The following is a 144,179-nucleotide window of genomic DNA, read 5'->3' as shown; positions in this document are numbered from 1 at the left end:
GAGCTCGTTTAGGCAGTGCTCTTCCTTCTGTGGGCACATGGAGTCAGAATCCCCTCTCCTCACAAAGGTCTCTTGCCTCTCCGTCAGGTCCAGACCTTTTCCCAGACTCCCTCCAGGTTAGCTGTGCTGCACTAGCCCCCTTCAGGCTGTGTTCACGCGGCCAACCCCAGTCCTCTCCCTGGGATCTGACCTCTAAAGCCTGAGCCTCAGCTCTCAGCCCCCATCCACCCCAGCCGGTGAGCAGACAAGCCTTTCAGGCTGGTAAGTGCTGGTCGGCACTGATCCTCTGTGTGGGAATCTCTCCACTTCGCCCTCTGCACCCCTGTTGCTGCGCTCTCCTCCATGGCTCCAAAGCTTCCCCCCCCATCCCCCATCTCTGCCAGTGAAGGGACTTCCTACTGTGTGGAAATTTTTCCTCCTCCACAGTTCCCTCCCAGAGGTGCAGATCCTGTCCCTATTCTTTTGTTTCTGTTTTTTCTTTTTTCTTTTGTCCTACGCAGGTACGTGAGGAGTTTCTTGCCTTTTGGGAAGTCTGAGGTCTTCTGCCAGCATTCAGAAGGTGTTGTTGTTACACATGTAGATGCATTTTTGATGTACTGTGGGGAGGAAGGTGATCTCCACATCTTACTCCTCCACCATCTTGAAGGTCTCTGACAGCCAGTATTAATAGCTACCCATGGAGAGTGCCATTTTCAACGCCCAGCCCAGTTAAGTTTCAGATTACCCCCAGACCAATCTGACAGCTGCCTGTAAGTGCATGAGAGACCCCAAGTGGAAACTGCTCAGATGAGACCTGTTAATTCACAGACCTTAAGATACACTAATTTTTATTTTAATTCTACTAAGCTTTAAAGTGATTTCTTACAGAACAAAAGCAACTGGAATAGTTGGCACAGAAGTCAGCAGTCCTGGCTGCCCACAGATTCATAACATCGAACCTCAGATGCACTCTCACCTCTGCCAGGCAAGCCCCTTGTCAAGCCTCACTGACTCCCGCGAGTACCACTCACCTTGACAGATCCAGCTCTCCCACTCTTCCTGTTAGTGAAATCTGTCAGGTTTGAAGCTGATGGCTGGGTATGTGGATTTTCAATAGAAATTCTAGGAACTTAGAAGTTTCTTAACATAGAAAAAGAATACTCTACTTTACCATATGGGTATCTCCCTTAGGTAACAAGGGTCAACAGAGGTCATAGAGACCATGAGCAAGTTGGATATAATGTTGACCTTTCCAGAAGCCACAGAACTAAGTTTAGTACTCAACAAAGTAACTATTTTAACCTGGAGGGGCAGTATATTTGCTTTCTTTTTCTACAAGTTTCTGATATTTACATTTTTTACCTTAACATTCTTTTTGCATACATGTCTTAAGTTGCCTTTAAATCCTTCTGATGCAGGATCTAAATTGCAAACAAATAATATTAAGTCCCTTCCCCTGGTCCCTGCTGGTCAGGTCCTCCTCCAAAATCTGTGACAGACATTTCACTCTTCATATTTAGAATAGAGTTCCCAAAGCACAGGACTTGTACCAAAAGCAAAACATGAGAAATTTTAAGGTAGACCAGAGATTCCTAAATTTTTAATTTTAACAGTTATGTATTTATTTTAATATATATTAAAAAGATAAAAGATATACCACATATATTATCACACAGAACAAGGCTAGGTAAAAAAGTAACTAGGTTGGGCTTCCCTGGTGGTGCAGTGGTTAAGAATCCGCCTGCCAATGCAGGGGACACGGGTTCGAGCCCTGGTCCGGGAAGAACCCACATGCCACAGAGCAACTAAGCCCATACACCACAACTACTGAGCCCCCGTGCCACAACTATGGAAGCCCACGCGCCTAGAGCCCGTGCTCCGCAACAAGAGAAGCCACTGCAATGAGAAGCCCGTGCACCACAAGGAAGAGTAGCCCCTGCTCGCCACAACTAGAGAAAAGCCTGCATGCAGCAACAAAGACCCAATGCAGCCAAAAATAAATAAAAATTAAATAACTAAATGAAAAAATTAAAAAAAAAAAAGTAACTAGGTTGATTTAAGTAAAAATATTAATTTAAAAATACTTGTGGATATGCCTAAGCCTTGAAGGTGGTAAATAGATCATTGGGAAACACTGATTCGGAATATCTGAAAAACTGTCAGGTTCTAGGTTTCTCTTCTCTTACCAATGGTTTGTTGCTGGATAGTTATACCTTTCTGACTTACTGATTTCCTGCCTTCTTTTTGAGTCAGCAAGCTATTACCTGCCACAGTTGGAACTCACACAACCAACATTTTCCCTATATCTCATCTCAACAGCAAGCCTAATTCACAATTTTTTCCATTTAATAGGAGCTTACCAAGGCCAGCTCATCAACAACTTCATGGAGTAAAGACCTATTTTCTAGAGATACTCTTGCTTTTCAGAAGTTTCCCAGAGCTAAGTAGCACAGGGTTGGATCTCCACACCATGCTCAGTCCAAGAGAGCCCTATACCTGAGACAGAGGCATCACTCTCTCTCCCGTCCCCTTGCCTCCTCTGCCACAGCCTCAACCCCAGATTCCTAAGATGACTGAGTGAGCATATGCATTCACCTCCTGCCTCTGTCTCCACCTTTAGTAACCACCACCATTTTCTTTATCTCTGCATCTTCATCTACCCCTTGCCACCTTCACCTTACACATTTTATGTTAGAGTTGGAAATAGTGTATTAACACTTTCTGCAAAGTTACAATTCATACTCATTTAAATAAATTACCTTTGAAAATGATTCTGGAGACATATTTAAAAGGATAGCTTATTATGTTCTTTTATCAATGGGAAAAGGAACTATTTCCATTTTGGGACTTAAAGCACTGCTTAGGAATGCGTGCCTCTTTAATCTTAACATCAAATCAACTATCCGCTGTAAGCCAGATCAAGATCCACGGGCACATGCCCTGGTCTTAGATGCCTCACAGACGTCCTCATTTAGGACCTTTGAATTTACCGCCTGCTCTGGAGATATAGTTCTCATCAATTCCCATTTATTAGTAGGTGCTTAAAAAGAGGCACTTTCTGACATGCAATAAAAAGCAAACCTAATGAGCAAATGGCAGTGAACTTGAGGGGCACTTTAAGAGAAGGTCTATCAGTATTCATAACTCTGACATTTCAGTGCAACGAAAGTGTGTCAGAAAAGATATTGAGTTAACCAAAGGGAGAATTTTCTGGTAAAACCCATAAGGGCACCCATTTCAAGTGATCTGCAGTATTAATATATTTTCACCATTACTGACAACTCATTTACCAAGTGTCAGATGAATGGTACTGGAGACAGCCCTGATATTAACTCCCAAATGAGGTTCTATAACAATGAAAGGTACATAAGTATTCCTCCCTAGCATCTTCTCTATAATTAATACCCTTGGCCTTGCTTAGGCAGCTGATACCACTCAAAAATTAGAAAAATTATCTTTGAGAATAATTCTCATCACGCTATAAATGGCACATTATAGTTTATTTTTCACACAACTCATCTTTCACATGATACAGACAAAAGTTAGGATGTCTTCAGATTCTTAAGGCAACTTAATATTTCAAGGTACCATAGATAACGTCACATTAAGAATTTTTAGTCAATATTGTTTTCCTCAAAACAGTTTTTAAAAGCTAACTCAGCAGAAACAAAGCCCCAAACCTAAATAACAAAGTCAAGGCACAAACTATGCATCTCACATCATGGAGGGAAAAATGTATGATTGCATTTGAACTTAATTAATATAGTGATAAGCATGGTCAATAAATGTAACCATTCCCTAAATCATACTGGTATGCTATTTATATAAAATAATGGGAATTTTTTTTTCTTTTCTATCCTCTTTTTTAATAATGAAATTCCAAATAGCTTTCTGTTTAGCCCTTGATTCATAGCATCTATATTTTTATATTTTCTTTAAAGCATGCATATATGAATGTTGCACATTATGAAAGTTAATAATAATATTCACAGAAAATGGAATACAGTGCTTGGAATCAACATGAATAAGGAGCCTAATAAGAGCATACTGTGAGTTTTACTGCCCATGTCAGACTCAATTATTAATAGTTTTCTGTAGGATTTCCACAGGTGTTAATGTGGATTATGGAAGGGCAGCATATCTCCAGAACTATTTCCTCTTTTGATCTCTGTGTCATTTAAATGAAAATACAGTTCATAAAGGTAATTTGATTAAATACTGGACTTTCTCATGTGAAATCTAGAGAACAAAAGGCAAAGGGGAAGAAAGCAAATAATTCTATGACACTGGCCAGAATTTAAGACCATCTTAAACTCCATTTAATGGTGAAACACAAAAGACTCCAAGTTGGCCTGCATTACATTTCTACATTCATTATAAATTTGCTATGAAAGCCGTGAGGCCACTTTATGCAGAAAATTGCAAAAATAGACATAAGAATTTCACTGGATAATTTCAGGTCAAACTATGTTAGTTTATTTGTTTTCTAGCTAGTGTAGGTAGTAAAGACATATTTTATGTTATCATGAATCTTTTACTTTCATCTGTGAGCCGTATTGCTAAATGCTCCAATAAAAACATGCAAAGCTCTCAGGGTATACAAGAAAATACTAATCCATTGTTGCTAATATTCTTTGTGATCTTACTGCATTCATTTATTCCTTCATCTATTTGCTCACTTATTTGTCATTCTACCATAATTTATTGAGCACGTAACATGGGCCTGGTTCTCTGCTAAGGCTTGGGTGATTCAGATGTGGTTATTGCCCTTGCACAGTTTATAGTCTACGGGGAGGCTGAGTGGTGAGAAGATACTCTTGATACAATGTGGTAAATATCATGTTAGTGCTTACCCAGGGTGCTCAGTCATTGTGTGTACAGAGATGTGAGAGTGAGGTGATAGGGTGAAGGAGGAGTTAGCAGGGAAAGATTTCCTGAGGAGAACTCTGGACAGAATTTTCAAGGATGAGCAGGAAATACCATCATTTAATGGACATTCAGAAGACAAGTACCATCCAGCAGAAGGAGACTATGAACAGATATTTAGGGTGGTAGGATGAAAAGCAGAGTAGAGATTGAAGGCAAGGAAGGAACAAATATTGAGTATATTTTGATCTCTACAGGAAAAGATATTGAAGATTCAATGAAATGTTTTAACTGGAAGTGGTAGAACTGAGGTTTCAGCACATGGGTGAAGTGGTGAGCTTAGTTGTAGATTTATGTTTGAGGCAGCAGTGAGCCATATATTGGGATGCCAAATATCTAGTTGAAATTATACGTCTGGGAAACAAGAGATTTCATTCCTATATTTGTTTATTCGTTTACATGTCAGGCAAATGAATTATTCTACAGGTTACAGCTGTAGACATAGGATACAGCTCAAAATCCCTGCCCTCATGGAGTTTATATTCTAGTGGGAATAAGGTGAGGTAGGGGGAGAGATAACAAGTGAAAATATTAAAATATATAGAATGTGAGTAACATTCAGTGTTAATGAGAAAATAAAGAAGGTAACAGGGATGGTGGCATTACAGTTTTGAGTAGGTGTCCAGTAAAGACCTCAATGAGATGACATTTATAAAGGAGTCAGGGGAGTGAGTTATGTGGATATCAAGGGAAGAGTGGATATCAAGGGAAGAAGGAATAGCAAGTGCAAAGGCCCCAAGCCTGGAACACGCCTGGCAAGTTTGAGAGAAAAGAAGATGAGCAGTGAGGCTAGAGCAGAGTGAGGGAGAGATCAGCAAGAGGAAGCGAAGAGCAAGCCAGATTATACAGGATCTTGTAGGACATTGTAAATGCTCTGGCTTTTATGCTGACTGAGAGACCATTATAGAGTTTTGAGCGGCAGCATGATGTGATCCGACTCACATTTTAACAGGATTACTTTGGCTGTTGTGTTGAGAATAGACTAAATGGAACAAGGGCTGGAAGCAAAAAAATCAGTTTGGAGGCCATTGTGATAATCCTGGAGAGAGATGATGGTAGTTAGACAGGGTGGTAGAGGTGGAAAAGGAAAGAAGTAAGTGAGCTTCTGGATTTATTCTGAGGAAGAACCAACAGTATTTGCTCATGGGTTAGATATGGAGTGTGAGGGCAATAGAAGATGTAACGCTGACTCCAAGGTTTTGGCATGAGCAAATGGAAAGACAGAGTTGCCATTAACTGAGATGGTGTAGGGAGTGAAGAAGATAGAAAACTTGGTTTTGAAAATGTCAAATTGAAACGAGTATCAGATACCCAAATGGAGATGTTTAATAGTTGGTATATGAGTCCGGCATTCAGATGAGAGATCCAAACTAGAAATATAAATTGATAGTCACCCATGATATTTATGATGATATTTAAAACCTTGTTATAGGATGAGATCACCAAGGCTAGTGTAGATGTAAAGAGACAAAGTCCAGCGTGAGCCCTGGGACACTTGACAGTTGAGACATCTGGGAGGTGAGAAGTAACCTGTGAAGAAGAATGGGAAGAAACAACTAAAGAGGCAGGAGGAAACCCAGGGGAGTATAACATTCCAAAAGCAAAGTGAAAAAAGTATTCCAAGAAAGAGGAAGTGATACCTTTGTCAAATGCTGCTGATAGGTCAAGTTGGATGAGGAATGATCATTGACCTGTGGGTTTATCTATATGAAACCCTTTGGGACTCGTTAATATATACGTGATAGTAGAAGCCAGTTTGAAAATTAACTAGTTTCAAAAATTGATGGGGCCAGAAATCAGATTACAAAGTTAAGGGTGGAAAGGAGGTGAGAAATTAGAGACAGCAAATGATGACTATTCTTTCCAGAAGCTTGATTATAAGAAAAGAAATAGGCAGAAATCCTTGCAATTAGTAGGATACCAATGTGGCAAGGAGAAAATATATTTTTTTGTAAAGACAGGTAGGCCAGAATTTATTCCTCTGGGCTAACAAGAGGAAGGAGCTAAGGAACAAGGAAAAGTTGAAGATTTAGAGGAGAATGAGTGTGACAGACAAAGGTTCCTCTGTGATTTCAGAGCTCCTTCAGCTCCTGGCCCCTACATTCATATTTGCCAGTGAATTGTCACCTTAGCAAATTCTTCAGTAGTCTGATAAAGGCAGCCAATTGTCAGGGTACCACAATCCATGTGATTATCAATAAATATGATAAAAGGATATATGTAATAGGTATATACACATATGGATAAGTAAGTATGCCAACTGGTGTGTATGTGTGTGTATATGTATGTATGTATATATGAGTATATATATAAATGAGTATATATTATAAATAGTATATGTTCATATATAAAATATGAAAATATATTTCCTCCCTTCCTTCCTTCCTTCCTTCCTTCTTTTTTTACCAGTATTACTCTTGAAGAAAGAGTATAAGAAATTTCACATTAATTGCTTTCACTAGGAAAGGAATCTGCTAAACATATCCATAAAAGAATATTTGGCTGAGCCTGGGACCCAGTAAAATTCTATGGTTCTCTAATGAAAGCTAAACTGAATTGTTTATAATCCAGTTTATAGATCTAGTAAAGTAAAATACCAACAAGGATAACACAAACACTTCCAAGATGGATGTCTTCAGAGACAGCAAACATATCTCTGATAATATTGCAGTAAACTCAGAGTTTTATGATAAGAAATAGATTACACTTCCTTTATCATATAGAATAAACAGTAGCATAAGCTGGGTTTTCTGTATTCAGTGAAAATAATTGGAATATAGAATGCAGTGTGTTTCATCTTTTCCCACATGCAAAGAAAGCCAATCTCAAGGGGCTGGTGTGGGTATAATGGAGGTAATTTGAGTTTGGTTTCTGGATATTTTATATCTTTCAAACACAATTTGTTTACCAAATCGAAAAAGAATAACAGCATAAAAACAAAAAAAAACCTTTCACAATCTTAGATGAAAGCTTATCTTTCTTTGGACCATACTTTCCAATGCCCCAAAGTGCTAGCATAAATTGAAAATTAAACAAACTACAGAGTTGTCAGAAATAATCACACACCAGGCCAGCCCTCCCACTTCTGTTCCTCTCCTACACAAAGCAGCTACAGTGCTGCACGGAACAGCCCCTTAAATCTTTATTGTATTTTGCCTCTGGGGTTTGCTCATCACTGCAGGTCTAAAAGTGTCTGTTACAGTCAGAAATAACTTAAAAAAAAATATTGCACCACTGAGCCAAGGAGGAGTTCAAATGACTTCAAAACTGTAAACTTGTAAAATGTAAGGCAGAGTAAGCACTTCAGCATTTGGAATAAACTGACTACTTCACTATGTCATCCTCAGTGCTCCTGTTTTATGAAGACTAGAAATACTAAGTTGAAGCAAGAGAACCTATAAAGCCCCTGGAAGTACTTGAGAGTGGTCTTTCCTTCCTTGCCACGAAGATGAATAGCAAAGTCTGGATTCTGCAGCTGAAAGCTGTTCTTAAAACCTGCTACTCACTTCATAGAATGCTTTCCACATGCCTGGGTGGAGAATGGCTGGGTGAAAAACGTTCTGAACTGAGAATTAGAAACCTGTGTTTCTTAGAAACCTATATTTTTCGACGTAACCACATGCAAGGGGCTTTCTGATATCAGTTAAGACAGTTCATAAGTACCGTTTCTCAGTTTCTTCTTGGCAAGAATTCTTGCCAAGAATTCTTGAGAAGAATTTTCATGATTTTATATTTTATGTTTTCATATTACTGATGTTATTGGGCCATTTGCTTGTTGTTCTGTTTTTAGGCTGATATCTAAAAGATGTAAAGTTTGCTTAAGAATGAGGTTACAGAGAATGGGAGTAGATGGTTTTTTCTACAGGTGAAATTTTTATTAAAATAATTTATACACATTTCAAAAGCAACACATGGCTTCACGTTGGTTAGTCAATCTATTTGGAAGTTGTGATCAATCCAAATAAATAAATATGTATATGATACTGAGAATTTAGCATAATAAAACAAAGGCCACCTTTCTTACTTTTTTAAAATTAATTTTTTATTAATTACAAGAGAAGTTTTAACATATGCTTTGATGATGTCATCCCCTTAATTTGGCTTTGGCTTAGCTGTCACAAATGGGGCTTATATTTGGATAAGACTGAGAAGTATATGTGTATATGTGTATAAATATATATATATATATATACACAGATTTTTAATATATATACACACACACATATGTAGATATAACTGTATATAATATATATATACATACACATATAAACATTTTATATATATGTATGTGTATATTTATGTATATATGTGTGTATAAATACATTCATACAGAGAGCAATAGTGAGCATGGGTCTTGGGCAGCATTTCTTGGAACATTTGGACTTTAGCCCACAAGGCTAAAACTTATTAGAAAGTATAAATTATTTGTCACCAGGGGAAATCTCTGGTAAACCTAGAAGCACATCTCACTTCCAGATTTACATGATTAAAATTAAGCTGCCATATAGTTGGCATTTGTGCAGGAAGATATGATTGCACAATATTGGAGATTGCATACAGGAGTTGGCAGGCAACTGTGTTATTATCCAATTCAGAAACTATGAGATCTGTGTCTTCACAGTTTAATGACAAGGCCATGACACTCTGTTTACATTACCAGATCTCAAAGTATAGCTCATACTACCTTAGTCCAGTTCAATCTAGCACTAGGACTCTTCACCCTCTTTTCCTTCTTTTAGGCCCAAGGCTGTGGCACTTCTGCAAAAGAAGTTCTATGGAAGTTTTAATGCCATCTTTTGGAAACACATACCTTTTTTTTAAATTTAATTTTTACTTTATATTGGAGTATAGTTGATTTACAATATTGTGTTAGTTTCAGGTGTACAGATAAGTGATTCAGTTTACATATACATATATCCATTCATCTTCAGAGTCTTTTCCCCTATAGGTTATTATGGAATATTGAGCAGAGTTCCCTATGCTGTGCAGTAGGTCCTAGTTGATTATCTATTTTATCAACATATATAGTAATGTGTGTATGTTAATCCCAAACTCCTAATTTATCTCTCCCCTACCTTTCCCCTTTGGAGACGTAACCATAAGTTTGTCTTCTAAGTCTGTGAGTCTGTTTCTGTTTTGTAAATAAGCTCATTTGTATCATTTTTTTTTTTTTAGATTCCACATATAAGTGATATCCTATGATATTTGTCTTTCTCTGTCTGACTTACTTCACTTAATACGATAATCTCTAGGTCCATCTTTGTTGCTGCAAATGACATTATTTCATTCTTTTTTATGGCTGAGTAATATTCCATTATAAATATATGTACCACATCTTCTTTATCCATTCTGTCAATGGACATTTAGGTTGCTTCCATGTCTTGGCTATTGTAAGTAGTGCTGCAATTAACATTGGGGTGCATGTATCTTTTCAAATTATGGTTTTCTCTGGATATGTGTCCAGGAGCAGGACTGCTGTTATCATATGGTAGTTCTATTTTTAGTTTTTTAAGGAACCTTCATACTGTTCTCCATAGTGGCTGTACCAGTCTACATTCCCACCAACAGTATAGGAGGGTTCCCTTTTCTCCACATACTCTCTAGCATTTATTGTTTGTAGACATTTTGATGATGGGTGTGAAGTGATACCTCATTACAGTTTTGATTTGTATTTCTCTAAAAATTAATTATGTTGAACATCTATCTTTTCATGTGCTTTTTGTCCATCTGTATGTCTTCTTTGAAGAAATGTCTATTTAGGTCTTCTGCTCAATTTTTGATTGTGCTGTTTGTATATATACATATATATATATTATACATCTATATTATATATATATAGAGAGAGAGATGCATGAGCTGGAAACACAAACTTTTGATTTTTTGCAATCATGTATATATCCAAGGACTTGGAAGACCCATGTCAGGACATTCAGAAACTTAAAATTGTCAAAAGAAAATAGTAACAGTTTTCTTACATTTTCTTCAACATCAGTAAAACTTCATTAAATATTGCTTATTCAATGCATACTGTGTTTCAGGCACTGTGTTAGAAAGTTTAGGAAGCATTATCTCATTAAAAAGTACTTTAAATACTCTGTCCAAAGTCACACAGTAAATCTTTGTAAAACCAAGATTCAAATCCACATTTGCCTACTTCCAAAGCACATGTTCTTTTAAAGAAACATTTTTTAACTTTGTATTTTGATATAACCTTAGACTTAAAAGTTGCAAAAGAGTATAAAATGTTTTGTATATACTTTCACCAGCCTCCTCTGACGTTATTATCTCACATAAATGTAGATTAACTACTGCAGACAGAAAATTAACGTTCACACAATATTATTTATTAATCTGTAGACTTCATTCAGATTTTGCCCATTTCCCCATTAATTTCTTTTTGCTTGTTCACAATCTAATACAGAATCCTACCTTGCATTTGGTGTCACGTCTCCTTAATCTCCTCTAGTACACAACAATTCCTCTGTTCTTCTTTGTCTTTTCATACCTTGACGCTTAAAGAGTATTGATCATTTTTTGGGTAAAATGTTCTACAATTGGGTTTGTCTGATGTTTTCTCATAGTTAAGGTTATGTATTTTTGACAAGAATACACCAGAAGTGGTGTGTTCTCAGTGCATTATATTAGGGGGTACTTGAAATCAATATTATGTATTACAAAGTAGAAATTTACTTTCCTACATTATCTTTGCCTTTTAATTGTGTGACAATATTAATGAACTATAATCCAGCATCACAGATCTCACAAGTGAGAAAGTTTAAACAGTTCAAAACATGCCATGTTACATCACTTAATAGAAATCACATTACCTTCCAAGTCGTCATGATTAATTCGAATGTTCTTTAAATCCTTAACCCAATTAGCACTGATTCTTTGTTGCAGAGAAATGCTATTAAATGTTTAATAATCAGCTTTCTGGGAGAGAAAACGCTCTTATTTGTAGCATTTGCTGATTCTGTGGTGTAAATACTCCCACCATGGCCCATTTCAAGCTACTAGTATTAGGTCAGTGAACTCAGAGCTGGGAGGAGATACACACAAAATCAATTCTCAGGATCTGGTACAAGCAGGCTCCAACACATCACTGGAATAATATATATTTATAGATGGCATTTTCTTGATTCTAGGCTGCAATTAGTAGAACCAGGGGACAAATACATAAAGATAAGACAAAATTTTAAATATTCAAAGAATAGAATTACCATAAAAGACAAATCTAGTAATTTCTAGAAAGTCATATTTAAGAATTAGGATGAAATAATAATAATAACCTGTTGTCTTTTTCTCATATCTTTAAATAGTAAAGTTATTTGATTCAAAGTATTAAAGGATGTCATTTTAATTTGCCCAATTTCTAGGTGTTATTAAAAGTAACTTCAAAAACATAGGATGAGATAGTGCTTGCACAAGAGTCACAAAAACTACCCTCTGCCTTTACCTCAATTAATTTTGGTGGCACAAAATTTCCTTAACTCCTCATTCACTAGGACACCATTTGTTTGGAAACCAGTTTAATAATACACTCTGCCTTCCTTACTGCTTATTTTACTAATGATGTCACAGCTAATCTTATAGAGACTATTGGCAGGAGGACTCATGAAAGCCAATTTTAATGAAAACTATTTTTTAAACATATTCCACAGTACAAGTTTGGCTTAAAACACTTTTTCAAAATTTAAATTTTTGCATGCTACTCTAAAAGAGGAAACACACACTCCCACATTGGAAGACTGCTTTCAGGTATTGGATTTACTAATCAAATATTAAGTGTATTTCAAAACAACTGACAGGTAACATCAACATCCCATACTTTTTCTACACAGATCCCAATATCCATTTAAAGGAATCAATTACACATAAGAGTATTTTTTTCAAATATGTCATTATCTCTATGTTGATTTAAAAGTTATAATATTTTATGCACATTGTGAGGGCAGAATGACCTCCCAAAGATGTCCACACCCTAATCTCCAAAACCTACGTGGAAAAAAGGACTTTGTGAAATGTAATTAAGTTAAGAACCTTGAGATGGGGAGCCTATCCTGGATTATCTGCATGGACACATTATAATCACAAGGGTCGTTATAAACGGGAGGCAGGAGGGTTAGAGTCAGAGAAGGAGATGTAACAATGGAAGCAGAGGTCAGAGTAATGTGGCCACAAACCAAGGAATGCAGGCAGTCTCGAGAAGCTAGACAAAGCAAGGAATGAATTCTCTGATAGAGCCTCCAGAGAAACTCAGCTCTTTTGACACCTTGATTTTTAGCCCCATAAGACCCATTTTAGACTTTTGACCTCCTGCATTGTAGGATAATAAATTTATGCTACTTTAAGTCACTACATTGCTGGTACTTTAATAAGCATCAGTAGGGAACTAACACACACATAAAACACACTTTTATTGAGGTTAGTTTCATTCCTCTATTTTATGATTCATTTTAGCCTCTATCTTCCTCATCTTTCTTAGCTTCCTCACTCAATATGTATGACATTCAGGGAAAAAAATGTATATTATATTTATAGGCCTGGTTTTCAAGTGAAACTGATGATTACTGCATATATCTAAAATAAATATTCCATCTGAAAGCATAGTAAAGTGTATTTTCAAAATATTTGCAACCATCATTTTAATGAGAAAGAAGCCCTTACTTAGAAATAGTACACTCACATAATTAAAAGCTTTTTTTGTGTGTCAAAATGTGCAAGCATTTAAAATGTTTCTGCTCTGAAAAACAACAACAGCAACAACTTATTACTTTGTGGTTTATTTGTATCAACACAAATGCCAGATAGGAAAAAAAAAAATGCTTTGGTGCTGAAAATCTCTTAGCTGACATTATCTCTATGAAACAATAGAAATTAATGGAAGAAATTAAAACCCTAAAGTCCTACGAGACTTTGAAGTGCTCTTTGAATTAATGTTAGTTTAAATTCTCTCATGATATTAAATGTATTTTTTCCAGGTTTGAATTCTTGGAAATAGAAATCAGAAAACAAAATTAATCAGAATGCTCCTTTCCTTCATCACAAATAGAGTATGACAGAATAAGTTTTTAAAACCTTATTCTGTTTAAAGAATTAAAGCTTAATTTTCACTTTAGGTAGTACATATCTGATCTAATATCTAAGTAACTATGTAAAATAGAAAGAACCATGAGCTAGGAATCAGAAGACCAGGTTCAAGTCCCAGATTAGTACCTGACCTTGGAAAACCATTTAATTGTCCCCAATACCATTCCATTTCTAGTATTACTTGCCCTAGCTACCTTGCGGGAAGTAAGTGAGATACAATGTAGACTGTAAATTACTATTCAGAAGAAATTTATAACTCAAGAAGGGTTCTGAAATATCCCATAGAATTGTAATACCTGGAAGTAAAATATCCCTAAAAGGGATGCTTTCATTTTCTCATTTGGAATCATATAAGTACGTCTGTGTGTGTGTGTGTGTGTGTGTGTGTGTGTGTGTCCCAGGCTGCTCATCACTGGCTAACAAATTTTAGAAGAACACAGATTTTCACAATAACTATAGATATTAAATTTTACATAATTAATTTAAGCCTATTTTTCAAAATTAAGAAGTAATAGAGATTTACTTATGTGACTATTTGATTGTAGATATCTAGAAATAAACAAAACTGTTGTAAGCCTCTAAAGATGTTGTTATGCTTAGAGTTAAGGTTCAGGGTGATCTTTTTAATATTGCAACAAGCTCACACACCATTAATCACTTAGAAGTGGCCCCAGGTCACGGTAAATTGATGGCCTAATAATCAGATGAGATGTTTGCTATTTCCAAATTATTGTCAGTGACTAGAATGAGGAGGTGACAATTCAATAACTAATGCTTATTAACTGGACTTTTTAGTTTTTTAATGCTAATCAGGAATATAAGAAGTAGGAACGTAAACTGGAAGCATAAAACATACAATTACAGACACCTGCACAAAGACAGGAACAATCATGGTAAAAGATGTGTTTATTAAAAACAACTCACAACTATCATTATGTATGAGTTGTTCTGTAGTTGGATATATTGTTTCTGCTTGTCTCAACGGTGTGTATGCAACCCCAAAATGGACTCAAAATCTTTTTTATTCTGATGCGGGCAAGAAAATAGCGGTGATGGGAGTGTATAGAAAGCATGAAGAGGATGCATGGGGATTGAGCAAAATGGAATACTAGAGGGGCATGCACATGTGGAAATAGAAAGGAAAATAAAACAGTAAAAAAATGAATGGAAAATGGGAGGAAAAAGGCAAGAGTTTGAGAAGAAACACGATGGGAATATAGTCAATGCAAACAATTTTGGTAATAAAAGAGGGCTTGAGGCCAAGGACATAATCAGATATAGAGCGTATCCGGTAGTGCTGTACTTTGTCTCCAACCAACAAACCATGATATAGAAATGAATTGGAGAAAATTACAGTGTGGTATTCAGCATGAAGAATGGTCTGCATTCTTAGGAGCCTGGTCTCTTGGTATTAGAGTGCTATAGGAAAAGCTGGGAAAATATTGGAAAACACAATAAAATGAAAAACAAACATTAGCATTGGCCCAGAAACCATGTGATAAACAAAATTAAAAGGAAGAATTCTCATTAGAGTCCAAGGGTCCTGGGTAGGCTGGATAAGCATGGGATAAGGAAGAGGGAGGCAAAAGGAAATTGCAAGACAGAGAAATAGAGACAATAAGCTACATTTTGATGTCCTTAACTTCTACTAGGATAGTGAGGTAAAATAGAACTTGTTCACTTACAAAAAACAAATGATATAGATTCAAATTCCAATTTTGGTTTTGGAGAGATGGGCATGTCTAGTTGAGAAAAAGCACTGACTCTGGAGTAAAAAAACCTGTGTTCACATCTCAGCCAATCATGAACTAGCAAAGTAAGATCTTTTATAACACTAGTTGTTATGTCTAAGATTTAATTGGTTTCTTGATCTTTAAAATGAGGATATTAACAGTCCCAACCTCTAAATTCTGTGAGAATTAGAAGAGAAAGCCCATGAAAAAGTCATAGTATTTATGTTGATGGTAATGTTAGCTAAACCACTATTAATATTAACTATAGAACCTCAAGAAAAGCCCTGAAACCCTGTCCATCTTGGATGCCTAATACGTAAAATGAAAGTGATGATAACACCATCCATGTTCTAGAGGGAGGCCTAAATGAAGCTCATTTATGCAAAGTGTCGGACATCTACTGTAGGCTCAAAGTAAGAAGTAGCTATTATTATTTCAAATGCACTGGTTCCAAAATAACCCATTCCAGTTTGTTCAGATAACAAAAATATATTTAGAATGCCTGATTTATTTTTAAGGTTATATGCTTGATGCATTTTATATCAAGAAGATGGGATCCCACACAGATTGATAGTGATATTTATACTTTTCTTAGGAAAACCTCTGAAAATAAATAGCTTCTGAAAGTCATTAGACCACCAAAATTCTGTTTGTCTGTCAAATTAGCTTTAATCCTGCTTTCAATTTTCAAAATTCCATCCACCTCTTTTACCATTATCATATCCTCTGCTAGTGAAAAGACATAAGTAGTTGCCTCTGGGAAATAGTTCTGGATATACCAAGAGTTTTAAGATTTGTTCTCTGAAAGAGTATATGGAAAAGACAAATCAAATTTATTTTAAAAACACAGCCTGATTTCCATTTACCCTTGTTTCCTTCATATTGCCATCATTTTTTTCATATGCTATACAGCTAGCACCATACTGAGTGCATGGAAGCCATGAAATAAGTAGTTGTTCATTCGGGTGTTTAGAAACATAAGACTGAGTTTTCCTCACAACATTTTCTATTTAATTGTATTCAAACACCCACATCAGCCATGTTTTGCAAAGAGATTTAGATTTAGAGTAGGTGCTTAACTAGAAGCTACATTATTATAATTGATTTCCAAATTTTAAAGAATGCACACACAAATTTAAATGATTATAATTAGAACAAAATACAACCCAGTCTTCTTTATTGGGGATCCATATTGCTGTCATTATAAATGTCACTTTTCAGCACCATGTCTCTTACCAAACAGAACTCAATTTGAAGTGCCAGTTTTTGTGAAAAACTTTATCCATTTGTCCAAATGGTATTTGGACAAGAGAAGAAGTTTTCTCTTTGGGTTCATTTTCAGGTTGTTAGCCTAACCTAAAATAGAGCTTCTTTAAAAGTCTGCCCAAATGTTTACTTAAAACAGAGAAGGGACAGCTGAGTGTTGAGTGTAGTGTTACATTGAGTGAAGACACGACTGTAAATAACTCCGCAGTTTGGAAATGAATGATGCTTTTGACAGAGACGATTATGTCGTATTGACAACATTGATGTCAAACGGGGAGTGAAAATACGAGATTGACTATCAGCAGTTTCCACCAGTGATCACTTGAAATAGCTTCTCTGAGATAAAGGAACAGTAACAAATGCATTCCTTTTTACTTACACCCTTTCCTTCCCTCAGAGCTAGCTTAGTCCGGTTCCATTTTGGGGGAAAATGATCTAGTGTTCACACTTCATCAAAGGAGGATCAAATACTCTTAGCTGTTTCTTTTTAAGTTAATCATTTCCAGGGCATCATTAGTCACTTTCCCCCCTAAACAAGGGAAGCCAAAATACCCAGAAAAGAAGTCAATCCCTGAACTTCTATAGAAATAATTACAATTTCCAAGTTAGACCTGACATATCTGAAATAAGGTCTTTGTAATGAAAACCTCACATGGGGCTCTTAGAGCAGCCTTCAAAGTCATTGTTCACATAACTGCTAAATACTGGCTTACATTTCTGGGGTGGAGAATATTCTGTGTGGTAAGTTTTCCAGCTTGAAAAATGTCACATATTGGAGAGTCTTGATGAGGAAATAATTTCTTCCATATCTATCTCTCCATTCCATTCATTTGTTGTATTATTGAGGCTCTTTGACAGGTATTTTTATTGAATGGAAATTTACTCTTTTTAATATGCACTAAAAGTTCTTGCATTCTTTAACATTCATATTTAAGCATGTAACATCATTTTAATATTTATTAAATTTAGGATACAGCATAAGAGTTGGCTGACCATAAGATCTGTGAGTCACTAAATCTGGATTTGGTCAGAAGAATATGGAGAAGAATTTGTTAGGGCATAGAATGTCTGTATGGAAAATGTTTGGCCTCTTAGAACACTCTCAGAAGTTACAATGGGATATTTATATTGGCATAGAGCAGTGTTTCTTATGCCCTTGAGTTAATCCTGCCATTGTAGCCTTTCACGTTGCCATATAGCAGTGATGCTGGTCGTCTATAGATCACATTTCTTACAATATGACCTTTCTATTTGGGGTGGGGAGATAGATTGGTGACTCTTTTGTTTTGGAAAGACAAATGGGGTGAGCTTTCTGTAAAGGATATGTGATTTTTCACATGGCAAAGAAAGTATCTGGTATATGATGCTAGAGCCAAACTGTTTAAAGCAAGTACCCCTCTGTGAAATACGTGTCAGTTTTTGAAAGCTCAAAACTTAGTGAGAGATTTATGAATTCATTGTCAGAATCACTTACATAGAGATATTTTCTTCATAAAGTGAAAAGTAAAAGCCATCAAAGGGGAGAAAACTAACCAAGAACACATTTAATTAAAGAAATAAAGTAATTAATTAACTATATGACAATAGTTGATACATTATTTCACTGAACAAATGCTTTGAAATGTAATTTAATAATCCACCTTTCAGCTGGGTTCTACAAATCTGAATGTGTATTTTTTTTACCACAACATCTTAATTTCTCCCTCATATGAGACCGATGGGTAGAAGATAGTACTTAGTATAAAGATTACTTAAAGGTCACCTTCTTATAGGCCTAGTATATTTATTTTCATTTCTAAAGAAGTACATATTATGTATTATTAAGATTTTGTATCAGTCACTATAAAATAAATATTTTTGTAACAGACCTGTCTCATTATGAAGAAATTTGGGAGACAATTCATTATGGTGGACCTTCTAACTTTATCTCCAGTCCTTGTGTCTCAGCTCCTTTCCTGCAAGAAGATAGAACTGGACTAGCTCATGTCCAGGGACTTCTGGCTCTAAGACTTCATCAATCTATGATCCTTAATCAGAGAACTAATTTGATATGTATTCTCATATGAACGCTTTTTTGTTTTAATCTGAATTTTTCATTAAGTATGTTTTTTTTAATTTATTGTTTTGAGAGAGCTAATAAAATAATAAATCTCCCCTATTGATCAAGGCATTTTAAACTATTGCCTGTGTGGAACTTGTCTCCATTGTGCTTAAATGATTGTGTTCATTTTCACAAAGTACTAGAAAATTTTATGTGCACCTCGTATGCTGGTGTTTTCTTTCAACATCTTCATTGCACTCTAGTAGGTCAGAGTAAGAAGAGGTTTTGTATTTATTCAGATTTAGAAAATGGGTGTATTAAAAGGCCTCGATTGGTATTTCTCTCTACTCTGTTCTCCATTCTTTTAACAATGTTAGAGAACACCCACAGTGGGGTCCAGGGCTGTGCTGGAATATACATTACTAAGTGGAGGATGTGTTTTCTTGCCTTCATGCTCACTATATAATGGGGAAGGTATGTACTAATAAATGAATGTACAAATAAATTATAATTACATTACAAATGAAATTGAGAGGATAAAAAAAGGAAACATCCTAGTGGAAATATTTATATGACAAAATGGAAAAAAAGCTGTTTCAGAAGGTGGCCTTAAATGGATTCTTGATGAAAGAGTAGGAGTTGCCCAGGTGGAGGCTCCAAGAGAGTATCCTGTACACAGAGGGAACAGCATGTGCGAGGAACCTGAAGCAGAAAATAGTTGGTGCTTGCAAGTTGGCTAGTGTGTAATAACATGAGATGAGTTTGGAGTAAGTCTAATTACAGGAATTTGTATTTAAGAGTAGGGTGATCATATGATTTATTGTCCAAAATGGGGCCCTTTGGATAATGAAAGTGAACACTGCTAATAGTTAAGCTGGCACAAATCAGGAATTGTCCCAAGAAAACTCATACAAATTGTTATCTACTTAAAGATAATATGAAGACAAATCTTTTAGGCAGTGGAGTAATAAAATTTGACTTATGCCTTTGAAAGATCATTTTGTCTACTCTGTGCAGAGTTGATTGGTGGAAAGCAAAAATGGAAGCAGACTCTTGCAGTAGTCTAGATGAGGAATGAGATAATAAAAATTGGACAAATTTGGGACATAATTTGGCAGTAGGATTAACAGAACTTGGTGATGGATTGGATGCAGGTAGGGAGAAGAAGGGGGGGTGTCAAATGACTTCCAGGTTTGCATTTGTATAACTGAGCAAATGGAAGTGCCACTTATTAAGATGTGGAAAATTAAAGAAGAGGCAGATTTGGGCCAGAAGTGGGGAAAGATCAAGAGAATTCTAAATTTGAGATGCCTGGTGAGCCTCCAGATGGAGATATCATGTAGAAAGCTGTACTGGGATTAGCAATCTACATTGTAGATAAAAATCTAGGGATTATAAACATTTTTATGCTATTGATAGCATAAGAATGTCTGAGATTACCGGGAAGGGATATTGAAGAGAAGATGGCCCAGGACTGAGTTCTGAGGAACACAAAAATTAAATGATAGGTAAAGAAGGAAGAAACAGCAAAGTCTTTTAGACAATTAAGGGGAAGCATTCTATATACTTCTCAGGAGGCCTGAGAGGAATTAATCTCTTTGCCCCTCTTTCCTACCATGTTGCCCTTGATAACACATTTCTATTGTTTTAGCCTCTTTGCCTATCTTACTCTACAAAGTCTAGGAACACTTGTGCCCTTGGATCACCTCTCAAATCAACTGCTTGCATACAAATCCTCATCTCAGGCTCTGCTTTGGATCCACGAAGGAAGGACCAAAGGAACAGAAACATGACCAGGAGCATGTGCTATTGCAGAAGCAAAGAGACTTTTTCAGGAAGGGAAGAGTGGCAAAGGATTTTGAATGTAACTAAGAGGCTGAGTAATACAAGAACTGGTTTGATGATATAAATCATTGGTAATCCAAGAAAGAGCTGGCATGGTGGGAATATAAGCAAGATTGCCTTGGGAAGTAATAGCGTTGAGCTGGGGTTAAATTTTTTAAAACGTTGCATGAAACACTGAAAAGGAATTTTGAAAGAAGGGTTACTTCCTTCTGTGTAATAACAGGGAAGAAGGAGATGACTGCAGACGCAGATTTAGTCATGAGAAGATTATATAGTATTTATTATATCGTTTCTATATTCTCAGTGAACCATAACGTTGGGTTATCTGCTGCGAACAAAAGGGGGTGGGACAATTGAAGGGGCATGGAGAAGGTGTTGAATAGTCACTGTGGTGATGAGTGGGTGATCACTTTTGTCTCTGTTGAATGACCATTTGAGGCTGGTGACCATGAATGAACCATGATCCCAGTCTTCTCTATTGTAAGATTTTTGTCCAGCTGTGCTTTGTTCTGTGGATGCTACTCAGAGAAAATGCATTGTTAGATTCATCACTGGGGTTTGCAAAGTGGATGTGATGGAAGGATAAGCTCAGAGAACTGAGGACATTTGCAAAATAGTCATTATAAGAAGGGCTCTGGAACAAGAGCAACTGAAGGAGGGAAGTGAATTCCTGAGGGGGTTGGTAGATAGAAATGAAGCAGTAAGGATAAAGTATTGGAGTTCTTTGTGAGGTCAGTGTCACAGTAGGAATGCTCCAGAAGAATACAAGGTATGATAAGAGAAGAGGATCTTTAAAAGAATGATTTCGCTTGTGGTATAGTTGTTGATGATGAACTCTGTTAGGTATTACATTTCTCTAAACTCCTACAAATTCTGTTCTATGCTCTGATAGGGCTATGCAAGGATAATATACATTTTATTTTGTCTTAGAAAAAATTGCCTTTACTTTTTCCTTACTTGTGAAAGGCACTCCTTTGAACTGGGCTTGAATGATCACATTACCTATTTCTGGAAAGCATCATGAATCTGATGGGTTTTTCTAAGATTCTAGGAGCCATACCTTTCTCCTTCTGCATTACCCTGGGGCTTCAGGGACAAGCCAAGTTGAGGAGATTCTGATACTGAAAACAAATCACATTACTTCCTCCCAGAAATTTATAATGTCCAAATTCAGCAATATGCCAACTGTCACCTTATATTCCTTATATGCCAAACTACTGACAGCTATGTAACACTCATGTTGCTGTTGTTTGCTTCTGGGCCTTAGAATACGCCTTTGCCTGAAATGGCTTCCTTCTATTATCTCATATTCTTCCTTCAAAAACTGTTCAAACATTATCTTCTGTGTGATATCCAACTTGACCATTCCTGACCTTCCACTTAGTTAGTTCATCCATTCTCTGTGCCCAAATGTAATTTTATACATTAATTATTTTTTGTCATACGCTGTTATAATAATTTATTTACATGACTGCCTCTTGACTGGACTGTGAGTTTCTGAAGGCAGAGAACATGTTTATTCATCTTTGTATTTTAATGCCTAGCCCAATTCCTGGCATATTTTAGGTGTTAAGCAAATATTTGTTTTAAAAAAATTAAGAAATGAACTGATGAATTCCATTTACCTTTTTATAAAGCATGCAGACATCACTAGCAAACATCACAATATTAAATGGCATACACAATTATAAGTTGTTTCCTGAATCTTACATTGTTGACTGTCAGAAGAAAAGTATCACCAAACATTTTCATAATGAAGCAGATCTATAATCTGGCATTTTATAATTCCTGTGCTGTTGTGGACTGAGTGTGGTTTTAAGAGGTGGAGAGAAAGGGGAGATGCTGTAGTACTTCCCTATTTATGAGAGGACTGAGGAGCAGAGATTAAAATGCAGAATGGCAGTCAGATTAAAAGGGCTGATGAGATCCTAAATACAACCCTCAAGCCACAGGAGAGCCCAGGAGCAGCAGTCTTGGGAGGACTACAGGCCACTGAGGGGAAGAAAAAAACTACCCTTCCCACCACTAAAATAACAAGAGATAAAATGAAACCTACTTATCAGATTTTAGAATTTTATCTGGACATAGAAAACCTTCAAATTATTTATTTATACATAGTGATATCAAGCTCTATCTACTTCCACTCCAAAGGGAACTCTTAAATAATCAAATAAAATGTTGAGGTTTCCTGCTGGAGTTATTCAAAGACGAAGAAGAAGAAGAGAAAGACATGCAGGGCTTTGAGATGCCCTTTTTCTAATAACATGTTTAAATATAATATCAAAAGTTATTAGTTGTTTTATTTTAATAGAGAAAATGTTCACTTTTTACTAAGTGCATTTCTATGTATCAAATCTACATATTTTTAGTTTTACCTAAGCATAAGTACAAATAGTTCCTTTTATCTTTATGTTACAGAAAAGTAGACATTTGCTAAATGAGAAAATCCGTCAAATAGGTCAATTTTTACTCGAAGTTAGGGTTTAAATGTTTCTATATTCTAATTTACAATAAAAACTCATTTTAAATTATTTTAACCACCTATGTAGCATACATTATTAAAAGCATGTTGAATAACATGCTTTTAATAATGCCAAATTTACAGTCACACCAGCTTTATTTTGGCTTTAAAAATATAGTACCTTTTTAACATAGTAGCTTAAATTATTAAATCTGTTAACAGTTTCAGGAGAATGATGGAGTAAATGATGGATATTTTTCCACATAGGGGAAACTGAGGCAGAGAACTTTTCAGAGACCATTGACAAAATAACTAGTTTGGGTTTACAAAACACAAAGGCGAACTAATGACACAAATAGATTTGGATGCCCTGGTGCCCAAACAGATAGAGTTTTATTTACATGTCTGTCTTTGTTTCTCCAGCTTTAAGATATTTTAGGTTTGCAGGTGACGGAGAGAGGCCAGCTGGGTAGCTTCAGAATATCTGAGAATAACGTCAGATTTAAACAAGAAGCTGAGAGGAAATAATAAAAAAGAAAGACAAAATGAAGTAGGAAGTTAGGATGATAAGAAGGAAGAAAAAAAGAAGGAAGAATGCAATGGAAAGTGCTATACATGGTTGGCGTTCTAGGGTTCCAATGATCACCTCCAAACCCCAGAAAGCCTCTGCTTAAATGGCCCCATTTTAGACAAAAGGCAAATACAAAGTCTCCTGATGACAATTAAATAAACAGATTCCTAATCTGCTTTATCTGGAGTGTCAAAGAATAATGAAAATAATGACAATGTCTACCTGACAGAGGGCAGGAGTTAAAAGTCACGTGACATGGGAGTTGACATGAACAATAGCCAGATATTCTAGGCTGAGAAGCAGAAAGTAAACCTCAGATTTGGGCCCTTGCATTTGGAAGAGAAGGAAAAGTAAAAACAAAACCAAGCGCCTTGAATTGTTTCTCCCGATTCCCATATTTCTAAGCAGAATAGAAGTCAACTTCCTAAATTTCAAGTTGTTGCTTACAGATCATTGATTTCCCGCATCTATTGGGAAATTGCTGTCTTTTTTTGATTGCCATGCATTAGAGCATATTGTTTTCATCTTTCTTCATGGATATTTTCTACCAATCACCAGGGCACTTGCCTGTATTCATTGAATAATTGAGCCCTCCCCTAGATATTTTCTCATATGGATTATATTTATCATCTTGGAAGATTTCCACATTCATGTGGATGACACATTCAGCACCCTTCCTTAAGTTCTTCTACTGCGATGATCTTGATCTTTCCTCCCCTTCAGTCACCCAGTTCACGGCTAGAACTGGTATTCAAACAGTATACCCTGGCTGCTGAAATAGTAAAATACTTGTGTACTGGATGTTAAACACTGTCTACCCAGATGCTCCCTCCCCGCTCTGCCATGTCCCTCCACTCCTATGGGACCTCTCTAGAATTCTCCACGGTCCAGCAACTAAAGGGAAGATCCCTGATTCTAAGGAAGAGCAAGATGCTGCTCCACCTTCAGGGGCAAGCCTGACCTGTCATGAAATGGTTTGAATGTCAGCCCTGTCCACGGCCATACACACAATTTTATCAATATCTGAGACTATTTCACCTCTGAAATGATATGCCCCTAAATTTATACTCTAATCCCTCAATTCTGTCTTTCCATTTTTCTTATTCGTTTGCTCTTCTTGGCCTGTTCTTCCACCTCACTGAGCCCCCCAGTACTCTGAGTGTTCCTTTTGCTCTCAGACTAACAGCTTTTCTCCACCTTCACTTGCTTCTCTATTAAACTTGGTCTGGTACTTTAACTCCATTCTCTCCAACACCCTCTTTTTATTGCCTTGTCCTTCTACCACATCTGTTCTGTAAGATGTAAATTAAATTAAGCCCACAATCCATCTACTTTGATCTTAAAACACCCATGCTTTGAAGAGAGCTAGAGAAAACCAAATAAGCTCACAACCATTATGTGCCTGTGTGCTGCCTGGTGGCTTTTACAGTCCTTGGTCAGCTTCCTTGTCCCTTGTTTTTTTTGGGGTTTTTTTTTGGTTTTTTTTTTTTGCGGTACACGGGCCTCCCACTGCCGCCCCACACCCCGCTGCGGAGCACAGGCTCCGGACGCGCAGGCACGGGCCCAGCCGCTACGTGGCACGCGGGATCCTCCCAGACCGGGGCACGAAGCCGCGACCCCCGCACCGGCAGGCGAACCCCCAACCACTGCGCCACCAGGGAAGCCCCGTCCCTTGTTATTTATTCCAAATTCTTAGCTCTCTCCTCTAGTTCCTAGTCTGCTTCCCAGTATAGCCCCTTCACTTTCACCAGAGATTTTCCTCCAATTTTAGAGAGAAACTTGATATTCTCTGGTAGTACACTCATCTTTACATACTGCTACCTCACCTTCTAGAATGTTGACCATTCATTTAGGTCCTTCCTTTCAGAGCCAAGGGAAGATGTTTCCCTTTATTGTCCAAGGCTAGGACCCACTTTTTTTTCTATTTCATCCTTTTCCATCACCTCTTAGACTCTCCTCCATCAATGATTCTTTCTTCCTCTGCACTGGGTCACTTCTCTAAGCTTGAAAATGTGCTCATGTCCCTTCCATATTAAAAAAGAAAACCAAACCCTTTTCTACCTGATGACTCTCCTTGCTATCACATTGTTTCTCCATTTACACAATCAATTTACTTATTCCCTCAGCTCCCATTCACTCTTCCACCTCCTAAAAAAGAGACTTGCCCAAGTCATTGAAACCATTCTAGTTAAGGTCACCAGCATCTTCCCATTTGTCAAATACAATGGACACTTTTTGACTTTTATTTTACCCAACCTTTCTGAATCATGTGGTACTTTTGACAGCTTTCTCTATCTTAAGCTGCTGTATACCCTTAACCTGTATATCTTCTGCTTTTTTTTCTATATGACTCTCAGCTTTATCGAGTTCATCTATCAACTAAAGTATCTGTAGTCTCCTGGATTCTGTTAGCCCTTATTTCTTCAAGTGTTTCTCTCTCTCTGGATGATCTTATCTGTAATAAAGTTTTAACAACCATCTGTATATTTTCATCTCTCTATGGAATATCTCCAGCTAGCTAATGATGATGACATTCAAATTAATAATAATTATTAGTATTATTAACATTTATTAATCACTTTCAGGTGCTCTGCTAAGGTCTTTTCTTATATTAACTAACTTAAAAGTCTGAATTTTTTTCCCTACTCTTACATCAGAAGGGTAAAGCAACTTGTCCGTGTCGCATAGAAATTAAGTGGCAAAATTAGGCTCCAAACCCAGCTTATTGGACCCCAAAACCCACGCTTTTAACCATTTTACTAAACCTGATATATCCAAAATTTAATGCATATTCTCTAAATGACTCATCTCCCTATATAATCCATTTCAGCTAACATAGTCATCTACAGCAGAACACAAAACAGAAAATTGGAAGTCATGCTAGATTCCTCCCTTCTCCAAGCAGTAAGCCACCAGATCTTGCTAAATTTTTGTACCTCTTTCCTACATTCTTATCTAATGGTACTTAGTTCAGTGGCCTCATTATTTCCCTGATGCGCCATTGAAAAATCTTCCTGATTGGATTTATGCGCATCCTTTTAGTCTCGGTGTCCTGCAGTTTATGCTCTTCTGGGAACTATTTATCTTCTTACCCCATATATCTGATCATATCACTCCCCTGATAAAATGACTTTTAGTACATAAACTGCAGCAGTTTCTCAGAGTTTTGTGTATCACCTTCCATCAGAATCACCTGGAGAGCTTGTTCTACAGCAGTCTCAGCAATCACCGCAGGATTTCTGAATTAGAATTAATGGTGGTGGGACCTAGACTCTGTATTTTTAACAAGCTCCTTACCCGTGATTCTTTTTCACCCTAGAATTTGAGCCTGCCTTGCCTCCATATCAGGTGCAAACACTTCAGAATTGCTGATAAGTACCGTCTGACTCTGGCCCTTCCCCTTGTTTCCCTCAGTTCTTTCCTACTCCTCCACCTACTCGCTGCACTCCAGGTAAGCCAAACATTTTGCAGGCCCCCGCTAACGTGAAGCTTTCTTAAGTGTTGGTGACTTCATATGTGCTGTGTCTTCTACCCAAAGTCCCTTTTCCCTGTATGTGTGGCAAGTTGCTTTGTGTGTGTTCATGGGAATGTGTGTGTACGCTGTGTGCCTTGAATCCTCATTAGACTCAAAGTTTCTCCCAGGACAGTGTGAGCTATTTAGTCATAGGAAATGTGTGTCCTGAAATCATTAAAAAAGTACCATTCCAAGTTCAGGCTGTGTGCAACACTGTGTTATAGCCTGGAAAAATAGAATTAATGTGAATTTTGTATGTGCTCCGTATGTAGGTACTTAAATCTTTCAGCAATTTCTCTGTGGTTCATGACTGATTATTTGACTGACAATTCATTAAAGCTTTTTGGAGGAAAATTTCATATTTGTTGGTATCTCTACCAGTGAGCACACTAATGGAAATGGAATTCAAAAAAGCTATTTTGGTCCTCTACAGAAAGCCCTAATCAGAGAAATGTTGGAAGGAGTAATTTAACTGAAATCTCTGTATGGTCTGTTTATATCGATATTTCACACTCCCTGTAACATGAATAATCCAAGGAAGAGAGGGATATGAATAATTGTGTTTATGTGTCAGATGTTGAACTAAGCATTTCTCTTCACAATTTGCCTGTAAATGTGTAATCCTCATTTTAGAGATGAGAAGACTGTGCTCAGAGATATCAAGCGACGTGGAAGAATCACCCAGCTAATAGGAGACAAATTTGGAATTTGCAGGTATCTTTTTTCCTTTCTTCCATTATACCTATGTTGTTTTAATTTGGAGTACATGTGGATGAAGCATTTGCCTTAATAAGTAAAAGTTGGTTCAGACATTTTCTGTGAAGAGCAGAAATATTCTATTGGGTTTTTCCAATAAAAGACAATTTTTCTCCAAGTTTTAGAAAACAACATTAAGGATATATATTTTTAAAATTCCTAGTAGATCTTTAAGCCTTCAACAAGCACAGAGAAGAGTAACACACTGCCCATTACTTAGTGAGGGAGACATTTAATACTAATTGCCAGATTGGTTACCTGACTGGTGGTGACACAGGTGGAAAGTGGAAATTTGGGGGCTACAATCAAGGATTTCCCCATACCCTTCCTTTCCCCCTCCCTCCCAGCACCCTCTCTCTTCAGTGCCCCATCTCCAAGATGCTGGGACAGCTGGTTATCCATCTCATTTCCCTAACAGTTGCTTGCTAACTCTGTCACCAAGCTGTGCATTTGCTAGAACAGTGGATTTTCTTTATAAGACCGATGAGGAAGAGAAAAAGTACTTTGCATTGTTTCTGTTAAGGTTCATCATGCTGTGTGTGTGTCTGCGTGCGTGTCTCCCGCGAAGTCGGGGGAAACTATTAGGGGAGAGCCAGATCTCTTTAATGAGCCTAGAGGTAATGCAAAATGCATGTGCTTTCACCTGCAGTCGGGTGAAGCCTTTCTGCACAAACAGAAAGAGGGAGGTGGGAAGAGTCAGTTATTTATGCTTTTGCCGAAGCAGGTACCCTGGCTGCTACTGGGCATCCTGACCCACTTGTTCATTTTTTAGGAAGAAGTGGATACTTTCAATGGGGAAAAACTCAAGCATCAGATTTGCTCCTTGGAGCATTAATAAAAGGGCTCAGTTAGCTTCATCTCATTATTTTACTATGAGTATCGACTTTGGCCTAGAGTCATGTATAGATAAAATGGTGCAAGGGCTTGTCCTAAGTGATTACTCAGAATTACAAATCATTTCACGTGTAACTGAATACTGCAGTCTAGCTGGCACCCTGCCCCTTGCTTCTACCCCCCTTCCCTGTCTTTAATAGGAGCGCAAATCCAGCTTTGTCTGAAGAGGCAATTAATCTTATTCACTGAAAGCTGAATTTTAATTCACCAGCATGTGGAGGACATATTTGCCTATCACACAGAATTAGTTTAACAGAATTCAGGAAAAAAATATTGGAGGTCCTGGCATTCTTGGGCAGGCAAAGTATCTTGTAGGTACATTCCTTTATTAGCTATCTACATACTACGGATAAGCTTCTTTTTGTAACAATAACTCTATTAGGGTAAACTGGGTTTATTTTGTATTTGAAAGTGGCTAACATTTTATTTTCTATAAAGAAATCCACAAGATATGATTGTTTTGGAAGAAAATGAACATAAGGTGAGAAAGATAAATTTTAGTATTCTAGATATTCTAAAAGGCTATTATTTTTAAGGGCACAGTTTAGAGATGATCATAAAAAAAGGCGACACATAAAAATTTTAGCCTACAGGGCTTCCCTGGCGGCGCAGTGGTTGAGAGTCTGCCTGCCGATGCAGGGGACACGGGTTCGTGCCCCGGTCTGGGAAGATCCCACATGCGGTGGAGCGGCTGGGCCGGTGAGCCATGGCCGCTGAGCCTGCGCGTCCGGAGCCTGTGCTCCGCAACGGGAGAGGCCACAACAGTGAGAGGCCCGCGTACCGCAAAAAATAAAAATAAAAATAAATAAAAACTCTTAGCCTACATACATCCAAATCAAATCACACAGAGGGGTAAGTGGTGAGGTACAAAGTACCTTGGAGACTTGTGCAAAATCTGTTAGGTAAATACTGGGTTTCTGTAGTGCTTCAGCTGTGCTACGTTTTAACAGTTTTCCCCTGAGCAAGACCCCAGTCTTGTGTCTGAGGTTTGTTTCTCATGTAGACAAAGTGTTAAAAAAAAAAAAAAAAAAAACTTCCTGAAACAGTTTCTTAATTCAAGAGATTTGGAGATTTGGACAAGAATATGATTTAATGCATGTCCGTGCTTAGTTAGATATCAAATTCCCATAAGGTCAGAAAACACATGGGCTTGGTTTTGTACTTCTACTTAACATGGCACTCCTCAAAGACTACTTTAAGGTACAGGCAGATATCAAAACATGTAACTGTTTCTCCCCAGTGAATAGAGGGAATTTAATAATTGTAAAAAGCACAGATGATTGTCTATGCCAAATAATAATTACAGCACAAATCTTAAGAGTTTAAAAGGTGCTATTGGCTTTTCTGTGGCTCCTTCCCCACTTATGACTGTCTCATACCCCTGGAATTAACCCCCAAATATGATTGCTTCCATTACCTCTCCCAGGGATGCACTGTTGAATACTTAATAATGAGATGAGGACTCCAGGAACAACGGAACTCTTCAAAAATTATCCTAATGTTCTGAGAGTTTTCTTTTTTTTTTTTTTTAACTCTTGGTGGGTGTGGAGTGGGCTAAGTGCAGGGAAGCCATCAGATTAAGTGTGCCTAATAGTCACCAAATGTCATGGCATAACTAAGCACAGGGCTGTAAAGTCACAAAGCTTTATTGCCTTGTCAAACCATTTGCAGTGCTAAACCAGGCAATTATTCTTAAAGAAAACATTTAAAATCCAAGGTTTTCACATTATTACCAGAAAATGTTGCTTTAAGTAGTGTCAGTGCCATAAAGATAGACTTTTGGAGTCCACATTGTAAACATTGCATTATCTACATGTTAAGAATTTAAATTATGCAAAATTGGAATTTGGAGATGTGAAAGCCCAGAAACACCTATTTGCAAATAAACACTTGCAAATGTTCCAAGACTTGAATGATGCATTGAAGGTACAGCAGTGTTCATCCATTATTTAATTTTTTGTAAGCTCTGCCACTGTACTAGGTGCTTAAACTTATTTTGAGAGACGGGGAGCTCTTCTGCAATTCTTTGGTCTGTTTTATGGTCAGATCTTCAGTGCTGTGACCATTTGACCTGGGGGGAAAAAATCAAAGGTGAGATGAAATCAAGGAAATGGCAGAGCTTTCAATATTTCTTGTTGCTTCTCAAAGTATATAAAAATTTTCCATTCCTCTTCACAGATATAACATGAAACATACACCCTTTAGGGAAGGTTCTGAGTAATACTCAACTTGATGCTCTCATCTCAGCTTGGCAGGGCTCATCAGTAGTGTCCTTTCCAGTACAAGGGTGAAGAAGCCCTCCATCAGCACTCTTTTTGGATAGAGGGCTTTTTTCTCCTGTCTCCTTCAAGAGACACAAGATTCTGCTCAGAATTCTTAATGAAGCCCCAAATAAGTAGTTATATTTCCATGCTTAATTATTCTTCCTAAGCCTATAATCCTCTCTCTGGATTGGCCTGAACATTCCCAAAGTCTGTCTATTGGCGGTCTGTCAAGGTACATTTAATTGAAGTTTTAATGAATATAAAATAAGTTTATTGCAGTCAGGGCTAACTATGTTCCAGGTGTAACCTTATGAGGCAGGTTCTATTACATCCATTTACAGATGGGAAAGAGAGGCCCTAAGAGTTACAAGTGTCATATAATTTGCTCAAGGTAAAGAAGATCATAACGTTTGAACAGGGACCTTTGATTGCAGAGCCTATGCCTTAAACTACTTTGCTATCATGCCTTTTTACAAGCTACAGAAGATAAATAACTTCAGTGGTTTAAGAAATTAAAGTGACAAAATGAAAAGCAGAGAACTAAAATCAGGAGAGGAATTTCTTTCCATGTCTAAAAATCCAAGATCCCATGTCTGTTACAGCAGTGAGTGAAGATTTTCAGATGATTCCTTAAACCTCTTGCCAAACAGCCCTGGGAGTTTAAGGGCCTCAGATAAGGATCAGCTGCTGTAGCAAATAAGACGATTCCCAGATTCAGAGATACAGAGCAAGGAGTGTTTTTAAAATTCATTTTGAGAAATGTTAGGGTGTTTTAGGTTGTAATTCATCAGAAAACTCAAAATATCCCAAACAGTTGGGAAGTTTTAAAATATGTCATATAATAAGTCTGAGGGTATGGAATCTCAGGATTCGGTCATATAGCAGCTTAATTGCATCACTGAGAATCCAGATCCTATTCCGTTTCCCACTCTGTCATCCTCAGCGTAACTATTCTCTCTATTGGTCTCAAGATGGGCACATAATTTCAGGTATCACATCTCCAGGTATCACACGTCCATACACCAACACCAGAGACAGAAAATGCAACTCCCTGTATTTCGTGTACTTTTGTTCAAGAAAGAAACCTTTCCTAGAAGTGTCTTTAGAATGTTTCCCCTCACACATAACATATATTGTCACCTACAACTTGGTTGCGTGTCTACCCCAAAACCAACCTCTGTTAAAGGGAATGAAATGTATATATACACACACATCTTTTTTTTAAAATATGAGATGAGAAGATGAGGATGGAGTAGAGAAATTATTTTCACTAGGAAAACAGGTAGCTTTATGCCAAAATCCAAATAATGGTGAGTTCCCAGAATTGTAGTGGTTAAAACATCATTTGGAGAGAGGAAAAGATAGAGGGAATATCAATGTGTACTGGATATTTCATTTGAGAGTCATATCCTAAGGTGTATCCCAAGTCCTGTTCCCCTTGCATCTATGGAGAGAGGACGAGTGGGCAACATACTAAAGTTTACCATCTATTCCTTCTTTCATCTTCCTAGGGAATAGAGTGAATGCCTCCATGTGCTCTGTGCTGTGTCAGGTGCTAGAGTGAGGAACAGTGGGAGTAAGGATAGAAAAGTAGTAAACAAGTCAGAAAGTCTGTGTGAACTTCTGGGCCTTTCTCCTGGGCAAATCAGACAGGATTTGCTGAGATCAGTGAACTGTAACGCACTAATATATAGTATATTTGGGAGCTCCAACTGGAAGCAGATGGAAGGGGCTCATGTTCTCTGTTATATTTCCATGTTGTTATCATTACTATAATTGAGTGCTCCTAGAGAGGAGCTTCCCAGTGGAAAAGATCCCCATAATCTTTATTCCCTACCTTTTCTTAAAGATCTTCAAGTCACGAAAGGATTGCAAAGCCAACTACCTTTTTAGGTAAATATAATTGTCATCAGTTGTCTGGTTCCTTAAGGCATATAGGAATTCAGCCCTTCCACCAAAGGAAGGCAAGTCCTGCCAGATTATCTAAGCAGCACCATGTTTCTATTTGAAAGAAAATTTAACTTTAAAACTATTTCTATGTAAAACACTTCTGACTTATGGTGAAGTCTAAAAAGCTGCTGTTTATCCAACTTATTCTCTGAACGATTTTTAAATAAAAAGTGCTCAAATTTATATATCTAAGTAACTATTCAACAAAATGTCATAGGCCCTAAATACAACTTCAGAAGGGAAGTTGCACATTTTTTTTGATTTTAGTGGTACCTGTAAAGTACCTGTAAAGTAAATAGCCTACGAAGGTGACTCTTTTCAATACTCCTGTATAATTAGAAAATGATAGACTTACATTGTGCTTTAGGGTAATGCTTCATGTAAAGCAGTTTCCCTTTCCCTCTATGTCAGTGCCTGGTTAATGATCCAACTGACAGTGGTTGGAATAAAGCTTGTTGGATGACCAGCATTTGCAGAAATGAAATATGGAGAAATGGGATATCTACCATACTATCAATAGTGTTTTTTTTTCAACAAGTAAAAGGAAAGTGGAGGGGGGAATGGGAGAAGAATAAGAGGAAGGGTAAAGGAGATAAAGGAGATGAGGAAGCAGAAGTAGAAAAAATAAGAAAGAGGAACATATATCTGAAATCCCAATGGGTTATTATAAGTTACAAGGATAACTACAGAAGTAAAGTCTAGATACTTTTATAAAGAGATAATACACGAGGCACCTTTGAGAATTAGAATTGCTGACAACAGAATTTAAAACGATGTTATATTTATTGTGAAATTGCATTGCTTCTACTTATTTCATAAAATATATGCCTTTAGGGACTCTGGTTAACATAGTTTGGTTGATTATTGTGTTGTTTTAACATCCTGTGGTGAAAGCAATCTGGCAAACTAACCACATTACAGGACAGATTCTAAGGAAAATTACCAAAAGAAAGAAATCTGTCTGCTTCGACTCTATTTATACTTGGTGGTCCTATTGAGACTTTGATTTAGAAACACTTTTATAAGAGCTTAGACTCTCTGAAATACATTGAACATTCGACTACGTGATGCTGGATACTTGTTATTATCAACTTGTAAATATCATGCATGAAGCTCTGATTTCTATTTTACACATGCTGGATGCAAATGTTAATAAAATATAAATCCCTCTTCCAAGGAGTTTATACTCTGGCATGCCAAATAAATGTTTAGGCTTCTATAAGAGAAAATAAAAATCAAAAGTTATGCTTCTGTGATTATTATAGAGTCTCTGGGTCTTAGAGATTATTTTTCTATTACCCTAACAACTTGAATATGGCATGTGACTTACTAATATGACTTACTAATTCAACCCTATAGAATTTCTTGAGTTCTTTGGCATTGGTCTGAAATAGCTGACCTGAGATTGAGGTAACAACAAGTTAGGAGTGAATTATGGTCAGGAGAGTACAAAAGAGGTTTCTCTTTAGCAATTCAATTTGACAAAATTTTTTTCAGCCTTACGCATTATGTATTGATACTAGATCAGTTATTGGTTATCCTAGCCCAGAGAGTCATAAAGACATTGGTGAGAGGTATCTTCAGGGACTCTGGGATGAAAGTGTGTGGCCCAGATGATCTGAGTTATATCATGGAGATAAAGATCTTCACTGACCAAGAGGTTATTGCCTCTTTACAGCAGGCTCAGGTTCTAATTCATCAGAACTTTGATTCCTAGAAGCAGTGGGAAAAAAACAACTTTTAAAATTGAGTCATTAAGGATGACCTGTTTATTGCTCTTTGAGATGGAGAATGCATATTTACAAGTTGCTTGTAAATGTGTTTTTAAACATTTTAGAAAAATCTAACAAACAGCAGATCCCTATTAATGAAACTATACCTTGTTTTTCTGAACACTGCATTTTCTTATTTCATTGTTACTTTGGATTTTAAAATAAAAATGATATGAATAAGGGGCATTAATTCTGTACCCAAAAGTCATATAGTTCCAGTGAAGATATAAAGTATTCACTAAATATAGAGGGAGAAATCTAAATAAACAAATTTCTAGCAACACAGGAGAACACACAAGTTCTCAGAAGATTTTTTAGAAAGATAAGCAAGATGTAAAGCACCCCAAATTAATTCCTGTCCATTTTTTTCCTGTATCTTTGTCTTTCTCCTCCTAAGAACAAGGTCCAATGTGATTTCAACCTTGAATACATTTCCTCTTGCTTTTGTAGTGTTGAAGACAAAACACAAGTTAATACAGTAAATATGTTTAGAAAATACAGCTCTCTTAGGTTAATTTTGTAGATCTGTTTTTGCCGGAGTAAGATTGTATTTTGTGGCACTTCTGGTCTTTCAGAATATTGACTGAGGCTAAGTCCCCGTTAAATCAAAGTGTCATTCATAGCTATGGAATTCAAACACCTTGTTGATGGTACATAGTAACTATTGCATAAGTGTATATTGAATTAATTGTCTAGGTTATAATAAAAACAAAATAAAGCTCAATTCAAATGAACAATTTTCTATTTGATAAGACACAGAAGCTTTCACGTGAGTTGCTGTTCCTCAGTTACGTCAAAGAGTCCACATTTGTCCTGTAGCACAACCAGTAGACAAAATCATACTTATTTTTTTATTTGACCATCTGAGTTAATTAGCCCCACCTGGCTGAGTTATAGTTCAATCAAAGGGAATTATGAAGAGTTTTCCTTGTTAGTTTCATGTTTGAAGTAAACACCCTGAACCTTTTATAAATGTAATGATTTTCTCTTAAAAACTCACTAGTATCATAACTATACTAATAAAAGCATAATGTATATTATTAGAGCTGAACTCTTGGTCATGGGTATCTGCATTTTAGAGGTGGTCTGTGTACAAGTGTCATAAATGACCATTTTACAGATAGATAATGTTCTTAATCCATAATTCTTTATTGCTGATGGTTATTGCATTAGATGATGACCCATAGCTGTTAAGAGTCAGTTTTTAATATCACAACCATTTAGAAAGGTTAATGGACTCAGTTTTGAGACTTAACCTTTGGAGGCTGCAGGTTAAGAGGTTATATTTTGTGCACTAAAATGCCAGAAAATATCTACTTATTTTCATTTCTCTATGTACTTTTAGTAGTGTGGTTATGTACAGTAACTGTTATTTACTAAGCAAACTGAATGAAAGTGTGTGACATATAAGATAACAAGTTTCTAGAGCAGTGAGATTCTTTCAAAATATACATTTCATATTTGGCTTCTATTATTTTGCATTTAGACACAAGAACTGAAATGTGAACAGATATAACCTAAATCAGTTGAGGAATGTTTATTAAGGTTGTTCAAAAAAAAAGACCAAGGTAATAATTCATAGTTTTCTTAGCTAGTCTGAAAAGTTCACATGCATTGTAATGGGAAACTGGTCATTTAGGAAAACCATGAATCCCTTCTGGATGATACCTAATCTACAGCCCAGAATTTTCAGAGGAATAAAATAGTGTCTATCTGGATTCAGTTAATTTCATTTCAGAAATCTAAATAGGGTTCCACTGTGGCCGTTTATCATTTATTTTGCCACCCATTACCCATTTTCTTAATATTACCCTAGTCCCTTTTATTTCATTATTTTGTTCATTGTGAATAAGCTTTGTTGGAGGAAAATTGCAGACACTCCCCTTCTATGAAGCCAGAAGCTGAATGTATAAATAGAGTAATGGCTCCCGATAAATTACACCTTCTGTACCCATTGGGTTGTGTCTCCCCACCACACTGACTCTGCACTTGACCATGTGACTTGTTTTGGTCAATAGGATATAAGTAAACATGATGCAAGCAGAGACTTGAAAAGTGCTCATCCATTAGGTTACCCTCTCTTGCTTGCTCCTTTTAGAACCCATCCACAATGTGAAAAGGCCTAGGGTATGATGTGTGAAGAGAGACTCCTGAACCAGCGGCTTCTTTGCAAGATTATTATCAGATGCGGGAGTGAGGTCATCTAGAACCAGACAGTCCTCAGCTGATCTGCCTGTCCCCGTTTTCTGTTACCTAACCTCTCATTGGCTCTCTGAGCTTCTTGAAAGTTTTCCAGGAAATTGCCTTTTACTAATTTAGCCAAAATTAGTCGCTAATGCAACCAAGGACCCAAAAGTAACATAGGGACTTTGAAAATGCAAAGGGATTACTTGAGAAGAACACACAACCACCATGAACATACTTACACAGATTCACTTAGAAGTTACGAGTGAATCATATGTATGTTAATTAGTTTTGGTTATCAAATATTCCTTACCAGAGAGTAGTTGATAGAACATTTTATGAGACAGACAGTGGTATTAACTTAGCCACCTCTGGGTAGGAATCTGAGTTTCCATTTACTTTTCACATATGTTGTACGGAGCTCAGTCTAGAAGTTACTCAAAGAATACAGTATTTGAAGACTTTGCGTCCTAAGCAGCATTCTTTTTCCCAGTTTCATTGAATATAATTGACATAGAATGTTGTATTAGTTTAAGGTGTACACAGCATTCCTTCTTTATTCCTGTATTCTCCTGAATTTTTTGTGTGTCTATTTTTTCCCTTAGCCCCATGTTTCTACATTCTGTTCCCCATGCCATACGGGGACTCTGCTCTTGTAAATTGCGCTACCCCAGTGCCTGCCAATGTTGTTCTGACATTTGCCATGTGCTGTTGCTCTCCTTTCACATCTGCTCTGAGCTCATCACCTGCTTTATGCTATTGGAAACTTGGTGTAAAATTCACATACAACGTGAATTATCCTAAAAGACAATGCATTAATTTTGTTTTCCACCCATAGCTCTTCTCACAGGCTGAACTGTGTATTGATACATGTTTCTGTCCTTACCACTTTAAGGGCAGTAGCTTTTTGTCATTTTATTGCTTCAGTTCTAACCTGGGGTTGATGGGTGGTTAAATTGTGGCATGTGTGGATGTAGGCAATTTATAGTGAGAAGATCCTTGCTTTTAAAGTTGGCTATCATCACAAAGAGGCAAAGAATTATGTTGCTACTACCAGGCACACTGCTTTACAGGTAGATGATGCTCAATAAATGTTCATTGAATTGAAGTTAAGTAATTTTCCAGATTCGGAGAATTGGTCTTCATTCCAGAACAAAGGAACCCATAGTTTGTGATATTATGTAACTACTTTCATGGTAAAAAGAAAGTTATTCCCTTTTGATACACAGATAAATATTCAGTCACAAAAAATAAGGGGCCATGAGAAGACAGAAGAGGAACATGAAATCTAAAATCCAAGAGAAAAAGAGGCCTTGGAGGTTAAGTAACATTTCCCTTTCCTCGCACAGCATCACTCCACCAAAGCTGTCACAATCTATTCAAAGACTGTAAATTTGGTGTTTTGTACATTAGAAGGTACATTCAACTGACAATGCTAGGAAGTCCATTTTTACAACTTAACAGTTTCTGTCAACGTTTAAAAAATGTTTTCTCTATCCATTTCTTGGGAGACACATAAAGCTGGCTTTCCTGAGTGTTCTTGGTTTCTGCTGTTTGTTCATTCTTTAACTTTTTTTCTTCCATTTTGAGAAAAGCTTTTGGCCATTTTCTCATCTTCTTTGGCTTTGGCTGTGATGCTAGGTGATTCCAATATAATTAGGTGAGATTTTTATAGGCCCTCAAAGGCTAACAAAATAATAAATGTGGCAGTTCAAATAATAGCAATCATAGCAGGTCAAGCAAAAAAAAAAAATCCTTTGAACTGAGTGACAAACCTTAACATTATCAGAGTTTGGAAATGCAACACTCTTATTTTTAGTTTTTTAAAACTTTTTGTATTGCATAGGGATATTTTCATTCTGTCTCAACTGTTACTGATTTCTTTTAAAATTTGCAATGCATAGATTCTGCTAAGAAAGGCTCAAATATTACTGCAAAATGAATCATTTTCCTTGATTATATTTTTTCTAGACTCTTTCAAAGGATACCTATTTGTCTAATTACTCTTAAAAATCAAGATGTTACAAATGTCTGAAATGCTTTTTTATTTGATTTTAAAAGTAATGTGTTTATTGCAGAAAGTTACGCTACAGAAAAGCACAAAGAAATTACAATAATTATTTTGCTAGTGATAACTAGCATTACCCTTTTATTTTGTATCTTTCTAGTCTTTTTTCTATGACTAGATGTACACATGTATATGACATATGTAAATGGATTCATGCTTTTTGAGTAAGCAGTGTGAAATATAAATTTCTTGACAATAAACAAAAAGGCTTATAAAACTTCAAGTAATAAAATTTCAAATGGAACCCTTTTATAATTAAAATGTGACAAAAGTCTATCAAATTTCTATTGTTTGGGTGGTAGTACAGTTACTCCTTAGGTACGAATAGCTCTTGCTGTTTTGATGGGAGCATGTCAAAAAATTAACTGGCATATATGAAATGAGAGATTTCCGATGGCACTACAAATAATGTCCTGAGATCCATTTTGATACTTATTTTCCAAATGACTTTAAGGCTGCTCACCTCTCAGTCCCCACCTGGCATCTTTTTCTCATGAAATTCAGTTGTTACTTGTAACTGGTTGAAATAAGCAAAAATGAAGCTCACAGCATTTTACCTTTTTAAGCACAGCTTTATTCATTTTTTTCCATCAATGCTTAGAAATGTGGCCTGTGAAAGATAACAAGGCATGGTTTTGGAGCATGCCATAGCCTCTCTCAGTCTCCCCCACTCAGTGCTAACTCTTTTGTTTGTACAATATCCTTTTATTCTGAGCAATATAACATTTTAGTTCTTGTAATAAATGCCTTCATGTGAAGCAGTTCAGCTAAGAGAATGTTATTAGACTGTGCTCCCAGGCAGTGCACCTCCACACGATCAATACAAAGCTGGGCCTCAGCTCATTCCCTCTTTGCTTAAATTCCCTGCAAATGTGCAAAGAGAAGCAGCAGAGGGTGTCATCAATCACAGGCCACTGTGACATATGCTGAAACCTGACCAGGGCCGAGATGTTTTAATAAGGCATCCATTAAAACCCTCAAATAAATTGCAATTTGAAAACAGAACATAATACCAGCCAAGTTTTCCTCATCCATCTTGTGGCATGTCATGTAATGTAATTGCGTTGTTAATTTATCCAAGAACTTTCTCAGTACACTGTTACATTGGCACCGCTTAATTTCCCTGTAGGCTGTGTGTGTGTGTGTGTGTGCGCGCACACACTCATGCATGTGAGACAGCAACTGGAGGAGAAGAAAAGACAGAATCTCTATTTATTTCTGTGTGTTTGTGTGTCTGTGTGTCTGTTGGTTCCTTGGAGGAAATAGCCATGTCTCTGCTTAGCATGGCATTAGCCAGAGAGCTAGTCAGAAATTTGAAATGTTTGACATTTTGTCAATGGCCCCTGAGTATCCTGTCGCTGCCTCACCAACTCTGGCCTACAGCTGGACCACCTCTCTGCCATGGGTTTATGCCACACCAGAGTGGGATCACTCAGAGTGCCTGTGGATCCCATCAATAAATATTGACAAAAGTGTTTAGGGGCTACTTAGGATCACCACACAATGACACTCAGGACAGTACTTGTTTTGGTTTCCTAGCTCTTGGGTTATAAGTGAAAAGTTTTGACAAGTGTAAGAAAAGTAAGAATTTATAAATCAATAGGAGAGAATGAAAAAGTATTTCTCTGGAATAATATCAAAGTTATTGCACTGAATATAATAGATATATGTGTGTGTATGTATGTGTGTTATTTTTAAGAGCTTAGAGGAAAGATGCAGACAGGCAAGGGCTCATATAGATTTCTTTGTCTTCTAAGCATAAATCTAAAAATAAGTAATGCAATTCTTCATGTAGGGCTGCATCAGCAGATTCTTCACCTTTATTCTTCTAGGTTTTCTTAATCTGTTCTCTTTATTTTTCTGTAAGAGAAGCCATTGGAAAGCGGAGGGTAAATCCACCTCACACATTCCATCTATATCTAGGATGTCACAGTAGCCATATTGCCAATCAAATATTGGTTTAAAACTCTCATCTTTCCTAGGCCTACTGTTTTGAAGTGTTGAACTAATGACAGAGGAGAGAAGACAGTGTGACAAAAGGGAAAAAAATGCACCATTAATCTACTTGTGTAGCTGTTGTTTTATGGTTAATAATGAAGAGTAAAATAGTTACTTGAGACCCAGTTAAATTAAAAAAGACAGTTAAAGGTAAAGCATGCCAGTTAATAAATTAACAGCTACCTTCTCTCAATAGATTCTTATGTCTAAAGTTATGTTATAAGTTGGCCCTAAGAATACGGTGACATTCTAATGTGCAACCTGCATACAAAGCATTCTCCAAGGCTCCACCTTCTCCCTATGCAAACTATTAGACAGTCACTGAGTATGAAAGGTGCCAGGAAAAGCCAAATTAGTTTCTGCTTTCTGCTAATGGATGACCTTTGTGATTTGGATCAGGGACTGAAATTCACTTAGTCAGAAAGGCAGGAGAGTGGGGAAAACACCTAAAATCATTTTCTCTCCCTATAGAGGAGACGCCTGCCTACCACCTGTCCAATAAATGTCAATTGGGTTATTTTTTTTTAAATAAGCAGCCTGATTCAAAAGCATGGAATGCTTGGTTGAGAGGTACAGGGCAGTAGGAGGGAAATTGCTTAAAAATATAAAATCAGAAAACATAAAGCATTTATAGATAGCAAAAAAAAAATAAAACCATTAAAAATTAGACACGAGAATGGTTAGCTCTTTCCTAGGGACATTGTTAACACCTCAGTGTTCTACGTAGATTCTTAAAGCTTTACTGAAATTTGAGCTGATGTATTATGCTTAGGAGAAATCATGTTTGGTTTCTTATAGTTGAAAATATTTTGAGGTTTAGCTGAAATTTGTTTGGAATTGGGAGTGTAATACCCCGAGCAACATTCAAGGGATCAGAACCAACAGGAACTGGAATATACAAAAACACTTTCTTTAGCTCCACGTGAGCCTGGGTTGCCAACTTTCACATGCTTCTAATGTTAGCTCAGGCTTTCTGGCAGTCCCATTGTAAGCTCCATTTCACAGGCATCCTCTGCTATTTTGGCATTTTAATGTTGGCCTTGCTGCTTTTTATTTCCTTGTCCAGGAATACAGTCATTTTAAAAACATAATTATTATTGGGTGTGCATTTTTTTTAAGTTCCAGCTTGAGATGAATTCTTTCTTGCATTTAGCTACTACCCTTGAAATGCACGGAAGGAATAAAACATTAAAGACACTGAGGACATGGACCTTGAATTCCTCTTGTGTATTGCAAGGGCAAAAATGAAATGTCAGTTCCCAAGGTGATTATATAGTGCATGTTGGCAAGAATGGAATAATTGTGTCCTACCCAGGGTGTGAGAAATGTATACATGGGGTGATAAAATTGTAAGGGGATAGACAGTATAGGGTCAGCACATGTACAGCACAAAAGAATTCAATTGGGTGGATGACACAGGTCTTTGGCCTTTGTGGAAATCAATGAACTGCTGTTTAGGTGTCTTTTTCAAAGCACAGGGATGTTGAAAGGATAAAGCCTTGACTCTCTGATCCATTGAGGCTTGCTCAGTTAACCCTAGGATACTTTTAAGAAAGCTGATTTGTTTTTCTTTTTGATTTTCTTTTTCTCTCCCTTTCTTGAACTGATTTACAATCCCTGCATCTATGGCTGCCTTTAGCTATGAGCGCCATTATTCAGCTACCCTTTTGGTAATTAAATTCTGCTTGAATTGCTTATAGGCGTAACCCTCCTTAACTTCTGTCTGTGACCTCCTGTTTCTAAGTTAGTTAGTGACATTGTATTGGACACACCATGAATAACCTTTGCTGGCTGCTAGAATACCCAGGTCTGAATTCAATTTGAGGTTTCTTTGTACAAAATTCCCTGCAAACTTGCATTCAAATTCAAAGCCTGATCCATAAAAATCTTCTAGCAATATCATTCTAATTTCAGAAGCCTAGTGAGATGAAGCCATGTGTTATGTTATAATCACCCCAACAAAAGAACTGTGATCTTACCATGTTATTTTTTTCCCCAACGTAATTTTGTAAATGTTTTTGATTCTGCCTCACCATTTGGAGACTCTTGCATGTGTTACTCTTCCAGATTCCCTGCTTTAAAATCCCCTAGAGCCCCATAAGTGCTGGGTTTCTTAAAGAAATAGGTTACCCTCGCCCCTACCCCCTACACTCCCCACTCCTCCAAAAACAATCCCCATACAAAAGTGCCAATAAACTAACTCAGCCGCATACAATGACATTGTGAAGAAAACCTCAGGAGAAAACCATTTAAATTTCATGGCATAAATCTGAGCTCTTGGCCAGCCTTCCGTTAGCAAGTAGCAAGCACCAGTCTCGTGCTAATTCTCCACCAAACCTTGAGTTTTATGAAAGCTACATTTTATCTGTTTGGTTATTTGTAGTCACTCCAGAGTTTAAAAAGGATTATTAGCACCACTCACATTTTATTGTGGGAGTCACAGTACTTGGTTGACCCCCTTTTCAGGTCCTATTGAATTTCCTATACAAAGGAAATGAAAATGTTTTATATTTAATACAGCATCATATAACAAGAGACTTAGTTATTACACAGAGAGCTGCAATTTTCTACCTTTGTTTCAGCTATTACTGTGGAGCTGAAATTTCCAAGCAAATTTTTTTATGATTTGCTTATTGCTGGCTTTAGAGATGACAGGGAGGGGAAATGCCACCTTTCTGCTACCTCCTCTATAGTAAGGGGCTTTCTGTTTGTACTTTTTTATCCCACAAAAGAGTGGTCCAGCTTTTTACTGATGGCCCAGTTTCTTGCAGACAGGTCAATTTAAAAAGTTAAGGAAAAAAAGTGATCTGACAGAAACCATGGATTGAACAGAGCATTTTCCTGATTTTACTCCCATGTGCTCTGAGATTACGCTGGGGCAAGAACTCCAGTTGGGCTCTTGGCATGGGCCAGACCCTGGTGCTAAGCACTTCACCTTTATTATTCAGTTATTACAATAATGACAGTGGAATAACAGGTAGGTATTATTACAATTATTAACCTCTTTCTATAGATAAGGAAACTGAGGCTTAGGGAGGTTTTCTAACTTGTCCAGTGTTGCCAACTAGGATTGGAACCTGATCTGATTCCAGAGCCTGCTCCTCCCTCTTTTTTTTTTTTTTTGCGGTACGCGGGCCTCTCACTGCTGTGGCCTCTCCCCGTTGCGGAGCACAGGCTCCAGACGCACAGGCTCAGCGGCCATGGCTCACGGGCCCAGCTGCTCCACGGCATGTGGGATCTTCCCGGACCGGGGCACGAACCCGTGTCCCCTGCATCGGCAGGCGGACCCTCAACCACTGCGCCACCAGAGAAGCCCTGACCCTATTATTTTTGATTCAGAGTCTGATCAAGGAAGAGTTTGCCCTCTTAACTACTTTATCTACAGCCTCTCCAGAATACTGGATTTGGAGTGAGATCGTTACAGGTTAAAAGAATTAAGTACAAAATCTTGTGCCTAAGTGCAGCTATCATATTGATTTATATATTATCATAGTAGGTCTATATGTTCTAAAGTCTCTTTCTACTCTGACACTTTTGGAACCTGTGATGTTGTGACACTGGCTATCCAAAGAGTGGAATAATGGAATACTTTGGTGATTCCCTAAGCTGTTCTACAGTCATTTAGTCTCAGAATTAGTTATAGCTGCCATATTGAGCCTGGTTCTATCTTGTCATTGCTTAAATGATTCTAAACTGGCCTCAGCAAATCTGTTCCTAAAAGGTAACTCCTGACACTCCGGGATTCAAAAAGTAATTACTGAAGGATAAGAAAAGCGAAAACATGAGTAAGAAATCAGAAATGAGGAAGAACTAGGGAGAGAATGTGAAGAGAGAAAAAAAAAATCAGAATCAGGTTGATTAAATTTATAATCACAACAACATAGCAATAAATGGCCAAAACATTAATGCTTAGCATGCCTGGCAGAATAATGAGGATTTTAAATGTAGTATTTCACTTAATCCTTAAAAAGTAATATTCCAAAGTAGGTTACTATTACCCCTTCACCATTTTATGGAAGAATTATTGAGTCTCACAAAGGTTAAGTATCTTGTCCAAGGTCACTTAGATAATAAAATGCAGCTGTGCTCAAACCCAAGCTGAAGAAGTGGGGAGGGAGAGGGGCAGCTAAGGAATGGTGACATTGGCAGGGATGAGTGGGCACTTCTGTTCCTACTGTGCCCTCCCTTCCCATAAGTTCTTAGTCAACACATCTTGTCACTGGTCGAGAATCTCATTTTTTCTGTCTCTACTACCACTGCTTTAGTTCAAGCCAACGCCATGTCTTCACCAGATGCTTGCAGTAACTCTTAACAGACTCCCTGCCGCCAGCCTCTCCCTCCTTTACTCTCTACTATACTGGTCAGACCGTTCTTCCCCGTGATCTTTCTCAACATGTCATTCCTTTGTTTGAAACTCTTTGACTGTTCATCACTTAGACCAATTGTTGTTAACCCTGCCTGCACATAAAAATCCTGGAGAGCTTTAAAAAACGCTGGTGGCTAGGCCCCCACCTCGGATATTCTGATTTGATTATTCTGAGGGGGTAAGTTTCCCAGAAAAAAATACAGGACACCCAGTTAAAACTTAATTTCAAGCAAACAAATACTTTTATTTTAGGTATGTTCCAAATACTGCACTGGACATATCTACACCTTAAAAAAATGTACTAAAAATAAATTGTGTTTATCTAAAATTCTGATTTAACTGGGTATCTTGTATTTTTATTTGCAAAATCTGGCTATATGTTTGCATGTGTTGTGAAGAAGCTGAACGTAAGTATTTTAAAAATCTCCCCGGGTAAGTCATGTACAGAATGGAAACCACTGGCTTATAGGAAAATGTTTGAATAAAATAATATCTAAATGTCTTCTTATGGCATAAAAGATCCTTCAGACCTTGGCCTCTGCCTCCTTTCCAAGTCTCACCCCCCCATACCTCACCTTCACCCTCCTAAATGCTGTATAGTCTATCTCCATGTCTTCGCACGTGCTGTCTCCCAAGCCTGGGATTTCCTTTCTGGGCTGTTTGATGAACTCCTAGTCATCCTTTAAGACCCAAATCTGACTTCCTTAGGTGAAGTGAATTGTATGGTCTTCTCTACCCCTGCAGAGTTTTGTGTGTGTGTCTACTGTTCTGACTACTGCTGCTACTGACAGTTGTATACATTGTCTGTCTGCTTTTTACTAAGCGCTGTATTAGTTACTTTACATTCATCTCAAACTCACATCAATATTGTGCAAATTAATTTGCCCCCTGCCTCCCTTTCCCCCCCAGCTTTATTGATATAATTGACACATAACGTTGTTAAGTTTAATGTATATAATGTATAGATTTGATACACTTCCATATCATAAAATGATTACCACTGTTGCATTAGCTAACATATCCATCACTTCCCATAATCACCATTTCTTTTATGTGTGAGAACATTTGAGATCTACTCACATAGCAACTTTCAAATATATAGTAATACAGTACTGCTAACTAAAATCACCATGTTACTCATTAGATTCGCCAGAACTTACTGATCTTATAACTGGTATCCTTTGACAAACACCTCTATTTCTGCCACCCCACTAACCCGTGGAACTACATTTCTGTTTCTATGAGTTTGCCTTTTATAGATTCACATATAAGTGATATCATACAGTATCAGTCTTTCTCTGACTTATTTCACTTAGCATAATGCCTTCAAGGTCCATCCATGTTGTTTCTAATGACAGGATTTTTCTTTCTCATGGCTGAATAGTATCTTATTTTATACATATATACACCACATTTATTCATTCATCCATCAGTGAACACAGATTGTTTTGATGTCTTGGCTATTGTGAATAATGCTGCAGTGAACATGAAGTGCAAGTATCTCTTTGAGATCATGTTTTCATTTCCTTTAGATATATACCCAGAAGTGGAATTGCTGGATCATATGGTAGTTCTTTAAATTTTTTGAGTAACCTCCAAGCTATTTTCCATAGTAGCTGTACCAATTTACACTCCCACCAACAGTACACAAGCATTCCCTTTTCTCTACTTCCTTGCTAACATTTGTTATCTCTGGTCTTGTTGATGTGTGAGGTTGTATCTCCTTCTGATTTGCATTTCATTAATTATTAGTGATGTTTAGCATCTATTCGTGTACCTATTGGCCATTTGTATGTCTTAATTTTCTGCTGCCTTTAAGTCTCATCTCCTCTGTCCCTCCACTCCGAACACCTATCTTCCTACACTTTCTTGTCTTGTCTTTCCAGGTGCTATCTCCCAAGCCTGAGATTTCCTTAAGCTGTTTAAGTCCCACTGGTCCTTTAAGACCCAAATCTGACTTCCCTAGGCAAAGTCAACGTATAGTCCTTATACTATTCCGGCAGGGTTTTCCATGCACATCTGCTATTCTGACTACTCTTGCTAACCATTGTATGCACTGTCTGTTTGCTTTTTGCTAAGCAATTTATTTGGTTCATTATATTGAATATCTCAATTCTCATGATTAAAATGTAATCATTTGTTGATATTTCAAGTTAATGACAACTAGCACTGTTAGTTGCACTTTGTATGTCACATGTCAGCTTTTGAACAAATTAACATACTGAAACCCTGGTTTGTGGTAGCACAATACTTGGCACTGGGATAGAGAAAATGAGTCTTTTTTTTTTTTCTAACATCTTTATTGGAGTATAATTGCTTTACAATGTTGTGTTAGTTTCTGCTGTAAAACAAAGTAAATCAGCTATATGTATACATATATCCCCATATACCCTCCCTCTTGTGTCTCCCTCCCACCCTCTCTATCCCACCCCTCTAGGTGGTCACAAAGCACCAAGCTGATCTCCCTGTGCTATGCGGCTGCTTCCCACTAGCTATCTATTTTACATTTGGTAATGTGTCTATGTCAATGTTACTCTCTCACTTTGTTCCAGCTTACCCTTCCCCCGCTCCGTGTCCTCAAGTCCATTCTCTACTTCTGCGTCTTTATTCCTGTCCTGCCCCTAGATTCATCAGAACCACTTTTTTTTTTTAGATTCCGTATATATATGTTAGCATACGGTATTTGTTTTCCTCTTTCTGACTCACTTCACTCTGTATGAAAGACTCTAAGTTCATCCACCTTACTACAAATAACTCAATTTCATTTCCTTTCATGGCTGAGTAATATTCCATTGTATATATGTGCCATATCTTCTTTATCCATTCATCTGTCAGTGGACACTTAGGTTGCTTCCATGTCCTGGCCATTGTAAATAGAGCTTCAATGAACATTGTGGTACATGTCTCTTTTTGAATTATGGTTTTCTCAGGGTATATGCTCAGTAGTGGGATTGCTGGGTCATACGGTAGTTCTATTTTAGTTTTTTTAAGGAACCTCCACTGTTCTCCATAGTGGCTGTATCAAGTTACATTCCCACTAACAGTGCAAGAGGGTTACCTTTTCTCCACACCCTTTCCAGCATTTATTGTTTGTAGATTTTTTGATGATGGCCATTCTGATCAGTGTGAGGTGATACCTCATTGTGGTTTTGATTTGCATTTCTCTAATGATTAGTGATGTTGAGCATCCTTTCATGTGTTTGTTGGCAATCTGTGTATCTTCTTTGGAGAAATGTCTATTTAGGTCTTCTGCCCATTTTTGGATTGGGTTGTTTGTTTTCTTTGATATTGAGCTGCATTAGCTGTTTGTATATTTTGGAGATTATTCCTTTGTCAGTTGCTCTGTTTGCAAATATTTTCTCCCATTCTGAGGGCTGTCTTTTCTTCTTGTTTATGGTTTCATTTGCTGTGGAAAAGCTTTTAAGTTTCATTAGGTCCCATTGGTTTAGTTTTGGTTTTATTTCCATTTCTCTAGGAGGTGAGTCAAAAAGGATCTTACTGTGATTTATGTCATAGAGAGTTCCTCCTATGTTTTCCTCTAAGAGTTTTATAGTGTCTGGCCTTACATTTAGGTCTTTAATCCAGTTTGAGTTTATTTTTGTGTATGGTATTAGGGAGTGTTCTAATTTCATTCTTTTACATGTAGCTGTCCAGATTTCCCAGCACCACTTATTGAAGAGGCTGTCTTTTCTCCATTGTATATTCTTGCCTCCTTTATCAAAAATAAGGTGACAACATGTGCGTGGGTTTTTCTCTGGGCTTTCTATCCTATACCATGGATCTATATTTCTCTTTTTGTGCCATACCATACTGTCTTGATTACTGTACCTTTGTAGTATACTCTGAAGTCAGGGAGCCTGATTCCTCCAGCTCTGTTTTTATTTCAAGATTGCTTGGCAATTTGGGGTCTTTTGTGTTTCCATACAAGTTGTAAAATTTTTTGATCTAGTTCTGTGAAAAATGCCATTGGTAGTTTGATAGGGGTTGCATTGAATCTGTAGATTGCTTTGGGTAGTATAGTCATTTTCACAGTGTTGATTTTTCCAATCCAAGAACATGGTACTTCTCTCCATCTGTTTGTATCATCTTTAATTTTTCATTATTGTCTTATAGTTTTCTGCATACAGGGCTTTTGTCTCCTTAGGTAGGTTTATTCTTAGGTATTTCATTCTTTTTGTTGCAATGGTAAATGGGAGTGTTTCCTTAATTTCTCTTTCAGATTTTTCATCATTAGTGTATAGGAATGCCAGAGATTTCTGTGCATTAATTTTATATCTTGCTACTTTACCAAATTCATTGATTAGCTCTAGTAGTTTTCTGGTGGCGTCTTTAGGATTCTTTATGTATAGTATCATGTCATCTACAAACAGAATTTTACTTCTTCTTTTCCAATTTGTCTTCCTTTTATTTCTTTTTCTTCTCTGATTGCCATGGCTAAAACTTCCAAAACTATGTTGAATAATAGTGGTGAGAGTGGGCAACCTTGTCTTGTTCCTGATCTTAGAGGAAATGGTTTCAGTTTTTCAAAATTGAGAACGATGTTGGCTGTGGGTTTGTCATATATGGCCTTTATTATGTTGAGGTAGGTTTCCTTAATGCCCACTTTCTTGAGATTTTTTTTTTTATCATAAATTGGTTTGAATTTTTTCAAAAGCTTTTGCTGCATCTATTGAGATGATCATATGGTTTTTATCCTTCAATTTGTTAATATGGTATATCACATTGATTTGCATATATTGAAGAATCATTGCACTCCTGTGATTAAACCCCACTTGATTATTGTGTATGATCCTTTAAATGTGCTGTTGGATTCTGTTTGCTAGTATTTTGTTGAGGATTTTTGTGTCTATGTTCAGTGTTACCTGTAGTGTTCTCTTTTTTGTGACATCTTTGTTTGGTTTTGGTATCTGGGTGATGGTGGTCTTGTAGAATGAGCTTGGGAGTGTTCCTCCCTCTGCTATTATTTGGAAGAGTTTGAGAAGGATAGGTGTTAGCTCTTCTCTAAATGTTTGACAGTCTTTCTGTAAGGAAGTCACCAGTGAGTCACTAGTGAGAAGCCAGGCATTTAACCAAATCATGAAGTTAGAAAGGCTTAACATCAAGCAGGAGAAGCCTGACACTACCTAAGAGTACATGGAAGAAAGTGGCCATAATCCACTACAAGATGAAAACAGGAAAACATGGGACAAGGGAAAAGCTCAGCGGAGAAGGACATTATTCCCATTACAGGAAGTGAAATATATGATGCCTATACGACCAAAAATTTAGATCACATTGCAAACTCTGGGTTGCTTTGTAAAGTGGTGAGAAATGCTACAAGTTCATATAGCAGTTGACAAAAATTTATCAAAAATCAATTTTGTCAGCAGCTTCTCTAAATCCCAGAGCTCAAATAGGAAAAGTCACCATCCTGCTCTGAAGGTTCCACCTGCCTTCCAAATGGGAAATGCCAACATGAACAATGTATTTGGGGCAACTGCAACCACCTGACTTCCTCCTTCAGTGAGCTTTTCTCTCATTACTCAACTGGAAATCTGTGTTAGGTTTCAACCTAGGGACTATGAAACAGCTGGCATTTCTACCTTTCTTCCTGTTTCCAACTCCAAAAGAAGTGATCTGATAAAATGAACATTGAGTATGAGAAGTAACCACCACACAATCTTTTCCCAAATCATAATCTATTATTAATAGAATTCAAATTAACTGAATTTTACTCTACGACATATGTTAACATTGTTAGGTATGGAAAATACATCAAAATACATAATACCAAATATGGTAACATTTTAATTACATTTAACAAAAACTTACATAAATTAATATATGGTACATCTAAAATGTTATTGACGAAAACTGTAGTGCCACTACGAAGTTGTAGCTGGGGAGGTGAGAAATATAAACATCTTTTTAAATGTTGAAGTCATGGAGACAAGTGTTTGTCTAGCTGCTTTGTTTTACTCTGTTCTGTTGGCTGGTGGGTAGGAGGGAAAGAAAGGAATCTTGGCAAAAAGTATACAATTCTAGTATATGTTGTTTTTAATATAATTATTACCTTAGAATATACTAAAGTTAAAAGTATAATACAAAGAAAAAATAAGTAATTTATTTTGATCCTCACAACAACTTTGTGAAATTGATAGGAAAGTTACAAGTTGAAAAGTTAAATTACCTTATGATTCGATATAACAAGCAAGAATACTAATAACAAACCATCCCCTGCCTCGTTACCCATTCTTATCTATTTTTTTGCTTTTTTCCAGCTTCATTGAGACATAATTGACATGTATAAGTTTAAGGTTCTTCTGTTTTTTCCAGTTTTATTGAGATATAATTGACATACGGTACTATATAAGTTTAAGGTATACAACATAATTATTTGACATACATATCAATACATCATGAAATGATTACCACCATAAATTTAGTGAACTCTTATTATCTATTGAACATGGAGCTATAATGCAAACAACACACAGAATATTTTCTTAGTAGCTGGTCTGAGAATTCTATGAAGAGAAAAGTCCACATTTGTTGGGACCCTTCCATGATGAGCCCCTTAAGATGAGTCTAAGACTTTTAAAGAGCATGCTAAAAACACAAATAGCTTCTAATTTGTTTACAAAGACTAGTAGGGTCTGATAATTGTCAGGTCTTTGGTTTAAATGAACAAAGATATGCCATTTGGGGATATAATTTTGATCTAGATGAATTTCTCTGTATAATAGAGGGGGAGAGGCATTCGAGGTTGGAGATTATCATGTCTGGGGAGGAAAAAACGAGGCAACAAGGCTACATCACATGGGAAGAAGAGACTGCGCCATCTCATACCAAAAGGGATAAGAACAAGAGCTATGTCTGAGGTTGTGAATGTGATTGGAATCTTCCCTTGTACCTCCCTAAGTCATCTTCGCTTTTATACATTGCTCATTAATAATTATGTGTGGAAGCTAAAAATGAGGATGAAAGGATGCCTGGTATTTGGATGCTATAACATAGCCTTATAGATTAAGGAAATTTATGTACATTGTAAAGACCATGAATTTTGAAACCAGGCAAACATACTACCTGTGTGACTAAGGAGACCTTTTTCCTAAATTGGGATAATGATACTTAAGACAGGAGATCATCTCAAGTTTTAAAATAGTGATAAAATATGTATGGCAGCTAGACTGAGATAGGTACCCTATATCATGCAGTAAACCATGGCTACAATTACTGATGCAAATAGACTCATCTAAATTGACAGGTCATAGAAACTCACATATTCATGTCAAGAGACCCTTGGAGCTGGAAGCCAGAGAACAAAGTAGTCCTGGACAGAATGAAACAGTCTAGGTTCAGTGAGCCATTGTTATGTCATTATTTCCCTCTACCTCCATTAATCTTCATAAGCTCTCCAATTTTACATTTTTTAGACAAGGATTAAAATCTCATTTACACTAAGGTTTTAAGATGCAAGTGGCTTACAGGGTTCAATGATATCTTTCTAGGGGTTGAAAGAACATTTTATGGCGATGAAAGTAAAATTAATCTTTGATAATGGAATTTCAGTCATCAAAAGCTGAGGCAGTGGGATTGAGAAACACCTCAAGCACTTGAATTCATACCAAGCTGATAGTCCCTTACTCTCCTTGTGCATGAGGTCTGCACAGTTCCTTTGCTAAGATCACTTTCAGAGGGTCTTGGAGTCCTATAACTGAGCAATATTCATGCAGGGTACATGTACACAGAAGGCATGCCTTTCCAAAGTCTATGTGACAGCAGTAGTTTTTAAGGAAATACATTTCCTGGTCCTCAACATCCACATGAACTTTTGTCTGGTAATGGGTCTGTGGCTGATGCATCATCCTGATTCTTTTTTCACATCTCCTCTTTAACAATTATCCTCCTACTTTATAAAAGAAAGTCATACTACTTTTTGGCCCCAGGTGTAAAAAGGTGCAGCATACCAAAAGAAGGGATAATTTGTCATACTGTTTGTCTGTGAAGCCTCCTGTAACCAAAGTGCTGTGAGAATGAAGAGTGACATTAGAACGGGGTGGTGTGGCACAAGATGACATTTTTTTCTTTTAATTGAGGTATAGTTGATTTACAATATTGTGTTAGTTTCAGGTGTACAGCCAAGTGAGTCAGATATATATATATATTCTTTTTCATTTTCTTTTCCCTTATAGGTTATTACAAAATATTGAGTATAGTTCCCTGTGCTGTACAGTAGGTCCTTCTTGGTTATCTATTTTATATATAGTAGTGTGTATATGTTAATCCCAAACACCTAATTTATCCCTCCCCCGCTTTTTGCTTTGTAACCATAAGTTTGTTTTCTATGTGTGTGGGTCTATTTATGTTTTGTAAATAAGTTCATTTGTATCTTTTTTTAGATTCCACATATAAGCAATATATGATATTTGACTTTCTCTGACATATTCTAATTCAAGTATATTTGTAAAGTAGGTAGCAGAGGTTGTGTTTTCTTCCAAGAATCTTGTCTTTTTTCCTTTGTGAACTATTGTCAAAGAATGAATGATTCTCATTGGAGAGACCCTTAGTAGCAAAGCAAAGAGAGACTATGAGAAATATGGAAGGTCATGAGGTAACAGATTTATGGCAAATTTTCATGCCTAATCTATCTTTATAATTACCTACTTAGCTACCAACCTACTTACTTACCTACCCAGTGTACCTTAGAGCTGGAATTCAGGAGTGATATGTGTAACAGGGTGATGTAATAATGTCAGACTTTTTCTATTAAAGGTAAATTTGATTCGATTGATTGGTTAGACAATGAGAACTGGTTTTGCCAAGTAGGTTAAATGGCCACCATCTTCCAAAGTGGAATGAACTAAATCTTCAGCTCTAAGTTTTGAAAAAAATATATTCAAAGCATGTGATAAGATAAAAGCATTTTATTTAAAAATATATTGGCAAACATGTATTGAAATTAACCATATTTTAATTTTTCCAGCCTTCTTTTGAGTGTATCATGACTCATACAAGATGCTGCAAAGTAAAAGAGTGGCAGGAATAGTTAATAGTTATTTGATAGGTATTGATAAAACCTTCTTGGTATACTTCCCAGAAACTGAGGCAATGAATGACTGGGTGACAGAGCCTTTCTCAAGACAGGTTGTTTATAGTTCTTTGTTTTCAGTGAAATTAAAGGAGCGCCTAGTCAAGTTGTTAGCTGATAGAACACTAGAAATATTTTTTGATGATAGATCACTATGTGATATTTTGGCATATAACTCAGGAATACCAAGAATTGAGTGATGATGCTATAATAAAATTCCTTCCATTTCCATCTGCCTACTTATGTGCACAAGGTCTTTCAGTGTTTATATCCATAAATGAGGAAAGGAATAGAATTGAAGCTCAACTCTGTTTCCTTCTGGCAGTAATATTCATCCATAAACACATGAATCAATTGAAAATGAAACCAGTCCCATCCATCTCATTATGAAATGAGTTTCCAATGAAATTTATCATATATAATTATTATTTATACAGATTTATGTCTTATTTCTACCCTTCATCCTTTGTTTACTAGTACTAATAATATTTGTAATCATAACCAAATTAGAAAATTTTTTTGTAGAGCCTTACACCAAAGGGAAATAAATAAGATTTTAATTTACACACATTTTTATTAGAAGTAACATAGAGCAATCAGTAAAAGACCTTCACAAGTAAAAATGTGTGTATTGGGATTAAAATTTAGTTGGGAAATTGGAATAAATATACAATTTGAGGAGAAGTCTTTAAAATTCTCAACCGTTAAAGCAATCTCATTTATTTTTTATTTTGTAAGTAGATTACGGTAGATTGAAATTCCAGAAGTATTTAGAGATTTTGTTTTTTAAATGTCAATATTCACGGCAAACCAGGAATTTTATACTCTGGCTGTTTAACTTGTTATGAAAAGTTTTAGACATCAACTTTAAAGAGATTTTAATAATTATTTCAGGAATCAGGAGAGCAAAAAAAAAAAAGAAATTTAAATACTGTAAAGGGGGAGAGACAGTTGTGAAATTTTAAGTCATCTTCTCCTTTTGCCCATTAAATGAGGTTCTCTAGCTACAGCCAGGTCCTCACCCAACTGCTTGTTAAAAGCATCCCCAATGCCCCTTCTGCTATGAGAATGTGCAAGAAAAATGTACCTGGGTAGCCATATACTGGCACATTTTTAAAGGTTCCTAAGAGGGACCCAAAAAAATAATTTCTGATGTCATCATTTTACATTAAGATACAAATATTGCTAATGTAGAAGCTTAGACCCCAAGTGCTCATTGTTTAGAAACAGTACACATTGAGTTTTTATGAAGACACTTCCCTCTCCGGTTCCTTTATCATTCTTTTCCAGTGGAATCCAATGAACATGATTGATATAAAGTTTAATGGGGATTTGGCCACAATCCAAATATACACTAACCATGGGAAACCTGGGACATGACACTGTGCTGATTCCACAGAAAATCCCTTTGCTCCTATTAAGAATAGGTGATTTGGGAGTTAAGGATGAGCAGCTAAATTTTATCCAGATGTACTAAGAAATTGCATTTTCATGAGTACAGATGCAACTAGAAGTGGTCCCTTATAAAGATTTTAAAGACTACACAAGGTATATAGCCTTGACTAAAGACAGATTAATGAAGCAAATGACTATTAATTAGTATTCTTAAAAAAATAATAATAAGCTTGGGGGAAGGAAGGATTGGGAGTTTGGGATTAGCAGATGCAAACTACTATATATAGGTTGGATAAACAACAAGGTCCTGTGTATAGCACAGGGAACTATATTTAATATCCTGTGATAAACCATAATGGAAAAGAACATGAAAAAGAATACATATATGTATAACTGAGTCACTTTGCTGTACAGCAGAAATTAATACATTATAAATAAACTATACTTCAATAAAATTAAAAATAAACAATAACCAACCATTTGAGGTCTTATACTGTGGTTGTCCTGGTGCTTACCAAGCTGTTTGAATACATTACCTGAGGTAATTCTCACAATAAATCTAATTTAGATGAATATCACTCTTGTATTATAGATGGGGAATCCAAGGTACAGAGAGGTTGAGTAAACTTCCAAAAGTCACACAGCAAATAAGTGGCAGAACTGGGGTTCTAGGGTCTTGCAGTTAACCCCTCTATTACCCATTACTTTATGAAAACTCTGCTGCCATAGACAAAGAAATTTCTACTTCTTGAAGGTGGGTTTTTTAAAATATGTCAAGGGCAGATGGAGGAGGGGGTTTGGGGTAGTTTGGCCCTCTGCCTAGAATTAAACATTCGTTAATTTTCTTTTGCTCTCTCCTGTTTCTGCGTAAATTGCTATACACACTTATTTTATTATCATTATTTCTATCTGACATGCTGTGCAAGAACATCACGATTTAAAATATCTTAATAACAACCTAAAGGAAGAGACTTAAAAGTAATGTTCAGAGAGAAAACAGATGGCCACCAAGTGCGAATTCTAAATTCTTATGTTTTTGTATGGGGAGTAGATGTGGTTGGTAAAAGGTTATGCTAATAAGCAAAATGTTCTTGTATTGTTATGAGCTTATTTAAAATCATTTCTGAGATCTGTAAAACTGTTTAAATAGTAACCAAAGTAGATTCTGGCAAAATAAACTTCAAATCTTCCTTAAGAAGATGATCTGATTTAAGCAGCTTGCTGAGACTCAGTTAAAAGCTCAGAGATTAAATGTCATCAATAGGATAGAACAAGGGCCATTCATTTAAGGCCTGGCTATTAGCTCAGATTTGAAAATACCAAGGTACTTGTATAACTGGACTCTACACTGAAGCTATTTTTAAATCCCTGTAGAGTTCCTGGGGAAAATCTCAGTAATAGGGCCGGGAAACTTGAATCCAGGATCCAAACTCCTGAGGTCCTTCTTGGTTGCCTTTGAACCCTGTCTTGCTGTATTCACAGTGCAGTCACCCCCGCCCCCTTCCCCTTTCAATGGCTGGCTGGAGTCTCAACTTCATGCAGGTTCACGCCCTCGTTCAAGAGCCCCACTGTCCTTTTCTTCACCTTTTTCTTGAAGACAATTGTTTCCTTCCGTTTTAGTGATTTTGGATTAAAAAAAAGATAAGTCATCTTCAAAACCCCCTATACAATTCTACAAAAAGGATTTATTCCTATGCCTGGTCTGGCCTTGGTGTTATCCTCCTAATCCAGCTGTAGTGATGTATTGTACTGGCTGCCTGCCACATGCAAAATTCTACCTCAGGATATCCTGCTGGAGGCAAAGGCCAATCTGGCCTGTTTCTCAGTGGCTGGATTGACAAGCCAATACTCTAAGGATGACAACAACAGTATATGTGTATATATTTAGAAACACACATACACTCCCCGTGTGCTTGTGTGTGTATATATACAAACACACACATATATACTAACTCTGCCATATGTGCTCTGTGTTTGTATACATGTATTCAAAGTCCAGATGTGCTGTACACCTAGTCTAATTTCTAGTCTAATATGAAGTCAATATGCCTCCAACCTTACTTTTTGTCCTTCTTAGTCTAAAAGGTTATTGCTCACCCTTCAATATAGTCTCAGAGCACAACTCTATCCTATAGTGTGTTGACATGTTTTCACTTTGGGAATCCTTAAAGTACTAACACACCTTCTGACTTGCAAGTGGTAAGTGTAATGTTAAACATTATGTTTTCTATTTCCGGGTTACCCGTTCACACATCATTTTATTTTTATAAGCATGGAAACGACATACCAATCCAAATAGATATCAACATAAACCTTGAACTTCCAGACCTGAAGGTTTAACATGGATTTCCCTCTACTCTATAAATCACTGTCCTAGATTCTACTAAATCTAGCTAAGCAAGGTCTATTAATATTTTGTCCGACAACACAGATGCAGTTTGGAAACAAGTGAAGGAAAAAAAAGGTTACAAGTCCTGGAGATTCTTGGACGTTTCCCTAAACCTCCTATGCAATTAGAGAACACAAATTTGGATGGATTTTAACAGATTAAAAAGAGAATTGTAATGAAGCCAGGGCTTCCTTTAGAAGACTCTTTATTCAAAAAGGGTCTGAGATAACTGTGAACTAAGACAGCAATGTGTTTTTTAAATAAAAAGATAGTGGGAAGCAAAGGTTAGGGTGAGAAGAATGAAAAACACCTAAAATATATCTTTCTTGATAAAAAAAAATAAGCTTATTTAAATATATAAGTATATACTATAAATATTTAAAATATTAAAAGAAGTCAGATAACTCTGAACGTATTAGATGGTTCCAGAAACACTGTGCAGCTTCACACACAGGCTCTCCTCTTAATTATCTGTTTTTATTGCTCTGAATTTAGCAGCCCTTTCTATCTGAGACTATAATCTGACGAGGAATCATTTTGTTCTGTATTTTTTCATCTAGAAATAATTCACCACAGACTTTTGGCTTTACTGAGGCACAACTTTTGAGTCTCACGCTTGTGCCCCTTTTTCACTCTAGTGATGAAATGAAACATAGGTTATTATGAATGGAGTTTCAAATAGCATTTGAGGTATTTGTGCACAGAATAGTTCAGTTTGGGACAGAATCAGAGTGAGAAATTTTAGGGAGAAAAACATGAAGTACTTTGAGGAATTGAACAATTAAAAACAAATATAGTAATAGTTACCCACGTGTGAGTACAGTAGAAACACAAAATACAGGATGATCAAACGAGTGAGTCAGGGAAGCTTGGAGGGTGTGAGGTTTGGATTTGGACATTATATCCTAGTGCTATTCATCCTTTCTTATGGCAGTTGTCTGTAAAACGGGAAGTAGCTATCTCATTTAATCACACACAGTGAACTAAAATGGATTTGTCCAATGTCAATCAATGTTATCTCTCCTGAAAGGCATTTCTGACCCTCCAGTAGAAGAAATCACTCCCTCCTCTGGGCTATTTTTGTGCTTTATGTGTACATCCACTGTGCATGAATCACCCTTTGTTATAATTTTGCTTTTTAATGGTGTTTTCCTGTACTTGACTGTGAACACCTTGAGGGTAGAAACTGGATCCTTGTGCTGTGTGTCTTACTCAAAATAAATGTTTTATGAATTGATAGATGGTTGATGAATAGGTACAATATTAAGCTGAATACTTGTCACTGAAAGTGAAAAGACTCTTCTGAGACACTTCACATCAGCTCTTTCACTAGGGCTTCACTGAATCACCTTTCAAGTGCATTCAAGAGTAATGATTCTGAACTACACTTCCTAAAAAGTTTCTTTGTCCCTTTTTGTAAGGTTAGGAGTAAGGATTCTGAATGACATTTCCAAATACCTTTCTTTTTTTGGTATTACTACGTGAGGTGTCATGAAGTAATTTAAAGAATTTTATCCTCCTTCTTAAAATTAATCCTACAATGAGATGAAGCCCCACCAGGGAACATTAATGACTAGGTGAGAACTGCTGAATAGACAAACTGTACAGGTGCTATGAAATCCAAACTCTATGAGTACTATTTAGAATATATCAAGTCTGTTTTTCTTATCCCATACTAATAGTTTATTTATGATATCCATCGTAGCCAAAAATCTTCTAACATTTCTAGCCACAACTGAGAAAAAAAAAGTTTCACTGATCTTGGGGGCTGACTTTTGAAGTGATATATAGAGCAGTATAGCATTAAAGAAACTGATTTTGACCTGAGTTTTTGACCCGTTAAGCAATTAATTTTTTAGAGTTTTGTAATATTCATGTATATAAAATCATGCCTTTATTTGTAATACACTGTTTAGTTATAAAATATTCCTTTCCAGGTCTCTTGCATATTTGCTGCAAATTGAGAAAAAACGGCAATCATTTTATTTGTAGCATCGTAGACTTTCATTGCTATTGTAATCAGCACTGCTCAGAACAAATATTTCATTATTATTCATTGAAGAAGCGTGTTTCACCCAATGTTACACAGTAGTTGGCTGCAAAATTAGTTAGAACCTAAGTCTTCCTTCCAACAAAATACCCTAATATAAGTCATTTGACCTTCAACTGGTTGGTAACCTTAAAGCTATAAAGAAATCTGTGAGTGTTTTATGGGATTGTTTCCAAATAGAACAAAAACCCAAGTAATCAAGAATCAGAACTTTATTAAAGTTCTCAACACTGCCTGCCAGCTCGAGTGTCTTATCAGCTACGCAATTATTTCAGGTTTCTACTATTTTCCTCAAGCCCATACTCCACAGCCTCTCTTCTCAAAGAACATGCTCAACTTCTAATTCTGCCAAGTTTATGGGCATCTCATTACCTTCACCTCTCAAATCTTAATCTAAGAAGATTCTATCCTCTAACTCAAGGCAGGAAATGGCTACCTAGACCACAGATCCCCTGCCTAGCCCCACCCCAGTCCCTAATTCCCTCAAAGACTTCAGTCATAGTTCAGATTGGACATTTATCTTTAGCCTCAACTATCAGCAGCATATTGACATTTTTCTTCCTTTCTAACTTTAAATGTCTTCTACCTTCTGCATCACCACTCCACTTACCTTCACAGATAAGGTATTTGAAAGAACGGTGTCTATTACTTCACTTACGTTACCATCTCTTTATTTCTGAGACACATTGCAATATGGTTTCTGATACCATTAGTCCAAAAAAAAAATAAAAAGCCTCACCACTGTGGCAAGTACATTGGATGCTTTTCAGTTATTGCCCTGACTATAATAGAATTGGAAAAAATTAATCATTCAGTTCTTGAAGATCATGCTTACTTTGGGCTCTATGACAAGTGTTGTCAGTCTTTCCCAGTTTTTTCCCTACTTCTGTGTCCTATGGCCTCCTCTACTCATCTTTACATGCTCCTCAGTTTCTGTTTATTTCTTCTCACCATATAAGTCACTCTTAAATGAACTCATCCGTTTCTGTGGCTTAATAAACTAACTGGTTTCACAAGTATATTTATTGAGCACTCTGTGTCAGTGAGCTACAAACCTACCTCCCTAGTCCTGACCTCTTTTCTGACCTCCAAACCCATATTCATATCACAGTCATTCTAGTTCATAACAACATAAAAAGAGCCAACAGGCCCCTCAAGTTAGTAGGTCCCTGATGAATGTAAGCACAGAATAAAGAATCACTGACTGACTGCTGAAGGAATCGATGAATTTCCCCTGAATCATCCTAGGAATTGCAGAAGACTCAAAAATCAGAAGAAACTCCATACCTGTGACAGAGAGAGGGGAAAACTATATAAATACATGTTTAGTTGTGATTAAATAAGCCTTCAAATGAACACTAGGTGCATATTTTAAAGCCTTGCATTTAAACATATGTCAATTCCTAGTTCCTCCTCCTGCTAGCTAGGTAACCATAGAAAAAGTACTTCATTTACTCATTCAACAACAAAAAAAATGGATAATAATACCTACCTTGTAGAGTTTTGTGAATATAAAATGAGGACTAATATGTGGAGTTCACCTAACACACTGTGCTGGTAATAAGCAGGTTCTCAGTAAATGGCATTTATAATTATTATAAGATTTCACCTATGTAATTCTGACGACTTGTTTTTAAACGACAAAATGAATCCTGACTATACTGGGTCCTTGAAAGCTTCAGAATGGAGTGAAAATTATTAAGCTTTTGGGAGAAAATGGTTAACTGGACAAACTAAGGTAAAGTGGAAGGAGAAATACCACTGGCTTTTGTTGGTTATTTGAGAATCTTAAGGCTTCTCTTTATTGTATTATTATAACACCCTATATTATAATAATATCTATTATTTATTCTGTAGGATTTTATATAATAGTAGTAATAATAATGACGGTAATAATACCTTCTACCTACTGTGCACATCCCATGTGTCTTACCTTTTGTTTAGATTGTCCCTAATGCATGATAGAAACTACAAAGAGGTAGTGCTGTTACTTAGTATTTTATGAAAGAAAATTAAAGTTCACAGAGTTGGATCAATGAGTTAATGCCACATTTAATAAATACAGGGGTAAGATTTTCATCTGGCTGTTCTGACTTAGAGCCTGTGTTTTCCTACAATATATCACATTGCCTTGCTGACGCTTATGATTCTCTCACACATCTTTACTCCAGTTGAAGGACCTGATTCTGATAACTCTGTTGTTGACTATTTTAAGCTGCGTGTGTGCTAGTGGACTGTAGCCAGGAGGCTGAGGTTCATTTGGGTCAAGGTCTAGTGGAGTCTCTGTCCTCTAGTCTAATCTGTTTCCAAACCCTCCTAACAACAGAGACTGGATTGTTCCACTGGTTTTAATGTTCTCTTGTAGGCTTCTGAATCTTGTGCCCTATTGGCTCTAATTAACTAAGCCATGGAAGTTCAAGAAAAGAGGCCCTTCATCTTTTCCCCTAAGACCAGTTCCAGCCTTTTCAGTGACAGAAAGCACCACCCTAGAGAGAGTGGTTCAGGATTACAGCATTAGTCTCTGTTCTGGGCCAAGACTAGCACAATAGCCTGGCCCCTAGCTCCAGTAGAAGTTCTTAGACCTTGCTTCCTTGAAATTCTCCAGGGCGCGTTTCTCCAGGTCCCCAGCTCTCTGAACCCTTCGTTTCCCTGATCTTTGCCTTTACGAGGCTTTGACCTATCTGAACTATGGTGTCCTGAACTTACTTCTTGGCTAAAGCGTAGCAGCACACACACGGCTTAACCCTTTTGCTCCTAATCCATCACTCATTGACTACATAGGTCACAAATCCGACAGTTGAAACATCTCATTCAGAGTCCGAACTCTTTCATGGTTAAGAAATTTTTGTAATTTCTTTGTGAAAATTAGAATTAAAATAATTATAAAACTGTATATGGTGACTCAAAAACCTATGTATTAAAAAAGTCAACAAAATTTTAAATAAGTAACACATATTTATTTTTATAAGGTGTGTTTGATAGTCATTTTCAACATTTATGATAGCTAAAGTACAATAGAAAAATGCAATATTCCTGCGAGATTCTCATAAACATTTTCCATGCTAAGTACATAAGGTTGTTTATGAAGTGTTCCATTAGTAGTCCCCTCTTTGTAAAATTAATAAGCAGATTTGAAAAGTTAATTAAAACATATTTTATAAACATTTTATAACTAGCACTTATTGCAATATATGATTTTAAAACTTCTTTAGACATTTTAGATAACAAGACTACAAGAAGAAAGAGCTAAATTCTAATATCTATGAATGTGTAGTTCAGCTGACTTCTGAGAAATCCCTGCCTTCTGAAAAATCCCTATGAGTATAGAAATTTGATGACAAATGGCTGAAGATATATATTTTTTAAAATCCCAATTAACAACTACTTGTGTTCAAGAACATTCACTTCTGTTTAGCTTATAACAGTAAAACATAGAAAATAGTCTAAATGTCTAACACATAGGACATTTTACGTTTTCAAAGGAAATTTAGTATCAATGATTTTTAATATATTATGTTCTTTGCATTTTCCAAGTTTTCTGTGAATAGCATAAAAAATACTGTGGGTAGATATTAAAACACAGTACCTAGCAATGAATTTTTTTTTCCCAGTTTTGAGGGAAGGGATAGTAGAAGACCGTATAGCTATGATCTTATGTAGGAAGTCAAAACGAAAACAAAATCTATTTAGATCAAACAAAGACTAGAGTTTGTTAAAAATCATCTCCATTTGTACAACACATGTTTCATATAAAATTTCTCTACATACATATTTCAAACCCACCTAGTTATCTGGAATTTAGCCTGAAGTCAGCCAAGACTTAGAAGAAAGTTCTAAGATAGTCTCCATTGAGTGCCAAAATAGGCAAATTCTGACATGACTTAAAAGAAGCAGAAGAATAAGAGAAGTTCAGAAGTAGTGAAGAGGATGCATTATGGAAAAGTGATGAAAAAAATAACAGACGGTGTGGAGGTTGGTAGAATTCACTTGTTTTAAGTACAATAATACCCTGAATTTTCGATGGCTTTGGTGAGCTCTATACTGGCAGTGCAAGGTTTACTTGAATTTGTGAAAAGGGTCCTTTCCTGTTGTTTCCAGGAACGCATATGATTTTAGATACTAGTAATATTGTAAGCATCGAACTACAGGTCAACTGTAAATTTTGTAAGTAACATGATTCACTGGAAGAATGCATATCATTGAGAAGCCTAGAACTTAAAAAATAAAAAATTAACCAGAAAGAAAAAATAAAGCAGAACATTTGTTAAAATCATTTATGTTTACTTTTATAGAGGTTTTAAATCATCGCCAACCCTGTTTACTTTGAAGCACATGTGACGCGGAACAATGTGCTATGTAGTATCCTGGTTGAATTAAAGCTTAGGATGCAAATATTAGTAACTGTGTGTCTTAAATGCCTCGTACCTATAGTGTAATGTGCATACATCTGTGTTATACACATGTAAAATATTAGCACATTTTTGAGCACATATTTTCATCTGGAAATGTGATAGGCTTCAAGAAGAATCTGGATGTATAGGACAAAGAATGAGTGGAGGAAAAAGAGAGTTGAGAGGTAAGAATGAACATATTTTTTCTGGGAATTTTCACATGGAAGGTATAATATTATTTCCCTGCTGAGCTCTTGTCATCCTTTCTTTTTACTTCATAAACTCTTCAGTCTATTCTAGTTGAGTTTTCCTTTGAAGGCCACCCAGAAGCTCTGACCTGGAGGGCAATAGGGAGAACAGCTGACTTAAAGACTGTCTCAGAGAAGTCTAAAACAACGTGGCTTATACTGCAGCATTAGGGATTTAGGTCGTTTAAATGGTAAAGATTACCAGACACAGATCTGGAGTGTAAATAAGCTTTCAGATCTTCATTTACCTCTCAGCTCACCTTCTCTCATCATATTAGTATTAATGAAATGCTGTTCCTAACACAGAGTAATGTTTTTAATAGCTTGGTATAAGTTGATACCTTGCTCTTTGATTTATTTTTCTGAACATGATGATAGAGGCAGTATTGAAAAATGATTCAAAGTGCAGCCTCGGACGCCAGATGACCTGGGTTCAAATCCTGGCTTGGCCACTGCTTAGCTGCGTTAGAAAAAAAAAAATTAGCCTCTCCATCTCTCAGTTTACTTATGGAAGTAGAAATTATAAGGATAGTACATATTTCACAGAGGACCTGTGCAAATGAGCTATTAAGTGTAAGGTGTTTGGGATATAGAAGGTGCTCAATAAACACTGGCTATTATTATCATGTTATTCTGTTTTCCATTCTCTCCTCTGTTCACTTTCATGAGCATATCATTCCGAGGGTTAGAAATGCAGTCTGTGGCCACAAGTGTTTTACCTGTCTAGAAAGCATCTTGCAATGGTGACTTTCTCTTCATAGTTGATCTGAGCACCAGATAACCTGAGAATGTGTCAATGGTTAACGTTCTCATGGATAGAAATCTTTGGGGGCAAAAATTGAGTACTTGATTAGGTCAGAATATCCCAAGGAAGTAAGACATTTGCCTTGCCTATGACTTCAGAGGAAGCTGACAGCCATTTTGAAGCCAGGCCCAATTTTTCCAGAAGGGGTAAGCCTCTTTGCTGACTCGTACCTGTAAGTTGTAGCTACTACTACTGGGAATCCATAGATTTGGGTCAAGAAAAGTGGTTTCTAACATTTATCTGGAATGTCTAATAATACCTTTTAGTTTTTTATGACATTATTGTTTTCATTATCTGTCTCAGAATTTATTTTTAAAATCTTTTCTATGTATCATTAAGAACAATCACAAGATAAAATGATCTGTGTCATAATCTCAGAACTATTTCTAGCACGTTTGGACTGTAAAGGAAGGAGGAGGAGATAGAAGCTAATATTTATGGGGGGTGTATGTGTGATTATGTGCCATCCAATCCATTTAATCTTCATAACAATTTGATGAGGGAACTCTGAGGGTCAGAGAGATGAACTGACTTGCCTAAGGTCTTCCAACTCATAACTGGTCAAGCACAATCAGGTCTGCAGGACACTGAATTCTCTTTTCATCTCACCTTCTACACCATTAGCCAACCCATTTACAAGTCCTGAGTCCTAGATCTTCAAAAGTCATAAATCCAACTACTTCTCACCACCCCCATTGCTACTCTACTTGTCCAAGCCTCCATCATCTCTTGCTTACATTGTTGTAAGAAGCTCTTGGCTGGTCTCTCTTCTCTACTTTTGCCCTGTTAGAGTCTATCCAGCACAGAGTGACAGCAGAATCTTATCTTGATCAGAACAAAACCCAGAGCCTTTATGCTGGCCTGGAACATCCTACATGATCCAGCTCTGCTAAGTCCCTGACTTCATCTCCTGTAACTCTGTATCTCAAATGGTTGGCCTCTTTGTGTTCATTCTAACATAGTCACTTTTTATAAATAATACTTTGATTTGCAGCAATGGGAATTGAAGCTAAACCTATGAAAAATGTACAAAGGCTTGATTTCTGATATCAGAAGAAGACAGGGGATGGGGATGATAAATTTGTGTGTGGTGGGGTAGAAGAGAGAAACATATTTCCTGCACCTTAAGAGACGGGTTATAAAGAATGGTGGGAATGGATTCTGCTAGCCTTAAGACAGAAACAGAAAGATATAACATTTTAATCCTTGTATTCTATAACTATTGAGTCTCCTATAAAAATGCATGACTTCTTTCTCACTTAATTCAGGTCTGTAGTGAAATGGCATCATTAGAGAGGACTTCTCTCACCATTCTATCTAAAGAGTATGACTTGCCATTACTCTCAAGCCTCTTACCTGCTTCATTTTTCACCTCAATTTTACTTGGTATTGCCTTAACTTGCTTACTTACTCACTTTGTCTCATCCACTAAAATGTCAACTCCTTGAGGACAGGGACTTGTCCGTCTTGCTCATAATGGATCCCCAGTACTTCGAAGAGTCCCTAGCACGTGGAAGCGATCAATACGTATTTGTTGAATGAATAAATGATCTGGAAGGAATTTGGAGTGGGAAATGGGAGAGACAACTGGGGAATCAAATACTTGATTTCATCTAGATGAGTTAAGGGAGTTACTCAAGCTCAATATCTTGCTTTTGGGCAGAACTAAGACTAAAACCTACACCTTCTCAGTTCATAGTGCACTGATCTTTATACTTTAACAAGATACCTCTCTTTATAATAATTTAGTATATTAACTTAATAGCATACAAGAGAAAAATTTCAAAAACCTCTTTTGCAGTAAAAATATCATCCTTATTTTTAATAGTATTTAAATCTGGGGCTCATACTTCAATACTTAGGGTGCCTTCATGATAGAATATGTCACAGAAAAAGGAAATAGAAAAGAAGGAAATAGAAAATCCATGGCCCTCCCCAAAAGTATTTTCCCAAGAAACATTAATGTGAATAATGTATAATGTTATGGCCTCTCTATAATGGCAGGAGAATATGCAAGAGGTTATAGGGATGAATGAATTAATTTTTTATTGGTCTGGATTTTCTCTAGAGAGAGATTATAAACTAGTTTGATTATCGTCATCATCATCATTACTTCTGTCCATTCAACACTTGTTCAGTACTAAGCGTTGCACTAGATACCTGACAAGTATTTGAATCTTTAATTCTCACAATAATTCCACATGCTTATTTTAAATATAAGTATTTTATTTATAAGTATAGAAACTAAGGCTCAGAGAGGACACATTATACAGCTAGGAGGTGACAGAACTGTATTCAGATTGTTATCTGACTGCAAAGCTTTAATGCATCCCTCTATTTCATAAGATAAAAATAATTTCTTATATGTTCTCCAAAGCACCTCAGTGCTAGCTATACCATGCATGCTTAAAATATTCAGAATAAAATTTAGAGTTGGAAAGAACTTTAGAGATTATTTTTCGTAGGAAGGAATCGGTGACTCACCCTTTGGAATACAACTTTAAGGAATATCTTATTTCTGTAGAAGCAGAATTGGCCAGAGAACAAAGACCCCTTCGTTGTTGGTTGTGCTTTCACCATACCATGGCCCTTTTGTGTTGACTGGTATGAATATGATGCTCATAAGCATATTAAATTATAAATATAGTTTGGTACATGGGATTGTACCTTGAATCTGTAAATCATTTTCATTTAGTAGAATTCCAATTCAAATCCTTCTATCTTCCACACAGATTAACCAAGAAAGCTGAAGCTTAGTCTGAATCAGAAAAAAAATTTACTATAAAACTGTACCCTCATCACAAAAACTCACCCTTTGTATAACGGGTCAAATAACGCCAAGTATACGTATGTGTTGCATACATATCTGCCGACATATTATACATAAGCGTACACATATAATCTGGCAATACACACTATGTGATATAAGGATTATGTAAATCAGAATGGTGAATAAATCCACTTAAATCCTTAGGTAAAATTAACATTACAGGAGAATTGTGTTGACGTTCATAAGTTCATGTTTGCTTTCCAAAAATATTCATCCTGTAGATTGTAAGAAAAACTGGCCCCAACCAAAAGATTATATACCAGGTAGGGATACCAAAATGCAGTTCACACAAAGCAATTACAGTAAAAGCTGTGAGTTTTACTACTGCTTGGGGAATACTTTACACATTTACTTTTCCTCTATGAAAGAAACTTGCGCTAAGAAACCACTGCCTTCTCTATGTAAATGGAAAATGTGGGGTACCTGAGGAAAGGGTAAAAATACAGTTTAATTTCAATGTGAGCCTGGTCAAGTAATTTTAGAAGTCAAGCTGATGTGGGAGAAAAGTAAAATAAAATCGTTCTCATTTCTGAACGGGTTCTCCTTAGCGTTTTCTTCTTAGGGTATAATCTGATTCAGAGCAGGAACATACAGTACAGTTAACATTCAACTTTAATTGCAATGAGGTGACAACAGACTGGGTAATGAGTTGTTTATGAGTTGTAGATGTGTTTACAATGAGTTGACAATGTGTTGGCTAAAGTGTTCTTCTAAAGTTGTAGATCTATTTACAGTGAGCCGTGGGGGGATGTTCATTAGTTGTCGATTTGTTTGTTTACATTGTTTTCGATTTGCAATTGCTATGAAACAAATTGCACGTTGATGAAGGATGATTGTTTGTGTGCCTTAATGATTTACTGTAGTAGCTTGTCTGAAAAAGTACTTAACCCGGCCTCATCTGTCAGTTTCTACTGCAAAAGCTCCAAGTCACAATAGTTTTATTAGCATAGCATGGACCATTTGTAAGTACATTATGCATCTAAGAAATCTCAGGACTTTGTATTCAGCCCATTGTATTTGGGCCAGCAGACCTGAACTGAATTCTTTCTGCTTGGTACACATTTATATCTTTTGACGTTATAACATGATTAATAGTTGGTTCTCAAACTCCCAGCTACAGAAAGAGTTCTACAAATCCTTTGTAACTCAAGGTACTGCTAATTTTTAACCTTATCTTTGATCCACTAATTTCTGTAAAAAAAAAAAAAAAAAAAAAAAACATTTTTTAAAAAGATCAGACTGATTTGAGGGTTATAATACAATTTTATAAAACATATTTTAACATATTGAGGGACAAAAGGGTAATATGCACCCTATATTTAAAAACACAATTTGCCAGTTCAATCTGCATCAATATGTATTATTTCTACATCTTGTGTGTTTCAATAGATTTTACTGATGGAAGGGAAGAAAAAAGAAACTGAACAGTACCCTCATCTTTACCATCTCAAAATTCACTTCATGTCCCCTTGTACATGTACTAGACCTATGTGTATTCATATAAGGGAGCTGATGTACACTGAGCCTCATTTATATTCCATTCATACGTTATGATAAATAAAGTCCTCTTTTAATAATTTGAATGGAAAAAGTTATGAGTCAGAATTCATGGGCCAAGCCTAACTAAAGCTGCAGTCTTCAAAGCATCAGGTATGAAATATTGTGGTTAATTCCTGAGATCATAAGAAGAAAAAGAACTAAAAAAATTAGAAGAGACAAAAGAAGCTACTAAAGTCAAGAATAATATGAGTTTAATAAGTGGTAAATAATACTAATTTCAAGTTTCCAAAGTATATAACAATATCTTATTCACTCTACATAAAGGACACAAAGTAGTAGATTATTTTTATCCCCATTTTACATATAAAGCAACTGAGACAATAAGTCTATGTTTTTATGCAAAAATTGATTTTTAAATGCTGGCCTTCATTTTTAAAAATATGTGGAGCAAGTTCTTATGGAAAATCCTCATTTTATATATACAGCATATAATAGAAGCCCGATGACTTTTTGAAATCAGATATCTAGAAAGGACAGAACTGATCGTAAGCCCAAATGTTCTGATTCCAGTCTGGTGGTGTTATTGTCATTTCCTGTTCTATTTTGTTTTTATTATGTGAGAAGTAAAATCTCAAACCATGAGCCAACAATTTTTCTTGTTTAAGTCATAGATAGAGATCTAGTGTTTTATTTTTCCTCCTACTAGTATGTTATTATTTGCTATAATATATTTACCTCCGTTTGAGAGTTCTAACTTACGGAAAAATAAGGAAACTTGATGAAATCCCACAAAATTGATGTTCTCCTAAACTCTTGACCCTCACTTTTTAGAAGCACCCCAAATAGACTCAGTCTGGTTTCTATACTTGTCCCTGAGAATCATGTTTTGCCTCCATACCTTCAGTCAGCTTTGTAGGCGTGGTTTTCCATGCTTAATAAGGAAAAGGAAGACATTTTAATTGTCTTAAAACTATAATAGGTGTACCAGTCAGTTATTTCTAAAGATATAATCCCAAAGATCCTACATGCTAAATACGGCTTTTTTTTTTTTGCGGTACGCGGGCCTCTCACTGTTGTGGCCTCTCCCGTTGCGGAGCACAGGCTCCGGACGCGCAGGCTCAGCGGCCATGGCTCACGGGCCCAGCCGCTCCGCAGCATGTGGAATCCTCCCGGACCAGGGCACGAACTCGCGTTCCCTGCATCGGCAGGCGGACTCTCAACCACTGTGCCACCAGGGAAGCCCCTAAACAGCGCTTTTGATTTCCATATAGGGGCCCTCATTTACTAGCATCAGTGGTGCCAAAGAAAACAGAAGAGATTACGATTTCCTCTCTCAATGTGCCACTTACCACTGTGAGCTTGAAAAAATAAATTCTTACTGCTTTCCAACATGCTGACCCTAAAACAAATCTGTTATTGGAATCTAAAGAAAAGACACTGGACAAAGTGCTGAGGTGTTGCTTCCAGGGAGTCATGTTAGTCATGTTAGCATATTCATGTTGGAAAAGATTTCATCTTGGAGGCTTCTGTTCATCTATCCAGATACTTTGCAAGTAAAAATGCATGAAATTTAAACCAGCTTTTCACATGGCCATTTTTTATGGCAGGCCATTTTAGCAGTGTAACAGGGGTAGACACCTATAAATGTATAATGTGATGGATTCAATTGTAATGCAACCTGGATACATATGGAGGTAGTGTTTGCCCTTCAGTGCAAATCCATTTTTATGTCAAAAGGAATCCATTGAAATTAATAGGGCATTATCCAAGCAATAAGTAATACTGTATATACAGTGCAAAAAGTTTTAGCAGGAAGACAGATTTTCTCTAAATAATGTGAAAAATAACCATGCAAAGAAATAGTAAATTAATGCATTAAGAATAATGCATTAAGAAACAGTAAAGCTTTTAATATTTTTAGAACAAAATAGGCAGATAGATGACTGAGATTTCAACCTTTATTGGAATAATATCAACTAGCAAAATGTATTTTCTAAACCCACGTTTATTTTGGACACTGGCATTCAGGTCACTTTTTAAAATGTTAGTGAGTGCACCAATGTCACTGTACATGTTTTCACTGTATAATGCAGTTAACTTTACTGATCGAGAAATTATTTCATTCATTCATTTAAGAAATATTTTGGCGTTCCTATCGAGTGCCAAAAAACATGTTAAGAAGAGGACAGAGTAATAAACACAAGAGACATGATCATTATGTTCATTGTATTAAAGGGTGAACTTTTCAGTTTCTGAATCTGATTTCTAAACTTTCCGCTGAAGCATTATTTTTTAATATTGAATTATGTTTTAGTCTCTTGACTTTTCATATTTCACCTTCTTATGCCCAGTGTTTCTTAATAATGAGATGCTCTCATATTTTTGTTCTTAAAGTAACTTTTATCACTTTATCTAGGTTTTACTGTTGTGTGTGCTCAACTTTCTTTTTCCCATCCCCAAGAAGCATTTTCTTACCGTAAGGAAGATCACATGTTCAGCTCTCAGCTGGTACTCCATACATATTAATTTCTCTACCCCACCTCCAAGATGAACTACAATCTCTAAATTCTTCTTGGGCTTTATGGAATTGAGTGAAGAATCATTAAAGGGAGTTGGGAACTGGGGTTATATTTTTATACAGTCAGTAGTTCTTTACTTTCACTGTCAGTACAAAGTCATGACTGGCTATGTAGATCTGGAATGACCAGATCCAGGAGTCACTTGATTAAGAGAACTTGGCAAATGTTATCTACAGAAAGCAGGTGCTCAAGAAAAGGAGGGTGACAGACATGTAAGAATGGGAAAGGCCAGTGGCATGGCTGAGTATTGAGTCTAGCTTTCCATGCCTCAGAAAGGGACAAGCAGGAAGCATAGTCTTTTTCAGGAGATCCAAAGCATATGAGGAAAATCACAAAATATTAATTGGCACAAATAAGCCAGTTAGGCACAGGACCCTGAACCTGAAGAATCAGTTAAAGAAAAGATGAATTCTCCCAATGTAGGTTGATAAGGCATCCAGTGTCTCAGAGCTAGTGGAGCGTGGGAAGGAGGGACACTAGGAGTTAGAACCCCAAAGAATACATTCTAGGCAGTAGGACAATAGTTTATAGCTGAAGCTCACTAAATATTCTTCCTTTTAAACAAATTATACAGGCTGATGGGTATGATCTGAGGATAGAAGGATATGCCTCATTTCCTTTCTCAAAGCTGAATGAGGACTCTTTCGTAAGATGTGTGAGGTGACCATTACCTGGGCCTAGAATGTATTGGGGTCTTACTGGCTTTCTGAGCCTTGACCTCCAGGGCAGGTGCATTTAGGAATGAGGAGAATTGATATGAATATGTTCCGGCCTTGTTAATCTCCTGCAATTTGCCTAGCCTACAATGTATTTTCAGCTATTTTGTTGTGGGATGATTGCTTTTTGGAACTTTAAACTACAAAATTTGTTGAACTAAATATCAAATACTTATTTGCAATTAATAAAACTTATTATGTAGTGGGTAAAGGATAAAATAGGTACAGCTTTATTTTTTTGAAAGAGCAGTTATGTCACCTGCACTCTGGTGATTGTGGCCCACTGACTGAATGATGGGACCACTGGCTGATTCAACCAATTCATGCTCAGCAAAGCCCTGATCACACTCTGCTCACACACAGACCTGTATTTGCTGCAGCTCTCAGACATTTCTAACAAGGCTGTAAAAGAAATTTATGTGGCACTTCCTATACTACATAGGACAATTGAAAAGAAAAATTATCCACTCCTAATAAAATGATGTTATACACATCCCCAAAATGTCCACGAGCAGTCCACAATGTGCAAGACAGATCCTTTGCATCAGTCTGGACAAAAAGTCGAGGATGAGTCATTTTGGAAAAAGGCAACTTGTTTTTTCATCTTAAAGTTAGAAACAGAAGTGATTTCCTGCTGGATGAGAATATGAGAAGTTTAATATGTGTGAAGGAAGAGAGGCAGGATTGAGCTCAAAGTCTCGCAATGGTCAGATTACCTGTTTATGGCACAGAGCTGTGGTTTTCAAAGGTATACTTAAGAATTACCTGGAGATCTTGTAAAAATGAGGTATCCTCAGCTCCACTTTCAGTGATTCTGATTCAGTTGATTTGGACTTTGACTCAAGAATCTGCATTTTTGACAAAGCACTTCAGGTGCTGTTTTAAGGTAGATGGCTTGTGGGGTCATATTGTAAGAAACACTAACCTGGAGTCCTGGTGGAGTTGACCCCGGTTTCCACCCTTGAGCAGTGTGATACACACTCCTCACAGTGGTTTGAAGAAGTTTCCTGTAAGTCTCACGAGTGGGTATTGGTGTAGAAATATTTCTAGTTCTGTCTTAGGAAGGGAGCCACTTGTAACCACACAAATCTTCCCAAGTGAGGCAACTGTTAAATTCTTTGTTGAAAATAGAGTGAGGCTTCAAGTGATAGCAAGTCTGGATTAGAGAGAAAAAGATATATCGTCTTCCCCTTATAATAATGGAAACCTCGACAAGTACAAAAAAACAAAAAAGACAAATAGACTGTCAGGGATTTTATTGTGAGAAGAAAGATCTAGAAGTGGAACAGGCTATTTATTTGAATTTTCCTATACCCTTTAAATATAAGCTATTTCAATGTTACTTTTCAGAGACCATGACCTTTTAAGAAGTGAAAAGGTACCAAAATGCTATACGCTATATTGAAGCAGTTTATCAAAATGTCACCCAACAGTTGATGCCGATTGCTAACAAGATATTGTGTTTCCTTATTTAATTGGCCAGCTTACCTAATTATGGTTGTCTTTGGATATCTACTGATGGGCTCTTTCAGAGAAAAAAGAAAGCATCATTTGAGGCAATTTCATATAAATACATGAGAAAGGGAGATAAATTAAGGGAACACCCCCAATGAGAATTATTATTAGATAAAGAAATTTACCTGTTTGCATGGATTCCTAATTTACAGAAACACCTCCATAATGTATCTAACACAAACCTGGACAATTGCCAATTACCCATGCTGCTATACCTTCCAAAAGTTATCTTGGCATACAACTCAGCAGAAAAATAGGAATTACCCTGGAAATTACTCACAAAATGTGAATACCACATGTCAGAGTCAGTGAGTTTTTGGATGAACTATAAAGAGTTTTCATTATTTAGGTCTAGGGTCTATGAAAGCAAAGGAAACAGAAATATATCCAATAATGTGAGGCATCGGAACCAGGAAATTTATAAGAAGGCTTAATCTATGGATGTAATTTAAAATATTGGGCCATGTTCAAGGTGTGATGTTAAAAACATTAGTCCTGGCCGTAGTAGTGATCACTCAGAGGTCAGGAAGAATATGATGTCAAACTTCCCGAGGTTTTTAGACAAAGGACTTTTAATGAGTCCTTTCCCTTAAGCTTTCCTTTTCTCTTACGTGGACATGAAAGACAAAACCTTAACATACTCCACAATCAATGGAGAGTTTGCCCAGTGCCACTTACCTTAAATACTATATTAATCTTATTTATTACCCATAGGCTGAGGCCTTAGATACTTAAGTGGGCTTAGGTCAATACATCCTCTGTAAAAATGCTAATGAAGAATTCCAAATCACAGAGAATTAGACATAATGATGTCAAAACTCACTTCTCTAGATGCTCTCACCAACATTGTTCAGCTTTGGGAGATACAGAGAACATCAGAGGGTAGAAAATGATCTTAGGTTCTGTGTACAATGTACGTTAGGTTTGGAGCACTTCCTAGAGAGGAAGTTTGGGTATGTCTATACTGGATGGTCCCATTAATTCTCAGGAGGTTTATACCCGGGCTTGTTTATACCCAACAAGAACAGTATCTGCAGGCAAAATGAATCTTGGAACCTTTAGGACATACAAACCTCTTGAGAAGGACCTTCTGAGTACCAGACCCCACTTAATAAAATAGAAGGCTTTGGTGTACACTGCAAGCAACATGTCTTAGAAGTCTCATATTTCAAATCCTCTGGATCACAAATCACTTGAGCTTTCATGGAGTCAATACTGGGTAAATATTCTGTGTTCCTCTAGCTTGCTGATTAATGCAGACCGTACCACTGGTCAGCTGTTTGATTTGTCTGATTTGTTTTAGAGCAGTCAAAAGCCCAGGTGAGATGAAGGAGTTTCATGTTCGGTGTAGAAACACATGACCAAAAGTCAGAAGACAAACTTGCCGAAACTACTTGAGAATACTGTAAAACTACCATAGAAGGTATCCATGGATTGACGTCTCAGGTTATTAAGGATAAACTGTTTGATCAAAGTAACATCTCTTAGTCATGGAGTAGTACTTTTGCTTGAAAGTAACGATGAGAAAAATACTTAAGTAACACTTTAAAACCAGTTACCAAAACTCTGATTAGAAGTATAAGGTTGCTCCAAAGTGTCCTGAATATTAACATCTTGTGATAAAACTATTTAAAATGAAAACACAAAGAAAAAAACAAAAAAACCCATGGTGTGCCATGGTCAACTCCAGCGGCTAAGATGCACTTGGGCCACGTGAATGGTGTCCTACTGATTTGAGCAACCACAGTGACCCAGTTTATTGTGTTTCTGAAATGTTTGTGGTGCTGAACCCTAAGAGAAAATTAAATGACGTAAACAAAACCAGTTAAAATTGTCTAGGGTGCTAAATTAACGATGTAGCAAAACCAGCAACTGCCTGACTACATCCTGAGAGAGGGTAGAGGCATAAAGATTGGGCTTGAGACCATCAAACAGCCTATTACATCTTCCCTCATCTGGAAGGCATGACAAAGAACTCACACTGAGACTTTCATCTAAAACTACCTAAAAATGCCAACTACTACTTTGGAGATCAGCATTTTGCTTGAACCTAAAGTTCTTTGTTTCCCCCCATGAGCATAACTGCATGTAGGTTGCATTGTAAGAAAGAAATATTTATTTATTCATTCATATATACATATTCATATATATATAATGAGATGATCATTTACATAATTGTGGTTCTAAAAATGGTGAATTTATTCAGACTATTTCTTTGAACGTGGGCTAGGTGCAAAAATGACAGTTCTATCTGGCTTTAGTAGTAAGATTCTGCATGGTGTTGCTTCTTTTCTAAAAATGTTGAAAAGAGCTAGTAGCTTACTTAATCATTTTCAGATATTCAGATTAACCATGAAAGCAGCTTCAGAATGAGCTATTAGAGAGAAAGTATAATATGATAAGAAATAACAATACAGTTAACTTGGCTTACCCAGTAGAATTCCAACCTCCTGCAGACCCTGAATGAGGGGGTATGAATAAGATGGTGTTTATAGAATAGGTGTGGAACGGTGTTATGGACTAAATGGTGTCCCCTCAAAATTCCTAAGTTGATATCCTAACCCCCAGTGTGACTATTTGGAGATAAGATCTTTAAGGAGGTAACTAAGGTTAAATGATGTCATAGGGCTTCTCTGGTGGCGCAGTGGTCGGGAGTCCGCCTGCCGATGCAGGGGACATGGGTTCGTGCCCCTGTCCGGGAAGATCCCACATGCCGCAGAGCGGCTGGACCCGTGAGCCATGGCCTCTGAGCCTGCGCGTCCGGAGCCTGTGCTCCGCAACGGGAGAGGCCACAGCAGTGAGACGCCCGCGTACTGCAAAAAAAAAAAAAAAAAAATGATGTCATAAGGGTGGGACCCTAATCTGATATGACTGGTATCCTTATAAGAAGAGAGACATCAGAGATGTGCACACACAGAAAAAAGACCATGTGATGACACAGATAAGTTGGCCATCTACAAGCCAAGGAAAGAGGTGTCAGGAGGAATCAAAACTCACTAAAGCTTGATCTTGGACTTCGAGCCTCCAGAATTGTGAAAAAATAAAATTCTGTTTAAGCCACCCAGTCTGTGGAATTTTGCAATGGCAGCCAAAACCCAGTAGGATGGATTTCATGGGTGACTCCCATGTGTTTGCAAATGACCATGTTTTCCCTTTTTATCCTGTACATGGGGCCTCACTGCCATGCCTTCCATTGTTCCCGTGATATGCTTGGTGTGCATTTTTGGGGCCATTTGATAGCAGTTGACACTTCTGTCTTGTCTCCTGTTGTCCTCACATTGATTGTTTGAATCCCAAATTCCTAAGCAGCTACCATGATGGCCTGGGCTGTTTCCATAGGAGATATCCTGGGGAGATGGAAAAATGCCTTCTAACTTATGGTCTACACTTTGACATCAGGACCACAATGAGGCTTCCTGGTGCTCTGTTTGTTTGTTTGAGACACTGAAGTGAGACATGCTTTTTCATTTGCCTTATTATAGCCCACCTCTCCCCAGAACTCTGCCCCTAAAATCTGAATTAAAATTGGAGTTTTATGCTTCCAACTTAAGATCCATCTCAGCATTGTGTTATAACCAAACAAAATACCACTCCAAAGCATTAACAAATATTTCAAGTCTTTTTTTAAAAAGTCAAGATACAATTGACATATAATATATGTACAATATGATATGATATTTGTATGTATTGCAAACTGATCACCACGATAAGTCTAGTTAACATCTGTCACCACAGATTTACAAAATCTACTTTTCTTGTGATAAGTACTTTTAAGATCTACTTTTTCAGCAACTTTCACATATGCAAGTCTTATTAATTATAGTCACGATGCTGTACATTATATTCCCATGACTTATTTATTTTATAACTGGAAGTTTGTACATTTTAACCCTTTTTACCCATTTGCTCACTCCCACTTTTTCTTTTACATTCCCAATGTAAGTGAAATTCTGCAATATTTGTCTTTATCTGACTTACTTCACTAAGCATAATGCCCTCAAGGTCCATCTATGTTGTCCAAATGGGAAGATTTCATTTTTTTTATGGCTGAGTAATATTCCTTTTTGTGTGTGTACTTGTATATACAGCTCCTTTTCTGTATCCATTCATCCATTGATGGACACTGAGGTTATTTTCATAACTTGGCTATGGTAAATAATGCTGTAATAAATATGGGGCTGCCTATATTTTTTCAAATTAGTGTTTTTGTTGTCTTCAGATTAAATACCTAGAAGTAGAACTGTTGGATTACATAGTAGTTCTTTTTTTAATTTTTGAGGACCCTCCATACTGTTTTCCATAGTGGCTGGAGCAATTTACATTCCCACCAATAGTGCATTGGAGTTCCTTTTTATCCACATCCTCGCCAATGCTTGTTATTTCTTGACTTTTTGATAATAACCATTCTGACAAGTGTGAGGTGGTATCTCATTGTGATTTTGAGTTACATTTCCCTGTTGATTAGTGATGTTGAACATCTTTTCATGTACCTGTTGGCCATCTATATAGCTTCTTTGGGAAAATGTCTATTTGTATTCTCTGCCCATTTTTTTTTTTTTTTGAGTTGGATTGTTTGGGGTTTGTCTATTGAGTTGTATGAGTTCTTTATATCTTGGATATTTACCTCTTATCAGATACAATTTGCAAATAATTATTTTTTCCCATTTGGTAGGTTGCCTTTTCATTTTGTTGATGGTTTTCTTTGCTGTGCAGAAGTCTTCTAGTGTGATATAGTCCCACATGTTTATTTTTGCTTTGTTGTCTTTTGGCAACACCTGTTTGCACCTGTTTTGGTGTCAAATCCAAAAAACCATTGCCAAGACCAATATGGTTTCAGGTCTTACCTTCCAGTCTTTAATCCATTTTGAGTTAATTTTGTGTATAGTATGAGACATTAATTCAGTTTTATTCTTTTGTATGTGGCTGTCCAGTTTTCCCAACACCATTTATTGAGAAGACTGTCCTTTCCCCATTGTATTTCTTGGCTCCTTTGTCATAAATTAATTGACCATATATGTTTAGGTTTATTTCTGGACTCTCTGTTCCATTTGTCTGTGCCTGTTTTTATGCTAATACCATAGTGTTTTGACGACCATAGCTTTGTAATATAGTTTGAAATCTGAGTATGTTATTCCTCCAGCTTTGGTCTTCTTAACATTGCTTTGGCAATTTAGAATCTTTTGTGAATTCATACAAACTTTTGTATTGTTCTATTTCTGTGAAAGATGGCAATGGAATTTTGATAGGGATTGCATTAAATCTGTAGATTGCTTTGGGTAGTTTGGACATTTTAACACAATATTATTACAACCCATGAGCACATAATATCTTTTCATTTATTTGTGACTTCTTCAATTTATTTTCATCAATGTCTTAGAGTTTTCAGTGTACAGGTCTTTCACCTCCAGTTAAGTTTATTCCTAGGTTTTTATTGTTTTGATGCAATTGTAAATGGGATAATATTTTAAATTTCTCATTCTGACAGTTTATTAATGTATAGAAATGCAACAGAGTTTTATATATTGATTTTGTATCTTAAAACTTCACTGAACTTGATTAGTTCTAAAAGTCCTTTTGGTGGGATCTTTAAGGATTTTTTTTTGGCGGTACGCGGGCCTTTCACTGTTGTGGCCACTCCTGTTGTGGAGCACAGGCTCCAGACGCGCAGGCTCAGCGGCCATGGCTCACGGACCCAGCCGCTTCATGGCATGTGGGATCTTCCTAGACCGGGACACGAACCCGTGTCCCCTGCATCGGCAGGTGGACTCTCAACCACTGCACCACCAGGGAAGCCCTAAGGTTTTTTTATATATAATATTAAGTCATTTGCAAATAGTGGCAGTTTCAATTCTTCCTTTCCAATTTGGATGCCTTTTATTAATTTTACTTTATTTTTTTGCCTAATTTCTCTGTCTAGGACTTCCAGTACTATGTTGAATAAAAGTTTCAAGGCTGGGCATACTTGTTTGTCCCTGATCTCAGAGGAAAAGCTTTCAGTTTTTCACCTTTGAGTAAGATATTAGCTGTATGATTGTCATATATGGTCTTTATTATGTTGAGGTATGCTTCCTCTATACCCACTTTGGTGAGAGTTTATAATGTAAATGGTTTTGAATTTTATTAAATGCTTTTTCTGCATCCACTGAGATGCTCATATTACTTTTATCCTCAATTTTGTTAATGTGGTGCACAACACTTTTGCAGAGGTTGAACAATTCTTACATCTCAGGAATAAATCCCACTTGATCATGGTGTGTGATTCTTTTAATGTATTGTTTGATTTTGTTTGCTAATATTTTGTTGAGGATTTTTGCATCTAATTTTTCTACGTTGATAAGGGATGTTGGCCTGTAATTTTGTTTTCTTGTCCAGTTTTGATATCAACGTAATGCTGGCCTCACAAAATGAGTTTGCAAATGTTCATTCTTCTTCTATATTTTGAAAGATTTTGAGAAGGATTGGTGTTAATTCTTCTTTTAAATGTTTGGTAGAATTCACCAGTGAAGCTGTCTGGTTCTGGGCTTTTGTATTTGTTTTGTTTTTGATTAATAATTCAATTTCCTTACTAAGGGTATGTTCATATTTCTGTTTTTTCATGATTTATTTTTGGTAGGTTGTTGTTTCTAGGAATTTACCCATATCTTCTAGGGTGTCCAATTTGTTGTATATGAACAGTAGTCTCTCATGATCCTTTGTATTTCTGCAGTATCAGTAATAAATCTCCTAATTCATTTCTTTTTATTTTTAATATCTTTATTGGAGTATAATTGCTTTACAATGTTGTGTTCCTGTTTTACAACAATGTGAATCAGCTATATGTATACCTATATCACCATATCCCCTCCCTCTTGAGCCTCCCTCCCAACCTCCCTATCGCAACCCTCTAGGTCGTCACAAAGCATCAAGTTGATCTCCCTGTGCTATGCAGCAGCTTCTCACTAGCCATCCATTTTACATTTGGTAGTGTATATATGTCAATGCTACTCTCTCACTTTGTCACATTTTCCCTTTTACCCCAGTGTCCTCAAATCCATTCTCTACATCTGTGTCTTTATTTCTGCCCTGCCACTAGGTTCATCAGTACCGTTCTTTTAGATTCCATCTATGTGTGTTAGCATACAGTATTTGTTTTTATCTTTCTGACTTACTTCACTCTGTGTGACAGAATCTAGGTCCGTCCACCTCATTACAAATACGTCAATTCCATTCCACTTTATGGCTGAGTAACATTCCATTGTATATACGTGCCACATCTTCTTTAACCATTCATCAGTCGAAGGACATTTAGGTTGCTTCCATGTCCTGGCTATTGTAAATAGTGCTGCAGTGAGCATTGTGGTACATGTATCTTTTTGAATTACGGTTTTCTCAGGGTATATGCCCAGTAGTGGGATTGCTGGATCATATGGTAGCTCTATTTTTAGCTTTTAAGGAACCTCCATACTGTTCTCCATAGTGGCTGTATCAATGTACATTCTCACCAACAGTGTGAGAGGGTTCCCTTTTCTCCACACCCTCTCCAGCATTTATTGTTTGTAGATTTTTTGATATTTCCCCTTCTGACCGGTGTGAGGTGATACCTCATTGTGGTTTTGATTTGCACTTCTTTAATGATTAGTGGTGTTGAGAATCCTTTCAGGAGTTTGTTGGCAATCTGTACATCTTCTTTGGAGAAATGTCTGTTTAGGTCTTCTGCCCATTTTTGGATTGGGTTTTTTGATGTTGAGCTACATGAGCTACTTGTATATTTTGGGCATTAATCCTTTGTCAGTTGCTTCATTTGCAAATATTTTCTCCCATTTTAAGGGTTGTCTTTTCATCTTGTTTATGGTTTCATTTGCTGTGCAAAGGCTTGTAAGTTTCATTAGGCCCCATTTGTTTATTTTCGGTTTTATTTCCATTTCTCTAGGAGGTGGGTCAAAAAGGATCTTGCTGTGATTTATGTCAGAGAGTTCCGCCTATGTTTTCCTCTAAGAGTTTTATAGTGTCTGGCCTTACATTTAGGTCTTTAATCCATTTTGAGTTTATTTTTGTGTATGGTGTTAAGGAGTGTTCTAATTTCATTCTTTTACATGAAGCTGTCCAGTTTTCCCAGCACCACTTATTGAAGAGGCTGTTTTTTCTCCATTGCATATTCATGCCTCCTTGTCATAGATTAGGTGACCATAACTGCATGGGATTATCTCTGGGCTTTCTATCCTGTTCCACTGATCTATATTTCTGTTTTTATGTCAGTACCATACTGTCTTGATTACTGTAGCTCTGTAGTATTGTCTGAAGTCAGGGTGCCTGATTCCTCCAGCTCTGTTTTTCTTTCTCAAAATTGCTTTGGCTATTCAGGGTCTTTTGTGTTTCCATACAAATTGTGAAATTTTTGTTCTAGTTCACTGAAAAATGCCATAGGTAGTTTGATAGGGATTGCATTGAATCTGTAGACTGCTTTGGGTAGTATAGTCATTTTCACAATGTTGATTCTTCCAATCCAAGAGCATGGTATATCTTTCCATCTGTTTGTATCATCTTTGATTTCTTTCATCAGTGTGCTGTAGTTTTCTGCATACAGGTCTTTTGCCTCCTTAGGTGGGTTTATTCCTAGGTATTTTATTCTTTTTGTTGCAATGGTAAATGGGAGTGTTTCCTTATTTTCTCCTTCTGATTTTTCATTGGTAGTGTATAGGAATGCAAGAGATTACTATGCATTAATTTTGTATCCTGCCACTTTACCAAATCCATTGATTAGTGCTAGTAGTTTTCTGGTGGCATCTTCAGGATTTTCTATGTATAGTGTCATGTCATCTGCAAACAGTGACAGTTTTACTTCTTTTCCGATTTGGATTCCTTTTATTTCTATTTCTTCTATGATTACCATGGCTAAAACTTCCAGAAGTATGTTGAGTAATAGTTATGGAGTGGGCACCCTTCTCTTTTTCCTGATCTTAGAAGTAATGGTTTCAGTTTTTCACCATTGAGAATGATGTTGGCTGTGGGTTTCTCATATATGGCCTTTATTATCTTGTGGTAGGTTCCCTCTGTTCCCACTTTCTGGAGAGTTTTTATCATAAATGGGCTTTGAATTTTGACAAAAGCTTTTCTTGCATCTATTGAGATTATCATATGGTTTTTATCCTTCAACTTGTTAATATGGTATATCACATTGATTGATTTGCATATGTTGAAGAAACCTTGCATTACAGGGATAAACCCCGCTTGATCATGGTGTATGATCCTTTTAATGTGCTATTGGATTCTGTTTGCTAATATTTTGTTGAGGATTTTGCATGTATGTTCCTCAGTGATATTGGTCTGTAAATTTCTTTTTTGTGTGACATCTTTCTCTGGTTTTGGTATCAGGGAGATGGTAGCCTCGTAGAATGAGTTTAGGAGTGTTCCTCCCTCTGCTATATGTTGAAAGAGTTGGAGAAGGATGGGTGTTAGCTCTTCTCTAAATGTTTGATAGAATTCACCTGTGAAGCCATCAGGTCCTGGGCTTTTGTTTGTTGGAAGATTTTTAATCACAGTTTCAATATCAGTGCTTGTGATTGTTCTGTTCATATTTTCTATTTCTTCCTGGTGTAGTCTTGGAAGTTTGTACTTTTCTAAGAATTTGTCCATTTCTTCCAGGTTGTCCATTTTATTGGCATATAGTTGCTTGTAGTGTCTCTCATGATCCTTTGTATTTCTGCAGTGTCAGTTGTAACTTCTTTTCATTTCTAATTCTGTTCATTTGAGTCCTGTCCCTTTTCTTTTTGATGAGTTTGGTTAATGGTTTATCAATTTTGTTTATCTTCTCAAAGAACCAGCTTTTAGTTTTATTAATCTCTACCATTGTTTCCTTCATTACTTTTTCATTTATTTCTGATCTGATTTTATGATTTCTTTCCTCCTGCTAACTTTGGGGTATTTTTGTTCTTCTTTCTCTAATTGCTTTAGGTGTAAGGTTAGGTTGTTTATTTGTGACATTTTTTTTTAATGTCTGAAACATTTATATTAACATATTTCCATACAAATAACCCAAAGAAAGTTTAGTATTAGTTGTTTTTTTGTTTTTTTATACTGCAGGTTCTTATTAGTCATCAATTTTATACACATCAGTGTAAACATGTCAACCCCAATCACCCAATTCAGCACACCACCATCCCCACCCCACTGCGGTTTCCCCCCCCTTGGTGTCCAGACGTTTATTCTCTACACCTGTGTCTCAACTTTTGCCCTGCAAACCGGTTCATCTGTACCATTTTCCTAGGTTGCACATACATGCATTAATATACGATAATTGTTTTTCTCTTTCTGACTTACTTCACTCTGTATGACAGTCTCTAGATCCATCCACGTCTCAACAAATGACTCAATTTCGTTCCTTTTCATGGCTGAGTAATATTACATTGTATATATGTACCAAAACTTCTTTATCCATTTCTCTGTCAATTGGCATTTAGGTTGCTTCCATGACGTGGCTATTGTAAATAGTGCTGCAGTGAACACTGGGGTGCATGTGTCTTTTTGAATTATGGTTTTCTCTGGGTATATGCCCAGTAGTGGGATTGCTGGATCATATGGTAATTCTATTTTCAGTTATTTGAGGAACCTCCATACTGTTCTCCATAGTGGCTCTATCAATTTATATTCCCACCAACAGTGCAAGAGGGTTCCCTTTTCTCCACACCGTCTCCAGCATTTGTTGTTTGTAGATTTTCTGATGATGCCCATTCTAACTGGTGTGAGGTGATACCTCATTGTAGTTTTGATTTGCATTTCTCTAATAATTAGTGATGTTAAGCAGCTTTTCATGAGCTTCTTGGCCATCTGTATGTCTTCTTTGGAGAAATGTCTATTTAGGTCTTCTGCCCATTTTTGGATTGGGTTGTTTGTTTCTTGAATATTGAGCTGCAGAAGTTGTTTATATATTTTGGAGATTAATCCACTCTCCGTTGATTCATTTGCAAATATTTTCTCCCGTTCTGAGGGTTGTCTTTTCATCTTGTTTATGGTTTCCTTTGCTGTACAAAAGCTTTGAAGTTTCAATAGGTCCCATTTGTTTATTTTTGGGTTTTTTTTTCCATTACTCTAGGAGGTAGATCAAAAAAGATCTTGCTCTGATTTATGTCAAAGAGTGTTCTTCCTATGTTTTCCTCTAAGAGTTTTATAGTGCCTGTATTACATTTAGGTCTCGAATCCATTTTGAGTTTATTTTGGTGTATGGTGTTAGGGAGTGTTCTAATTTCATTCTTTTACATGTTGCTGTCCAGTTTTCCCAGCACCACTTATTGAAGAGACTGTCTTTTCTCCATTGTATATCCTTGCATCCTTTGTCATATATAGTTGACCATAGGTGCGTGGGTGTATGTCTGGACTTTCTACCTTGTTCCATTGATCTATGTGCCTGTTTTTGTGCCAGTACCATATTGTCTTGATTACTGTAGCTTTGTAGTATAGTCTTAAGTCAGGGAGTCTGATTCCTCCAGCTCCGTTTTTTTCCATCAAGACTGCTTTGGCTATTCAGGGTATTTTTTGTCTCCATACAAATTTTAAGATTTTTTTGTTCTAGTTTTGTAAAAAATGCCATTGGTAATTTGATAGGGATTTCACTGATTCTGTAGATTGCTTTGGGTAGTATAGACATTTTCACAATATTGATTCTTCCAATCCAAGAACATGGTATAGCTCTCCATCTGTTGGTATCATCTTGAATTTCGTTCATCACTGTCTTATAGTTTTCTGCATACAGGTCTTTTGTCTCCCTAGGTAGGTTTATTCCTAGGTATTTTATTCTTTTTGTTGCAATGGTAAATGGGAGTGTTTCCATAATTTCTCCTTCAGATTTTTCATCATAAGTGTATAGGAACGCAAGAGATTTCTGTGCATTAATTTTGTTTCCTTCCACTTTACCAAATTCATTGATTAGCTCTAGTAGTTTTCTGGTAGCATGCTTAGGATTCTCTATGTATAGTATCATGTCATCCGCAAACAGTGACAGTTTTACTTCTTCTTTTCCAATTTGTATTCTTTTATTTCTTTCTCTTCTCTGATTGCCGTGGCTAGGACTTCCAAAACTATGTTGAATAATAGTGGTGAGAGTGGACATCCTTGTATCGTCCTGATCTTAGAGGAAATGCTTTCAATTTTTCACCATTGAGAATGATGTTTCCTGTGGGTTTGTCGTATATGGCCTTTATTATGTTGAGGTAGGTTCCCTCTATGCCCACTTTCTGGAGAGTTTTTATAAGTGGGTGTTGAATTTTGTCAAAAGCTTTTTCTACGTCTATTGAGATGATCATATTGTTTTTATTCTTTAATTTGTTAATATGGTGTATCACGTTGATTGATTTGCATATATTGAAGAATCCTTGCCTCCCTGGGATAAAACCCAGTTGATTGTGGTATATGATCCTTTTAATGTGTTGTTGGATTCTGTTTGCTAGTATTTTGTTAAGGATTTTTGCATCTATATACATCAGTGATATTGGTCTGTAATTTTCTTTTTTTGTACTATCTTTGTCTGGTTTTGGTATCAGGGTGTTGGTGGCCTCATAGAATGAGTTTGGGAGTGTTCCCTCCTCTGAAATTTTTTGGAAGAGTTTGAGAAGGATGGGTATTAGCTCTTCTCTAAATGTTTGATAGAATTCACCTGTGAAGCCATCTGGTCCTGGACTTTTGTTTGTTGGAAGATTTTTAATCACAGTTTCAATTTCTTTACTTGTGATTGGTCTGTTCATATTTTCTGTTTCTTCCTCGTTCAGTCTTGGAAAGTTATACCTTTCTAAGAATTTGTCCATTTCTTCCAAGTTGTCCATTTTATTGGCATAGAGCTGCTTGTAATAGTCTCTTAGGATGCTTTGTATTTCTGCAGTGTCTGTTGTAACGTCTACTTTTTCATTTCTAATTCTATTGATTTGAGTCCTCTCCCTCTTTTTCTTGATGAGTCTGGCTAATGGTTTATCAATTTTGTTTATCTTCTCAAAGAACCAGCTTTTCGTTTTCTTGATCTTTGCTATTATTTTCTTTGTTTCTATTTCATTCATTTCTGCTCTGATCTTTATAATTTCTTTCCTTCTGCTATCTTGGGGTTTTGTTTGTTCTTCTTTCTCTAGTTCCTTTAGGTGTAGGGTTAGATTGTTTACTTGAGATTTTTCTTGTTTCTTGAGGTAGGCTTGTATAGTTATAAACTTCCCTCTTAGAACTTCTTTTGCTCCCAACACTGGAGGCTACCTGGGCTCTTTGGTGGGGCTAATGGCAGGAGGGAGGGCTCACGCCAAGGAGTACTTCCCAGAACTTCTGCTGCCAGTGTCTTTGTCCCCACTGTGAAACAGAGCCACCCCCCGCCTCTGCAGGAGACGCTCCAATACTAGCAGGTAGGTCTGGTTCAGTCTCCCCCGGGGTCACTGCTTCTTCCCCTGGGTCCCGATGCACACACTACTTTGTGTGTGCCCTCCAAGAGTGGAGTCTCTGCTTTCCCCAGTCCTGTTGAATTCCTGCAATCAGTTCCCACTAAGCTTCAAAGTCTGATTCTCTAGGAATTCCTCCTCCCGTTGCTGGACCCCCAGGTTGGGAAGCCTGACGTGGGGCTCAGAACCTTCACTCCAGTTGGTGGACTTCTGTGGTGTAATTGTTCGCCAGTCTGTGAGTCACCCACCCACCAGTATAGGATTTGATTTTACTGTGATTGCGCCCCTCGTACCATCTCGTTATGGCTTCTCTTTTGTCTTTGCATGTGAGGTATCTTTTTTGGTGAGTTCCAGTATCTTCCTGTCAATGATTGTCCAGCAGCTAGTTGTGACTCTGGTGTTCTCACAAGAGGGAGTGAGAGCACGTCCTTCTAGTCCGCTATCTTTGTTCCTCCTCCCAGGGACCTACTGCTGCTTCTGAAGGCATCAATTTGATGCCTTGTTCAGGCCCCTGGATGCCCGTTCCCAAGACCTGTCCCCAGGGTGAACTGCTACATCACAGGAGGGACATCCCACTGGCTGCGTATCCACTCTGGCCAGCTCAGCACTGCATCCTTCAGATGCATGGTCACATCAAACCCCTGAAGGGCACCTATTTGTGATTTTTTTGTTTCTTGTTGTATTGTTACAGGCTTCCTTCTTAGAACTGCTTTTGCTGCATCACATAGGTTTTGGGTCATCTTGTTTTCATTGTCATTTTTTTCTAGGTATTTTTTGATTTCCTCTTTGATTTCTTCACTGACCTCTTGTTTGTTTAGTAGCATATTGTTTAGCCTCCATATGTCTGTTGTTTTTACAATTTTTTTTTCCTGTAATTGATATCTAATCTCATAGGGTTGTGGTCACGAAAGATACTTGATACACTTTCAATATTTCTTAAATTTACCAAGGCTTGATTTGTGACCCAAGATGTGATCTATCCTGGAGAATGTTCCATGTGCACTTGAGAAGAAAGTGTATTCTATTGTTTATGGATGGAATGTCCTATAAATATCAATTAAGTCTATCTTGTTTAATGTATCATTGAAAGCTTGTGTTTATTTATTTTTATTTTTGATGATCTGTCCATTGGTGAAAATGGGGTGTTAAAGTCACCTACTATGAATGTGTTACTGTCGATTTACCCTTTTACAGCTGTTAGCATTTGCCTTATGTATTGAGGTGCTCCTATGTTGGGTGCATAAACTTTTATAATTGTTATATCTTCTTGGATTGATCCTTTGATCATTATGTAGTGTCCTTATCTCTTGTAACAGTCTTTATTTTAAAGTTTATTTTATCTGATACTAGTATTGTTATTCCAGCTTTCTTTTGATTTCCATTTGCATGAAATATCTTTATCCATCCCTTCACTTGCAGTCTGTATGTGTCCCTAGGTCTGAAGTGGGTCTCCTGTAGAGAGCATATATACTATTATTGTTTTTGTATCCATTCAGCCAGTCTGTGTCTTTTGTTTGGAAAATTTAATCCATTTACATTTAAGGTAATTATCAATATGTATGTTCCTATTACCATTTTCTTAATTCTTTTGGGTTTTTTGTTTGTTTGTTTTTTGTAGTACACGGGCCTCTCACTGTTGCAGCCTCTCCTGTTGCAGAGCACAGGCTCAGCAGCCATGGGCCACGGGCCTGGCTGCTCTGTGGCATGTGGGATCTTCCCAGACCAGGGCACAAACTCATGTCCCCTGCATTGGCAGGCAGACTCCCAACCACTGCACCACCAGGGAAGCCCTTGGGTTTGTTTTTGTACGTTTTTTTTTCTTCTCTTGTGTTTCCTGCCTAGAGAAGTTCCTTTAGCATTTGTTGTAAAGCTGGTTTGGTGGTGCTGAATTCTCTTAGCTTTGCTTGTCTGTAAAGGTTTTGATTTCTCCATCGAATCTGAATGAGATCCTTGCTGGGTAGAATAATCTTGGTTGTGGGTTTTTCCCTTTCATCACTTTAAATATATCTTACCACTCCCTTCTGACCTGTAGCAATTCTGCTGAAAGATCAGCTGTTAACCTTATGGGGATTCCCTACTATTTTATTTGTTGCTTTTCCTTTGCTGCTTTTAATATTTTTTCTTTGAATTTAATTTTTGTTAGCTTGATTAATATGTGTCTTTGTGTGTTTCTCCTTGGGTTTATCCTGTATGGGACTCTCTGCACTTACTGGACTTGATTTACTATTTTCTTTCCCATGTTGAGGAAGTTTTTGACTGTAATCTCTTCAAATATTTTCTCAGACCCTTTCTTTTCTTCTTCTTCTTTTTCTAGGATGCCTGTAATTTGAATACTGGTGTGCTTAATATTGTCCCAGATGTCTTGGTGACTGTCCTCCATTCTTTTCATTCTCTTTTCTTTATTTTGCTCTGTGCCAATTATTTTCACCATTCTGTCTTCCAGCTCACTTATGCATTCTTCTGCCTCAGTTATTCTGCTATTGATTCTTTCTAGAATATTTTTAATTTCAGTTTTTTTGTTGTTCATTACTGTTTGTTTGCTCTTTAGTTCTTCTAGGTCCTTGTTAAATGTTCCTTGTATTTTCTCTCTTCTATTTCCAAGATTTTGAATCACTTTTTACTATCATTACTCTGAATTCTTTTTCAAAATAGTTTGCCTATTTCCTCTTTATTTATTTGGTCTGGTGGGTTTTTATCTTGCTCCTTTGCCTGTAAGATAGTTCTCTGTCTTCTCATTTTGTCAAATTTACAGTATTTGAGGTCTCCTTTCCCCAGGCTGCAGGGCATAGTTCCTTTTGCTTCTTTTCTCTGCCCCCAGTGGTGAGGTTGGTCCAGTGGCTTGCATAGGCTTCCTGATGGGAGGGACTGGTTCCTGCATTCTAATGGGTGGAGCTGAAACTTTTCCCTCTGACGAGTAAGGCCATTTCAGGTGATGTGTTTTGGGGTGTCTGTAAGCTTTGTATGACTTAAAGGTAGTCTGTGTGCTGATGGGTGGATCTGTGTTCCTGTCTTATTTGTTGTTTGGTGTTTGGTGTGAAGCATCCAGTGCTGGGAGCTCCTGGCAGGTGGGTGAAGCCGGATCTTGGATTCAGATAGTGGTCTCCATGAGAGCTCTCAGTGATTAATCTTCTCTGCAGCCAGAAATTCTCTAGTGGTCCATTAGCCTGGATTCAGTGCTCCCACCCCCAAGCCTCAGGCCCGACTACTGGTGGAGGTACCAAGAACCCACAAGTCACTCATCCTGGTAATAAAGGTGATTTAAAAAAAAAAAAGACTAACAAACCCCCAGACAAATGGTAAAAAGTAAAATCAAACAAACAGAAACAAGGAAACACACACACATACACAAGAAACAGAAACAGAACCAAATAAAAAACCAAGAGAACAACAAAACAACAGAACCCAAGAAAGAAATCAAACAATTAAAAAGAAAGCTGACAAAAATGCAAAAACAAAACCGAAGCAGAGAATGGACTTGAGCATGTGGGGAGGGGGAAGGGTAAGTTGGGACGAAGTGAAAGAGTAGCATTACATATATACACTGGCAAATGTAAAATAGATAGCTAGTGGGAAGCAGCTACATGGCACAGGGAGATCAGCTCTGTGCTTTGTGACCACCTAGAAGGGGGTGGTACAGGGAGGGTAGGAGGGAGGCTCAAGAGGGAGGGGATATGGAGATATATGTATACATATAACTGATTCACTTTGTTATACAGCAGAAATTAACACAAGATTGTAAAGCAATTATACTCCAATAAAGATGTTAAAAAAAAAACCCAAAAGCAGAGTGCCAACTGAAGAATAAAGCAATGAAAGAAAACAAACCAACAAAAATGATTAGAAAAAAAAAGGAGGGCTTCCCTGGTGGCACAGTGGTAGAGTCCGCCTGCCGATGCAGGGGACACGGGTTCGTGCCCTGGTCCGGGAAGACCCCACATGCCACAGAGCAGCTGGGCCCGTGAGTCATGGCCACTGAGCCTGTGCATCCGGAGCCTGTGCTCCGTAATGGGAGAGGCCCGCGTACCGCAAAAAAAAAAAAAAACCAAAATAGAGGGGAAAGAAGACAGAATAAAAGAAAAGCAACACAGAAATAGAAATATAGAAAATCAAAATAGAAAATATATTAAAGAAAAGAAAAGACAAAACCCCAGAGAAAAGGTTAAAAACAGAATGAAACAAAGAAAAACAGAAACAAAGAAACACACATGTAAAAGAAACAAAAACAGCCAAATAAAACAAAAAGCAAGAGATCAAGCAGAAAAATAGAACTCAAAAACGAAATCAAACATTTAGGATTAAAACTAACAAAAGCACATAACCAAAAAACAAAACCAATGCAGTGTGCCAACTGAAGAATAAAACAAGGAAACAGAACAGACTAATAAAAATGATTTAAAAAATAATAAAATAAAAAGGGAACGAACACAGGAGAACAGAAAAGCAAAGTAGAAATTGAAATATAAAAATAAAAATTAAAAAAATGTTATAAAACACAGAGATCCCCTAAGACTAAATAACAAAATAACTAAAACAGCAAGCAAACAAAAAGAAACCAAAAAACAAAGCCAGAACCAACAACAGAATGGATCAAAACATAATAAAATTAATAGTAATAATTTTGTTTCCCTGAGGTCTCCGTTGTAAGTGTCCTTGCACACACCGTGAGCCACAGCCCACCTCCGCCTCCGCAAGAAGCTCTTCTCTGCCTCTGGGCTGGTCTCTGGACCTGGTGTGCACCCTGTGGGGAACACTTAGACTCTGATCTGGCCCAGTTCCTGCATGTACTTGCCCCCAAAGTCCACAGCTGCCAGAGCTAGACTGTTTTCATTTGTGGGAACACTCATTGTCTACTCAGATATTCCATAGATGCAGAGTTTACCTAGCCAATTGTGGGGATTTAATCTGCAGCTTGTACAGCTGATGGAAAGATTTTCAGTCTTCTTCCATAGTCAGCCCATCCCTGGGGTTCAGCTTTGGTTTTATCCCCACTTCTGTGTGTGGTCCACCCACAGGAATCTGATCCTAATGCTACCTTGGAGCTCTTGGGTCTGCCTCTGTGAGGACCAGGCACAGAGGTGGTATGACTCCTTGGATTGCAGGAGCCCCAGCAGTGCCAAATGTGCAGGGAAGCTGGCGGCCACAGGTGCAAGAGATATGGCCCTAGTCCTAATTCATTTTTTATTTTACTTAAGTCTTCTCTCTTTTTCTCTAATTGAGTCTTGCTTGTCAATTTTATCTTTTCAAAAAATCAGCTCTTAGTTTTATTGATTTTTTTTTCCCTGTGGTCCTTTTTGTCTCTTATTTATTTTGTCTCTGATCTCTATTTCCTTCCTTTTACTCACTTTCTCACTTTGGGCTGCATTTGTCCTTTTTCTAGTTCCTTGCAATGTTAAGTTTTGTTGTTTGAGATTTTTCTTGTTTTTTGAGGTCAGCGTTTACTGCTATTAACTTCCCTCTTAGACCTATTTTTACTGCATCCTATAAGATTTTGTATGTGTATTTCAATTTTAATTTAAGAATTTTTTGATTCTCTTTTGAATTCTTATTTGACCCATTGATCAGAAACATGTTTAATCTCCACATATTTGTAAATTTTCCAGTTTTTCTCTTATAACTGATTTCTCGTTTCATGCCATTGTGGTTGGAAAAGATGTTTGATATGAATTCAATCTTCTTAAATTTATTAAGACGTGTTTGTGGCCTAACATATGTTCTATGCTGAAGAATGTTATGAGCATTTGAGAAGAATGTGTATTTTGTTGCTTTTGGGTGGAATGTTCTGTATTCATCTTTTAAATCCATCTGGTCTAATGTGTTGTTTAATGCTGAAGTTTTCTTGTTGATTTTCTATCCAGATGATCTATCCATTGATGAAAGTGGGGTATTAAAATCCCCTACTATTATTGTATTGTGGTCTGTTTCTCCCTATAGGCCTATTAATATTTGCTTTACACAGTAGGTGCTCCTATGTTGGGTGCATAATTACTTACAGATGTTACATCCTCATGTTGAATTAACCCCTTTATCATTATGTAATGTCCTTCATTGTCTCTTTTATCAGTCTTTGTTTTAAAGTCCATTTTGTCTGATATAAGTATAGCTACCTCAACTATCTTTTGGTTTCCATTTGCATGGAATAACTCTTCCAACCCTTCAGTTTGTGTGTCCTTACATCTGTAGTAAATCTCTCTTGTAGGCAGCATATAGTTGGGTCTTCCTTTTTTTTTTTTTTTTTTTTTTTTTTTTTAACATCTTTATTGGGGTATAATTGCTTTACAATGGTGTGTTAGTTTCTGCTTTACAACAAAGTGAATCAGCTATACATATACATATGTTCCCATATGTCTTCCCTCTTGCGTCTCCCTCCCTCCCACTCTCCCCATCCCACCCTTCCAGGCTGTTCCAAAGCACCGAGCTAATATCCCTGTGCCTTGCGGCTGCTTCCCCCCAGCTATCTACCTTACTACGTTTGTTAGTGTGTATATGTCCATGACTCTCTCTCGCCCTGTCAAAACTCACCCTTCCCCCTCCCCATATCCTTAAGTCCGTTCTCCAGTAGGTCTGCGTCTTTATTCCTATCTTACCCCTAGGTTCTTCATGACATTTTTTTCCCCTAAATTCCATATATATGTGTTAGCATACGGTATTTGTCTTTTTCTTTCTGACTTACTTCACTCTGTATGACAGATTCTAGGTCTATCCATCTCATTACAAATAGCTCAATTTCATTTCTTTTTAAGGCTGAGTAATATTCCATTGTGTATATGTGCCACATCTTCTTTATCCATTCATCCGATGATGGGCGCTTAGGTTGTTTCCATGTCCTGGCTATTGTAAATAGAGCTGCAATGAACATTTTGGTACATGACTCTCTTTGAATTTTGGTTTTCTCAGGGTATATGCCAAGTAGTGGGATTGCTGGGTCATATGGTAATTCTATTTGTAGTTTTTTAAGGAACCTCCATACTGTTCTCCACAGTGGCTGAACCAATTCACATTCCCACCAGCAGTGCAAGAGTGTCCCCTTTTCTCCACACCCTCTCCAGCATTTATTGTTTCTAGATTTTTTGATGATGGCCATTCTGACTGGTGTGAGATGATATCTCATTGTAGTTTTGATTTGCATTTCTCTAATGATTAATGATGTTGAGCATTCTTTCATGTGTTTGTTGGCATTCTGTATATCTTCTTTGGAGAAATGTCTATTTAGGTCTTCTGCCCATTTTTGGATGGGGTTGTTTGTTTTTTTGTTATTGAGCTGCATGAGCTGCTTGTAAATTTTGGAGATTAATCCTTTGTCAGTTGCTTCATTTGCAAATGTTTTCTCCCATTCTGAGGGTTGTCTTTTGGTCTTGGTTATCGTTTCCTTTGCTGTGCAAAAGCTTTGAAGTTTCATTAGGTCCCATTTGTTTATTTTTGTTTTTATTTCCATTACTCTAGGAGGTGGGTCAGAAAGGATCTTGCTGTGATTTATGTCATAGAGTGTTCTTCCTATGTTTTCTTCTAAGAGTTTGATAGTTTCTGGCCTTACATTTAGGTCTTTAATCCATTTTGAGCTTATTTTTGTGTATGGTGTTAGGGAGTGATCTAATCTCATACTTTTACATGTACCTGTCCAGTTTTCCCAGCACCATTTATTGAAGAGGCTGTCCTTTCGCCACTGTACATTCCTGCCTCCTTTATCAAAGATGAGGTGTCCATATGTGCGTGGGTTTATCTCTGGGCTTTCTATCCTGTTCCACTGATCTATCTTTCTGTTTTTGTGCCAGTACCATACTGTCTTGATTACTGTTGCTTTGTAATATAGTCTGAAGTCAGGGAGCCTTATTCCTCCAGCTCCTTTTTTCGTTCTCAAGATTGCTTTGGCTATTCGGGGTCTTTTGTGTTTCCATACAAATTGCGAAATTTTTTGTTCTAGTTCTGTGAAAAATGCCAGTGGTAGTTTGATAGGGATTGCATTGAATCTGTAGATTGCTTTGGGTAGTAGAGTCATTTTCACAATGTTGATTCTTCCCATCCAAGAACATGGTATATCTCTCCATCTATTTGTATCATCTTTAATTTCTTTCATCAGTGTCTTATAATTTTCTGCATACAGGTCTTTCGTATCCTTAGGTAGGTTTATTCCTAGATATTTTATTCTTTTTGTTGCAATGGTAAATGGGAGTGTTTTCTTGATTTCACTTTCAGATTTTTCATCATTAGTATATAGGAATGCCAGAGATTTCTGTGCATTAATTTTGTATCCTGCTACTTTACCAAATTCATTGATTAGCTCTAGTAGTTTTCTGGTAGCATCTTTAGGATTCTCTATGTATAGTATCATGTCATCTGCAAAGAGTGACAGCTTTACTTCTTCTTTTCCGATTTGGATTCCTTTTATTTCCTTTTCTTCTCTGATTGCTGTGGCTAAAACTTCCAAAACTATGTTGAATAATAGTGGTGAGAGTGGGCAACCTTGTCTTGTTCCTGATCTTAGTGGAAATGCTTTCAGTTTTTCACCATTGAGGATGATGTTTGCTGTGGGCTTGTCATATATGGCTTTTATTATGTTTAGGAAAGTTCCCTCTATGCCTACTTTCTGGAGGGTTTTTATCATAAATGGGTGTTGAATTTTGTCGAAAGCTTTCTCTGCATCTATTGAGATGATCATATGGTTTTTCTCCTTCAATTTGTTAATATGGTTTATCACATTGATAGATTTGCGTATATTGAAGAATCCTTGCATTCCTGGAATAAACCCCACTTGATCATGGTGTATGATCCTTTTAATGTGCTGTTGGATTCTGTTTGCTAGTATTTTGTTGAGGATTTTTGCATCTATGTTCATCAGTGATATTGGCCTGTAGTTTTCTTTCTTTGTGACATCCTTGTCTGGTTTTGGTATCAAGGTGATGGTGGCTTCGTAGAAGGAATTTGGGAGTGTTCCTCCCTCTGCTATATTTTGGAAGAGTTTGAGAAGGATAGGTGTTAGCTCTTCTCTAAACGTTTGATAGAATTCACCTGTGAAGCCATCTGGTCCTGGGCTTTTGTTTGTTGGAAGGTTTTTAATCACAGTTTCAATTTCAGTGCTTGTGATTGGTCTGTTCATATTTTCTATTTCTTCCTGATTCAGTCTTGGCAGGTTGTGCATTTCTAAGAATTTGTCCATTTCTTCCAGATTGTCCATTTTATTGGCATAGAGTTGCTTGTAGTAATCTCTCATGATTTTTTTTATTTCTGCAGTGTCAGTTGTTACTTCTCCTTTTTCATTTCTAATTCTATTGATTTGAGTCTTCTCCCTTTTTTTCTTGATGAGTCTGGCTAGTGGTTTATCTATTTTGTTTATCTTCTCAAAGAACCAGCTTTTAGTTTTATTGATCTTTGCTATTGTTTCCTTCATTTCTTTTTCATTTATTTCTGATCTGATTTTTATGATTTCTTTCCTTCTGCTAGCTTTGGGGTTTTTTTGTTCTTCTTTCTCTAATTGCTTGAGGTGCAAGGTTAGGTTGTTTATTCGAGATGTTTCCTGCTTCTTAAGGTGGGCTTGTATTGCTATAAACTTCCCCCTTAGGACTGCTTTTGCTGCATCCCATAGGTTTTGGGTCGTTGTGTCTCCATTGTCATTTGTTTCTAGGTATTTTTTTATTTCCTCTTTGATTTCTTCAGTGATCACTTCATTATTAAGTAGTGTATTGTTTAGCCTCCATGTGTTTGTATTTTTTACAGATCTTTTCCTGTAATTGATATCTAGTCTCATGGCGTTGTGGTCGGAAAAGATACTTGATACAATTTCAGTTTTCTTAAATTTACCAAGGCTTGATTTGTGACCCAAGATATGATCTATCCTGGAGAATGTTCCATGAGCACTTGAGAAAAATGTGTATTCTGTTGTTTTTGGATGGAGTGTCCTATAAATATCAATTAAGTCCATCTTGTTTAATGTATCATTTAAAGCTTGTGTTTCCTTATTTATTTTCATTTTGGATGATCTGTCCATGGGTGAAAGTGGGGTGTTAAAGTCCCCTACTATGAATGTGTTACTGTTGATCTCCCCTTTTATGGTTGTTAGTATTTGCCTTATGTATTGAGGTGCTCCTATGTTGGGTGCATAAATATTTACAATTGTTATATCTTCTTCTTGGATCGATCCCTTGATCATTATGTAGTGTCCTTCTTTGTCCCTTTTAATAGTCCTTATTTTAAAGTCTATTTTGTCTGATATGAGAATTGCTACTCCAGCTTTCTTTTGGTTTCCATTTGCATGGAATATCTTTTTCCATCCCCTTACTTTCAGTCTGTATGTGTCTCTAGTTCTGAAGTGGGTCTCTTGTAGACAGCATATATAAGGGTCTTGTTTTTGTATCCATTCAGCCAATCTGTGTCTTTTGGTGGGAGCATTTAGTCCATTTACATTTAAGGTAATTATCGATATGTATGTTCCTATTTCCATTTTATATATTGTTTTGGGTTCGCTACTATAGGTCATTTCCTTCTCTTGTGTTTCGTGTCTAGAGAAGTTCCTTTAGCATTTGTTGTAAAGCTGGTTTGGTGGTGCTGAACTCTCTCAGCTTTTGCTTGTCTGTAAAGGTTTTAATTTCTCCATCAAATGTGAATGAGATCCTTGCTGGGTAGAGTAGTCTTGGTTGCAGGCTATTCTCCTTCATCACTTTCAGTATGTCCCGCCACTCCCTTCTGGCTTGTAGGGTTTCTGCTGAGAGATCAGCTGTTAACCTTATGGGGATTCCCTTGTGTGTTATTTGTTGTTTTTCCCTTGCTGCTTTTAATATGCTTTCTTTGTATTTAATTTTTGACAGTTTGATTAATATGTGTCTTGGCGTGTTTCTCCTTGTATTTATCCTGTATGGGACCCTCTGTGCTTCCTGGACTTGATTAACTATTTCCTTTCCCATATTAGGGAAGTTTTCAACTATAATCTCTTCAAATATTTTCTCAGTCCCTTTCTTTCTTTCTTCTTCTTCTGGAACCCCTATAATTCGAATGTTGGTGCGTTTCATGTTGTCCCAGAGGTCTCTGAGACTGTCCTCAGTTCTTTTCATTCTTTTTTCTTTATTCTGCTCTGCAGTAGTTATTTCCACTACTTTATCTTCCAGGTCACTTATCCGTTCTTCTGCCTCAGTTATTCTGCTATTGATCCTATCTAGAGTGATTTTAATTTCATTTATTGCATTGTTCATCGTTGCTTGTTTCATCTTTAGTTCTTGTAGGTCCTTGTTAACTGTTTCTTGCATTTTGTCCATTCTACTTCCAAGATTTTGGATCATCCTTACTATCATTATTCTGAATTCTTTTTCAGGTAGATTGCCTATTTCCTCTTCATTTGTTAGGTCTGGTGGGTTTTTATCTTGCTCCTTCATCTGCTGTGTGTTTTTCTGTCTTCTCATTTTGCTTACTGTGTTTGGGGTCTCCTTTTTGCAGGCTGCAGGTTCGTAGTTCCCGTTGTTTTTGATGTCTGTCTCCAGTGGCTAAGGTTGTTTCAGTGGGTTGTGTAGGCTTCCTGGTGGAGGGGACTAGTGCCTGTGTTGTGCTGGATGAGGCTGGATCTTGTCTCTCTAGTGGGCAGGTTCACGTCTGGTGGTGTGTTTTGGGGTGTCTGTGGCCTTATTATGATTTTAGGCAGCCTCTCTGCTAATGGGTGGGGTTGTGTTCCTGTTTTGCTAGTTGTTTGGCATAGGTTGTCCAGCACTGTGGCTTGCTGGTCGTTGAGTGAAGCTGGGTGCTGGTGTTAAGATGGAGGTCTCTGGGATATTTCCACCGTTTAATATTATGTGGAGCTGGGAGGTCTCTTGTTGACCAGTGTCCTGAAGTTGGCTCTCCTACCTCAGAGGCAGAGCCCTGACTCCTGGCTGGAGCACCAAGAGCCTTTCATCCACACAGCTCAGAATAAAAGGGAGAAAAAGTAGGGAGAATTAGTAGAAGTATGAGTAAAGAAAGAGGGAAAGGAGGAAAGGAAGGAAGGAAGAAAGAAGGAAAGAAAGGAGGGAGGGAGGGAGGGAGGAAGGAAGGAAGGAGGGAAAGAAGGAAAAAAAAGACAGAAAGAAAGATGATACAGTAAAAATAAAATAAAGTATAATATAGTTATTGAGTTAAAAAATATTTAGAAAAAAAAAAGGGATGGATAGAACCTTAGGACAAATGTTGGAAGCAAAGCTATACAGAGAAAATCTTACACAGAAGCATACACATACACCTTCACAAAAAGAGGTAAAGGGGGAAAAATCATAAATCCTGCTCCCTGAGACCACCTCCTCAATTTGGGGTGATTCGTTGTCTAAAGGAGGGAGGGAAGGAAGGAAAGAAAGAAAGAACGAAGGTAAAGTATAATAAAGTTATTACAATTAAACTTAATTATTAAGAAAAGGAATTTTTAAAAAAAAGTCATGGACGGATAGAGCCCTAGGACAAATGGTGGAAGCTAGAGTATACAGACTAGATGTCACACAGAAGCATACACGTACACATTCACCAAAAGAGGAAAAGGGAAAAAAAATCATAGATCTCGCTCCTAAATTCCACCTCTTCAATTTGGGATCATTCCTTGTCTATTCAGGTATTCCACAGATGCAGGGTATATCAAGTTGATTGTGGAGCTTTAATCCGCTGCTTCTGTGGCTGCTGGGAGAGATTTCCCTTTCTCTTCTTTGTTCTCACAGCTCACAGGAGCTCAGCTTTGGATTTGGCCCTGCCTCTGCGTGTAGGTCGCTGGAGGGCGTCTGTTTTTTTCGCTCAGACAGGACGGGGTTAAAGGAGCCGCTGATTCGGGGCCTCCGGCTCACTCAGGCCGGGGGTTGGGGGATGGCGGAAGGAGGGGCACTGCGTGCGGGGCCGGCCTGCGGCGGCAGAGGCAGCGTGACGTTGCGGCAGAGGCCGGCGTGACGTTGCACCAGCCTGAGGCCCGCCGTGCGCTGTCCCGGGGAAGTTGTCCCTGGATCCCGGGAACCTGGCAGTGGCGGGCTGCACAGGCTCCGCGGAAGAGGGGTGTGGAGAGTGACCTGTGCTCGCACACAGGCCCCTTGGTGGCGGCAGCAGCAGCCTTAGCGTCTCCCGCCCGTCTCTGGGCTCCGCGGTTTTAGCCGCGGCTCGCGCCCGTCTCTGGGGTTTGCGCTTTCAGCCGCGGCTCGCGCCCGTCTCGGGGGCTCGCGCCCTCAGCCGTGGCTCGCGCCCGTCTCTGGGGTTCGCGCTTTTAGCCGCGGCTCGCGCCCGTCTCTGGAGTTCCTTTAAGCAGCGCTCTTAAACCCCTCTCCTCGCGCACCAGGAAACAAAGAGGGAAGAAAAAGTCTCCTGCCTCTTCGGCCGGTGCAGGCTTTTCCCCGAACTCCCTCCCGGCTAGTCGTGGTGCACTAACCCCTTCAGGCTATGTTCAAGCCGCCAACCCCAGTCCTCTCCCTGAGCTCCGTCCAAAACCAAAACCCGAGCCTCAGCTCGCAGCCCCGCCCGCCCCGGTGGGTGAGCAGCTAAGCCTCTCGGGTTGGTGAGTGCTGGTCGGCACCGATCGTCTGTGCAGGAATCTCCCCGCTTTGCCCTCCGCACCCGTCGCTGTGCACTACTCCGCAGTCCCGAAACTCCCCCCTCTGCCTCCCGCAGTCTCCGCCCGCGGAGGGGCTTCCTAGTGTGTGGAAACTTTTCCTCCTTCACAGCTCCCTCCCACTGGTGCAGGTGCCGTCCTTATTCTTTTGTCTCTGTTTTTTCTTTTGCCCTACCCAGTTACGTGGGGAGTTTCTTGCCTTTTGGGAGGTCTGAGGTCTTCTGCCAGCCTTCAGTAGGAGTTCTGTAGGAGTTGTTCCACGTGTGGATGTATTTCTGGTGTATCCGTGGGGAGGAAGGCGATCTCCGCGTCTTACTCTTCCGCCATCTTCAAGCTGGGTCTTCCTTTTTAACCATTCAGCCACACTGTCTTGATTGGAAAACTTAGTTCATTTACATTTAAAGTAATTATTGATAGGAAAGTAATTATTGATAGCACTTATTGCCCTTTTGTTAATTGTTTTCTGTTTTTCTGTTCCATTGTTCCATTTTTCTTTTGCTCTCTTACTTTGTGATTTGATGATTTTCTGTAGTGGTATGCTTAGAATCCTTTCCCTTTTTCTTTTATATATCTACTATAGGTTTTTGCTTGTGGTTACCATGAGGCTGAAAGTCTTTATTGGCATCTCCTAATAAAGAAAAGAAGACAAAGGGGGAAAATTTCATCACAAAATATACAAAACTTCCTAAGTATCTTTTTCACTCACTTATATACCAGAGTTTAATACCACGTGGCAAATGCCTTGTGTAACAAGGAGTTAACATAGTAGGCCTGAGACTGCTGTCTTGGAAAGACCAGTTGCAAGGTTGGCTGATACCTGTGACCTTGGATTTCAGGAGGGTTCCTATCTCCCTCACTGATAAGGATGGCTCACTATCCCTAAACTGTTTCTATAAGCAGTGTTGTTTATACCAAACACCTGATTTCTTTGGGGGAGTCTGTAATTTTTTTGAGTCAGGCAGAGAGTGCCTACATGACTTAACCTCCAGTAAAAACTCTGGGCACTGAGTTTCTAATGAGCTTGTCACTATTGATTTTGCAATTTGTTGCTGGAGGAATTAAGTGCACTCTATTTGACTCCATTCAAAGAGGACTCTTTAAAGCTTGTGTCTTGTTTCCTCTGGACTTTACCTCATGGGTCTTTTCTTTTTCCTGGTTTTGTTTTGTGTATTTTCAGTGTAAAAGATCATCATCAGGAGTACAACTACATACCCAGTTATTCTAGAGAATCATCAAACCTAGGAGTAGTCTTGGGGACCCAGAACACATGCTCCAATCTCTCTTCTCCTTTCCCTGTTGACACTTCAGCTGTGCTTTTCAAATTCTACAATCCTTTTAAAATACAAATCAATTGATTGAATGACATCAGCAAAAATGGAGTAGGGAACTCCAAACTCTCCTTCTACAAAAGCAATGGTTTGGTCTCTGGAATCTAATCGAAACATACCACAACCAGGGGAATGCTCAGTGAAGAAAGAAGAGCTACGTTTCGGTAAGAGAGATTTGTAGTGTTTAACTTAGCTGTTACAATCACCTACTCCACAGCAGAATGAATAAAAAACAATGATCCAACTATATTGTGTTTATAACAGACTCACATTAGATCTAAAGACACAAATAGGTTGAAAGTGAGAGGATGGAAAAACACAATAGCCAAAACATAATTCACTTGTTCCACTACCCCACTATTAGTTAATGTTTTTAGACAATGCTGGCATTTGGGTGGAAACAACCCAATGTCCATCAACTGATTAATGGGTAAATAAAATATCACGTGTCTATACAATGGAATGTTATTCAGCCATAAAAGGGAATGAAGCCATGAAAAAAAGAATACATGCTACAATAGGATCAAACCTTAAAAACATGCTAATTGAAAGAAGCCAGATCCAAAAGGCTACATATTGTATGATTCCAGTTAAACGAAATATACAGAATTAGGTATATCTATAGAGACAGAAAGCAAAACCAGTGGTTGCCCCAAGTTGAGGGTTTGGGGAAGAATTGGAACTGACTGCTTAATAGGTGTGGTTTTCATTTTGGGGTGATGAAAATCTTCTGGAATTAGATAACTGTGATGGTTGTACAATATTATAGGTATACTAAAAGCCACTAAATTGAACATTTCAAAAATGGTTAAAATGGGGAATTTTATGTTTTATGAATTTTATCCCAACATAAGTAATATAACTCAATTTAGCCTCTCTTAGCTTCTTTCAACTCTTTTCTTCTAATCAGGAGTCAATAATCACCATAAATTTTTAGAAACCAATAATAGTAATAGCTAACATTTTGGGTACTTATTCTGAGACATGCATTCTTCTTGTTTTAATCCAATCACAATAACCCTAAATAAGTAGTGATATCATCCACATTTTATAGATAATAACTTTGAGGCAAGGCCAGACAGTAAGTAAGCAGCAGAACTGGGATGCAAACTAAGGAAAAGCTGCATTCTGAATAATTTTTTTTTATAACACTCTCTTCCTGAGCAAGGAAATAGAGGTGAAACTGTGTGTATGTTTATTTTAATATTTTTTCACACTGTCATGCTACAAATTCCTAAAATTTGGGTCAGAGAATAATCTGAGGGATAAATGCAGGGACTTGGTAATCATTTATCACTCCTTTTTGACACAAAAACATCCTTGGAGCAAGTTTGTGTACAAAAAGCCGTCACATCTTAGAGTGAGCTCCTTCCCTTGGTATAAATCTTAGAGGTGAGAGTCCTTTGACCAGTGGCTTTGGGGGTCTCAATGGTCTTAGTTTAGGGGACTATGGTGGGAAATATTGCACCCAACTGCTGTCAGGGATCCTACTGTTCTACCTGTGAAGTTCTTGGAGTCACCAGGCAGGAATTCCAGAATTTTTATTAAGTACACAGAAATCTCCGCCACACGTCAAACAGACATGTACATCAGAGAGACGGAGACAGAGTGAGTGAGTGTGTGTGGGGGAGTGGGGTTGGAGGGTATTAGGGAAAAAGTTGGGACATGGGCTGAGCAGAGGGAGAATTTGGGCTTCTGTACTTAAAAGAAAATGTACACTCAGACACACATTCTGTATGAAGAAATTATTCTGTTTTTTAAAGATAAATGATCAAATAAGAAAAATATAGGAAAAATATCAGGGTACTGTAAAAAGTAAATAAGATATAGAGGCTGGTGGGGCTGGGATAGAGACCTGGCTCAGATATTTATGAGCTTCATGACCTTGAGTAACTTATTTGAATTCTAAGTTTCCTGACGAAGACCACCCACCTCTTAGGAGGGTGAAGGTTAGAAATAATAAACTCACATTCAAAAACAATGCCTGGCATAAAGAAGATATTGCCCCTGGGACTGCACATTGCAAAAATCAAACTTAAGAGTAGGAGGCATCACTAACCTATGCCCAAGTTAGACACTTTTTCAGAGCGTGAGGGTCTAAGTAGGATGCCCTGTAATGAGTACTTGTCATGGGAGACACAATGATATAGTTTGATGGACACTTTATACCAAATACACAGAATTAACTTGTGTTAAGAGACGTGGGAGATGTATGGCGAAAAAACTTGTATATTCAATAAGTGCTTTCAGAGGAGGAAAATGTTATGCCAACAGGAGAATCTGGAAAGACTTTGTGGAAGAAGTGGAGACCATAGATGGGCCCAAAGTAGTGAATATTGCAGCTGCGGCCACTACTTGCACAAACAATAAGAGGTTGAAAAGCAAGAGGCTTGAGTAGTTGATTTTGGCTAGAGCTGAAAATTTGTAAATGGAAGATAAAGAGGCAAAGAGGAAATGCATTTTAGGGCAAAATTCTGGAGAGTCCTTCCTGCTTGGCAAGTGTTCAGGATTTATCCAGAAAGCAGGGATGAGAGTTTGAGCCTCGGGTTGTAGGGAGCTGAGAGAAATAATGGTGCAATGGACAAAGACCCATGTACATGTAACACTCTTACATAAACACAAGGTTCTATACATTTGGCCCTGCTCAATTAGGATGCCATGAATCAAATTTCTGCAGGTCACAAGGATTATTTATAAACCTGCAATGCTTCACTAAATGTATACTCAGGTTAGAATTCAATTTATAAATTGGGTGCTGAGTTAGCACTGAACTGTCTGGACATGGAAATTGTCTCCTCCATTCCTGAGATTTTTTTTTTCCTATCAAGCAACTATTTATAATTGATCTTTCCTTATTTTTATTCATGAGCCCCATTTTGCACCCATCTGAAATTCTGGCGATGTCTCTGTCAATTTTAATGATGTAGCTGAAGATAAAACTTTACTAAGTAAAAATCTGTAGTTAATCTCTCCTCACTGCTCTGCTTACTGAAAGTGTATCCACAGGGCAAGAGTGTTGTTCTAGGAGGCTGAAGGAAAATATCTGATAAAGTAAAGCTTAGAATTAAAGTCCTTGTCTTAACTAATTAAAATGGTCTTATTTTCTGTTTATTTTCTGTCTGTGCATCTTTCCTCATTTGTTCTGGCTGTCCTTATTACTAATTCCAGTTTCTGTAATCCTTCCTCTCCCTTATACACAGTTCATAAAGCTACTCTCCTGTTTCCATGCCAATGGGAGAAAATATGAGTACAAATAATCCAAAGGTCATTTGCTTTTAGTTTTGGAATATGATATTGTTTTGTTAAAAGAAAACTTACTACTTTAATTTATTTTGCTTAGAAACATATAAATATTAATTACATTGCCTGAAAAACATCACCTGAAGAGTGGGACAGTGGAACAATTAGATTAGGTACTCTGCTGTGAGGCAAGGTGGACTAACCATGGATTAATAATCACTATAGAGAAGTCACTAAGTAGACAGATATATAAGAATTGATCAGAAATTTATGTACCAGGAAATAATATTACTTTATTTGGATGACTATTTTTTCTTTTCAAATTACTGGTTAAAATATATTTGACATTCCCTCTCTAAATAGAATGTGATAGATCTCCAGTTCTGAACCATCACATATAGGGCAAGACTGAGAATAGACATCCACGTGCATCTTCCCAACTTCCTAAGAGATACTTTCACATGAAAATTATCACCTCAAAATCATCTTGTCTGAACAGAGCATTGTCTCTCTAAAATCTACTGGCAACTTCCATCTTTTTGTTATCCAAACTTCAGATCACTTTGCATTATTTTCCCTTTTCATCAATCTGTGCTGAGGGGGCACTCCTTTTCCCAACTAAACTTTAATAATTCAGAGTCAGCAAATGTCATACTATGAAGTATAGATGAGGACAAGGGTTTCAAGTTCCACATGTAAGGAGTTTAGAGATTGCTAATCTGTCCTAACAAGTAAAATGCTAAACAGATTGAAAAATCAACAACTCTTCTAGCATCTGCAAGTGGTGGAGACAAAGGGAAAACAGCTGCCCCACAAATTGGAGATACCAACAGGTGAATACATAGGCTAACAACTTTATCAAAGCAGAGACTCCTAAGTAGAAACCACTGTGGTACCCAGGGCTAGGTAGGAAATTCTGAACTGTAATTGGCAAATTACTAGAAGCTCAGTGTAGACAACTCTGAGTTAAAAACTCCAGTGGGGACCCTCACAATTTTGTGAGATTTACCTCTAGGAGCTTGACCAGGTTCCCACAGTAAATACAGGAGAAAAATCCTCTCATGCTTCTGCAGGAGGAGGGGAAAGGGAACCATTTTGAAATATACCAAAGCACTGTTTTTCTTAAGTTCTATACTTAGGAAAAGCTCATTAACTAGAGCCTAAGCTGCTATGTTATGTCAGAGCCTAACTGACCTGGGGAAAGGATATTCCCAACTCCAGCCCACTCTACCTATACTCTCCCACCTAAGTGGGGAGAAAAAAACCTCAGACACTTGTGGAGTTCACAGTCCAGAAACATAAGATCACTAAAAGACTGAGACCTAATCAGGACTATAGAACATTCCTCTCCACCCTCATGCCTCACCACCATATTACAAAGGCCTATTGACAGCAGTTCTTTTTACGCAGTATATAGTGTCCAGTTATGAAAACAAAAGCCCAAACCAGCGAACAAAATAAAAGGCATACTGAAAGACAAAAAAAAAAATCAAAACAAAACACAATTTGAAGAGTAGGCAAGCATCAGAAACAGACATCAGAGGGATGTTGAAATGATCAGGCTGGGAATTTAAAACAAGTATGATTAATATGCTAAGGGACTAATGAATGGACAAAGTAGATAGCATGCAAGAACAGATGGAAAATGTAAGCAGAGAGGTAAAACCTCTAAGGAAAAAAAAATGCCAGAGATTAAAAGAAAAAGTACTAACAGAAATGAATAATTCCTTTGATGGCTTCATTAGTAGCCCATTAGTAGTAGATGTGGCTAAGGAAAGAATATCTAAGTTTGATCATCTCAATAGAAACATCCAAAACTGAAAAGTAAAGATAACAAAGACTGAAAAAAAGAAAGAATATCCAAGATCGATGAGACAACTAAAAAAGTTGTAATATATACATGTATAATGGTAATATCAGAAGAAATATTTGAATCAATAATGACTGAGGATTTTCCAAGATTAATGTAAGATACCAAAACACAGATCCAGGAATCTCAGAGAACACCAAGCAGGATAAATGTCCAAAAGATCTATGCATAGGCATATCATTTTCAAATTACAGAAAATCAAAGGAAAAAAATATTAAAAGAAGCCAAGAGGATAAAACTTCCACATAAAGGAACAATGATAAGAACCACATCTGAGTTCCCAAACTATGCAAGAAAAAGGGGAGTAAAGTGAAATGCTTTAAAGCATTGAAAGAAAAAAACCTCACCAACCTAGAATTTTGTACCCTGTGAAATTATCCTTCAAAATTAAGGAAGAATACTTTTCAAACAAAAATTGAGAGAAATTTGTTACCAGTAGACCTGCCTTGCAAAAAGTTTTAAAAGAAGTTCTTTAGAAATAAGGAAAATGATATAGATCAGAAACTCAGATCTACATAAAGAAAGCACATAAAAGAAGGAATAAAGGTAAAATTACAGCTTTCTTTTTTTTATTCTTAATTGCTCTAACAAGTAACAGTTCAAAATAATAGCAACAATGTTTGATTATATGTGTTTATGTATATAACTTATGTATGCTTATGTCAGTGTATATGTAAGTATATATATTTATATGCTCCTAAGCATAGTTATATATGTGCATGCATGTGTGTGTGTGTGTATATATATATATACTCTTATGTATGCTTATATATAAAAATAAAATACAGTATTTATACAAGGGATGGAAGGAAGAATTAGGATGATTTTGTTGTTATAATGTACTCACACTACCTATGAGGTGATAGTATTATTTGAAAGTGGACTTGGATTAGTTGTTATGTATATTGCAAACTCTAGGGCAACCATTTAAAGTAAAAAAATTATAACTAATATCTTAAGAGAGAAAATAGAATCATAAAATTCTCAAAAACAGAAGAGTAGAAGTCAAAAATGGAAACAAAGAACAAGCACAGCAATTAGAAAATAGTAACAAATATGGTAGCTATTAATCCAACTATATCAATAATTACTTTGTCAATTGTCCAAATGCATCAATTAAAAGGAGTTTGTCAGAGTGGATCAGAAAACATGACCCAGCTGTAGGATGTCTACAAAAACCTACTTTACCTATAAAGACACATTTAGATTGAAAGTAAAATGGGTAGAAAAAAATACGCCATGCTAACACTAATCAAAAGAAATCAGGATGTTAATTTCAGACAAAGAATATTTCAAAGCAAGGAAAGAGATCGGGGTAAAGAAGGGTGTTACATAATGATAAAGGCATAAATTTTCTGAGAAGACACAATAATCCTTAATGTCTATGCACCTAACAAGAGAGCATCAAACTATGTGAGGCAAACACTGATAGAACTGCAAGGAGAAATACATAAATCTATCACATTGGAGACATTTAACATTCTATCAGAAATGGACAGATCCAATAGGCAGAAAATCAATAAGTAAATAGTTGAACTCAATAACACCATCACTCAACTGGATGTAAGGACCACAATGGAATTAAACTAGAAATTAATAACAGAAAGATAACTGAAAATCCCAAACTGTATGTAGATTAAACAATATACTTCTAAATAACACATGGGTCAAAGAAGAAATCTCACTAGAAATTTAAAATATTTTGAACAAAATGAAATGAAAACAATTTATCAATTTGTGGAATGCAGTGAAATTAGTTTTCAGAGGAAAATTATAAAATCAAACTATGTTATAATTCTATAAGTATAAGTATATTAGTATCTATAAGTATAATATTTTCTGTCTACTGGTTCTAAAATGAATCATCTAATGTTCCAGCTTAGGAAACTAGAAAAATAAAAACAAATCCAAAGTAAGCAGATGAAAAGAAATATTATTTCTAAGAAATACTTCTTATTAAGAAGTAATGCAGAATTTTTTTTCAGAATAAAATGGACTTTAACAAAAAGAGAGTTGTTGGATCAAAGTACCTACTGTTTTTTTTTTTTGAACATCTTTATTGGGGTATAATTGCTTTACAATGGTGTGTTAGTTTCTGCTTTATAACAAAGTGAATCAGCTATACATATACATATGTTCCCATCTGTCTTCCCTCTTGCGTCTCCCTCCCTCCCACTCTCCCCATCCCACCCCTCCAGGCTGTCACAAAGCACCCAGCCAATATCCCTGTGCCATGCGGCTGCTTCCCACTAGCTATCTACCTTACTACGTTTGTTAGTGTGTATATGTCCATGACTCTCTCTCGCCCTATCAAAACTCACCCTTCCCCCTCCCCATATCCTCAAGCCCATTCTCCAATAGGTCTGCATCTTTATTCCTGTCTTACCCCTAGGTTCTTCATGACATTTTTTTCCCTTAAATTCCATATATATGTGTTAGCATACGGTATTTGTGTTTTTCTTTCTGACTTACTTCACTCTGTATGACAGACTCTAGGTCTATCCATCTCATTACAAATAGCTCAATTTCATTTCTTTTTAAGGCTGAGTAATATTCCATTGTGTATATGTGCCACATCTTCTTTATCCATTCATCCGATGATGGGCGCTTAGGTTGTTTCCATCTCCGGGCTATTGTAAATAGAGCTGCAATGAACATTTTGGTACATGACTCTTTTTGAATTTTGGTTTTCTCAGGGTATATGCCCAGTAGTGGGATTGCTGGGTCATATGATAATTCTATTTGTAGTTTTTTAAGGAACCTCCATACTGTTCTCCATAGTGTCTGAACCAATTCACATTCCCACCAGCAGTGCAAGAGTGTCCCCTTTTCTCCACACCCTCTCCAGCATTTATTGTTTCTAGATTTTTTGATGATGGCCATTCTGACTGGTGTGAGATGATATCTCATTGTAGTTTTGATTTGCAGTTCTCTAATGATTAATGATGTTGAGCATTCTTTCATGTGTTTGTTGGCATTCTGTATATCTTTGGAGAAATGTCTGTTTAGGTCTTCTGCCCATTTTTGGATGGGGTTGTTTGTTTTTTTGTTATTGAGCTGCATGAGCTGCTTGTAAATTTTGGAGATTAATCCTTTGTCAGTTGCTTCATTTGCAAATGTTTTCTCCCATTCTGAGGGTTGTCTTTTGGTCTTGATTATGGTTTCCTTTGCTGTGCAAAAGCTTTGAAGTTTCATTAGGTCCCATTTGTTTATTTTTGTTTTTATTTCCATTACTCTAGGAGGTGGGTCAGAAAGGATCTTGCTGTGATTTATGTCATAGAGTGTTCTTCCTATGTTTTCCTCTAAGAGTTTGATAGTTTCTGGCCTTACCCTACTGTTTTTAATATAAGTGTATGTGATCAAATAAATATGGTCAAATTTTAGAAAATTGTGTTAATTTATCCATTTCCCCACATTTTTACTCACTGATTTAAAAAATCTGGTCAACTTGTTTGACAAAAAGTAAAATCCCATTTTTAATTTGCTTTTTTCTAATTACTTAATTTCTTAAATTACCCCAAACAACGGTTTAGGCTCAGGTATTGGGAGGACATATGGTAAATAAATACTATCTGAGGTAGTGGTTAAGTAAATAAGAATGGTAGACCTGGATAAGTAGTATTAAAAAATGAACAATCCAGGGCTTCCCTGGCGGCACAGTGGTTGAGAGTCCGCCTGCCAATGCAGGGGACACGTGTTCATGCCCCGGTCCGGGAAGATCCCACATGCCGCGGAGTGGCTGGGCCCGTGAGCCATGGCCGCTGAGCCTGTGCGTCCAGAGCCTGTGCTCCACAACCGGAGAGGCCAAAAAAAAAAAAAAAAGAACAATCCATTTATTTACCCTAAACAATTTCACTTTTATTTTCAGTAGAAGTGTATGTCATATTCTATTTGAATAAATTTGTGTCTTAGTTTCTCTAGATTTAAAAAAAAAAAAGTAATGCAGAAATCAATGTAAAAGAAGATAGTAAATCAATGGAGAAAAGTCAGTGAAATCAAAAGCTGAAATTGGTGACTTTCTAGCCAGGTCAACAGAGAGAGAGAGAGAGAGGATACAAGTTACTAATATCAGAAATGAAAAGAGGTAACATCCCTACAGATTCCATGAAAATGTAAAGTGGTAAGAGAATACTATGAACAGCCATAGGCCCATGAATTTGATAACCTAGATGAAATAGACCAATTCCTTGAAAGACACAATCTGCCAAAACTCACACAAGAAGAAATACATAATCTGAACAGGCTTATAGCTATTAAAGAAATTGAATCAACAATTAATAACCTTCCAAAAGAGAAAGTACCAGGCCCAGATAGGTTCACTAGTGAATTCTACCAAACATTTAAGGTAGAAATCATAACAACTTCCTACAATATCTCTTAGAGGATAGAAGCAGAGGGAATTCTTCATAACTCATTCTAATTCATTCTATGAGGCCAGCGTTACCCTAATACCAAAGCCAGACAGAGACATCTTGTTATCAAAGAAAACTACAGGCAAATATCTCTCATGAACATAGATGTGAAAATCCTCAACAGAATACTAGCAAATCAAATCTAACAATGTATAAAAAGAATTATACACCATCACCAAGTGGGATTAATCCCAGCTATGCAAGGCTTAACATTTGAAAATTAATGTAATTCATCACATCAACAGGCTAAGGAAGAAAAATCACATCGTATCAATAGATAGAGTAAAAGCATTTGACAATATCCAATAGCCATTCATGATAGAAAGTCTCAGTAAGTTAGGAAGAGAGGGAAACTTTCTCAACTTGATAGAGATGATCTACCAAAAACCCTACAGCTAACATTATACTTAATGGTGGGAGACTGGAAGCTTTCCCACTAAGAACAAGTACAAGGTAGGCATGTGCCCTCTCACCACTCCTTTTTAACATCATACTGGAAGTCTTTTTGATGCAGTAAGACAAGAAATGGAAATAAAAGGGACAGAGATTGGAAGGAAGGAATAAAATTTTTTGTTCACAGATGACATGACCATCTATATAGAAAATCTGAAAAAATTGACCAAGAAAACCCTTTTGGAACTAATATGTGATTATAGAAAAGTTGCAGGATACATGGTTAATTATACAAAAGTCAATTGCTTTCCTGCATACCACCAGTGAATATGTGGAAATTGAAATTAAAAACATAACACCATTTACATTAACACTGCTCAAAATGAAATACTTAGGGATAAATTTAACAAAATATGAACAAGATGTATGTTAGGAGAACTACAAAACTGAAAAAAATTGAACAAGAATTAACAGATATTCTAAATTCATTGATAGGAAGACTAAATACTGTCAAGATGTCAGTTCATCCCAACTTGATCTATAAATTCAATGCAATCCCAGTCAAAATCACAGCAAGTTAGTTTTGTGGATATAAACAAACTGATGATAAAGTGTATATGGAGAAGCAAAAGACCCAGAAAAGCCATGACAATTTTGAAGAAGAACAAAGTTGGAGGACTTGCACTACCCAACTCAAGACCTACTATAAAGATACAGTAATCAAGACAATGTAGTATTGGTGAAAGAACAGATGAATAGATTAGTGGAACAGAATAGAGAGCCCTGAAATAGACCCCATAAACATAGTCAACTGATCTTTCATGAAAGAGCAAAGGCCATACAATGGAGCAAAAATAGTCTCTTTAACAAATGGCACTGAAACAACTGCAAATCTACATGCAAAAAACAAAAAAAAATCTAGACACAGACTTTACACCTTTTACAAAATTAAAATGAATCATAGACCTAAATATAAAACACAAAACTATAAAACTCCTAGATGTCAACATAGGATAAAACCTAAATAACCTTGAGTATGGTGATGACTTTTTAGATACAATGTCAGAGATACTTTCTGTGAAAGAAATAATTAATAAACTGGACTTCATTAAAATTAAGAATGTATATTCTGCAATAGACAATGTCAAGAGAATGAAAACACAAGCCACAATCTGGGAGAAAATATTTGCAAAAGACATGTATGATAAAGGACTATTATCCAAAATACACAAAGAACTTTCAAAATTCAGTGATAAGAAAACAATCTGATAAAAAAAAAGGGACCAAAGACCATAACAGACATTTCATCAAAGAATATACACAGATGTCAGATAAACATATTAAAAGATGTTCCACATCATATATCATCAGGGAAGTACAAATTAAAACAATCAGATAGCACTAAACACCTTTTAGAATGAACAAAATGCGAAACATTGATAACACCAAATGCTGGCAAGGATGTGGAGCAACACGAAATCTCCTCTGTTGTTTGTGGGAATGCAAAATGGTGCAGTCCCTTTGGAAAAGAGTTTGGCAGTTTCTTCCAAAACTAAACATACCCTTATGACATGATCTAGCAAACACATCCCTTGTTATTTACCCAAAGGAGTTGAAAACTTATGTCACACAAAAACCTGCACATGGATGTTTATAGCAGTTTTATTCATAATTGTAAAAACTTGGAAGCAACCAAGATGTCCTTCAGTAGATAAATGGGTAAGAAAACTGTGGTATGTCCAGACAATGTCTGGCAGGAGCACAACCACGCCTGATGGTTCAGTCTTATAGTCGATGACAAAACCCATTAAAACAGAGATGGAAAATCTAGAGACCTATAGTAACAGGATGAGAGTGAGCCTGGTGAGTTCTTTAGTAAATTGGAGAAAACATGGCCTGTCTTGAGGTTATAACTTTACCTGGCCCAAGATAAATGTTGCTTTCTATATTGAAGACACAGTGTTACCAGATATTTTGAATTTTCAGTAAAAGTTGGCCTTAAGGGTTTTTGTTTAAAATATCCTAAAACTTTAAGTGTTGGCAGCTAATTTTAAAAATATTTAAATACCCCACAAACCCATAGTATTTCTAACAGTCTGAATTTTGTTGATTGCTCCCATGGTGTCATTTAGCATACTTCACTGTCCTCTGTATTTCCTGATTAGTGGTAGGTAGGTGTAGTGGCTTGATTGAATTCAGGTTTGACTTTTTATTTCTTTTTCAGTAAGAATACTTTTGGTAATACATATCTGTCAGGAGCCACATTGTATCTGATTTTTTTCTTTATCTGATGTTTGCATTAGGGTTTGAAAATGGTGATATTCTAAATCTATCATTCCTTCTTCAATTTTTTGTTGAAACATTTCTAGAGAAACTTTCCTTGTCAAGTAATTTTGTAGAGGAAGTGCAGGATAAACACTTGTTTCTTTCCATTTTTTTAAATCAGTTTTTAAAACGAGTTGCTTCCCTGGCATGCTTCAAATATGACAAATTAGCTGTTGTTTTAATATCATTGTGATCTCATGGATTTAAGTATAGTTTTATGCTTTAGTTGTCTTTGCACACTGTCCCTTATTGATGCTCAAATTGTCCTGTGTAGGACAATGGGAGCCTCTTTCAGCTGGTTTCTGAAGTTTTTGTTTTGTTTTGACATGACCCTAGTAGTGATGAAGAATTTTATTTTCTAAAGTGATGAAATATTTCAGGCTCAGATTGTCAATTTTCTCACTCATCCCTAAGATCTCCTTTATGAGCAAATTTGAGCATCTTTTCATATTGCTAAGCACTATTTACATGTCATTTCTATGAATTGCCTGTTTATGTCTAAATTTTTTTTCTGTATGGTTGTTGATTATTGCTTACCTCTTTTAGAAAATTAAAGAATTGTTTTTATCTTGTCTAGGCAGGCCAACAAAATGCAACATTTTGATCCCAGACTGAAAGATAATATTCCCATTACAGATCTAAAAAATGACTCAGTAGTCAAAAAGTACCCAGAGATCATGTAACTAAAGAACATATTCCAATATAGGACTGCTCCAGTAATTCTATTACACAGAAGAAACCAGATTTGGCCCAACTCCATCATACAACTTCCACTATATGATTAAAACCTAAACTAGCTTCTGGCTTCAAAGGCTTCAATTTTGACATTTTCCTAAAAATTCCCAAATCAGGTAAGATCCTTATGCCTGTTTCTCACTCAGCCTAAAGTTCTATAATGCCTAGTGACCCCACATTTCAGGTTTGTCAGTGTACCCAAAGTAGAACATGTTCTCAAAGATTGATTCTGGCAAGCCAAACCCTTTAGAGATTTTTAAGTTAGAACAGAAGCTCATTCCTTTATAATGAGGGAGGCGTGTGCACACACAAACATATGCACACATGTGCACACATTAAATATATACACACATACATATATGTATAAAATTATTGACCAGAATATGCTTCTTTCTATCCCCTATTTCAGTAACAGTTCCAAAGAAGCTAGAAAGCAGTCAATAGGTGATTATGATGTGTATATGTCAGGGTCCCAGGAAGACGCAGATGACACAGAATGGGTAATTGAAGAGCATATATAGTTAAATGTCTCTTTAGATAGGCATGATCAGGGCTTAAGGATAATGATGAGCTGAAGAAGAACCCAAGAAGTCTCAACACAATGGTCAGTGTTCCCAATGCTTGACCGGAAAGGTCAAAGGGAGCTAGCTGTGACCAGAACCTGGTGAGAGCTGTAGCCTTTGAAGAGAGGCCACCTAACAGAAACTGTGGCTTTAGGTCAAGGACTGAACCCTGACCTCTCCTCCTGGTTCCCTCCCCATCTTGGTGCACTCTCACCTCTATTCCATTGACTGAGACCAACTGGAAGTTTGAGTTAAAGAAGTCCTCATGTACAGGCTGAGGAAGGTAACATCCTGGGGCACAGAGCAAAGCAGAGAAGTATGGAAACTGGATCTGGATGGGCAAATAAAGTTTATTCAGTCCATTGAGTCAGAGCCCATGGAAATCCTAAGTGAAATTTTACTGATGACAGGGAAGGGCATAGAGAATTGTTCCTTCCTCAGAAGGCTCCTATTCTCCCACATTCAATATTCCTCTCCTTCTGACAGTGTTCACGAATGTTCATAGTCTCCAACTCATCTTTATTTTTTAGACTTCTTTCAGACCAACCTGTTTCTGCTCACACCTTTCTTTAGACTGGTCTCAACATGACTGATTCTTTTCTGGTTTCCACGTTCATTACATTTCTGGGCTAAAGTTGAGGTTGCACACTCATTACATAAATCGGGCCCAGACATTCTCAAGGCTTCTCCACCACATATCAAAAACAGTGTCCTGGGTGATTTTCTGTGGATAGCTATTATAAACATTTGACTTTTTCTCTTATTTTTTTTTTTTTTTGACTTTTTCTCTTATTTTAATCTTGGATTTCTATGTTCTTATAGGGGGACAGAGGGCCCCCTATAGCTTCTAATATTCTGATGCCATCCATCACACACTGAAAAACCACCATCTCCCCATTAAAGATAGATATATGTATAAATCTGTATATTTATCCCATGGCATAGTTTAGTCAACAAAAGTATTGACTGAATAGATAGTAGGTGCTGAGCCTGGAAAGCACTGTTCTAACTGTGTGAGAGCAGTAGAAGAGTTAGGAGTCTAATTGCAATGGCAGAGTGCTGAATGCAACTGAAATTTACGCAAACCAAGAATAGAAGGGATTTATTTGAAAATAGATTTGGGAAGAAAGAAGAAAACGGTATATTCGAAAGAAACACACAAATTGTATGTATTGAACAAAACTTACCTGAAAGAGAGTGAAACCAATTTAGCAAGTCAGACAGAGTAATCCAGATTTAATGTTACAAGCACAAATAAGTCCAAGGAGCAAGGCAGTTCAAGGAAGCTTTACTAAAGTTAAAATCTGTGTGATTATCCATGTTTGGATAATGGTTAGGGCCTAACTTGTGATGGGTAATATGGAGATGGAAAGAAGATACGGGTCTCTTTGTTATGTCTGGTGCAAAGGTGCTGATAAGAAAGAGAAAACAGAAAAGGACTGGAGGTGTCAAAGGAGAACAGAAAAATGGTAACAATGTAGAAAATAATGAAAAATTAAGGAGTGGCAGATTGCGGAGGAGGAAAAGTGCCAACTTTAGTTTCTGACATATCCCCCTTTAGGTTTTGATAGTTAATCTAAATAATACTTTTCAGGAGACACCTGAACCTTCATAGCTGCAAAAGTCTACGTTATCAAACTGAGAGAAGACAAAATTTAGTTAGTAAAGTGTTTCTTCTGAGTATATGAATTTCCTAAAGCAAAAAGGAGAAGGAATTCTGTAACTATGCTTAGGAGTTACTAATTTCACGGCAAAGAGTAATCAGAGACTAGCAGTCAGAGAACTAAGGTCAGGAGAGTAATATATCATGGAAATCAGGAGGGGAATGCAATGTCAAATGCCCAGAAGAAAAAATCATTGGTTTCCAAACAACAGACCATAAATATAATGTAAGTTTCCGTTTTTGAAGACTGTTCATTCGTTTCCTGTACTAAATACAGCATTAAGATTTATTAAATATGTTGCATACACGTAAAATAATTACTTCTACCCAATAATTACTTGGATGATAAATCAATCATCACAGCATTCAATATGGATTTTTGCATTGCAAAGTCTGTGAAGTATTACATGTAAGCAATCAAATTCTCTTGAATCCTGATCAATTAATACATTTGTTTTTTCTGAATAAATTTAAGGAATTTGATATGTTACAATTGGAAAACTTTCAATGTAATTAAGGATCAAATGAGAGCTATAACTGGGTAGTTTGTTCTGCTGTGGTGATTATATGGAATGCTTCACGTATTTTAGCTTTTGCAAAGACAATTTTGACTACAGTTTGTGTATACGTGAAAGTGTGAGGTGACTGTCTGTGTGTTAGATCATAAAATGGAATATGTTAAAATTTCTCTTGTTGGTAAAAAAAATCTTGAAGATAAACAGTTGAGATTCCTTTCCTAGTCGTTATTCAAAGAGTGTTTAGCACTTAACTTTTTGATGTATATGTTTCTGTGTGTGTGTTTAAGAGAAGGGGGTTCTCAGTAAGGTTTCCCAGAACTATGTTGCCATAAGTAGCAATACGGATGTAAATGGGATCAAACTTTATTGGAGAACATCAAAGACCATATCAGGAAGCCAAGTGATGTCAGATTATTATTCAGCATACTAAATAAACATCCATTGTACAGTGCACTAACTAGAATTGCTGCTTCAGTGAAAGCAGTATGGGAAAGCTAATGAATATCACAGTCTTAAATATGGAAAATAGTCTAAACGCAAAGCTGGAATAAAACTTATTTCCAGTCAGGTTGAATTAAGGATAGATGTTATGTACCCAAATATAAGTAATACAATTATGGGAGTAAGCCCACTTACATGCTTCTGAATTAGTTGGTAAATGTCAATCTCCTACTAGTATTAAAAGTAAGTTTGGAGGGCTTCCCTGGTGGCGCAGTGGTTGAGAGTCCGCCTGCTGATGCAGGGGACACGGGTTCGTGCCCCGGTCCAGGAAGATCCCACATGCCGCAGAGGGCTGGGCCCGTGAGCCATGGTGGGCTGAGCCTGCGCGTCCGGAGCCTGTGCTCCGCAACGGGAGAGGCCACAGCAGTGAGAGGCCCGCGTACAGCAAAAAAAAAAAAAAAAAAAAGTAAGTTTGGGAAAGTCAGACCTTAAGCTGCTAAGGAAGGAGAGCTTCACATACAATATTATTGTCTCTAATTTTTTTTTTTTTTTACAAATAAAGCTATACTTTTAGAAACATGGTTCCAATTCTTCACCTAAAGTCAAGTATTCTATTTTACAGATATTTGTATTCTTTATTACACACTAAAACTGAGTTTTTTCTTATAATTTTGTAAATTCAAAGATAAAACACATTTAAAAGGAAACATATGAAACTGGTAAGTTTTATTTTTAAAGCCTAATTGATATCTTGCTGCTGGTAATGTACATTGATACATGCAGTTTGTAAAGCAATTTGGTAATATATAAAAGATCTTAAAAATGTTAATTCTACTGACCCAGTAATTCTAATTCTGATAAACATTTCTAAGGAAATAATCCCAAACATGCAAAATGCTTTATATGTAGATGTTTATGACAGGTCTACAGTTGTGAAAAACTCCAGAAATAACAAAAGTAGCCAACAATAGAATGATTAAGAAAACTGCTATGTATAGATAATGGAATCATATTAGTCATTAATTAATATGGGTTTAAATACCAGGCAGTAGCTTGGAAATTCTTATGATTTAATAAATTTAAATGATAAAGGCAATATAAGCCAGCATCAAAAATAGTGTTTTAATAGATGTTTATTGATGAATGAATGAATTAGTGAATGAAATGATTGCAGATATATCAGGCACACTATTGCTTCTAGGCACTTCTACTAGTAGAGTTAGAAAAATTAAGCACTAATTTACTGCATGCCAGTTGGGAATCACCACCAAAATGAAATTTGCATAAACAGAGAAGAGAATAGTTAAATATATATATTTTTCAGTCTCCAATAAAGTTTTGACACTATTTTTTATTGCTGACATAGAATTTTAAAAACAACTTAAAAGTTTTATGTACACTCCATAATCAACCAAAGAGAAAACTCATTGATGGCCTTATACTAAAATGATGAACTATTTTTTCATATGTATTTTTCTTTTATTATTGAGGCATAATTGATACATAACACCATATTCAGATGTACACCATTTGTATATATTGCAAAATGTATAAAAATCATAGTAAGTCTACTTATATCCATCACTGTACATAGTTCTAAAATTTTTTTTTCTTGTGATGAGAACTTTTAAGATTTATTCTCTAAGCTATTTTCAAATATGCAGTTTTTATTAACTGTAGTCACTATGCTGTACATTACATCCCTATAACTGGAAGTTTGGACATTTTGACTGTCTTCACTCATTTCTCCCACTCCCTTACTCCCCATTCCCCACTTTTGGCAACACCAATCTGTTCTCTGTATCTATGAGCTTGTTTTTTTGTGTATTTGTTTTTGTTTTCGTTTTAAGATTCCACATATAAGTGAGATCATACAGTGATGTCTTTTTCTGTCTCGCTAGCATAATGCCCTCAAATTCCATTCATGTTGTTGCAAATGGCAACATTTACTTCTTTTTTAAAGCTGAAAAATATTCCATTATGTATATATAAACCACATTTTCTTTATCTGTTCATCCTTCAATGAGCACTTAAATTATTTCTATATCTTGGCGATTGTAAACAATGTTGCAATGAACATGGCAGTGCATAAATCTTTTTCAGTTAGCATTTTCAAATTCTTCAGATAAATACCCAGAAGTAGAATTGCTGAATCATACGGTAGTTTATTTTCAATTTTTTGAGGGACCTCCATACTGTTTTTCATAGTGCACGAAACAATTTATATTCCTACCAGCAGTGCACAAACGTTCACTATTTTCTACATCCTCTGCAACACTTCTCATTTCTTGGCCTTTTGTTAATAGCCATTCTAAGAGGTGTGAGGTGATATCTCATTAGGTTTTGATTTGCATTTCTCTGATAATGGTGATGTTTAGCATCTTTTCATGCACCTGTGGCCATCTGCATGTCTTCATTGGAAAAATGTCTATTCAGATCCTCTGCCTGTTTTTATTCATGTTGTTTGTGTGTTTTTGCTATTGAGTTGTATGATTTATTTATATATTTTAGATATTAACCCCTTATCAGATACATGACTTGCAAATATTTGCTCCCATTCAGTAGGTTGCCTTTTCATTTTATTGATGGTTTTCTTTACTATGTAGAAGCTTTCTAGTTTGTAGTCCCACTTGCTTAGTTTTGCTTTTTTCGCCTTTGCTTTGTCAAGTAAAAAAAACATCAGAAAGATCAATGTCAGAGAGCTTACTGCCAATATTTTTTTCTAGGAATTTTATGGTTTCAGGTCTTACATTCAAGTATTTAATCCATTTTGAGTTAATTTTTGTGTATGGTTTAAGAGAATGGTCTGGTTTTATTCTTTTGCAAGTGGCTGTCCAGTTTTCCCAACACTATTGAAGAGACTTCCCTTTCCCCACTGTACAGTCTTGGCTCCTTGGTCATAAATTAATTGACCATATATATATGGGTTTATTTCTGGGCTATCTGTTCTAATGATCTGCATGTCTGTTTTTATGCCAATACCATACTGTTTTGGTACTATAGATTTGTAATAGCGTTTGAAATCAGGGAGCATGAGGCCTCCAACTTTGTTTTTTCTCAAGATTGTTCTGACTGTTCAGAGTCTTTTTTTTGGTTCCTATAAATTTTTGGATTGTTTGTTCTATTTCTATGAAAAATGTCACTGAAATTTTGATAGGGATTGCATTGAATCTGTAGATTGCTTTGGGTAATATGGACATTTTAACAATATAATTCTTCCCATCCATAACCAATGAATAGCTTTCAATTTATTTGTGTCTTCTTCAAATTCTTTCATCAGTGTCTTACAGTTTTCAGTGTACAGGTCTTTCACCTCCTTGGTTAAATTTATTCCTTGGTTTTTCTTTTTTGAATGCAATTGTAAATGAGATTGTTTTCTTAATTTCTCTTTCTGTAAGTTCATTATTAGTGTATAGAAATGCAAGAGGTTTTTGTATATTGATATGGTATCCTGCAACTTTACAGAATTTGTTTAACAGATTTTTGGTTGAGTCTTAAGGGTTTTCTATGTATAGTATCATGTCATTCACAAATAGTGACGGTTTTACTTTTTCCTTTTCGATTTAGACGTTTTTTATTTGTTTTCCTTGTTTAATTGCTTAGGCTATAACTTTCAATACTGTGTTGAATAAAAGTGGTGAGAGTGTTCATCCTTGTCTTGATCCTGATCTTAGTGGAAAAGTTTGCAGCTTTATATCATTGAGAATGATATTATCTGAGGGCTTGTCACATATGTCCTTTATTATGTTGATGTATGTTCCCTATATAACTACTTTGTTGATTATATTTTTATCATAAATGGATGTTGAATTTTGTAGAATGCTTTTTCTGCCTCTATTGAGATGGTCATATGCTTTTGATCTTTCATTTTGTTAATGTGGTGTATTACCTTGATTGATTTCTGGATATTGAAGCATCCTTGCATCCTTCAAATAAATCATTCTTGATCATGGTGTGGGATCCTCTTAATGTATTGCTGAATTCAGTTTGCTAATATTTTGTTGAGGATTTTTGCCTCTGTGTTTATCAGGGATATTGACCTGTAATTTTTTTCTGTGGTATCCTTATCTGGTTTTGGTATCAGGGTAATGCTGATTTTAAATGAGTTTGAAAATGTTCTTTCCTCTTCTATTTTTGGGGAAGAGTTTGGAAAGGATTGGTATTAATTGTTCTTTAAATGTGTGGTAGAATTTACTTGGTGAAGCCATCTGGTCCTGGGCTTTTGTTTGTTGAGAAGTATTTGATTATTGATTTAATCTCCTTACTAGCAATCCATCTGATCAGATTTTCTATTTCTTCATGATCCAGTCTTGGTAGGTTGTATGTTTCTAGGAATTTATCCATATCTTCAAGGTTGTCCAGTTTATTGGTGTATTTTTTTTTTATAGTAGTCTCTCCTGATCCTTTGTATTTTTGTGGTAACAGTTACAATGTCTCCTCTTTCATTTCTGATATTGAGTCTTTTTTGTTCTTGGTGAATCTAGCTGATAGTTTGTCCATTTTGTTTATCTTTTTAAAGAACCAGCTTAGTTTCATTGATCTTTTCTAATATTTTTTTAGTCTCTATTTTATTTGTGTCCACTCTTATTGTTTTCATTTCTTTCTTCTACTAATGTTGGGCTTTGTTTGTTCTTCTTTTTCTAGTTTCTTGATGCATTAAGTTAGGTTGTTCATTTGAGATTTTTCTTGTTTCTGGAGGTAGGCATTTATCTCCATGAACTTCCCTCTTAGAACTGTTTTTGATGAACCACATAAGTTTTGGTATGTTGTATTTCCATTTTTATTTGTCCAAGGTATTTTTTTATTTCTCTTTTGATTTCTTGACCAACTGGTTATTTAGTAGCATGCTGCTATATCTCTACTTATTTGTGAATTTTCCAGTTTTTTTCTTTTAATGATTTCTAGCTTCCTACCATGGTGGTTGGAAAAGATGCTTGATATAATGTTAATCTTATTAAATTTACTTGTTTTGTGGCCTCACGCAGCAGTCCCCAACCTTTTTAGCACCAGGGACTGGTTTCATGGAAGACAACTTTTCCAGAGACTGGGGTGGGGGAAGGGGGTAGGGTTTGTTCAGGCAGTAAGGTAGCGATGGGGAGTGATGGGGACCAGCAGATGAAGCTTCACTCACTCACCTGCCACTCACCTCCTGCTGTGTGGCCCAGTACCTTATAGACCACAGACTGGTACTGGTCTGTGGACCGGAGGCTGGGGACCCCTGGCCTAACATGTAATCTATTGTAGAGAGTGTCCCATGATCACTTTAGAAGAATGTGTATTCTGCTTCTTTTGGATGGAATGTTTTCTGTCTGTTAAGTTGCTCTGGTCTAATTTGTTTAAAGACAATGTTTCTTGCTTCTCTGTCTGAATGATCTATCCATTTATGCGATGGGGTATTAAAAGTCCTCTACTTATTATATTGCTGTCTACTTCTCCTTTTAACTTTATATTTGCTTTATATATTTAGGTGCACAAATACTTACAAATGTTACATCCTTTTGTTGAACTGACCCGTATATCATTACGTAATGCCCTTTTTTGTTTCTTATTACAATATTTGTTTTAAACTCTATTTTGTTTGATATAAGTATAGCTATCCCAGCTTTCTTTTGGTTTCCATTCACACAAAATATATTTTTCATTCCTTCACTTTCATTCTTTGTGTGTCTTTACATCTAAAATGAGTTTCCTGTAGGCAGCATAAAGACGGGTCTTGTTTTCTTATCCATTCAGTCACTCTATCTTTGAAGAATTTAGTCCATTTACATTTAAAGTAATTATTGATAGGTAAGTACACATTGCCATTTGTTAATTGTTTTGTGGTTGTTTTGTAGTTCTTGTGTTCCTTCCTTCAGGTTCTCTTCCTTTGTAATTTGATGACTTTATCTTTTGTGCATTTGCTATAGGATTTTGCTTTGTGGTTACCAAGAGGCTTGTGTATTACAACTTAAGTGAAAGCATGCTAAACTGTACATTTTACCCCCCCCATGAATTATATATTTGATGTCACATTTTACATCTTTTTGTGTTTCCCTTAGCTAATTATTGTAGTTACAGTTATTTTTACCATTTTTGTCTTTTAACTTTTATACTAGCTTTATAAGTGATTAATTCCCCAACTTTACTATGTATTTAACTTTATCAGTGAGATTTACAATTTTATATGGTTTTTTTGTTTGTTAGTAATTAGCATCCTTTCTTTCATCTTAAAGAAGGCTCTTTAACATTTCTTGTAAGGCTAGCTTAGAGTTGATGAACTCCTTTAGCTTTTGCTCATCTTGAAGCTCTCTCTCTCCTTCAATTCTGAATGTCAGTTTTTCCTGGCAGAATATTCTTAGTTGGAAGTTTTTTCTTTCAGCACTTTGAATATATTGTGCAACTCCTTTATGGCCTGCAAAGTTTCTGCTGAAAAATCTGCTTATTATCTTATGGGGATTCCCTTGTACATAACAAGGTTTTTTCTCTTGCTGCTTTTAGAATTCTTTCTTCATCTTTAAATTTTGACATTTTAATTGTAATATGTCTTGGTGTGGATGCTTTTGTATTTAGCTATGTTGCTTCTATTTGGTACTTATATTTTCTGTCTCTTTATTGAAATTTTCACTGTGTTCATCTATTCTTCTCCCAAGTTTAGTGAGCACTTATGACCATTATTTTCAACTCTTTATCCGGTAAATTATTTATTTCCAATTCATTATGAAGTTTTTTTTTTTCTGATATTTTGATCTTTTTTTTTCACTTGCTATGTTGGTTTCCATGCACTAGATAAAACAGCCACCTCTCCCAGTCTTGAAGGATTGGCCTCACGTAGGAGATGAAACTTATTCTTTAACCCTGCCCTACTTCTTGGTTGTCTCTATAAACCTTGAGATTGTCCAAGAAGCCTATTTTATTTTTAATGGTTCCCAGTATTTGAGGGTATGCCAAGACCTGTCTGGGTCCCAAAGGGGAGGATCTCAGTCAGCACCTAGATTCAGGCTGATTGGAAGTCATACCCTCAGGCAGCAGCTTTTAAAGTATGCATATATATACACGGTTCTGTGAGACCACAAGTATAAGCCCACTGGCATTCCATAGTTGTTTACTGGCAGCAGACAGAAAAATCAGGGCACCAGACAAGGGCATAAGCTCCTTCCTGGTAGATACTGGTGAGCTGGAGTAAGGCAGAGGGAGAGCACAAAGATTGCATCACTGGCCTTTGTTCCTTGAGAATATCTCCATTGATTTCTAGATGTGGGCCAAACCAGAAGCCTGCCTTCAAGCTAAAGCTCTGGGACAAGCAAACAGGCCTCTTTCACTGAAAGACTGGGGCTGCGTTTCAGTTTGCTGTGTATGCAGTGTCCTGGCGGTGTTAAGAACCATCTTTCTGATGGTTACAGTCCCATGGGACCTCGGAATGTTAGTCCTCCTGGCCACCAGAGCCATGTGATCAAGAGCAATCCCCTCGGTTGCACCCATGAAATCCAGGTTACCAGACATAAAAATCGGGGCTGCAGATGCACGTAAAAGTTTTCTTGTGGGAGATGCTGGCACCCTGGAGCATGACAGAGGAAGAGTGTAAAGATGGTACCTATCTTCTGAGGTCTTAGGAGACCCCTTGGGCTGTAGCTATGCATATATGCTAATAGGTCTCTTTCACAGAAAAGACTAGGCTCTTCAGAATGTTTCCTCTTGCTGTACCCTGGAGATGGTAGTCATTTAAAAACTCTTTCTCTATTGGCTACAGTCCTGTGGGACCTCGTGTGTAATCCCTACTGGCCGACAGAGTCAGAGGATGTAGAGGTGTCCTGTGGGTGTCAGCCACAAAAATTGGGGCCCCAGAAGAGGGTACAAGTTCCTTTCTGGAAGAGGTCAGCAAGTTACAGCAAGGCAGAGGGAGAGTGCAATGATGGCACCTGCTAGCTTCTATTCCTGGAGATTACCTCAATTGGCCCTTAGATGTGTGTTCAATTAGATGCCTGCCCCTCAGGCCAACACTTTAAGATAATCATATCAGCCCCTTTCACATAAAGTCTGGGTGCCTCAATTGGCTGCTTCTGCACTGGGCCATGGGGCAGTGAGTCTAAGCTTGTTAGCCCATTAAAAGCCATTTCTCAGTTCTCTACAGCCTTTTGTGTCTTGGGGACTTGAGCCTCATTGATTTTCAAAGCTAGATGTTTTGAGTGCTCCTCTTTCATAGGCAGACCTTAAAATTGGGGATGCCAATGAGGGGTTCAAATCTTTGCTCATCAGACAGAAGCTCTGGGCTTTGAGTTTCTTCCCAGTTGTGGGTGGCTGTGCTGGGGGTTGGCTTTATAGTGAGATTATGTGTCAACCCAGAGGAAATTGTTCCATGTGTAGCTGTAGATTCAATGTGTCCATGGGAGGAGATGAGTCCAGGATCTTCCTAAGTCACATCTTAAACTGGAACCCTACGAATAAAGGTAATTCCTTTTAATTTCCAGAGTATTTTCAAAATATGTCTCTCACACACATTTTGCCTGTAAGATAGGCAACTAGTAAAATATTTTTTGTATATAAATCTAGTAATAAACTGAAATATTTTCATTGTACAATGAAGTCATTGTAACCTCACAATTAAACTATGAGATCTCTAAACACCAGGTAGCTAGGTCCATAGAGATCATTAGTATAAGAGGTACATGTCCCCTTACAAACAGTTCACCATCACTCACTTTTGCACTCTTGATGATATTGTGTCTGTAGTTGTTTGTTTGTTAAAAGCCCTGATACTCACTGGATATTTTATTGGCCTGTTGCAAAATAACCTCTTGTCCAAGTGATTCTCTCTGTTCTGTGAGAAACATGAACACATTTAGAAAATCACTGTGTAGCTAGAGACCCAAACAATGCCTGAATATTCTAGACTCTATCAGTATTACATCTGAAAAGAAATTAATATATTTTCTGTCAATAGTCATTTTTGCTTTTTGGCATACTCAATATTCTAATTTCAAAGCAGTCTCATAAAAACGATTATGCATGTAATCAAGCTGGAGCTCCTCTTTCTTTTGGAATTATAACTAGAATGACCATATAATTTTTCAGCCAGGATAAAATACTTTTAGAGTGAATGGAGAAACTGTTCATAATTATTTGGGGACAACAAATATAAACTGGGAATGTCCCAGGCAAACAAGTATGTATGGTCACCTTAATTGTAATGGTCAATATAAATAAACTTACAAAAACTTGTTAGCTTAGTAATTTTAAGTCTTTGGTTATGTTAATTAAATTACAGTGAAAATGGAACCCTAAAGACAATAATTTTCTAAGCATATCTCTGATTTAATTACTTACTATTTCTTCTTATGATGATGATGATGATTCTGTAGGATGGCCTATGACAGTATATCAAATTCTACTTATAAACTAACAAAAGTGTTCAAATCATGAGAATACAAACTCAGAATCAAAGAGAGTATCTTGGAGCTTATCTAGTCTAATGTTTTCAATTTTCAGATAGGAAAACAAGGATGTAGGAAATCAAAGTAAATTGCCCAATGCTATATAGTTCATTAATTGCAGAGCCAGAGATATATCCCAGGTGTCCTAATTCTCAGTTAACAAATCAGATTTTTGAGTACACTACAGTTGAACTTTGAACAATTCAGGAGTTAATCCACATATCTTATGGTTGGCCCTCCATATCAGCAATTCCTCTACATTCATGGATTCAACCAACCACGGACCATGTAATACTATAGTATTTACTATTGGAAAATATCCACATATAAGTGGACCCATGCATTTCAAACCTGTGTTCAAGGGTCAACTGTATTTCAATTACTTTTACCTACTTCTTTTCTTTTGAAATGATATTTAGGACAACTCTAGTAGAATAGAATAGCTTTTAACAGACCAAAAATCCCATTGAGAGCCACTAGAAAAGTCATCCATACCACCAAAAAAAAAAAAAAAAAAGAATGTGTTAAAGACATCGGAGAACTGCTGAAGCAACCAGGACAAGAGAGAAAAATGTTTACAGAGAGAGAAAACTGCAAAGATGAGCTTACATGTAGCCATTTTCCTTTGAAGGCATTTGTTGTTGATTCCAGCACATGAAGAAAACTTGAAAATCCAGATTTTGTGTGGATAGAGAGCCACTGATGAGTCACAGAGAAACAAGCAGTCTCATGAGACTGGGAGATAAAATTGGAAATTTGAGTACTTAAGGTCACAGTGAGAAGGAAGGGATAAAGAACTAGGCCTGATACACAGCTGGTTTCCCCCTCAAGGTATCTGCTGAGTTCTGAAGCTACAGAGGACAGGAGAACATGAAAATAAGCAGAACACCTATAAAAAGCAGAGGGGAATTTTTTGCAGTCTTGCCTTACTACAAAAAAGAGTGTTGAGTATAGGAGGAACCCCCACCCAACCCCAAAAAAGAGGGGATCCTGGTGAACATACCAGCTCCTAAAATGAAAAACCATGGATAGCTACACCCTAAGAACAAAAGTGAACTACTCTGAGCTTTACTAAGCTTGCATTCTTGTCTTAGCTCAGCTCAATGATTGATTGCATTAAGGTGATAAACCTCTATCTGCCTAGTAGAGGAAAGGGTGAACCTCTGTAAAAGAAGATAATATCAACTGATTATTAGTTCCTGTGATATTCATATATGCAATATCAACCATTCTGTCAAAAATAGTCATGCCAAGAGGGAGAACCATACAACTCCACCCAACAAATAAAACAAGGTTTTTTTTGAAAAAAGGACAAGACAAGCAGGTGATCTAAATATTTATATTAGCAAAGACTGAAATAAACTGTTAATAATATATTTGAAAAGATGGATGAAAACAAATAGAAAATGGAGAATTTCACTAGAAAATTAGAACTAGGAAATAGAGTCAAATGGAAATTTTGGAAATGAAAACTACAACTAGTTTTCATGACTTGGTACGTGGATGGATAGAAAATATAGATATAAAATATCCAAACTAAAACACAAAGAGAAACAATAATGGAAAAATTAAAGAACATAAGAGACACATAGGACCCATTGAAAAATAAAGAACATATTATAATTCGAACCCCAGTAGGATAAAAGAGAATGGGACATTACAGTATTTGAAGAAACAGCACCTGGGACATTTTAAAATAATTTTCTAATAACTATTAACAGCCTATATATATGTGAGGAAAAGCATAGACCACCCAGCAGAAGATTAGTTCTAACCATCCTGGAAACCTAAAAAACACTGTAACTTTGTAAGCCAAAGCCTCCTTCCTGAAGTCCCTTGTTTCTCATGTGAGAATTTTTTCATCAGGCTCCCTCATCTTAAGTGACACTCTATGATAAACCATGTTCAACATTACCTATCTCTGCACCCAGATGCATAAAGGATGTATCTGGTGGTAAGATTTTAGAGTCCAAAATCACTTATGTGAGTTAGAACACTGTTTCTGAAGACCCATGTTAAAAAACAAAACAAACAAAAAAGGAAAAAGAATAACAAATTAGTATTTTCACATCCAAAATTATCTTAACTAGTTTGCCAGGTATATTCTTTTTTTATTTAATTTTTATTTTATATTGGAGTTTAGCTGATTTAAAATGTAGTGTTAGTTTCAGGTATACAGCAAAGGGATTCAGTTATACATATACATATTCCATTCTTTTTCAGATTCTTTTCCCATATAGGTTATTACAAAATATTGAATAGCATCCCCTGTGCTATATAATAGGTTCTCATTTGTTATCTACTTTATATATAGGAGTGTATATATGTCAATCCCAATCTCCCAATTCATCCTTCCCACCTTGGTAACCATAAATTCGTTTTCCACATCTGTGACTCTATTTCTTCTTTGCAAATAAGTTCATTTGTACATTTTTCTAGATTCCACATATAAGCAATGTTATATATTTGTCTTTGTCTTTCTGACTTACTTCACTCTGTATGATAATATCTAGGTCTATCCATATCTTTGCAAATGGCATTACTTCTTTCTTTTTTATGGCTGAGTAATATTCCATTATATATATGTACCACATCTTCTTTATCCATTCCTCTGTTGATGGACATTTAGGTTGCTTCCATGTCTTGGCTACTGTAAATAGTGCTGCAATGAATATTGGGGTGCATGTATCTTTTCATATTATGGTTTTCTCTGGATATATGCCCAGGAGTGGGATTGCTGGATCATACAGTAGTTCTATTTTTAGTTTTTTAAGGAACCCCGAAATTGCTCTCCATAGTGGTTGTACCACTTTACATTCCCACCAACAGTGTAGGAGGGTTCCTTTTTCTCCACACCCTCTACAGCATTTATCGTTTGTAGACTTTTTGATAACGGCCCTTCTGACCCGTGTGAGGTGATATCTCATTGTAGTTTTGATTTGCATTTCTCTAGTAATTAGTGATGCTGAACATCTTTGTGTGTGCTTTTTGGGCATTGGTATGTCTTCTTGGGAGAAATGTCTGCTTAGATTTTCTGTCCATTTTTTGATTGGGTTTTTTTTTTTTTTTTTTGCTATTGAGCTGCATGAGCTGTTTGTATACTTTGGAGATTAATCTCTTGTCAATCACATAATTTGCAAATATTTTCTCCCATTCTGTGGATTGTCTTTTTGTTTTGTTTATGATTTTCTTTATGTGCAAAAGCTTTTAAGTTTAATTAGGTTCCCTTTGTTTATTTTTGTTTTTATTTTTATTACTCTAGGAGATGGATCCAAAAAGTTATTGCTGTGATTTATGAAGAAGATGGTTCTGCCTATGTTTTCCTTGAAGAGTTTTATAATATCTGGTCTTACATTTAGGTCTTTAATCCATTTTGGGTTTATTTTTGTGTACGGTGTTAGAGAATGTTCTAATTTCATTCTTATACATGTAGCTGTACAGTTTTCCCAGGACCATTTATTGAAGAGACTATCATTTCTCCATTGTATGTTCTTGCCACCTTTGTTGTAGGTTAATTGACCAAAGGTGCCTGGGTTTATTTCTGGGCTTTCTCTCCTGTTCCATTGATCTATATTTCTATTTTTGTGCCAGTACCATACTCTTTTGATTACTGTAGCTTTGTAGTATAGTTTGGAGTCAGCAAGTCTGATTCTTCCAGTGATGTTTTACTTGTTTTTTTTTTAACATCCTTATTGGAGTATAATTGCTTTACACTGGTGTGTTAGTTTCTGCTTTATAACAAAGTGAATCAGTTAAACATATACATATGTTCCCATATCTCTTCCCTCTTGCATCTCCCTCCCTCCCACCCTCCCTATCCCACCCCTCTAGGTGGTCACAAAGCACCAAGCTGATCTCCCTGTGCCATGTGGCTGCTTCCCACTAGCTATCTATTTTACGTTTGGGAGTGTATATATGTCCGTGCCACTCTCTCACTTTGTCACAGCTTACCCTTCCCCCTCCCCATATCCTCAAGTCCATCTTTAGTAGGTCTCTGTATTTATTCCTATCTTACCCCTAGGTTCTTCATGACCTTTTTTTTTTCCCTTAGATACTATATATATATGTTAGCATACAGTGTTTGCTTTTCTCTTTCTGACTTACTTCACTCTGTATGACAGACTCTAGGTCCATCCACCTCACTACAAATAACTCAAATTCATTTCTTTTTATGGCTGAGTAATATTCCATTGTATATATTTGCCACATCTTCTTTATCCATTCATCCGATGATGGACACTTAGGTTGCTTCCATCTCCTGGCTATTGTAAATAGAGCTGCAATGAACATTTTGGTACATGACTCTTTTTGAATTATGGTTTTCTCAGGGTATATGCCCAGTAGGTGGGATTGCTGGGTCGTATGGTAGTTCCATTTGTAGATTTTTAAGTAACATCCATACTGTTTTCCATAGTGGCTGTATCAATTTACATTACCAAGAGTGTTGCCGTTTCTCCACACCCTCTCCAGCAATTATTGTTTCTAGATTTTTTTGATGATGGCCATCCTGACTGGTGTGAAATGATATCTCATTGTAGTTTTGATTTGCATTTCTCTAATGATTAATGATGTTGAGCATTCTTTCATGTGCTTGTTGGCAATCTGTATACCTTTTTGGAGAAATGTCTACTTAGGTCTTCTGCCCATTTTTGGATTGGGTTGTTTGTTTTTTTGTTACTGAGCTGCATGAGCTGCTTGTTAATCTTGGAGATTAATCCTTTGTCAGTTGCTTCATTTGCAAATATTTTCTCCCATTCTGAGGGTTGTCTTTTGGTCTTCTTTATGGTTTCCTTTGCTGTGCAAAAGCTTTGAAGTTTCATTAGGTCCCATTTGTTTATTTTTGTTTTTATTTCCATTACTCTAGGAGGTGGGTCAGAAAGGATCTTGCTGTGATTTATGTCACAGAGTGTTCTGCCTACGTTTTCCACTAAAAGTTTGACACTTTCTGGCCTTACATTTAGGTCATTAATCCATTTTGAGCTTATTTTTGTGTACTGTTAGGGAGTGATCTAATTTTATGCTTCTACATGTACCCGTCCAGTTTTCCCAGCACCACTTATTGAAGAGGCTGTCCCTTCTCCACTGTACATTCCTGCCTCCTTTTTCAAAGATAAGGTGACTATATGTGCATGGGTTTATCTCTGGGCTTTCTATCCTGTTGCATTGATCTATCTTTCTGTTTTTGTGCCAGTACCATACTGTCTTGATTACTGTAGCTTTGTAGTATAGTCTGAAGTCAGGAAGCCTGATTCCTCCTGCTCCGTTTTTCGTTCTCAAGATTGCTTTGGCTATTCGGGGTCTTTTGTGTTTCCATACAAATTGTGAAATTTTTTGTTCTATTTCTGTCAAAAATGCCAGTGGTAGTTTGATAGGGATTGCATTGAATCTGTAGATTGCTTTGCATAGTAGAGTTATTTCCACAATGTTGATTCTTCCAATCCAAGAACATGGTATATCTCTCCATCTACTTGTATCATCTTTAATTTCTTTCATCAGTGTCTTATAATTTTCTGCATTCAGATCTTTTGTCTCCTTAGGTAGGTTTATTCCTAGATATTTTATTCTTTTTGTTGCAGAGGTAAATGGGAGTGTTTTCTTGATTTCACTTTCAGATTTTTCATCATTAGTGTATAGGAATGCCAGAGATTTCTGTGCATTAATTTTGTATCCTGCTACTTTACCAAATTCATTGATTAGCTCTAGTTGTTTTCTGGTAGCATCTTTAGGATTTCTATGTATAGTATCATGTCATCTGCAAACAGTGACAGCTTTACTTCTTTTTTTCCGATTTGGATTCCTTTTATTTCCTTTTCTTCTCTGATTGCTGTGGCTAAAACTTCCAAAACTATGTTGAATAAGAGTGGTGAGAGTGGGAAACCTTGTCTTGTTCCTGATCTTAATGGAAATGCTTTCAGTTTTTCACCATTGACGATGATGTTGGCTATGGGTTTCTCATATATGGCCTTTATTATGTTAAGGAAAGTTCCCTCTATGCCTACTTTCTGCAGGGTTTTTTTTTTTTTATCATAAATGGGTATTGAATTTTGTTGAAAGCTTTCTCTGCATCTATTGAGATGATCATATGGTTTTTCTCCTTCAGTTTGTTATTATGTTTATTGATTTTCGTATATTGAAGAATCCTTGCATTCCTGGAATAAACCCCACTTGATCATGGTGTATGATCCGTTTAGTGTGCTGTTGGATTCTGTTTGCTAGTATTTTGTTGAGGATTTTTGCACCCATGTTCATCAGTGATATTGGTCTGTAGTTTTCTTTCTTTGTTACATCCTTGTCTGGTTTTGGTATCAAGGTGATGGTGGCCTCGTAGAGTGAGTTTGGGAGTGTCCCTCCCTCTGCTACATTTTGGAAGAGTTTGAGAAGGATAGGTGTTAGCTCTTCTCTAAATGTTTGATAGAATTCGCCTGTGAAGCCATCTGATCCTGGGCTTTTGTTTGTTGGAAGATTTTTAATCGCAGCTTCAATTTCAGTGCTTGTGATTGGTCTGTTCATATTTTCTATTTCTTCCTGGTTCAGTCTTAGCAGGTTGTGCATTTCTAAGAATTTGTCCATTTCTTCCACGTTGTCCATTTTATTCACATAGAGTTGCTTGTAGTAATCTCTCATGATCTTTTGTATTTCTGTAGTGTCAGTTGTTACTTCTCCTTTTTCATTTCTAATTCTATTGATTTGAGTTTTCTCCCTTTTTTTTCTTGATGAGTCTTGCTAATGGTTTATCAATTTTATCTTCTCAAAGAACCAGCTTTTAGTTTTATTGATCTTTGCTATTGTTTCCTTCATTTCTTTTTCATTTATTTCTGATCTGATTTTTACAATTTCTTTCCTTCTGCTAACTTTGGGGATTTTTTTGTTCTTCTTTCTCTAATTGCTTTAGGTGCAAGGTTAGGTTGTTTATTCAAGATGTTTCCTGTTTCTTAAGGTAAGATTGTATTGCTATAAACTTCCCTCTTAGAACTGCTTTTGCTGCATCCCATAGGTTTTGGGTCGTTGTGTCTCCATTGTAATTTTTTCTATGTATTTTTTGATTTCCTCTTTGATTTCTTCAGTGATCACTTCGTTATTAAGTAATGTATTGTTTAGCCTCCATGTGTTTGTATTTTTTACAGATCTTTTCCTGTAATTGATATGTAGTCTCATAGCATTGTGGTCGGAAAAGATACTTGATACAATTTCAATTTTCTTAAATTTACCAAGGATTGATTTGTGACCCAAGATATGATCTATCCTGGAGAATGTACCATAAGCACTTGAGAAAAATGTGTATTCTGTTGTTTTATGATGGAATGTCCTATAAATATTAATTAAGTCCATCTTGTTTAATGTATCATTTAAAGCTTGGGTTTCCTTATTTATTTTCATTTTGGATGATCTGTCCATGGGTGAAAGTGGGGTGTTAAAGTCCCCTACTATGAATGTGTTACTGTCGATTTCCCCTTTTATGGCTGTTAGTATTTGCCTTATGTATTGAGGTGCTCCTATGTTGGGTGCATAAATATTTACAATTGTTATATCTTCTTCTTGGATCGATCCCTTGATCATTATGTAGTGTCTTTCTTAGTCTCTTCTAATAGTCTTTATTTTAAAGTGTATTTTGTCTGATATGAGAATTGCTACTCCAGCTTTCATTTGGTTTCCATTTGCATAGAATATCTTTTTCCATACCCTCACTTTCAGTCTGTATGTGTCCTTAGGTCTGAAGTAGGTGTCTTGTAGACAGCACTTATATGCGTCTTGTTTTTGTATCCATTCAGCCAGTTTTTGCGTTTTTGTGGGAGCATTAAACCATTTACTTTTTTTTTTTTTTAAACCATTTACTTTTAAGGTAATTATCGATATGTATGTTCCTATTCCCATTTTCTTAATTGTTTTGGGTTCATTATCGTGGGTCTTTTCCTTCTCTTGTGTTTCTTGCCTAGAGAAGTTCCTTTAGCATTTGTTGTAAAGCTGGTTTGGTGGTGCTGAACTGTCTCAGCTTTTGCTTGTCTGTAAAGGTTTTAATTTCTCCATCAAATCTGAATGAGATCCTTGCTGTGTAGAGTAACCTTGGTTGCAGGTTTTTCTCCTTCATCACTTTAAATATGTCCTGCCAGTCCCTTCTGGCTTGCAGAGTTTCTGCTGAAAGATCAGCTGTTAACCTTATGGGGATTCCCGTGGGTGTTATTTGTTGTTTTTCCCTTGCTGCTTTTAATATGTTTTCTTTGTATTTAATTTTTGATAGTTTGATTAATATGTGTCTTGGTGTGTTTCTCTTGGATTTATCCTGTATGGGACTCTCTGTGCTTCCTGGACTTGATTAACTATTTCCTTTCCCATATTAGGGAAGTTTTCACTATAATCTCTTCAGATTTTTTCTCAGTCCCTTTCTTTTTCTCTTCTTCTTCTGGGACCTGTATAGTTCAAATGTTCGTGTGTTTAATGTTGTCCCAGAAGTCTCTGAGGCTGTCCTCAGTTCTTTTCATTCTTTTTTCTTTATTCTGCTCTGCAGTAGTTATTTCCACTATTTTATCTTCCAGGTCACTTATCTGTTCTTCTGCCTCAGTTATTCTGCTATTGATCCCTTCTAGAGAATTTTAAGTTTCATTTATTGTGTTGTTCATCATTGTTTGTTTGCTTTTTAGTTCTTCTAGGTCATTGTTAAACGTTTCTTGTATTTTCTCTATTCTGTTTCCAAGATTTTGGATCACCTTTACTATCATTATTCTGAATTCTTTTTCAGGTAGACTGCCTATTTCCTCTTCATTTATTAGGTCTGTTGGGTTTTTATCTTGCTCCTTCATCTGCTGTGTGTTTTTCTGTCTTCTCATTTTGCTTATCTTACTGTGTTTGGGGCCTCCTTTTTGCAGGCTGCAGGTTCGTAGTTCCCGTTGTTTTTGGTGTCTGTCCCCAGTGGCTAAGGTTGGTTCAGTGGGTTGTGTAGGCTTCCTGGTGGAGGGGACTAGTGCCTGTGTTCTTGTGGATGAGGCTGGATCTTCTCTTTCTGGTGGGCAGGTGCACGTCTGGTGGTGTGTTTTGGGGTGTCTGTGGACTTATTATGATTTTAGGTAGCCTCTCTGCTAATGGGTGGGGTTGTGTTCCTATCTTGCTAGTTGTTTTGCATAGGGTGTCCAGCAGTGTTGGTTGCTGGTCATTGAGTGGACCTGGGTCTTGGCATTGAGATGGAGATCTCTGGGAGATTTTTGCCATTTGATATTACGTGGAGCTGGGAAATCTCTTGTGGTCCAGTGTCTTGAAGTTGGCTCTTCCACTTCAGAGGCACAGCACTGACTCCTGGCTGGAGCACCAAGAGCTTTTTATCCACACGGATGAGAATAAAAGGGAGAAAAAATAGAAAGAAAGAAAGAAGGACGATAAAATAATATAGAAAAGTAAAATAAAATAAAGTTATTAAAATAAAAAATAAGTATTAAGAAAAAGTTTTTTTAAGTAAGAAAAACAAAACAAAAAAATGGACAGACAGAATCCTAGGACAAATGGTTAATGCAAAGCTATACAGACAAAATCACACACAGAAGCATACACATACACAGTCACAAAAAGAAAAAGGGGAAAAAATAATATATCTTTGCTACCAAAGTCTACCTCCTCAATTTGGGATGATGTGTTGTCTATTCAGGTATTCTGCAGATGCAGGGTACATCAAGTTGATTGTGGAGCTTTAATCCGCTGCTCCTGAGGCTGCTGGTAGACATTTTCCTTTCTCTTCTTTGTTTGCACAGCCCCTGCGGTTCAGCTTTGGATTTGGCCCTGCCTCTGCATGTAGGCCGCCTGAGAGCGCCTGTTCTTTGCTCAGCCAGGACGGGGTTAAAGTAGCAGCTGATTCGGGGGCTCTGGCTCACTCAAGCCAGGTGGAGGGAGGGGTGTACAGATGCAGGGCGAGCCTGCAGCGGCAGCACGGAGTGACATTGCATGAGCATGATGTGCGCCATGCGTTCTCCCCAGGAAGTTGTCCCTGGATCCCGGGACCCTGGCAGTGGTGGGCTACACAGGCTCCCAGGAGGGGCGGTGTGGATAGTGACCTGTGCTTGCACACAGTCTTCTTGGTGGCGGCAGCAGCAGCCTTAGCGTCTCATGCCCGTCTCTGGGGTCCACGCTTTTAGCCGCCGCTCGCGCCCGTCTCTGGAGCTCCTTTAAGCAGTGCTCTTAATCCCCTCTCCTCATGCACCAGGAAACAAAGAGAGAAGAAAAAGTCTCTTGCCTCTTCAGCAGTTCCACACCTTTTCCCAGACTCCCTCCCGGTTAGCCGTTGTGCACTAGCCCTTTCAGGCTGTGCTCACGCTGCCAACCCCAGTCCTCTCCCTGTGATCCGACCGAAGCCCGAGACTCAACTCCCAGCCCCGCCCGCCCCGGCAGGTGAGCAGACAAGGCTTTCGGGCTGGTGAGTGCTGGTCGGCACCGATCCTCTGTGCGGGAATCTCCCCGCTTTGCCCTCTGCAACCCTGTTGCTGCGCTCTCCTCCGCGGCTCCGAAGCTTCCCCCCTCCGCCACTCGCAGTCTCCACCCCCGAAGGGGCTTCCTTATGTGTGGAAACCTTTCCTCCTTCACAGCTCCCTCCCACTGGTGCAGGTCTCATCCCTATTCTTTGTCTCTGTTTTTTCTTTTTTCTTTAGCCCTACCCAGGTACGTGGGGAGTTTCTTGCCTTTTGGGAGGTCTGAGGTCTTCTGCCAGCGTTCAGTAGGTGTTCTGTAGGAGTTGTTCCACATGTAGGTGTATTTTTGATGTATCTGTGGGGAGGAAGGTGATCTCCGCATCTTACTCTTCTGCCATCTTGAAGCTCCTCCTCTGTCTCTCCAGGTATATTCTCTTATGTGGCTAGACTCATTTCTCCACTCTGCTCTGTCCTAGAGCATCCATGGATTGCAACCATAGGCTTCTACACCAAGGTCCTCCACAACATGGCACCAACCATAAGCAGCCTTATTTCCCACATGTCCCTAGTAAGAGACATGGATATATCCAAGAAACCGTCCCAGCTTTTAAGAAGATTTGATATGATATAGGAGGAAAACATGTATATAAATTTCTGGATAAGGCATGTGATAAATACCATGCAAGTGGCTCAGACAGTGTATTTAAGAACTCAGAAACAGGAGGCCTCATCTGTGCCTGGGACAACTAAGAAAATCATAATAAAAGTGGTGGCATTTGAGCTAGGTTTTAGAATAAGAGAATAATTGAATTGTGTAGTATTTTAAGGAAATTAATTAGATTATTGAGAAGATGAATAGAAGATAGAAAATAATTAGGAAGTTTTTGTGATACTAAAGGAATTTTGAAACTGAGCTTACTTGAATTCCTACAACCAGAACTTAGAATGACTTAAATACCATGTAGAATGTAGGGTGTTAGAAAGGAACATCCTCACTGAGCTATAGGAAAAGAAAATTAGATTAATGAGCTGAGTTTTCTTCTACCTTCTACCCATGCACTACTCCATTCTATATCCTCTGCCCTGCTTTGTGCCTCAGTTGGCCAACCCCTACAGATGCATCAGCGACTGGACTCCCTTGAGCTCTGGCTTCTGGCTGAGTTGAGCCAATGGGAAACATCAGCAGGAGAACATGTTTGGGGCATATCTTCCTGCTCTCTGCCTGTTTTGTCATCACACCTCTAGGAATAGCTGCCTCCCTCTATGACTCTAGCTCTCTCTGAGCTCCAGTAATACTGTTTTTCCACTTGCTCCTTCAGCAGTAGGAGTGTTAATGGTTTCTTCTGCTGCTGGTTTCTGGGTTCCTCACCATTCTTCATTTGTTCTCTTGGCCCTGCCTACACCTCCAAAAGGTTTCCTTTCATAAGAGCCTCTTCATTTGAATGATCTGGGGGAATTCTGTTTTGTACTGATAACCGGACTTATCCAATGAAACACTAATGGGTAAACTAGATATTTATAGAAAATTAAATTATCTAATAGGTGCTTATTTATTTTTAAACATAGCAAATATTTTTTGAGGACAAAAACCCTTAGTGGTCATCTTCACCAATTCTTATTTTTAAGTATAAGGTCTATACCTGGGATTGGAGAAGACTTGGTATAAAGGAGAGACATGAACAAGGGTGCAGAAATAAGAGGGAACAGGCATCAAAGCAAACTTGTGCCTACTTCGCATTTTTCTTCAGTGCCCACTTTGGCCTTGAGCTTGAGTTGCTGATTTTAGAAGAGACTGAGGGAAAAAATCAGGAAAATCTGGCTAGAGGGCAGGCCTAGTGACTACCTGATATTCTGGGGATGCTGTACTATGTAATGCACAAAGCAGATGATTCTATCTATTTGATGGAGCAACACACACTCCCTTACATGTTGGTTTCGTGCAGTTTCTAGGACTCATATTTTTTGTGCTGACCATTAGTCACTTAGCATTAAGTAAGAACTCAGAAGTTCCATAACTTTTCCAAGAGGCCTAGTTTAGCTTGTTATATAACCTTGTCATGGCTTTCCTGCTTATGGCAGTTTGCGGACCTGGTGGCAGTTTTTTGTCTCTATTTACATTTATCTGCATCCTACATTCTGTGGCAATGTCCTGAACTTGGGAAACCTCTTTAATAATTCAGACTATGATTAGCAAAGGCCTAGGGTCCTGGTTCCTGTCCTGTCACTGAGAGAGGTCCCTTCATACCAGAGGAGACCATCTGGGAAGCCTAGATACTCCTGATGGAAGTAGTGCAGACCCGCAAGAAACGTTGGAATAAAACTATAGCTTCTGGCATCTTCTGGATGTGGGGTAAATTGCTGCTCAAGGCTTCTTTGATACAGACATGCAGCTCTGAGGGCATCTTAGGCTCCCAGAAAACTCTTGAGCTATCTCTGGACTAAAACTACAGCCCTGGGAGCAAAAGTTGTCCTTAAGTGACTGAATGAATAGCACTCATGTATTCTCTCATCCCTGCTCTGCTACAAACCAGGACTGGGCAAGCTGTCCTTGCTTCAGTCTCTTGTGGCTGTAGTGTGTGTGTTTCTTTCTCCGTGATCAGCCCAGATTTGATCAAATCTGAAAACCCTACATAATGTATGCCAAGCACATTCAGATTCATTTGCATGTAAATCATCCCAGATGACGCTTTATAAAGATTTCTAAGATGCCTCTTAATAAGCATTTTCAAGCCTCTTTTATTTTTCTGTAAACACTCTCTTTAATCTCAAGCTCTGGAAGGTTTGAATTTGGTTTGAAATGGCAAGCCCAGGAATTTTGAGCAGATTCTGACAGGCCCGAGTTCTCCCAGTACTACTTTTCATCCATCAGAGATTGACTCAGAATCCCTTGGCCAGACAGATGAAGAGTCCCAGCTGTCAACTCACGTCTCCCACTGGTACTTTATTCTCATTGGCTTTAAAAGCAAGAGTGTTTTCATGTTTTAAATGCTCATTTACAAACCGTTTCTCATCTCTTGAGTCTTTCCAATGTTCCCGCTGAGGCCTCCATGCTCCCAGGGGAATTTTCTCTCGTTTCGGAATAAATAGGAAGAAGGGGGGTGAGAAGAACAGCCCTCTTCTGATAAGCTGTCCCAGCTGACAAGCCCTTCCCCTCAGACCCATCCACTTAGATCAATGAACATTTCACAGGCTTAACCAGTTATCTTCAAGAGAAGACAAGGCCGTTACGTAACCACACAAAGAGGTACGCAACATAAAAAATGCTTCCCACAGATTTCAAATAGGAAAAAATGTGAGTTTCCTATATCATGCAACCCCATAGGAATACCCTTCTCCTCTCATTCAGTTCTTCTTTAAACCAGTCATTCATTTTGTTATTGTTTCCTTATAATTAAAAAAAAAAAAATTCCACTCACCCTCTCTTAAGCAGTGTCCTATATATTTTTCTGTATGTATATTTTCTATATTCATAAACACAGATCAACAAATGTGCAATTTGGAAATTTGCTCTTTAGAGACATTTGTTTTAGAATCTTGTGTGAATATTTATCTGAATTCAAACATATATGAAACTTGAGTTTTTGTAGGATCACTGTTACATTGACCTTCTATGGTATATAGCCAGGCTCTTCTGCACATGGTCCACAAATATATACTGAATGAATCATTGCAAAGATTGAAACATACCATTTTCTGATTTTTAAAGTATACTTGAAATAATAGAAATATGTTCTGTTTAGGTCTCTGGATAAAGCACAAGTAATAATTATTATTGCTAAAGTAATCATTAATAATTATTATGTAACTAACACTTTATGGTCCACAAAATTCTTACATATACAATCTATTTTTACATACAGTTTCATTTTTCATCTTGAGATACTGGTTCGGTTTATTTGCAAGCTATATTAGTCTCCACGTTAAAGGTATCCAGGCATCTTTTATTACCATTTCCATGATGTAATTGTGGGATTATTTTCCCCAAAACCTAGGCTTCCAAAATATAGAAGAAAGCTGATTGAGTTCACTAATTTACTACACTTTCTGGTATATGATATAATGCATGTGGAATGTCTCCTCTCTTCTCAAACCTAGTAAATTGGTTAGAATACAGGTCAAAATGCTGTAATAAAGATACTCAACAATAGAGTAGAACAAATGAGTTAGAAGCCTATACCCCTCTCACATTACAGCTCAGAGCTGAGCAGTCCAGGGAGGGAGGCTTCCTTTTGTCCATAGGAAATGTAGTGCTCGGGCTGCTAGATACTCTGCCATCCTCAGTGTGTGCCTTCCATCTCTGGCCCAAGGCAGCTATTCCAGCTGTTGCCATTTCCCAGCCAGGAGAAAGAAGGAAATGTATGTGGGACAGCCTTTAAGGTCCAAACCTCAAAAGGCCACTTCTTGTCAAACCTACTGCAAGAACTTAGTCACTAAGTCATATGTCAGCATAAGGAAGGCTGGGAAATATTTTGTCTAGCTGACTTGCCACATGCCCTGCTGAGATTCTATAACTAAAATGAAGAAGGAGCAAATGGACACTAGAAGAAAATTAGCAGGGTCTGCCACAATTTGGTCAAACTATCTGTGTACTTGGGGTATGTTTTCTTGTCTGGGAGTCGGGATGAGCAGAGGAGGCATCTGAAAAAAAAAAAAATTGTCCGAAGAGGAAGCCAAAGGCAAGAGCTTTGTCCCATGGCATTTCTTCCATTGTTGAAGGAAAGGAACAGCACTGAGGATAACATGAGGTAGGTCACCTGCACATCTTTTTGACTGACCCCTATGCACATGTATCTGAGTCCTCAGGAAAGAGAAAGCTAAACATTTTT

General features: G+C 37.1%; 1 pseudogene; it reads left to right on the top strand.

Annotated features, from left to right (window-relative positions):
* Positions 1–76,121: 76,121 nt before the first annotated feature.
* Positions 76,122–76,654, top strand: LOC116748588 (annotated as a pseudogene).
* The last annotated feature ends 67,525 nt before the right edge of the window (positions 76,655–144,179 follow it).

The sequence above is a fragment of the Phocoena sinus genome, chromosome 2, assembly GCF_008692025.1.
Source record: "Phocoena sinus isolate mPhoSin1 chromosome 2, mPhoSin1.pri, whole genome shotgun sequence".
NCBI lineage: Eukaryota > Metazoa > Chordata > Mammalia > Artiodactyla > Phocoenidae > Phocoena > Phocoena sinus.
Note: the sequence above shows the minus strand (reverse complement) of the source record. Positions and strands in the feature narration are given on the sequence as shown.